General features: G+C 39.9%; 16 protein-coding genes across 21 annotated transcripts in view; 9 read left to right on the forward strand and 7 right to left on the reverse strand.

Annotated features, from left to right (window-relative positions):
• dcun1d2b (DCN1, defective in cullin neddylation 1, domain containing 2b) overlaps window positions 1-5,591 on the forward strand; it is a 6,561-nt gene extending 970 nt beyond the window's left edge. Inside the window, exons 1-7 of one of the 3 annotated variants that reach the window (XM_069657331.1) lie at window positions 1-32; window positions 1,123-1,339; window positions 1,422-1,590; window positions 1,840-1,970; window positions 2,149-2,231; window positions 2,402-2,498; window positions 3,059-5,591. The exon at window positions 1-32 is cut by the window's left edge and continues 6 nt beyond it. In XM_069657331.1, the coding sequence (XP_069513432.1) occupies window positions 30-32; window positions 1,123-1,339; window positions 1,422-1,590; window positions 1,840-1,970; window positions 2,149-2,231; window positions 2,402-2,498; window positions 3,059-3,138 (780 nt within the window). In that variant the 5' untranslated portion in view covers window positions 1-29 and the 3' untranslated portion in view covers window positions 3,139-5,591. Of the gene's footprint in view, window positions 33-396; window positions 478-1,122; window positions 1,340-1,421; window positions 1,591-1,839; window positions 1,971-2,148; window positions 2,232-2,401; window positions 2,499-3,058 lie in introns of those variants that run through there. The other 2 variants (XM_069657349.1, XM_069657340.1) reach the window with 2 other exon arrangements.
• A 1,301-nt stretch (window positions 5,592-6,892) lies between these two features.
• adprhl1 (ADP-ribosylhydrolase like 1) lies at window positions 6,893-10,692 on the forward strand. The gene is made up of 7 exons (XM_069662439.1): window positions 6,893-7,419; window positions 8,608-8,772; window positions 8,862-8,987; window positions 9,134-9,274; window positions 9,437-9,564; window positions 9,690-9,822; window positions 9,911-10,692. The coding sequence occupies exons 1-7, from the start codon at window positions 7,206-7,208 to the stop codon at window positions 10,078-10,080; spliced, it is 1,077 nt and encodes a 358-aa protein (XP_069518540.1). The 5' UTR covers window positions 6,893-7,205; the 3' UTR covers window positions 10,081-10,692.
• Window positions 10,693-16,775: 6,083 nt separating this feature from the next.
• grtp1a (growth hormone regulated TBC protein 1a) lies at window positions 16,776-23,971 on the forward strand. Of its 2 annotated transcripts, XM_069662568.1 has the most exons (8): window positions 16,776-17,180; window positions 18,488-18,639; window positions 18,729-18,887; window positions 20,143-20,267; window positions 21,029-21,125; window positions 21,487-21,659; window positions 22,756-22,941; window positions 23,087-23,971. In XM_069662568.1, the coding sequence occupies exons 1-8, from the start codon at window positions 17,107-17,109 to the stop codon at window positions 23,177-23,179; spliced, it is 1,059 nt and encodes a 352-aa protein (XP_069518669.1). In that variant the 5' UTR covers window positions 16,776-17,106; the 3' UTR covers window positions 23,180-23,971. The 2 variants fall into 2 exon arrangements, with proteins under 2 accessions (XP_069518669.1, XP_069518678.1); XM_069662577.1 differs by lacking the exon at window positions 22,756-22,941.
• Window positions 23,951-31,070, reverse strand: lamp1a (lysosomal associated membrane protein 1a). Its single transcript, XM_069662557.1, has 9 exons — window positions 30,726-31,070; window positions 27,966-28,072; window positions 27,655-27,874; window positions 27,251-27,412; window positions 26,968-27,173; window positions 26,733-26,858; window positions 26,575-26,641; window positions 26,318-26,485; window positions 23,951-25,019 (listed from the first exon to the last, which is right to left on the reverse strand). Exons 1-9 carry the CDS (start codon window positions 30,778-30,780, stop codon window positions 24,880-24,882), a joined length of 1,251 nt encoding a protein of 416 aa, XP_069518658.1. The 5' UTR covers window positions 30,781-31,070; the 3' UTR covers window positions 23,951-24,879.
• Window positions 31,071-32,845: 1,775 nt separating this feature from the next.
• On the reverse strand, window positions 32,846-41,883 carry cul4a (cullin 4A). 2 transcript variants are annotated; one of them, XM_069657229.1, is made up of 20 exons: window positions 41,254-41,883; window positions 40,029-40,144; window positions 39,709-39,812; window positions 38,948-39,017; window positions 38,790-38,863; window positions 38,539-38,701; window positions 38,361-38,450; window positions 38,181-38,263; window positions 36,966-37,033; window positions 36,605-36,723; window positions 36,293-36,485; window positions 36,002-36,106; window positions 35,764-35,874; window positions 35,257-35,342; window positions 34,999-35,106; window positions 34,705-34,818; window positions 34,518-34,623; window positions 34,240-34,412; window positions 33,817-33,969; window positions 32,846-33,732 (listed from the first exon to the last, which is right to left on the reverse strand). In XM_069657229.1, the coding sequence occupies exons 1-20, from the start codon at window positions 41,393-41,395 to the stop codon at window positions 33,637-33,639; spliced, it is 2,274 nt and encodes a 757-aa protein (XP_069513330.1). In that variant the 5' UTR covers window positions 41,396-41,883; the 3' UTR covers window positions 32,846-33,636. The 2 variants fall into 2 exon arrangements, with proteins under 2 accessions (XP_069513330.1, XP_069513322.1); XM_069657221.1 differs by lacking the exons at window positions 39,709-39,812; window positions 40,029-40,144; window positions 41,254-41,883 and having other exon boundaries at window positions 34,999-35,121; window positions 38,948-39,011.
• Window positions 41,884-43,050: 1,167 nt separating this feature from the next.
• tgfbrap1 (transforming growth factor, beta receptor associated protein 1) lies at window positions 43,051-53,300 on the forward strand. The gene is made up of 13 exons (XM_069662056.1): window positions 43,051-43,246; window positions 44,987-45,702; window positions 46,234-46,428; window positions 46,825-46,979; window positions 47,084-47,166; window positions 48,026-48,206; window positions 48,313-48,473; window positions 48,844-48,901; window positions 48,990-49,133; window positions 49,433-49,576; window positions 50,464-50,620; window positions 50,798-51,249; window positions 51,400-53,300. The coding sequence occupies exons 2-13, from the start codon at window positions 45,006-45,008 to the stop codon at window positions 51,586-51,588; spliced, it is 2,616 nt and encodes an 871-aa protein (XP_069518157.1). The 5' UTR covers window positions 43,051-43,246; window positions 44,987-45,005; the 3' UTR covers window positions 51,589-53,300.
• Window positions 53,301-55,517: 2,217 nt separating this feature from the next.
• Window positions 55,518-60,181, reverse strand: LOC138589409 (uncharacterized). Its single transcript, XM_069659674.1, has 7 exons — window positions 60,070-60,181; window positions 59,814-59,992; window positions 59,293-59,410; window positions 58,304-58,975; window positions 56,864-57,021; window positions 56,638-56,755; window positions 55,518-56,035 (listed from the first exon to the last, which is right to left on the reverse strand). Exons 1-7 carry the CDS (start codon window positions 60,179-60,181, stop codon window positions 55,650-55,652), a joined length of 1,743 nt encoding a protein of 580 aa, XP_069515775.1. The 3' UTR covers window positions 55,518-55,649.
• Window positions 60,182-65,294: 5,113 nt separating this feature from the next.
• mettl21e (methyltransferase like 21e) lies at window positions 65,295-68,366 on the reverse strand. 2 transcript variants are annotated; one of them, XM_069662967.1, is made up of 5 exons: window positions 68,114-68,366; window positions 66,731-66,888; window positions 66,520-66,637; window positions 66,311-66,408; window positions 65,295-65,881 (listed from the first exon to the last, which is right to left on the reverse strand). In XM_069662967.1, the coding sequence occupies exons 1-5, from the start codon at window positions 68,157-68,159 to the stop codon at window positions 65,555-65,557; spliced, it is 747 nt and encodes a 248-aa protein (XP_069519068.1). In that variant the 5' UTR covers window positions 68,160-68,366; the 3' UTR covers window positions 65,295-65,554. The 2 variants fall into 2 exon arrangements, with proteins under 2 accessions (XP_069519068.1, XP_069519060.1); XM_069662959.1 differs by having other exon boundaries at window positions 66,731-66,891.
• A 411-nt stretch (window positions 68,367-68,777) lies between these two features.
• Window positions 68,778-76,564, reverse strand: ercc5 (excision repair cross-complementation group 5). The gene is made up of 15 exons (XM_069657953.1): window positions 76,406-76,564; window positions 76,083-76,258; window positions 75,831-75,946; window positions 75,502-75,603; window positions 75,144-75,210; window positions 74,652-74,795; window positions 74,364-74,574; window positions 73,091-73,984; window positions 72,734-73,011; window positions 72,408-72,527; window positions 71,645-71,858; window positions 71,162-71,306; window positions 69,878-70,078; window positions 69,707-69,791; window positions 68,778-69,522 (listed from the first exon to the last, which is right to left on the reverse strand). Exons 1-15 carry the CDS (start codon window positions 76,491-76,493, stop codon window positions 68,962-68,964), a joined length of 3,402 nt encoding a protein of 1,133 aa, XP_069514054.1. The 5' UTR covers window positions 76,494-76,564; the 3' UTR covers window positions 68,778-68,961.
• A 547-nt stretch (window positions 76,565-77,111) lies between these two features.
• blzf1 (basic leucine zipper nuclear factor 1) lies at window positions 77,112-81,897 on the forward strand. The gene is made up of 7 exons (XM_069664619.1): window positions 77,112-77,176; window positions 77,511-77,594; window positions 78,393-78,853; window positions 79,047-79,246; window positions 79,487-79,615; window positions 80,240-80,471; window positions 80,553-81,897. The coding sequence occupies exons 2-7, from the start codon at window positions 77,576-77,578 to the stop codon at window positions 80,736-80,738; spliced, it is 1,227 nt and encodes a 408-aa protein (XP_069520720.1). The 5' UTR covers window positions 77,112-77,176; window positions 77,511-77,575; the 3' UTR covers window positions 80,739-81,897.
• A 94-nt stretch (window positions 81,898-81,991) lies between these two features.
• trmt10c (tRNA methyltransferase 10C, mitochondrial RNase P subunit) lies at window positions 81,992-83,812 on the reverse strand. Its single transcript, XM_069664607.1, has one exon. The coding sequence runs from the start codon at window positions 83,607-83,609 to the stop codon at window positions 82,080-82,082; it is 1,530 nt and encodes a 509-aa protein (XP_069520708.1). The 5' UTR covers window positions 83,610-83,812; the 3' UTR covers window positions 81,992-82,079.
• Window positions 83,813-84,110: 298 nt separating this feature from the next.
• On the forward strand, window positions 84,111-86,062 carry txnl4b (thioredoxin-like 4B). Its single transcript, XM_069662283.1, has 3 exons — window positions 84,111-84,270; window positions 84,369-84,520; window positions 85,133-86,062. The coding sequence occupies exons 1-3, from the start codon at window positions 84,139-84,141 to the stop codon at window positions 85,296-85,298; spliced, it is 450 nt and encodes a 149-aa protein (XP_069518384.1). The 5' UTR covers window positions 84,111-84,138; the 3' UTR covers window positions 85,299-86,062.
• A 1,531-nt stretch (window positions 86,063-87,593) lies between these two features.
• Window positions 87,594-90,871, forward strand: mrpl16 (mitochondrial ribosomal protein L16). Its single transcript, XM_069661945.1, has 5 exons — window positions 87,594-87,799; window positions 88,353-88,424; window positions 88,681-88,829; window positions 89,834-90,127; window positions 90,452-90,871. The coding sequence occupies exons 1-5, from the start codon at window positions 87,733-87,735 to the stop codon at window positions 90,641-90,643; spliced, it is 774 nt and encodes a 257-aa protein (XP_069518046.1). The 5' UTR covers window positions 87,594-87,732; the 3' UTR covers window positions 90,644-90,871.
• Window positions 90,872-93,123: 2,252 nt separating this feature from the next.
• On the forward strand, window positions 93,124-98,598 carry cenpq (centromere protein Q). Its single transcript, XM_069658018.1, has 8 exons — window positions 93,124-93,306; window positions 93,393-93,459; window positions 93,609-93,714; window positions 94,116-94,184; window positions 94,617-94,746; window positions 95,184-95,303; window positions 97,269-97,346; window positions 97,772-98,598. Exons 1-8 carry the CDS (start codon window positions 93,205-93,207, stop codon window positions 97,790-97,792), a joined length of 693 nt encoding a protein of 230 aa, XP_069514119.1. The 5' UTR covers window positions 93,124-93,204; the 3' UTR covers window positions 97,793-98,598.
• Window positions 98,599-99,548: 950 nt separating this feature from the next.
• On the reverse strand, window positions 99,549-104,134 carry LOC138588060 (C5a anaphylatoxin chemotactic receptor 1). The gene is made up of 3 exons (XM_069658017.1): window positions 104,031-104,134; window positions 102,873-103,031; window positions 99,549-100,609 (listed from the first exon to the last, which is right to left on the reverse strand). The coding sequence occupies exons 2-3, from the start codon at window positions 103,008-103,010 to the stop codon at window positions 99,653-99,655; spliced, it is 1,095 nt and encodes a 364-aa protein (XP_069514118.1). The 5' UTR covers window positions 103,011-103,031; window positions 104,031-104,134; the 3' UTR covers window positions 99,549-99,652.
• Window positions 104,135-115,688: 11,554 nt separating this feature from the next.
• LOC138590854 (ephrin-B2a-like) lies at window positions 115,689-123,291 on the forward strand. Its single transcript, XM_069661259.1, has 5 exons — window positions 115,689-115,810; window positions 116,652-116,935; window positions 117,981-118,073; window positions 121,297-121,416; window positions 122,909-123,291. Exons 1-5 carry the CDS (start codon window positions 115,704-115,706, stop codon window positions 123,289-123,291), a joined length of 987 nt encoding a protein of 328 aa, XP_069517360.1. The 5' UTR covers window positions 115,689-115,703.
• The last annotated feature ends 10,457 nt before the right edge of the window (window positions 123,292-133,748 follow it).

Genomic DNA, 133,748 nt, shown 5'->3' on the forward strand with positions numbered 1-133,748 from the left:
TCAAGTGGGCCAAAACAGCGTGTGATAAAATGGTAGGTAAGATTAAATATGAGAAACTGGGGCAATTCTTCAGCTCCTTTAAACAAGCACAGAAACCGATTATGGGTGTCACTGACGTTAACGGGACACATGTATATGGGGTATGGGGGTTGTCCTCAGCCAAGTGTCGCATTGTCAGGGTGATGTGTGTCGGGAATATGAGGGAAATGGAAGGTCAGTAGTTGGTATTTTGAGATCGGACACCGCACTTCTTGCCGCACGTACCTTTCCCTTTTTGGTAACTCGCTTGTGCTGCTGCCCCGGGTCAGGAGAGAGAGCCTGCAGGATCACACGTCCCCTCCCCAGGAAATCTGGGTCGCAAAACACTGGCCTGTCACGGTGAATTTGCGGTTTGATCATCGGGTGGGTCAGGTCTGCAGTTCTGCAAAAGGCGTGCAATCCTCTAAATGAGCGTGTAGATTGAATTTACCCGAGGAGGTATTTATGTAAACTAACGGTGGTGCGTCTGTGGTGGTGCATCTGAAAGTGACAGTAATTTCGTTTCCCTTAATGCACTTACACTAATATGCTGTTGCATGCACGGTGTCCGTCTCACTTTTTAACTGTGTGCACGCCAAATCTTACTGTCAATTAAGTAAAGCCACATCCAACGTTGTTTAGCATACAGATAAAGTACAGGAAGTCGTTTCGACAGAAGGTGTTCAACGGAAATCAAATCTCTGCACTCTGATTCATATGTTCAGAAAGTTAAGGCTGTTTATATTATGTGTAAATGTTGAGGTCTACATCTCATTAACCAACGGTTAGAAAACTTAGCAGGCAAAACTTGTCCAAGGTTTTCAGTATACTTCAGGCCCATGTTGCGTGTGCATTTGCGGATTTATTTCTGTCACCTTTAATAAATGCAATATGTGCCTTAATATTTTGTCTACATGGTGCATAGTATTATCAAATTAAATGTTTGGACAAATTATTACAAACAGACACAACAAACAGGGGAGAGGTAGTCTTTCAGAGCAGTCTAATACTAGTTGGTGTTACTGTAAAATGGCTTGTGGGGTATAAGTGTTTGGGGTGGTAATTCCAGCCCTGCATTTACCTGGGTGCTTGTTTGTCTCACAGCACAAGTTGAAGTCATCGCAGAAGGACAAGGTTCGGCAGTTCATGTCCTTCACGCAGGCCGGGGAGAGGACAGCCGTGTACTGCCTGACGCAGAATGACTGGAAATTAGAAGTCGCCACAGACAACTACTTCCAGAATCCAGACCTCTACTACAAAGAATCCATGAAAACCTCAGTGGACCGCAAGAAGCTGGAGCAGCTCTACAACAGATACAAAGGCAAGTGTTAGCTTAGTAAGGTTAACATCAACACACTGCTTTACAACACTGTTTTAATCACTCTTCTCATCTGTGTTTGCAGACCCCCAGGATGAGAATAAGATAGGCATCGATGGGATCCAGCAGTTCTGTGATGACCTGACCCTGGATCCAGCTAGTATGAGCATACTTGTGGTGGCGTGGAAGTTCAGAGCGGCCACGCAGTGCGAGTTTAGCAGGAAAGAGTTTGTCGACGGCATGGCAGAGCTGGGGTGAGTAACACTTGTAATGAAGTCTTGAGTGTTATCAGAGGTGCTGCTGCTGTTTTGACAAATTTAAGATATGTTTATTTAGATTGTATTGTATTAGCACAGATATTTAAACTGTAACTGTCCTACAAGAATTAAAAAGTTGTGTTGCAAACAACATTTTTATGACAACAGAACCTCAGTTATTCTGCGTCGTCCAACACTATTCATTAGAACAGTAACATGAAGGCTCATATGTTTTGACTCCTCTAGCTGTGACAGTCCTGATAAACTGAAGGCGATGCTTCCCAGACTAGAACAGGAGCTGAAAGACACAGGGAAGTTCAAAGACTTCTACCAGTTTACCTTCAATTTTGCCAAGAACCCTGGCCAGAAAGGTTTAGGTAAGCATAAGAAAAAAGCATGAAGAACATAAAAATTGCACTGTAACTGTTGTCCTGTTTCACGAAAACAGGTTTTAAAAGGTGCACATCAGGTTAAACTGATTTCAACATAAAAACAAAAATATAATACTTTTTAAATCAAAAATATTGAAGTGTCTTACACTACTTTCTGTCCTAGACCTAGAGATGGCCGTCGCTTACTGGAATCTAGTTCTCACAGATCGATTCAAGTTTTTGGATCTCTGGAATCGCTTCCTGCTGGTGAGGGAGGAAATTTTATCAGACACAATTACAGACAAAACATATAAAACAGCTAAATTATAAGAAACACTGAAAAACTTTCAAAACACAACACAAACCACAAACAACCCCCTAAAATGACTACAATGTATGCAATGCATTGTTAACCAGTGTTACTGTGTTGCATTCAGGAGCATCACAAGCGCTCAATTCCTAAGGACACATGGAACCTCCTGCTGGACTTTGGAAACATGATTGCTGACGACATGTCAAACTATGACGAGGAAGGTGAGGATGTGAAGGACTTCTGGATGAAAGCTATTCATTACACTGTCCAAGCGTTAACATTTCAGCTGTTAATTCTGTGATGAAAGATGAAGACTCACAGTTGCATGCTGATAATTCAGTCGGTCACCCTAATGAACTCGGACTGCATCAAATGTCAGAGTAGGGACAGACAACTTGCATCATGATTAATGCTATACTTTTGTCACTAGCAGTTTGATTGAATTGTTGTATATTCCTGAGTTATCCATCATGTGAAGGCAAATATAGAAATTGATATGTTCTAAAATTATTTATTAAAACGCTGTGATATTAAAACAGAAAATTAAAAGTTACTTTCTGCATGCTTTCTGCGGTGTCATTATCAATTGTACAGCAGAGTCTGCAGAACGAAGGAGAAGCACTTTAGCTTAGAATCCAACCTAGCTAAATTTCAGGCCAGCAGGTGGTACCTGTGAATTTTGAGTCTGCACCACCACATCATTTGTAATTTCTTTGATGCATTAATTGTAATAGATTACATTGACATGTAACTAATAGTTAGTGTTTTTTTCCCTCCTCAGGGGCATGGCCGGTCCTCATAGATGACTTTGTGGAGTTTGCTCGGCCGATTGTGACGGGGACTAAGCGCAACATGACATAGTGTTTGTCCCGGCTTCGTGCAGCGGATGGAGTTTCTCTCAATTTTCTTTTTGTTTGAATGAGGATTTTTATACAAATGAGCCAAAAAGAGACTACTTCTCAAAAAGCCTGTCTGCAGCTTGTCTTTAGGATCGTTCTTCCAACTGCATAAGATGCCTACGCTGGGGAGCGACCTGAAATGCCAGTTCAGCACCAACCGGAGACAGATATTGTGTTTTTTGTTGTTGTTTTTGTCGTCTGCTGACAAGGACGGACTTTGTATTTGCAATATAAAAACGATGGGTACCCTAATACTCACTCATGGGTAAAACACCGATGAGTGTGGCTATGAACTGCTGCTGTGGACTCACTGACCTGCAACCTTGGCACAATGAGGAGGGACAGTTACGGTGAACTTTCAGCACACGCAGAGGATTAAGTTATAGATGCAGTAGGATGTGGCCTCATGCATTGTCGATACTGAATGGAACAGTGTGTTAAAGTCTGCATGTTTGTTAGTTGGTGTGAAGCGTTGATGTGGATGTTTGTGAGGAGGAAATAAGTAATCTACATTATTTTCACTGAGATTGTGAATGTGTAGCTCTCTAACAATCACACTGAGAGCAGAGAAAGGTGTGCTTGCTCATCATGGTGTGTTTGTGTGAATGTGTGTGTTTTAGGGGGATGAACATTTTTGCCTCTTTTACAATACATTGGAAATATTTTCATTTGATTTTATTATAATTAGCCGTCAGGAATTTACGATTCACCTGCACTGAGCGACAGTGAAAAGTTTTTGTATTCACACTGAGAATTGGAGAGAGCAGCATGCGTTTTGAGCTCAGCACCAGCAGAATCACAATCGTTACAGTTGTCAAAAACTGTAGCCTTAGAATTAAGGGTAGATTAAATTTTAGGAAGAACGAAAAATATATCTGAGAAAACAGGTAATGGTATTTATAATCATGATTAGTACACACGGAGCATTTAGGATGGTAATTTTTAAAATGCTACTGCATTGTATTTTGGTTTGACTTTAGTTTTGCAGTGCGTGAGCTGCTGTACACAAAGAGAAACTGACTGGCACACTGACTGTTTTCTATAATCCAGGTGATGATGACTTGCCAACCCTGCAAACTGCACTGATTTTACACTTTCTGTTGTTAATGGTTTCTTTATCAGGCAGCACTATATACAGCTACAGAGCTATTCAGTTTACATGAAAGTAGGTTCACGTACATACTAGTATTTTTTAAAATGAACAACTACATCCTTGTCAGGAGTGTTTTACTGTTTGTTTACACTGATTGAGGCTTTTCACTGATTAGCAACTGCTGCAGCGTCAATGGTGGTGTGTTTATGTACCGGAGAACTACTACAGAGAAAAACAGGTCACTTTAGGAACACTGCTTACGCTGCCATCTATGGGTGGCTGTGCAGTATAGCGCTTCTCAAAGTACAATGCTACATCACAGCTATATGTGGTCGCAAGTCTACGAGAACACCCGGCCAAACCGAGCTGTAATGTTGGATAAGGTCAGAGGACTTGAACCTTTTAACCCATATAATAATATAACCCATGTATTTAGTGTTACTCTTTATTTATAAACACTATACAACTATGAATTAGGCGAATGGGTCCCCTTCCTCAGCTAAAGAGCGTGACAGAAGGTAGAGCTCAGGTACCTGTCGTCCTCCCCCATACACAGTGAGCAGCAGGCGGCTTCCTGCGGATACACGAGTGTTTGCCAAGCTCTCAACAGCCACCGACTACGCTGTCTTGGTCTGCGTATTTTTGTCATCATGATTAAACTTTTCTGTTAAAATAAGGATGGACTACTACCCGGATCAAACTTCTCTGTCTTGTCACGATCTTACTACAGTGGAAATCATTTTCCTTTTGTTTATCTTAAGCTAACAAACATGTTCAAGAGCTCATATTTATGTAAACAGAAGTCAGTCATATTTATGGTGTTGTGCATGAAGTATCAGAAGTTGAGGCAGATCAGGATGGGAATGCAGATGAGTGGCAAAGAAACCAGCTCCATCATGTGACTGTTAAACAGTCCCTACAAGAGTTGGTAAATGTGTCATGTCTTTATAACTAAGCAAGTTAGATATGTGTTGGTGCAATGAAATATCCCATATAAAGGTTTTCTGAGTGTGCTGCAACCGCAAGATGGTGTGAAATAATCTCCCAGTTGAATGTTGTTGATTTTACTAACTGACATTGTCCATTGTTCTCAAGCAAGAAAACAGTATTCAGTTTGATCATATGGTACATTTGGTACATTTTTATTTGGTCAAATGTGTGCTCAACTGTTTCTAGTTGCACAAATCATTCTTACAAAAACAGTATTATTTTTGCCGGCAAGAAAACAGGTATTTACAGAATGTTATGTTTTTGTCACAGAAGCATACCGTACAATGTTTTCTTTAAGAAAATTGTCAATAAAGCATGTTGTTTTTAACAGACTCGTAAAAATGAACTTCTGTGTACCAAGTACAGCACTTAGTTGTGACATCAAGAGTTAGTTTTGGTGAGAGAACTGAACTGACCTGAGGGTAGGAACACTCGATGGACAGATCTCTTTGGATAGAGATACTTGGGACCTAAAAATGACAAGAGAACTCTCAAATGTGACCATGCTGTGAGCTGTCAGTTGTTTTAAGATACTGGCCACTGGGTCAATAGGATTGTGTTGTACTGAATTATACCAATATATATATTTATCTTAATCTATATACATCACAACATGGCAATAGTTGAGCCAGTCCTGTGTTAAGCATTTCACCACAAAACTCTTTAGTCATTGGAAACAAAAACTTTAACTAACTTTGGTTTTGATTTCAAACCTTCTTTGAATAATTGATTGGGATTGGATAATAGTACCCTGTAAAGCTAATTTATATATGTTGTGTACAACTAAAAGCTGTAAATGAAAAAACTGAGATAGAAGAAGTTGTTGTCAGCTAACAGGACATTTTTTTCATCCAAATCAAACCCTGATTGATTCAGAGATCTGCTAACTAAACAGCAGTACTAATTTAGACACTGAATAAGAAAAAATCTCCATATTGCGGCTGAGAAAATGCTGCCCAACACTGTGTGTTACAGAGTGTGTGTAACATGTCAGCGTGGTAACAGTTGTCCCTTATCAGGTTGCATTCCTGCTGAATAGCATCATCATCATTGGCTCTTCTGGTCATTCTTTGTCTACTTCTACTCTGAGTATGTTTAGGACTACATCCACCAACAACGTAAAGGAAAAAGTTGAGGTGTATAAAGTGCTGGAAATAACAGATTTTATGTAAAAATCTTTTACTTAAATTACTTAAAAGGGGTTAATTAAGTTCAAGATGAAGTCTAAAGTACCTCCTGGATGCACATAACTGGAGAATAGCTGATGTCAAAGCAAGAGATGATTAATAAAAAAGTTTAAAATAGTGAAGTAAGGATTACTGGGGATCCTCTCATGGGGCGGGTGGGATGTCAACAAGGTCCAGCACCAGCTGACAAGTCTGCAGTCCAGCCCAGCGGCACATTAGCATCTCTCCCAGTGCGTCCAACCCCCCCATTACCAGTCCACAACCAGCCATCCAGCTTCCAGGCTTCTGTGCCATGGGGATTGCCTTTTTAGGAGACACCTGATCACAGCTGAACTCTCGACCGCCCAACACAAAGAAACGGTCCCTGATTGCGCGATGCTTTCGTGTGTGTGTGCACGCAAAACTGCGGAACCCTTGCTACTGAGAGTGTGTGTTTGTGTGTCAGACAACTGGAGAGACTCTTGAAGAACGCTGTGAGAGTGACCGGTGAGGAGGACTGTGGGAACTCAACATCAAGCAGGAATCTAAAAATTGAGGTTCTTCTGGCTGTTTTTGGGCAAGACAGTTTGTTGTTTTTCTTTTGTTCTGTGAACGTGAAACTTATCCAGGTGGTGAAAAACCAACAACTAAAAAGAAATTTAGATTTCCTTGTGCCCGGAGCCCTCTAAATACCAGAAAAAGAGTGAGGGCTTCATTCAAGAGAAGATCTTTTTTTTTCGTGATAAGCTGGGTGAGTGGACGTGAGTAAAGCCCGGTATCATGGAGAAATTCAAAGCAGCCATGGTTCTTGGTGCTGCTGGGGATGCCTTGGGCTACAGAAAGGGTCGTTGGGATAGCTGCATCTCAGGCAAAAAGATCCAAGAGGAGCTGGCCTCTATGGGGGGACTGGGAGCCCAGAAACTAGACCCTGAAAACTGGCCTCTGAGTGATGCGACACTGATGCACATGACCACAGCAGAAGCACTTGTAACAGGTACGTTTAGGACAACGATGACAAAAGAGGAGTTATGATTCTCTAAGAGACAGAATGTAGATTAAGATTACACTCTTCTTTCTCCTGTTTTAAAATGTTAAATATCAGTAACATTCCCTCTAAATTTACATCTGACTTCATCTAAAACCAAAACCCTTCTTTATCTGTTCAATAATCTTTGGACAACATCACTTCTTTCTGGCCAGGTGTTAGATCTTTCTACATTTAGAAGGACCAGAATAGCTTCTTCTATTCAGTCAATGGAAGCTGCTAATCACTTACTGGCAGGCCGACTCTGAATGAAAAACCCTGCTGACATACCCATAATCCATCCTCGCAACCGGTCATCAAAGACAAAACCTCCGTAGAAACTTTATGACTAATGCCGTCATTCAAAAGTCCTCTCAGGCCCTCAGCAGGCAGGCCAGGGGTTGCCGGGCCAGAAAAGTCCAAAATAGACTACTTTGGAAAAGCTGATCCTCAGGTCCCCTCTACTGAACAATAGCTGCTCCCTAATCTGCTGGTATCATGTTTGGCTGCAGATGCGGTTCAAAGCCAGCGACAGCAGTCCTGTGAAATGGTGATGACATCTTTTGAGATTAGGAAGCCCTATTTAGACACAATGATGCCTGCACACAAACAAACACACATTGTAATAAATCCTGTTCATGTTACAACATACGGTGACATATTATACGTATTATACATCCTTATCTGAGGCCGAGAATAAAGAGCCTTAATTAAAATAGAAAGACATGAATCCCATTTCCTCGGCTCCCTTTGAGGGATTTGAAGGAACATAACCTGACAACTATAAATCTATCCTCCCTCAGCTTCTGCAATCGAATCTGAACCACAGTCCAGTCAAGTCGCTGTCTTTCATCAAAGTCCAAATCACCAAATTAGAGGCGACACTCCTTTGTAAACATAAGCTCTTTCCCTCTCAAACATTCAGTACACAAATAAACAAATTCTGGCAGGATGAATGTGGGCTCTGCTGGAGGATCCCAGTTGACCTCTTGGTGTGTGGAAGTGACTCCACTCGCTCTGAGGCATGCTGGTCCTAATCTGTGGTGTGGCAGGTTGAGGCTAAACTTAGCCCACCGCAGTACCACTCATCTCGACTTGCATGCCAATCATCTATGACTCTCTATGTGTGTGTGTGTGTTTGTGTGTGTTGGTGTCCAGATTACTGGTGTCTAGAGGACCTATACCGGGAGCTGGTACGTGTCTATGTTGAAGCCATGGTGTCCCTGCAGGGCAGGGCTCCTGATCCTGCCACGGTGGAGGGCTGCGTTCACCTTAAACCTCACAACTTCCTGCTTGCCTGGCATACACCCTTTAATGAAAAAGGCCAGTGGAGATTTAAGATATTTTTTTCAAACATTAAAACAGTATATGAAAATGTGTGTCTTGACGTGTGCACATATGTCTATGTCCAGGGTCTGGGTTTGGGGCAGCAGCCAAGGCCATGTGTGTGGGTATGAGATACTGGCAACCTGAGAGACTAGACAACCTGGTGGAGGTCAGCATCGAGATTGGCAGAATGACCCACAACCATCCTACAGGTGACAATTTTGGCCCCTTCCAACCTAGCCAAACAAATGATACCATGAATGATACCTTTATGATTTAATGTATTCCCAATTGTTGAGTTTGAAAAGTCAGTAGATAAAAGTGGCGCGGTGACTTGTGATGTCACTCTTGTCTTCAGGCTTCCTCGGCTCCATGACAACAGCACTGTTTGCATCCTATGCGATCCAGGGGAAACCTGTTGTGACTTGGGGTCGCGAGCTCATGAAGGTCATCCCACGGGCGGAGGAGTACTGCAAGAAAACCATACGACACATGTCAGGTTGGATTTAGGCCCTGTGTCCATTGATTTTAAAACCTACAAAAAGAATTATATCAACATGTGTTTGGCACGATATACAGATATGTTCATATGCGCCGTGTCTGAGAGAGCATGACTATCAGCTCATGCAAGGAACATGTGTGATTGTGCATTTCTGTGCAGAGTATCAGGAAAACTGGTTCTACTTTGAGGCCAAGTGGCAGTTTTACCTGGAAGAGAGAGAGATAGAGAAGGAAGGACAGAACAAAGCTTCATTCCCTGATAAGTATGACGCTGAGGAGACAGACAAGGTAAATTCTACCTCTCTATCACACAAAAATAAATGCTTTAAGCCTTTTAAGCCTTTAGTGTAATACAGCAACAGAGCCCCTAATATGAACAATGTGCTATTGTTACTCTGTCCTGGTCCATACAGATGTATAAGCGCTGGAGCTCAGAGGGCCGTCCAGGTCGGAGAGGTCACGATGCCCCCATGATAGCCTACGATGCCCTTCTAACGTCAGGTAGTGACTGGGCTGAACTCTGTAAACGCGCCATGTTTCATGGAGGTAAGGACCACAGCTTGCTGCTTTAAAACACAGACAAATAAAACATGCAGCCGACCTTCTGTGACCGCTGTGATAATGCTGTTTTCAGGTGAGAGTGAAGCCACAGGCTTGATCGCGGGTTGTCTCTATGGTCTCATGCATGGCCTGAGCCAGGTTCCCCAAAGCCTTTACCAGGATTTGGACAAAAGAGAGCGCCTGGGGGAGCTGGGAGAAGCGCTCTACAAAGCAGCATCTGCAGAGAAGTGCCTTGACAAGTAATTCTGCTCTTCACTGGCCTGAACCCTACTGGCCGCACAGAGGAATTGCACATGACTCTAAAACCGCCTGCCTTTATCCCCCACTACCCTCTAGTCCTCCTGCTATACACTGATCTGTTATGAACTGAAATATAGTTTAATTGTCTCAACTGGAAGCCCTAAAAAAACTGCTGCAATGGCTGATAGTAATCTCTGGGGGCAACTTCGCTTGATCAAAGTACTTCCTCTAACTTCCTCTGCTCAGATTGTTTTTACATTTCTGACAACATAATGGAAAAGATATTTACAGAGATGCTTTCTCATAATGAACAACCAATAGATAATTTCCTTTTAAGACCTTATCCTTTTCTAAAACTAACCTGTATTAACATGAAGCAAATACTGATGTGTCGAAAAACATTGTGCATACTTTAAAAACAGTCTACAGCAAATTTGAAGACACCTCTCTCTTCACAGAAGAATCTTTTTAATGCATGTAACATGTGGTGACATTTTAAAAATGATATTAACGTATGTTACATTATTGAGTTGTAATCATTTTATCGTATATACTGTGATCATTTATTATTTGCACTGTGATGCTCTTATCGGGTTTAATGTACTTTATTGTGAAAGCACAGTTAAATGGTGCATATCAATATAATATCAACATTAAAATGGACCCAGATTTAAAAAAAGCATGAACTGCCTGGCTCTCTTTATCTTCACTAAACTACAGCATTTCTGTTGATGGACACCTTGTCTGTGATCTTAATTTTCTACCAGATTTCCTCTACACAACCCTCATCTACAATCCCCTGAACTAAACACCTGTAACAAGTTCACATTGCTGGTACATTTCACTTCTAGTCTGAACATTATATCTCCTCCACTTCGCAGCAGGGATGACTACTGGTACGTCCAGTTTAATTAGAAGTACTGCTAATTTACTTTGATATTTCAAAGATTGATAAGCTAAAGAGAAAAAGTAGTCCCATAGCTAACTTGTGGCGACTAGTTTTATGAGGCAAATTAACTGAATACATTCCAGAAGTGTTGACTTGTATGGGTTCAACAGATTTAAACCTTTAAGGAATAAAACAGAAATGTAGCTCTACATTTAAGAGCTGGTAAGGAGGCCATTGTTCCACTTGGACAGATGAGCAGAGGTAGGCTACACTAATTATTTACTCCAAGTTACTTCTGTTTACAACATGTTTGCTTCACTAATCTAAACCTGTTTAGTTCTGTCGAAATTCTGAACAGGAATTCAGCTGAAGTGCAGAGCATACATTGTTGACTAACAAATATTGGCTTCTAATTGGGAACACTGTACTCAGTTACAATAATGACAGCATTTGTTTTTAGTGGCCATCCAGCACTACCACTCTTTTTATGCAATTGGAAATGATCCAATCCAACTCTGCTGTCAATATCTGTAACTAGTCAGGTACACTCAGCTGCAGATGGCTACAGGGATTAAGTTTTGCATGTCCTCCATTCTCCATAGACCAGATTCTGGGAAAACCAGTATCGGCCCTGATGCTGGTATGTTGAGGAAGTTGGTTAGAGACCGCAACTGCCGTCCTGTTCTCCGAGGGATTCTGGAGAGTCTCCTGCACTACCTAACACAGGATCTTCCAAAGCGGACTACCAGAAACCCGGAGACGCCAGGGTCGGATGATGTTGTTGAAAGAAATACAGATTGGCCCGATCAGAAAATGGAGACTTCAATGGAACAGACTCAACTTCACCCAAGTTGCACTACTCATCAGCTCAAGGAAGAACCTGAAATGATCCCGGAAAAGACGACTGGGACGTGTTCCAAGATCACCTGCTGGTCAGATCCACAAAAAGAGAATGGAGGGAATCAAAGAGCAGGAGACTTAATATCCAGACGGCTTACCACATTCCAGATCCTACAATCCAAATTTATAAGAGCCACACCCAAACCTCACATAACCCACCAGAGGGAGGTTGGAACTCTTTTCCCAAGCAGAGGAGTGGGAGGTAATGTGAACCACTCCCAAGATGAGAATGAAATGCATAAGAAGGCCCGCACTGGAAGAGAACAAGGGCTGAAAAGGGGGGGCAGCGTGAAAGATGTTGTAGCCAAGTTTGCGATGGCTGAGCAAAAAGAAAAGGGAGAAAATGTGTTGAAGAAGCAGTCAGTCAAACCAAGACTCATCGGAAGAGGGCTCCTCCTGTCATCCTTGATGGAGAGGTTTGAGACCATGGCCACTGTACATAAGGGAAGTGACCTGTGTTCACATGAAAGGCCCTCTGGAGGAGTCAAGGTAACAAGCAATGTAAAACAGAGGGTAGCTTGTCATGAAAGACGGCACCAACAGGCAGCTGAAAAATCAGTTCAAAAACAAAAGCAACCTAAGCAAATAAAAAGTAAATCTTTTGGAGAGCAGTTGAAAGAAAAGAAAACAACAAGTGGACAAGAACAAAGACATGAGCAGGGAGTCGATGTTTTGACTAAAGTATACGCAAATCTGGGAGAGAAAAATCATTTGAAAGCAAAGCGAATGAGGCAAGCGGGAGCTCAGCATTCAGATCAAAAGGCTGAGGAGTATTGTACGTTAAATCTCATAAAAGATCAAGCTTATGAAAACAATCCAGAGGTCTGGAGGTCAGAGGAATACGGTAAATCTCAGACTACAGAAGAGGAAAACATTACCACCACCAAGTTAAAACATGGACATCGAGAGCTGCTCTGTTCAGTATCTGTCATGGAGATTACACTCCCAGAACCTTGCAGGCTACTTCCTCAGGTAGAAGCCCAGATAAACTGGCATTTGGCAACCATCGTGACCTGCTCTACGGTGTGGTCCACATGTGTAGATTCCTCTCCTAAAACATATTCTGTGAAATCAATGGAAAGCTCAAACTTCGAAAAAATACATCTTTTGAAGACAGAAGTTCCTCAAAAAGCGGAAGAACTCTCTAACAAGGAATCGAGTGCATGTGAACCTTCAGGAACTAAAAGGAGATGCCCCTTAAAACCCAAAACTGAGGGATTGTCTACTTCTACGGACCCCGCAGGGCAAGGAGCAGGGGAAGATCCAAATCCAACCAATGCTGTGACCATTCAAAGGAGATTGCCAAAGTATGCCATTCCATGTGTTTGCAAATTTGATTATCGTGAAGATGTTAATGATCAGACTGATTCCTCTCCTCAATCAGCATCAGAAACTGTAACTCCCTTGGTTACAACTCCACCACCACACGCTGACGCTTCTGTGACAGCTTTTAACACTAGATTGCTGACCTTTCAAGACATTAACCTTTGTCTTCCTAATAACATAAAGGTGCAAACCAATCATATACGATCAAAAGAGAAACCAACAGAGGGAAATCCTCAAGAAAAAGAGCAGGAAGTAAAAGAAGAAATACGACCAGTGGACATTAAAGAAACCAGTATGCTGCAAAATTTAAGACTCTATGAAGACACTGCCAAGGAAGCTGCATTTGAAGACAGCAAGACTTGTGCTGTATCTTTACTAAAGATTCAACCTGATAGTGAAAGTCCAAAACAGAGACCAAAGTACACATCAATTAACTATGGGGATCCTTCAGTCAAACAAACATATAAACCCAAAGTCATACGATTTACTGACACCTTTACTTTCTAGGTCGGTACCATAAAACAAAAACTTGTGAGCACAATGTCAGAACGATCGATATCTGGTCAGGCACAGTTTCCTTTTAAAGACAATGTAAGAGAATTTAAATCAAGATTTTTGTAACTGTTGTTACGGCTGTATGTGCTCCCTCTTCTGTTTGTCCCTTCTCCCCTTCTGTTCTCAACTCTGCAGGTGAACCTAATTGCAACGAGGTGCACCTGGCCTTGGATCAGTAGCCTATTTAAGACACCAGCACTGACATCAAGAGAGGCTTCTGGAGTGGGGACTGCTGTGGTTCTGCCTGTCAGACTGGGATTCTGTGTTGTGTTCTAGTTGCTTTTGTTAGACTTCAGTTAATGATTCAGTTGTTAGTATTGTCTATAATAAATCCCTTGGTTTTGACTTTTTTTTAAGGTGTTTCCTGTGAGTTTGTTGGGTCAAATGTGGATAGTTGTTAGCCCCATAGGGCCGCCTTAGGGTGGGGCGTAACACTGTCAAGGTACCTTCATACATCAGCAACAATATGAAGGTATTACAAAGTTACAGCAAGAAAAACCCAGTGGAAGCAACAAGTAAACCCACTGCAACACTGTTAACAATACAGGCTGCCAAAAGTGGAGAGTAAACAAGTAGTGCACAAGCACTGCAAATGTGATAAGAAGAGCGGGTATCAGAAGACTAGTTTGACTTTAAATAGTGTTACATTTTGTAGGTCTGTTAGGCTATAATTTAGTTAAATATAAACATATTTTGATTTATCTATTTATCCAGTCTGGACATTTTCCCAGCTTCTGTCTCCTCCTCCATTTTTCCTCCAAAAATTTCAAACAGTCATCCTGTTCTCCTGTTATGGTGTTATGCTTTTATTCATGTAGCTTTTTTTCCAATAAACTAATTAAATCTATAATAGCACACCATTACTGCTGCCTTGTTCTTTAATAATTGCAACAGTGGGGTATGGTAATATATTTGTAAAACCTACTAATATTTTTAATAGGATTTTTTATACAAACTGGCTGCATGCAGGGTCATAAAGATACCAAAGATGTTCAGAAGGAAGCAGGAAGATTTTTTCCATCATTGTCAATCTACCACATGTAAGACAAACATGCTTACACACTGGAAGAGTATTTTAGTGTTTCTATGAAGCATACAGAGATGATGCAGAGAACTGATGAATCTCTGCTCACAGCAGGGCTGAACATGTCTGTGGCTAGAGGCTCATCCTGTTTACAGATCTGACCCCGCCCACCAGCAGGATTACACTACTGCAGAAGCATTTAGACTTATTCTGGTATTTTACAAGAGGATAAGAGATCAAGGCCTACATGATCCATCATCTGTCTATCCAATGGCTTATTCTGAGGCTTATTCGATTCTGTTGAAGATCAGGAGTTTGGTGTTGTTATTGACCCCCTATGTGTGTATGTAGGGCAGAACAGCATTTTCAGTTTATTAGAACTCAACTCTGTATCATTGAATCTCTTGTGTACTAAAGAATCGATGTATTTCTGACCCATTATATTCCAGGATTGACCTCATGCAACAGGAAACTCACAATTTTTTGTAGCCTTTTGTCTCTTATGAAATTTCTATCCCCACATGATTTTCCCCTTTTCCAGCTACGAATAATCTCAGAAACTAGAACAACAAAGATGGCCTCCAAAAAACCCATAAAGCAACCTTAATGTCATCTTGGGACACACAGTATCTCATTAGCACATAATCAACTTTAAGTCTGGTGACTTGATGTAAGGTTTGCTTCACATTGATGATCATCTCCTTTCCAGTAAGAGCAAGGTTTTTACTCTACCATGTTAAAGTATGAAAGACTTTTCAATGTTGTTCTTTGAATAATATCAGCTCATTAAAAAACATTCATCAAATGAGGATGTGAAGCTCTGCTGATACTGGAACAGAAAAATCTAAAGGTAAATTGAGGAATTTGGGTGTCTTGTAGTAATGCGATGGTCCATTTATTTGCATAAAGTTGAATCCATATTTTTTTTAATCTATTTTTACAATTGTCTTATCTGCATAAATCAAAAGAGTTTTAATGACTGTGGGAACCATAAATCACCCATGTAGCAGATTTGTTTAAATCAAGGTATTTTATCCGTCGGAGCACTGCTGTCTTGCAGAAGTTCAAGTTAATAGAGGGCTGGATTTACCTGGGCTACGTGGCTGTGCCGGGGAGGTGTGGCTATTTACTATTTCCGTTGCCTTCACGTGTTAACGGAATTATTAACACCATCAAGTGCAATTGGGGGAACCGAAGGAATTTCATCATTAAGGAGTTGCGGATGTGGCAGCATTTTTTTTTACAGGCTTTGTCTGTGGAAAAAGTTAATATTGGTATGAAATGCTTTATGAGGAAAAAATTAATTTGACAAGATTATCATAAATGTATCAGTGTTGAAGGAACAGCAGTTGCTTAGTTTCTATCTCTATGTGTTCATATGGGAAAAATACGATGAAAAGTAAAACAATTAGTATTATAGACGGAACATAGTGAAAAAATAGTGTTATTTACAGATTAAACACTTCAAAATATGTATTATAAAAGTTGTTACCAGCAACTAGAAGGCTACATGCTGTTAGAGACATAAAAAACTACAAAATACTATGTCCAAAGCCAAAATTGAATTACTTAAAACCTCAGTCTGATGCACATCTCTCCTCCTCTTCGTTGTGTCACTGCAGCTCCGAACAAGGCCCCGTGAATGCCACATAAATCACATTAAGCCATCCCTTGAGAGCAGTGAAGTGGGATATTACGGGAATCACTCGAAAGCAGCAGTAGGTCTGATTGACGTGTGTGTCCTGGGACAAACGTCATGAGTCCGAAATCTTCCACCGAGTGGTTTGTCCGGACCAGAGGAGTGGAAGTGTCCTGCTGTATTTGGGTTGTATTCGGTAGCAGTAGTTCTTAAGTTTGGATGTTGTTTTCAGTGATACTCGTCGGTGTGTTGTTCTCCGGGGAGAAGACGGGGACCAGCAGCAGCAGCAGCAGGTGCATGTGGATGCCGATAAAACTCGAGGCAATCTCCGCTCCCTCAACACGGCTTACTTGAAAATTGGCGGATCGAAACAATATCTAAGGAATCAGACTTTATTGATATCTTGGTTAGGGGGAAGGCGCGAAAATGCTTTTTCACAGCTTTCCCTTCCCGAAAATAGCATGCTAATCCCAGGAAAAGGCAGCGTCTGGTCCCTTGTCCTTCTACACGCAAACATGGAGAAAGTTAAAAGTGAACGCTAAATTGCCTCAACTTTGAACTGTGACTTCTTCGACATTCATGCGTATTTAAGACTTTGCTTTTGTCTTACTTTTGAAACCACGACACGGTGGATAACCTAGCGGGATTAAGGCACTTCTAGCGATTTTCAGGATCTCTCTGGAGTAGAAGTCGGCAATGGAGAAGAGGAACAAGGCGAGCACTCAGACCCACTCCGCTGCCAACGGTTCAGCCAAAGACAGAGTGGACAGGTAAACGTTGGCAAACTTAACGTTTGGTTTTAACGGTTTTCTCAACCAGATTAAACGTTAAATATCACCACATCTCATCGAATTTAGTAGGTCAAGGATAGTCTAGTAACTTACCTGATTTTTCAGAACCTGCTAATTACGTTATCCCTCATTTCGTGGAAATTGGGAGCATTAACTTTAGCCAACCAACTGTTTTAAACAGGTACTCGATTAGTTAGCAAACAGCTAACGGCTACGATTATAGAACATTAGAATTTTAACATGTTGCGATAACTGCTGGAAGTTATTCGTAGTTTTTTCTCCCATAAAACTTAATTCGAAGTGCAAGTCTCCCCGGGATGATTCAAAGTTATTATTCTTGAAATAAACTCTACACAATCCCTGCATTTAATGTCTTTTGGATAAATGGAGCTTCAGCTAATCTTGCAGTCTGAAACATCAGCTCTATGATAATTCATACCTTTTTAGGATTGTAGTCCTAAACTTTTCGTGGAAATATTCAACAAATAATAATTTTTGAGGCAGTAATTTGTGGTGTGGTTGAATTAGGTATTTCTTATATTGTGTGTACCCACTTATTTATTTATTTTATGGAAGTTTACCTCATAAACTGGCTTCTTACTATATATTGGACATGGTTAAAAATACACTTTAAATAGTGCAGTTTATACAGGTTATCAACATGTGAACATACATTTAAGCATTGGCTTAGCCACACTTGTTAAAACCGGGGCAGTGCCTAGTGTATATACAGCTGTAGTGTCTGTTGTGTTTGAACATGTCCAAAACAGATGTAGTAACCCACTACAGTGCAGCTTTGTAGGTTTAGGTTCTTCTTCGGGGATGACTTTGCTCTTGTGAAAGGGTTAAGCTACAGGGAGATCTTCTTGTTACCTAAGGCATTAGGTTGAGCTACCTACACCCACAACTTTTTCATCAAGAGCCAGATCACAGATAAGGAATGTAGATATAAAATATAAATACATAAGATTACTTTAATGAAATAGAACCATCAGACTTTCTTTTTTTGCTCTAATGGTGTTATCAAGTTTTGAAGTAGTTGCTAAGGATGTGGTGACAAGGCCTAACAGCTTGGAAAAGATTAGATAAAGTTCTTTTACATTCATTCAAGAACTAGTACACAACCAGCACACATGTTAAAACACATATATACTGTATGTTCTAGGATATAAACTTCAAATTGATTTTTTCTATTGGTTTGAGCTTTAAAATGCTTTGCTATGAATGCATCAAATGTGTTTCATTCAAGCTGTTTACAGTTTCTACTTCTTTGCTTTTTGGCCCAGAGTGGATCCGTATGGCTTTGAGCGCTCAGAGGACTTTGATTACGAGTCATATGAGGAGCTCATGTCCGAGTATCTAGTTGTGCTTACTCGACGATCTATTAAGTGGTCCAAACTGCTGAAGGGCAAAAACAAGGTGCAGAAGAATGTCAAGTGTAAGTGTTAAAACTAAACGGCAGTATCCTGACAGAGTGTGTGTGTGCATGCAATAAAACTTAACTACTATGTTGCTTCTCTCCTTCAGTAAAACGTTATGTACGTAAGGGGATTCCCAATGAGCACAGGGCTCTGATCTGGTTGGCATCCAGTGGGGCTCAAGACAAGCTAGAGAAGAACCCAGGATATTACCAGTCCCTGCTCGGAGCCCAGCACGACCCCAAACTGGTGGAGACCATCTGCACAGGTTAGACTATGAAAACTGTTTTTCACTCACCCATATGCACTCTTAGACCTCAATAAAAGCCCTGACACATTTCACACCAATATATCTGAATACGTGTGAACTTATAACAGAAGACACCACCAATGTCTTCTGTTATAATTTGTATTCAAACCTCTATCTGCCTCCTAACTGGGGAGAAAAACTGTTAACATACAAAGTATTTTGTTCTCTACAGCCCCGCCTACATGCATGTACCTGCAAAAAAACCCCCCCAAAAAACCATCACCACTTCAAAGTGCAACTTACCAGCAGCTGCACTGTGGAGACACCTTGCTCTCTGCTCTGTCAGAGATGGCAGAGAAACAACAGAAACATGTTCAATTGGCATTTTAACATATGGTCTTTTGCTGTAAAACAAGAAAAATCAGAGATCAAAAGTAAAGACAAACTGCATGATACGTTTTGTTTTAAGATCCAGTCAGAGAGTATTCTTTCACTCTGACTGCCTCTGAGACCGAATCACGTTGTGCTGATTTGGTTTAACAGCTGCTGGTTAACGCTGACTACAGCCAGACACACTGCAAAACCTGCAGGCAACGCAGACACATGGCCCAAAGATGCTAAACATTGTGGTGTTCCCCTGACTTGGCATTACAGAATGTTTTTTTTAGTGTTCAGCCTGACATATACATGGCTTTGTGAGTAAGAGGGACCGCTCTTCAAACAGACCAGCCACCCTGTAGATGCTTACTCGTGTTAAATACTGCGTGTGCAGTCCGACAGAAAACAAGGGAGTACTGATAGATGTACGGGTGAGGAGATATAAGAGTACCCAGATTTATCAGATAATAAAACACTGTAGAGTGGTTTGTAATAATATAACAAAGGATCATTTTATCCTTCTTAAACAATTTGTACCTCGCAGGTACCAAGCTCATTTTACTAAATAATATACCAGAAATGTGTTTTTGCATTGTGCATTTGATGATCCTGTTAGAAGTACATATCTGTGTACAGTCACAAAAGTAAATGTTTGTGTTGGTGAGCAGGTATGTTAACTTCAGCTGCACCTGTGTTCCCTTAGTTTAGTATTTAACAACACTGGTAATACTGTATAAATATATATATTTAAACGTCCTGTGTCTGTTTTTGTTTAGATGTAGTCTGAATACAAGACTGATCTCAGTTGTAAAGCAGACTCCTTGATGCTGCTTTTAAATTTACCTGCTCTCATGCATCATTCACACAGAACTAATTAAGTGTATTTTTCTTACAGACTTGAACAGAACATTTCCAGACAACGTCCAGTTCCGCAAGACACGTAACCCATGTCTGCAGAAAGTTCTGTACAACGTGCTGCTGGCCTATGGCACCCACAACCCATCTGTGGGCTACTGTCAGGTAATCACTGAGAATCCAGCCTTAGATGGATTTTGCATCATAACAAAATTCCTACATCTTATTTCACAGCTTATAGAGTATATTGGGTATTATCAAGGACTTTCTATATGATGGCAGTTAGAGACACAACGCTGTATTTCATGACGTTTATTATTGTTCATAGGGCTGTGTGCATGATTTCGCAGTGACAGATTAGGTCCAAACAAAAATATGCACAACTGACTTACTCCGATATTTATTAAAGCATATAATAAAGTAGACTGTGTAAATTTGACTGAGTGAATGCAAATACATGTAAATACAGTACATATGAGGTCACTTCTGCAGAATTATCCAACACGTACGTGTCCAAAGAAGCATTGTTCGTGTCCGTGTCAACAAACCATCTCCCAACGTTTTACATTTAAAAGGAAAATTTTATTCACCAGAACATAAGAGGCTTGATTTGCAAGTTAAACAGGCAGCAGGGCTGTGCTGATGGTTACATCTTTTAAGAAGTGTAACGATGAACCATTTATTAGTAGAGTCTGTTTCTGTATCTAGTGTACATTAGAACATATTTTTTCCGATCTTAATTTTTTTTTTTGAAATGTATATTTTTCTATCTTTCTTAACCAAACAAAACAATTAAATATCACAGGTCTCCGCATAGTTCCCCACATATTGGAGGTTTTTATAAGAAGCTCTACAGCCTGTAATTACTGTATTATTCTGTAGGGACACAAGATTGTAACCTGAGTGTGTCTGTCTTTTGTCTTCAGGGGATGAACTTCATAGCTGGGTATCTACTTATCATCACAAAAGATGAAGAGAAATCCTTCTGGCTGATGGATGCACTACTCGGTAGAATTTTACCAGGTGTGTGTGTGTAGATCTATTTGCCACCACTCTAGTGTCGTGACAGTAGTCTGTAGGTGATTGTTTCTTTGCTGTGGACTAATCCTGTTGGAGGTCACATGATCTTTATCTGCCTGTGGCTTAAGACCTAGGATTTGGTTTCATTTGCATGTTGCACTCACTTAAACAAGGAAATGTTCATATAAATTTGATTATGTGTGGTTTGGTTATATTTGGCATTTGACAGGAGAAATTAGTTGTTTTGGTGTTAGACACAACATAGGCAATTAAATGTGATTAAGTTAAGCTAGTTTCCATTCATGCCATTGAAACCAAACTGTGTGTGTGTGTGTGTGTGTGTGTGGTCGGTCACTGGTTCCAGACTACTACAGTCCAGCCATGCTTGGGCTAAAAACAGACCAGGAGGTGTTGGGGGAACTGGTGAAAGTCAAAGTCCCCACAGTCTGGCAGACCATGGTCGATCATAACGTCATGTGGACCCTGGTGGTCTCTCGATGGTTCATCTGCCTCTACATAGACGTCTTGCCAGTCGAGGTGAGTGTTTATCAGTGTGTTTTTATATAACATATACAAGTCCTGCTATTGTCACAGTAATGTATAACAGACTGTCAGTCTAATTCTTGTTTGATGCATTCAGGACTTTATACAACTCGTGTAATCAACAGAAAAAAATCCTGTTTGTTTTATGTCAGCACTGCTTTTAGTTAATTCACATAAAAATTTAATTTATTAGAAAATAAAATTTTCCTCTACTTTTTAAATGGCCAACTCGCTGTGCAGTCCTTGTTGTTGCTCATTCCTTCTGTTGGGCTTGGGGAGGAGTGTGAACTGCTGTGTTTGTTTTCTCCAAATACAGATGGAGCTTCACTCTGAGGGTGTAACACATGCAGACATTCATACTATTCCCACCAGCACATGATTCACCACTAATTCCTGTCCAAAGATTGATTCAGGGTCACTGCTGCAGCTGAAGTGTCCCTCTGCTTCACTTGTGCCTGACTTGCATATTTGAAGGGAATTCCGCTGGAGTTGTGTTATGTGGATGTCCTGACAGTGTTGATCGTAAATGTAAACTTTTAAAAATTAAAACATTTGTGATATGGACAGGTTTACTCAAAACACATAATATTTACAATAATCGAGGTACTCTAAAGTTAGTGGCTGTTATGGGGAATTAATAACTTGGACTGTACTGGTTGGGAGAATGTGGCCACTGTTGTGCATCGGCAAGAAGCAGGAACACTGGGATGTTTCCTTCATTGGGTTAATTATCAATCCTGATGTGTTTGTGTGGTTATGTTTCTGAACGGACACGTGCTGATGGCTTGTAACTATTTTAACAATGCAGAGTCTCGGGTCCTCTCAGCTTCTTTCCTCTACTACTACTCCACGTCAGCCAGCACATACGGGGTATTTGGGCACAATAATAACAAGGGCGCTGATTGGATGGTACCTGCCAGATCAGTGACTGAATTACAATAACACACATATCCTTAAGTCCTTCATAACAGTGGCAGTTGGGTGTGACTTCTAATGTAATTGTAACATTCTCCCACAGCATACTAGTAGTTGAAGTTTTGTAGAGTTTCTAACATTCTCTACTGCTGTTTTTTGTGCTGTTTTTCTGTAGACAGTTCTGCGCATTTGGGATTGCCTGTTTTACGAGGGCTCTAAGATCCTTTTCCGTGTAGCTCTAACGCTCATCCACCACAACGAGGCTCTGATCCAACAGGCCCAGTCACTGCCCGATGTCTGCCAAAACTTCAAGCAGATCACCCGTGGACCATTTGTTGATGAATGCCACACTTTCATGCAGGTAACAGAAAAGCATGGTTCCCTTGCTGCTAGTTATTAGCAGGGTTTAATTTAAGTGGAGGAAAGACTAATAAGTATTAAGCTGACATCTCTTGTAATTTGCTTTCTTAAATCCTTTAATCTTTGTGCTTTTATGCCTTTCTTAGAAAATATTCACTGAACCAGGAAGTCTTCCCCTGGCGACCTTGACTAAGCTGCGGGAGACTTGTCGATCTCGCATCATCGCAGAAGAATCCTGAACCAAACTTGACTACCTGTCGCTCAAACACATTCCACTGGGATGAGCGCCCAGCAGCCCGTTTGCACCTTTTTTTACTGAAGTATTGTCACACTAAAAACATACTGTATAGTTTTTGTCTTAAACAGATAATCATACAGCCTTAGTGTAAATATATGGTCACAGAAGAAGAAGAATCTTGTATGCTGTAGCTGTATAACATTATAATTCCATTTGAATTTGACATGTTAGTTTTCTTTTCTTAAAATGTGGAATTTTGCACTTTATTCTATGATGTCAGAGACACTGGCCAGGTCATATAAATGATGTGTTGCACACTGTAAACACAGCCACCGGGCCTACTTCACATTGAATGAATGACTAACAAAACTCCATGCTGGCACCACCTCCTGTGGTAATGAATGTGAATTATACTAATTTAAAGACGTTTTTCTTTAACGTTTCAAAATCTGATTCATGTAGTTCTCAAGTTTTTGTTGTAGTTCCTGACCTCAACTATTAGTTCAATCACACTATGATGCAATGATTGAAACACACGCGAATAGGCTGCTCTCTTTTTCTAAGAAAGGTGTGTCCAGTTTGTTCTGTGGACCTTTAAACTGTCAGAGTACTGATGTCAGATTTGTAGCACTGGACCAAAATAGCCTTGGCATTGGTCCCAGCTCTGAGTATCCTCTGTAATGTACACCAGCTAAGAGTAAACAGACATGTTTATATCACACAAAACATTCATAAAGGAACTGTTTTAATTAAATACTCGTGGAAAAAACAGTGGAATTGAAAGATTTTTATTAACTTTCAGTAAGATGCATAATAGAAAACCAGATCAAACCATTTTTTTTAGAAAAAATAAATGGTCAAATCACTATCATTCATATCAACACACCTCCTTCCAGAGGGTGGGGGAAAGCAAGGATAGAACATTTATCCATGCACTTTTTTCTCTTGTGATTATAGGCATGTTTAGTTACGCAGAACTGCACTGTGTGTGTGGCTGGACCACTGTACACTGTTTACACAAAGCAGCAATCTATGTTTTTACCATCACAAATTACAAGAGTGTGCTTAGTAAGTTGGATAGCACTCCTGGGACAGCCCAGGCTTTTGGCTGTGGAGGAACATGATTGGAAAAGATACACATTCATTTCCCTTTTCTTGGAGTCAATGGGATTATCTTAATGCTCAGGAAGCTTATTAGACTGCTAGTGAGCACGTATAGGCTTAAGAATACAACTTTTGAACAGTGGACAAGCTGTTTGATCCTTCTAGAAAAAAATATCTTTGTTGTGCTGTTTATTGGATTCTGCCTCTGTAAATGCATGGGATATTAAAAAAATCTTTATAAATAATTATAAGGCTATAAAGAACAAAGCAGTTCAAGCTAATTCAACCAATTCCTGGAACAAAATGAAACAAGAATAAAAACAGCAAATTCAAAGTGCTCGATCCTCTCAAGACTTCATCTAGATGCTTGCACCATCTAAGGTTTGCAGGTCTTTGGCTGCTCATCATCATCTCACAGAGAAAGCAGAAATAAAATATCCAGAGGTCACACATGATATGCGAAAATAGCATGCACTCACCGCAGAGTACCAACTGCTTCCATTCACTCGTGTTGTGTCTAGTCTTACCACTCGCTCACTCACACACTCGGGTTCATCTCCACCACTCAGTCTGCCAAGGTTTAAGTTAAGTGTCCTTTTAGATTGTTTGGTATCCAGCGTGGCTCCTTTTTCTGCCTATTAGATATGCGATGAGGACGATTAGCACCAGGCCAGCAAGAGCCGCTCCAACGATGATGGGAATCAGCATCTGGGTTTGGTCCATCTGACACTCCTCCGCTGGAGACAGAAAGAAAAGAAGGAAGATGAGAAATTATTTTAAAGAATTTTCTGTGGGGCATGTCTGATGTAACCATATTTAATTATGGCTGACCACTTTTAGCAGCTCATGGTTAAAGTAATAATGTTTCATTTAAATAAACGTCTGTTAAGTCACTATCTATTGCCAAATGCACACAAAGCCTATGGCCCACTGATGAAAGCCTTTGCATTTGCAGTATATAGTATTATTATGGACTGAAGAGTTATAACCGCAGCCAACCGTGGACGTCTGGTTATCTGGGAAGTGTACTCCCGCTTTTGCCTTTTATTGCCATAAGGTGTCGCCAAATTGAACGAAACTGAGAACTTTGACTTTATAACTTTAAATGGCCTTTTGAAGTGCCGATGATTAGAGGGATTGCTAATTCTGAACCCATGACCCCTTTGATAGAAGACCGTTTGAGGCCTGTACTAGACCTTTAAATAGTTTAAGTGTTGCGCTCATTGATCGCTGAAACCACAGAGCCAGTACTTAGTGCTTTGTGAAGACAAAGAAGTAGAAGTGCTGCTGGGTCTCTGTAGTAATCACATACAGATGCTGTTTGGATACGTCAGGTTCCTCAGGTTGCTTAATTTAACTGTGTGATCCCCCCCCACTTAACTGATTAGTGTAGCTCAACAAAGGTGCGCTACGTTGGACGGAAATGCGTCGGCCATTTTTAAAGTATATTTTGCCATGTGAAATAAAAGATTGTTGAAGGACAGTTGCATGTTACATTTTTGATTGAGTTCATTTTTTTACCTATGCAATGACTCCTTTAGAGGTTATAAACATTAAGTGCCATAAACATAACAATGAGATCAAATAAAAAATTGCCACAATAAAATAGCAACAAGTGTTGATGGGCTTGATGCAACTAAATGAGCTACTTTAAATCATTACTGATAAAACATTTACAAAAATAGCTTAGCAGTTTAGAAGCGTAATTACTCGATTGTCACAAAGTAGATTAAAAGGTTGTACCCCTGTTTTGTCTGTGTAATATAAGGGCCTCAGCCCGGTGATTACCTTAGCTTACTTTAGCTTATAATAAAGACTTGAAGCAGGGAAACAGCTGGTGTAGTTGTGCTGTTATGGTGAGTTACATTTTATAACTTTTTCTTCTGTTCTTACAGACACGAGAGGTATCAAGCTAAAACGTTTCATGTTGAAAAAGGGTTGAGAAGATTCTCTGAAATGGAAGTTAAGGTCAGAGGACAAAGATAAAAAATGCTGTGATGAAAACAGCAGGGAGGATAAAAGAAAGCATTGTTACCTGTAGCAAACTGGTTGGTGGTGACTTCAAAGGGTTGCACCTGCACTCTGAATGTATTGAGAGAGAAAGTTGGCACCACAGTCAGAGTTTGCTCTGCGTTGCACATGTAGGAGCGTCCCAGTGTGCTCCGCAGGTAGTCGAGGCTGTCGTTACTGGCCCTGAAGGGAACTGTGCAGAGAGATGGGTCAGTAAGTCTTTGAAATAAATGAATCAGAGCTAAGAATAATCAAGTATGTCGCACGTGACAAATGGCATACCAGTCATGTCAGACCAATTAGCGAGCAGAGTTATCGCACTCAGGCGGTATTTGTTGCTCGTGGAGTTCTGTGAATGGGAGGACAGAGTTTATAGAAACACCATGGACATAAACAAAGTGCAAACAGGAGCTTAATTTACAAAAGAGGAGGGTTCTTACCAGAGTGAAGGTAAGGTTGAGTGTGGTGGTTTGCTCCTGTATTAAAACCAAGGAAGCACTGCTGGCTTCACATGATCCTGATACACTGGTCTCATTGGGACTCAGATTTACTAATTCTTGGACAGTCTGGCAACGAAGACAAAGATCAATATAAGTTTGTAGCATGTCACGCAAAACAGACTGAAATGTATGAATAACTTAAGAACAAGTTCTTGTTTGTAAATCTCTCTTTTACCTTATTCTGAGATAGAGAGAAATAGGAGAAGTTGAGCTGCAGTCCCATTCGGGCGAGGAGACACACAGTGCCGTTGCTGTTGTTTACAGAGTAAGTGCCCCGTTCAGGTGTTCCTGGAGGGGTAGGTGGTGGAGCTGGGGTTGTTGTCGTACTGGCAGTGGTGGGTGGAGCTGTAGGACTGCCTTTATCTGCTGTACATACACTCTCTACAAAACAAGACATAATAATTCAGACCAATTAACTTTAAACTGGTAAAGACAACCTTAAAACCCGCCCGTCGTACCTGTTGGACTCAGGTCGTTTCCTGGCATGTACGCCTCCAGCCGCATGTCAGAGAAAGTGACAGTTGCTCCACCGACGCTAAAAGTGGTTGGGCTCACACAGCGGTAGGTTGTGTTGATTGTCGCCCAGATCCCAACAGAAGACGACACAACAGTAACCACATCTAAGACAAAATCAAACATATTAGTCTATTTTGTAATATCTGTGGAATATTAGCTCATTTGTTTTTTACTTGCAAGTTTAAAATGTGTTCAAAGCTCTTAATTTCTTAAATGAAATATTTAACTTTTTCTTTACTTTATATATAAGATGTAGACTTGTCTATGCGAGCACCAAAATCATGTAACAACACTTAACAACAATCTGAATCTGCACCAGACAGTTTGATGTTGTTTTTGTCCTCACCGGAGCTGTTTGCGTCAGGGAAGATTGAAGTGTCGCTGAGGTTGTACTGCAGCGTCAGGTTAGCCACATTGTACAGACTTCCATTTGTTGAAAAACTCAGCCCCAGGGTGTGGCCGGGTCCAAACAAGGCTACCAGCCAAGGTGAGCTGTTGTCCGTGCCGCATGAGCTGCTGCCTGTATCGACTGTAGCAGAGTCAGGCAGAGAGAACTGCGCTGTTCTCTGAGGAGAGGAGAGAAGATACGACTGATGTTCACAAGGAGATGCAATAAATTAGACAGAGTCACAGGAGTGCTGTTGTCAGTGTGCATACCGTGCTGTTGGAGGTGTTGTATGTGATGGAGAATGATGCAGAAAGCTCAGCCTTAATGCAGGTGGAGTTCCCCTCATTCACCTCCAGAGTAACAGCCTGAATGCGACCTGCAGAGAACACAATTAGATATCACAAAGATATCGAATTAATAATAACATCCTAAAATGTTTATCAATAAATATCTATATGTTGCTTATGATTGCACAATTTGACCTGATGATGAGTCAGACTGTTGCAGTTCTAGGTCAACTTGCTGTATGTGACTAAGTTCACTGTATCACTGATAAAATAAACACTTGTTTATTGCTTAAGTGTTCATTATCTGGGTCATCTTGTTTTTATACAACTTGCCAGGTTAGATTATGGTTCCAACATGATCATTAATTATGACCACAGGATTATAATAACATAACTGCCACAGTCACATGATGCCATGTCCTACATACAAAATATAGCAGTTCACACAAGTCACCAGCAGAGGTCTGCAGGCCCTTTCCTGACAGATTTGTGGAGCCCAGAAGAGCTGCAGTAAGTGAGGAGCCAAACTTCTAAGTGGCTTTTACCAACTCGGCCAACCTGGAAACTTTTTTTTTTTTATTGATGGCTTTGCTATTAATACCTTTATGCACTGGAAAGTGCCAGCTCACTGCTGTTGCTTCTATGTTTGTGATAGTGGCTGTAATTCTAGAACACACTGTTAAGAAGCTGTGGTGGCTTTTCAGGACTAATGCACTTATCCACCCCACAACTAACATCCTGTTTTAACATCAGTAACAACATGTTTTCATCAGTTTGACAGACAGTAATGCAATACAGGGGTTTCACCACTTGTTTCACACTTCCCAGAATTAATACCTTTAAAGAGATGGAGACATCAGGCTTGAATGTTGTGGTTATGGAACAGAAACTATTCCTCTTTGCACAGCTCAGATCCTGAGACATAATTACTGTACAGTTTGTGTTTCATTTCTCTATTCTGTTCTGTCAAAGCTTGGTGATAAAGGTCTGTGTACGCACAATAAACTAAAAGCTACTCAGTAGGGGAGAAAAAAGAAGAATTTGTTCCACAGGCCACTAATAATATAAGAGTGAAAAGTCACTTGTCGCAAGCTGGATATTTGTAATTGAAAGTTGCAGATTATCAGCTTACATTTCTTAGGAACAGATTTATATATTTAGTGTTTGGCTTGTGGGCAGAGTTGCATGCCCACCATGCTACTGTTACTAATTTCACAACTCACTTAAACGACCTGAGCATTTCCCTCTTTCTTATTATTCTCACTTCCCCCTTCCCTCATTTCCAATCATCTTGAGCCTCCTCCTTAAAATAATTAATCTATCGCTCTTTTAGGAAAAAGCACAGTGAACGTCAACCACACACTCTCCCCTGCTGCTTTACTGAAACCTGACCCCCATGTCACCTCTCTGTTCACCATGTAAACACACAGCAGACAGTTTGCACAACACTGCAATCTGATCGTGAGGTATAAGCGGCAGTGTGTGTACAAAGTATCAGGCTGCAGATAGCAACCATAGACAGTCTGTGTAGAGAGAATAACAAACAAGAGATAATCTCACATTGCCTCTTGTATTGGGAGGTGTCACCTCAAGCGTCCTCTACAGAAAGGTTTCACATGTTGCAGAGGGGAGAACAATCCAATAGTACTTAAAGATAAACATTAAAAGAGAAATAATACACACTGCAACTACTGAAACTGTACTGGCTTGTTTCCTCAGTCCACAGTCGGGTGCCTGTGTGAGAGTGTGTTTGTGTGAGTGTGTGAGTGTGTGTTTGTGTGTGTGGCCAGCGTGATTAAACGTGTGATAAACTAACACTGTCAATAGGCCCCTAATGGCCTGTGTGCCAACACAAAGCCATCATCCTGGTCATGTGAAGCTCTCAAATGACACAACAATGGGGTCAATCTGCTGGTCCACAACATTAACAAAAACCTGGGCATTACGTTAGAACAGAATAGAATAAAGTACAAGGGCGTCCACGGTCACTGCTTTCGGTTTTGACACACCTTCCTGAGCACAGCTGACCTTTGTATTTTCAAAGTTATCAAAGTCCATGTGAACCTTTGATAGGCTCAGGCTCATAAAGCACTGATCTACTTTTTTCAAATTTGGAGCACATATATTTTCAACTAGTTGCTCGTTCTTATTTCTTATATTTCAAGCCATGAATGAATATAATGAGTCTACATCCCACAGGTGGTTCAAAATGGAAACACTCCTCACCTCACCCTTTATAACAGCTTACCTGTAGGGTACATAACGCCCAAATACACACATATGACTATTTAGCTACACACCTATATTTTCTTCCTGTATTTTTTTTTTCTGAAAAAACAAAACAAAACAATGATCATCCAATATACAACTCCCATTCCTACCTATTGAATCATACTGTAAAGTCAACAATAGGACATCTTCAGTTTTGTTTGAACAACAAATCAAACCCCAAAATGTGAAATAAACCATCATTTAATTTAAATTGTCACATTTTCAGAAGCTGGGACAAAATATGACCTTTATCTGAATATTTGTCTGTTAATCGTGGGTGAATCTCTACGTCTTCGATTAACCGACAAGCAAGTTGTTCCAGGTAAAGAAAAAAAAAGAGTGACCACCTGGCTAAGCTAACTATCTGACTGGCTAGTATGGCCAGCACTGATGTCACAACTGCCACGGTTTCGAGCCATCGGTCGTTGTAGTACGGCGGTGAGAAGCAGCATTTAACCGCAAAACACTCACCTATAACCGCAAACCAGGCAATGATGAGCACTGCTAAACTGTGGGAGAGCTTCATCCTTCAGGTCAGATGAACCGAAAAGTAAGATCTTACAAAAGAGGGCAGAAAAACAAGCCCAGAGAAAAGGTGTTGTGCCGCTGCTGCAGACGCAGGTGGGTCCTCACGAGCGCACCGCAAATTGCACTTGACTTCACGGACCGTTAGCTAAAATATGAGGCGTCACTGTTGCTCTTCCAGCTGTTACTTAAGTTCCTTTGCTGCCCGAAGAGAGCCGAAAGAGATATTCAGTGTTCATAATACATGTCCTGTTAGAACCGATCAGTAACACACAGCTAGATGTCGGTCACAGCCTCACTGCCTGCATAAGCCATGTCTCCTCACGTCATGTGAACTGCTAGCATTTAGAGCTTCCCAGTCACGTGAGACCGCCCCTTCATTCTTTCACGAGCTTCATTCAGGGCAATACTTATCAACTGTCCTCTGCCCCATAATGAAAACAAAATGTCATAAATATGCACAACAAGGGAGGAATCATACATTTTGTGTCATAAAGCGTTATAAGAAACTGTGTATTCCTAATATATGAATTACTGCAGAATTACATAACTAAATAATAGAGGGTAGGTGATACCAACAGGGTGTAACGAGAAGAGAAAAATAGTTCACTTCCAGGAATAGTATTACTATGAAATGACTCACACCTGTGACATATGTCAAGGCTAATTTATTAATTAAAGTAATTAAAATGTGATGAATGAGGAAATACATCTGATCTAGCATAGTTTCCTGGGGGAATGAGGCCATGAAGAGGAATTTATAAATGTAAACTTGGCCACATTCCTTTAATTATTTGAATACGTAGCATGCAATAGATATATTATATGGTATGTATAAATGTATGATCTGGAGCACAGCAGAGTTTTTTCTGTACAAAGGAAGGCAGCATGTGAGAGTCCACACACACATTCACACAAACCCAGTGATGTGCAGGCTGCTAAGTGCATGAGTTGCTGTTAGTCAGCTGACACTTTCATCAATTCACGAGGGTGTGCAAAACCCCTGAAGGAACGCAGGGGCTGCTTTAATGCTGCTGTCCAAGACTTATCAGGACCCCACTACATTCCCCTGGCATAGTTTGGTCACGCTTTCTTACAAATGACAAGCTTTTTTTTTTCTTCTAAAATGAGAGCATATTATTGGAGAACTAGCTCTTGTTGACATTATTATGCAAGACTTATTTCTTAATAATACTAAAGCTGTACATTCCCTGCGGTGATGGGGAAAGTAACAAGAGTCTTGCTTTTATTTTCAGTTCCATCTTCCAGTAAGCTGAGATATTACATTTCAGAATAGCTCATTTTTAATCAAAGTACTGACAATAAGCCTACTTACTGAAAGTAGAAGAGAAATTGATCATCATTTTTCATCATAGCCTAAGTGTACGGAAAGAGAACACACAATGATCTTACTTATAGTATTTGCTGAGTGATACAAACTAAAACATGTCTTGTAACAAAATGAGTAAATAATGTCAGTTTTTTTATGCTTAAATTGAACACCAGGCATCTACATAGAAGACAGAAGTCCTCCATGCTTGCTTGCCTAAACTGACACTGACACCATTTGAACTTATTTTTGTAACTAAGATTTATTTGCATAAAATAAGATTAGACTTGTTTGTGCACTGGCAGCAGAGGCGAGCATTGTTTAAAAGGTTACCAGTAGCATTACCATTACTCTTACAGTGAAACAAATACCAATAGTGTAACTTTTTTCTACTTCGAACTTTTGAAATGTATTCACACTTGCCATAACCACACTACAGGCTGTATGGGTTGTAGCTGCTGCTGTTGTGGGCAAATCACATATTGAATAAGTGTAGTGACACTTCAGGTGAGCTGTGAGTAAAACCATACAAATAGTATTTTTGACAAGATCTTGGAGAAAAAAGGATCAAATGCAAGTGTTGTTTGACCAGAGCAGTTTGGATACTACTTGGTACTTATATTTTGCTTTGAGCCCTAACTTCGAACTACATATTAAGCTGAAGCTAAGAGAGTGTTAAAAAACTACCACGAGCTGGAGATCAACAAATCCTTCAGTGAATCATTAAATATCCATTTATTCAGGTTCACTTTTCTCACTCTTACATAGAATACAATCTGATCTACAAAAACGTCAGCACATGACATTGGACATTTGGACATTTTGGTCAAAACATATAAGGTACCCAAAGAAATACCCAAGTGGCTCGCCTGCATGTCATTCAGCTTCTGTATCACAAGCAATAAACCCTCCCCTCTGACCCAAACATGTCCAACCGAAACCCCTCTTTATCCCTCTCAAGTCTTTTCTTAAGTCTCTTCTTGTCCTCAGCAGCTGTTTCTCTGCCAAATCAAGCAACCAACCAATCAGGTTTACACTCAGCAGTTGATGAAGCCAATTATATGGATAAACCTTGATCAAAAAATAAAATAAAACAAAAAAATTAAAACTCAAGACAAACCGACTATAGTAGAAAATAAGTGATTTTAGAACGACTTGATGGAGAAAAAAAAATCCCAATCCCGAGGAGAAAGAAAAGCCCAAACAGAACAAAGGAAAGTGCCAAGTTATTTTCAGTTGTGTTTTGCATTAGCAGATTCGTAAGTCACATAAACCAACCATCAACAACCCGGGTCATTCCTCCAGCCCCCTCCCACTAAAAATAACACAGAGTGGGAACAGTCCAGCCAAGTCTCTCTCGTCTCTCTGGAGCTCTTTGTGATCTGGACGCTGCATCCAGGATCGTGTATGGAGGGAAAGATGAGCACCAGAGGAGAGTCTGGGGGCTGAAGGGCTGTGATGCTGTTTTGGGGGGAGCCAGCTGTACGCTTGCTGTGAGGAAAGCATGGCCGTAACAGTGGAACCCCTTCAGGCAACATAGTGGTACTGGTTAGGAGTCTCCTTGTCCCGTTCCATGTAGTCTCTGTCTATGAGCGACTCGATGCGCTTCTTCAGATCTCCCGGCTGTGGAGAGGAAAGCGAGTTAGACTTTGATGAGCTTTGTGTTTGAAGACAATATAATTAAACAAGATGGTTAAGATAGGTCACCTTGACGGGGAACTTCAGCTGGTTGTAGAGCTCTGATACAAGAAGGTTGTGACTGAGGGTCTTCCTCATCTTCATGATGCGCACCACAGCTGCATCGATTTGATACTGTCTGTCTTGGAACACACGCTCTGTGGTGCTCACCTGCTCCTCTACCTGTTAGACAAATGTGTATGAACAAGTTAAAACCCCCTTTTGTATAGGGAAAACAAATATAGGTGATAAGAAAAAGAAAAAGCCAGCAAGGGAAATAAATTAAGGATAAATGGAACAGATCTTGAGACGACAAGAAGCACAACTATAAAAAGAAAATGGGGATATTTAACTTTTTACAAGGCTCGACATGATACCAATGAAATAGAGCTGTTAATAAATTAATCTACAACACAATAGAGATGCAAATTAAAGTCCCAAGCAGATTTTTACCGTCTCCTTCATTTGGATCTGGTTGATCTTGATGCGGAACAGTTTGTGTTTGAAGTCGTTGTTGAAATTGAAACGATCTCCATCCTCCACATCTTTCCCTCTGGGGTTCTTGTTGAGAACGCGTGCTTTTCCACAGGCCAGGGACTGCAGCGTACGCTTGAGCTCTCCCTCCTCTGTGCAGGATAAGAGAGAATGATTATGAAATACAGTGGGTGCTTCTCCCACCGCGGAATACTTATGCGTCACATTAGAGTTAGGGTGAGGGTAAACATGTTTACCGATGCCAGTGGCGGTGCGAATCTCCTCCATGCTGAATTCCTCTCCCTCAGTAAACATCAGCAGCACCAGCGTCTGGAACAAAGAGACCTGCAGCTCCTTCTTCCCCTGCAGGAGAAAGCATTCATTGTAAGTGCAGCTCATACATTTATTTTCCAGCCAATCTTTCAAGATGTCTCATACCCATACCTCTTTAAACTCCGCCTTTAATACAGCATGGCCCAGTGTGGGCTGCCACTGCAGCTTCCTCCCGCTGTGTTTCCCCAGGTAGAACAGCTTGAACACCTCCTGGAGTTTTACCATCTTTCAAAACATAAGATGAAGTTTGTGCCATGATTGCCCTAATGTTTTTTTTTTTATTGACTGATCTGCTTATTATTTTATATAAAATGTGATAAAGTGTAATATGTCCAGTTTGTTAAAATGTCTTGTTTTGTTTGTCAGAAGAAATATGGTTTAATTTAGAAACATAGAAAAGCTAACCTCTGAGGGCAGGTGGACCTCCATGGGTGTGTATGAAGGCCAGTAGCCCATGGTGAGGATGTTGACAGTAAGTTCTATGTTGCTCGGCTCACTCTGGTTCTGCATATACTGATTAAAAGAAATCTTAACGTTTAAAATTACACATAAAAAAAACCCATTAATTTACACGATACAGTGGGATGCATGCACACAGTGTAATTATGAGATATATATCTTGCACATGCATGTTATAAGTGTGTGCACAGAGGCTGCACAAACCTGTTTGAACTGGATCATTATGTCTTTGGACAGCTCCATGTCCTTGAACATCCCCTCGAGCTTGCTGGTGAACGCTGCTCCGCATTCTGGAAGAAGTGAAAACCAAACAATATCACAGCTGACTTCTCATTACACCTCACACGCGCACAAATGACTATATCAGATTTTGTTTTTACGCTTCATTTACTGTAATGCTGGTTATTTTTCATACTGCGCTGTGAAGGGGAAGATCATGAAGGAACTTAAAGACTTCACAAATACAATTATAGACAAAACGTCATCATATATTGTACAGAGCAGGCCAGTTCAACAAAATTGCATACCTCTTAAAACCTTATAAATTGGCCATACATAAGTAGACAGCAAAGATTACAGTCTCAGAAGGGGAAAGGTTAACATATACCCAACAGTGTAGGAGCAACATTGACTGCGGTACCCATGCGTTAGTTGAGGTTCTGATTACTGCCAACGTGCTAATTCAAAATAGACATTAGACTAGTGTTTTACCATGTTTGAGCTTGGAGAGCATGGACTTTTCAGCATCAACAGAAGCACTCTTGCCGACCAGCAGACGCTTGGCCAAGTCCTTCTTATAAAAAGCTTCAAACACATCTTTTCCTGCAGGCAGAAAAAAACAAAACAGGTCTCGTCAGAGTTTAACAAGCTTCACTGTGGTTAGTATAATTATTGACTGTGAGAACAAAAACATATGCATTCACTAAACACACACAGATGTTTAACTGACCGTGAATGAAGCGAAAAATGATCATTATCTTGTCCAGGATTCGCTCCAGCTCCTCCTCTGTGGCCTCCTTGTTCCCTGCTCTCAACTTAGAGTCCACATATTTAGCTGAACAGGAAGATAACAAAGAAACCTGTTATCACATGTTGGAACTAATAAAAACAACTACAACATATGCTGTGTCAAATCATTAATGAGTTTGTGTTTTGCACTTTAAACTTGTAAAACTGACAGAAATAGGGCATCAAAGCCACAACTGGTGTGTGAAGTTGTGTATTTGTCTGTGTGACCCACCAATAAGCTCAGCAGGTTTGTTGGGCCTCTTGTTGATGAAGGTCTCGAAGGCCTCCTTCATGGCGTTGATGAATCCCTCATTCCGCGTAAAGCAGCACTGTGCCACGTTGTCCATCTTGTCCTTGAAGTCCAGCAGCTCTTGCACCATGTCCTTGTCTTTCTCTGGAGTACAGACAATCTCTCCACCGAAGGACTGAGACCAGAGAAAGTGTAAATGTGTTAACATGCATGGAAGTGAAAGGTGGTAGTTTCTTGGTAGTACTGTTCTATGAGTGGCATGTCTACATATATGTTTGTTAAGTAACAGTGTACCTTTATGTAATCCCTCCAGAACTGCAACAGTGTGGGAAGTCCTCCCTTCACCTTGCTGAAGAGCTGGTACAGGAGGGCAAGCTCAGTCACACGATTCTCATCCAGCAGGGTGCTCAGACCTGGAACAAACACATTTCCAATATTGCATGTGTGCGTGGTTATGTGTTATTAATATGAAAAAATACACATTGTACTGCATTTTAAAATGTAATGTTTATAACTAAATTAAATCCTCAAAATGAATGCATGGATACAGCTGTACAAAGAGTGTAGATAATATTTTTTGCTTCAGTCAAATGTAATATCTTCGGCCTCTCAGAACACATCAATGCTAGTGCCAAGGACCTGACTTAAAACATACCTTTTTGTAGTATTGCAGTCATGTGTTCTCCTAAAAGTTGTTTTTCAACACAGCTAATGAGGGGTTTCCTGTAAGACAAAGAGGACAAAATAATGAGACATGAATCTAAAGCTGGCTCGATGGGTAAATCTTCTAAGTTTGTCTTTTGATCTTCTGAGCGCCTTTAAAGAAAACAACTTCAATCACACCTCCTGACCTTTCTGCACAGCACATTTTCCAATTAAAACTCTTCACAAATTATTTGTGGGGAAACTAATGAAATCTGGATTTACAACTAAAGCTCTGGAATCATGGGTTTAAAAGGACTTAAAAAACCCTAAGTGTTAAATTAGGTCTAATGGTTTGGCCTTCATATAGTGTGGATTTTTACTTTATTAGATCAACATTTTTAAAATCCAATGTGAGAAAAAGCTACTAACTTCTTACTAACGAGGGGGAGTAAAAGACAGCTAGGGAGGGAGCTACTGGTCCAAAAGTATAGACCAGTTAACACTTGTAAATACCACAATGTCCATGCATATTGTATGTATTTTCAACTCCTCCTCAAATTCAAGCATGCTTTTATTGCTATTGTTAAACAGGTGCAGTTGGCCTGATGGTAGTAAAGGAATAGCAATTTATGATTATTTCGGTTTCTTTTCTTTTGCAAAGGTTTGTATGCCCATGATTTTTCTTTTTTAAATTGTAGTAGTGGTTTTAAAAATAAATTATGTACTTTTTGAGCTGGGCAAGACACTCCATCTGGAGATGCTTAGATTCAAAATCGCTGGAAAGTGAAGCGTGTTTGATAAAGCATGGGGACCAGTGTTGGGACAGCTAAGGGGTTTGAGGGGGGGGTAACATTGTGGGTTGAAGGATCGACCATATTAACAGTGGTAGCTGTACGTCTACTTGCTTTTTAAACTGTTATTTAATTTTGTTTTCTAACATGAGTGATGCTTTTTACCTACTTCACCCATTGTTCACCCATTGGTATGAAATCCACCATATAACAATGATTATTATTATTGAAACTGTATGTTCTTTCAGACGCTGTTTTGTTGTTTGAAAGAAAAAAGGGAAAGACTTAAGAATGTGGAATGTACCTAATTATAATGTGCAATAAAAATTTATATTACTGTTTACTGTATTACTAGCATGTCTTTCTCTGTGCTGTGCAACAATAACATTATTTATAATAAATTAAATAACATAAATAAGTAAATGAAACATTACTGAGTGCTCTGGTCGAGGTAGCTCAAGATGCGATCGTTCTCCTCTTCCAAACGACGAGCCACATGGTGCAGGTACTCAGGCACCTGGACACAATACAGACACACACATGCAGAGCAGGTTAAGGCTGAATAACTTTGACCAAATGACACACCACAATCATAGATCCTTTAAGAGTCTCACATCTCTTTCTTGCATCAGCCGCTGTCCCTCTGCTGCATACAGGCGATTGGTCTCAATCAGAAATCTCTCCTCAAAGGAATCTTTGTAAACCTGAACAGTCAGACAGTTAACAGATTAAAACAAAGACAAACATTCAGCTCATTTACTAGTTAGTTATGCTAAACAGGTGATCATTTACCTGTAGGTCTGACAGCATGCCCAGTAGACTTCTGAGCAGACTGCGGTCTATTGTCTCTCCATTTCGCTCAAGTTCTATCTGCTCCAAAATACCATCCACCGTGCGCTTCTGAACTGCGCTGTCACTTACAATATGGGTACGAAACAGCTCCAACCCTGTGTCCCTGCAGGATATACAAAGCATCAGTCAGCCTCAGTGCACCTTCACAAACAAAATAATATATGTAATGTAGTATTTAAGTGTAATCTTACCAGATGGAGGGGAGGAGGGAGTTCTGTAGCACATAAGTACGATCCAGGAAGAGAAAGATACTTCGGATCATTATCTATAAATGGAAAAAAAAACATGGTATTTACATCCTTAAAAGACTCTTTCCAATTAGCCAAACACTGTCAGACATCAGACTTACAGTTTGCCTGCAGTGATCCTGCCAGCAGCGATTCATTCGCTTCAAGAAGGAAAGGTTATCCAAAGACTCTGTGAGCTCCAAGTTAAGGAAGAGAAATTCACTCATGTCTCTAAACCAAAATTATAAATGACATTATAAATAAGTTCACAGTATCCAGGCAGCATCACTTCAAAACCTCTAAAGTCCTCAAAGCAAACAAGCCAGCCAACACATAGCATACGAAGATAACATGATTAGCTTCACTATGATGAGTGAATTATGTTAATGAGTGACTTCATGTTTTGTTATAAGGTCTTTGTTTTGGTGTACAATATGACATCTTTACTCCATCTGCCAGTGACAGCTACTGCTGGTTAAACCAAATCTGGATTTGGAAATACTAAGTACAACTCCAAACCTGTCATATGTTGACCCCTTGTGAGAAAAAACTGCAATAACAGCTGAAATGATGACAGCAGAGCCAGGACCTCTCTCTGTTAAGTTTAATGCTGCCATTGCTGATGAACAATACTAGCAACGTTGTGTTTAAAAGCAGGCTGAGAACAGACTTAATGCAGTCGTAATGGTTAACAGTAATTGGGTGGTTTAATACTTTTCTTAAGCGCAAAGGAAGACTCTCTCTCACAATGATTCTCATTATTAAAAATGTACAAACATCTCAATATGTTTCCTATTAGTCACCAGCCTCAGTAAATGTCTCAGCAGGTTTGATACATAGCTTGGCTGACCTCTGACCTGGTTGTAGCCCATTAAAAGGATATTCTCTAAACTGGTGGATCTGGGCCTGCACGTGATCTTCACAGACCTGCCGGAGCTGCTTGTACAGCGTGGGGGAGACTTTATACGAACAGAGGTTCTCCACCGCCTTTGAGAGAGAGAGAGAGAGAGAGAGAAAGAGAGAGGGAGGGAGGGGGCCACAGACAAGGGGAAGAGATGAGTGCATAAGAGATCAAAATAGCAAGGGGAACACTTAATGTTTCTTGATTAAAAAAAGATTGATTAAAAATATAACAATGACATACAGAGTAGTTAGGTAAAGAAGAATTGATCTGCAGGCGTTAAAAAAGCATAGACAGCACACCTGATAGAGCTCCTCCAGATTGTACTTGATGGAGGTGCTGTTCTGAATGGCACCCACTGCATCTCGAAGTTTCAGCCATGTGTCCTCAGTGTAGTTCTCCGCTAGTTTTGGCCTGTCTGTTATAAAAACACAAGAACAATGTTACTTTATATACCACCGACAAACTAACAGGAACTCATTTATATAAAGTTGATTTTTTCAAACAAATGTTGAAAGTAAGAAATATATTTCTACAAGCAGTTTCTCACTTAACTTAATATCAAAATCTGCATTAGGCAACATTGAATATATGTTGTCGTTGTTTTGGGAGGTTAACATGCAAATGGAGAAGAAAAGGTAATATTAGTTTTCATGGTCATTATTGAAATGACCGAAAATGACCGAAGGAGTGCTTCCTGAACTGCACACTTTGGACCCAGAGGTGAGAAAGTAAACACGGATTTATCATGGCATGAGGTGCAGAAAGCAAATTTGACTCTATTCAAGAAATATTCAATATCTGTCTTGTTACCTAATGACTGGACTTTTATTGTTCTGTTATTACTAAGGACTCTAGTTCATATCAACTATTACCTCTTAGACGTAGTTTATTTTTTTATAATCACTTGCTCTTTAAAATGAAAAAAGTGTATCAAAAGTAAAATAGTTATGCATAATTTCTTATTTTATCAGCAATGCAATTAAACATGTTTGGTTGATTTAATGCTGTATCTAATGTAACTTAATGCTGCTACTAATGTTAATGTCCTTTTCTCTCTACTTGCATTAAAGCAAAAAACAAATCCTTGTCTGTGTACACATACCTGGCCAATAAAGTAGAATTTGATTCTCTTAAATTTATGGAGTGAATAAAATGACTCCCAGGTGACTAGTTTACTGGCTATTTACGTAGTGTTTTATTATGTTTCACAGATACACTGGCGTATACCTTTCTTATTACTGATTAACCCTATGATTGGACAACCAGAATTTGTTAAACCACCTCCCATAAAATCAATAAATCAAGCAAAACAAATCTCAAATCTTTGGAAGATGTAAACGTGTGATTACAAAAACAAACCCTGTTCCAATCTGATATGTAAAGCATTTGAAGTCACGTACTAACCAGAACAGTAAGTTTACATTTTCTGTAAAAAAAATATACAAAATCAAGAAACAGACAACTTTAACAGTAGGATCTAAAACTGTAGTAACTGATATTGTTACATAACACAGGTTATGGTACCTTTGAAATTTTTGATCACTAATTTCTTTGAAGCTCCACTCTTGCTGGAGGCCACGGCGGAGGTCCTGGCCATCCCGTTGGTGTTGTGCTCCGTTATAGCAGAGAAGCTGGCTCTCTTGTCCTGTCGGGTGTCCTCTGCCATTATCAGATTAGCGCTTTGGCTTAACGCTGTATGGTTCAAGTGTTTTGCTAAGTTAGTGTTGAATTGTTCAGTCGCCTTGTTTATTTACTGTCAGAAACACAGCCTCTCTGTTGAACCAGTGGCCTTTGGTTGACACCACGGACAGTCGTGACGTATTTAAAACACATTTACAAACTCACAGCTAACCTCAGGTTGATTAATCAGAAAACATAACTACCGCCAGCTGAGTAAACAGATAGCTAGCTAACAGACTAACTGCAGCACACTTTAGCTAACATTTTTCTCCACAACACTTTAGTTAGCATTAGCTTCACAGGCTAGTCCATACAGATCTACACTACTTGCAGATTTTAAGGAGTTCAATTATTGTATTTTGCGGCAGTAAACAAACACGTAAAAGCGACATAGTTAGCGTTGATATAACAGACCCATATTATTGGTGGCTTTCTTTACCCACACAGCTAGCTAGCACAACAAAATGGCTTTTCCCAGACAGTTCAGTTGGACAGGTGCATCTTGGGTGAAAAGCGGCCGAGTTGCGTTCAGTGACAGTTTGTACTTTTGTTGTCAGTTACAGTTATTTAAAAAGACACTGGACTGGTTCTCAAAACATGAAATTACATAAATATTTTTGCTGGGGTAATTTTATTCTATTTTGTCATTTACTGATTTATCTTTTCTTTTATGCAATTAAATCATAATTTATTAGTTGATTGGATTTTTTAAATTTGGAATCAGAGCTTCAACTTGTATTTTAAGTTATAGATCAGAATCAGATCAGAATCAGTATCAGTTTTATTGGCTAAGTATGTGGCACATACATGGGATTTGACTTTGGTTTTTCTATATCTCAAAGTATGCTTTAAAAAAAAAAGTTAATCATAACAAAAAATATTGGGGGTTTGTATGTATAACTTGTGATGGTGATGTATATTAATGTATACTCTGTTCAAGAAAAAAAAACTGTTAATCCACAAAACAAAAAAACTCTCTAAGTACAGACACACAAATTGACATACTAAATTTTAAACAAGGACAGGTTAGACAAAGGTAACACTTCAACACAAAAAACTAAAACTGCTATACATACTAAATATCATAAATATAGTAAATTGAAAAGTACATTATTTGACCAGAAAATGTAATGAAGTAGAAGAAGACATTAAAAAAGTCAAGTAAAAGAACAAGTATCATAAAGTTGTCTTTATCACTTACATTATCAGCAATGTAAAATATCTAATTACAGCTGACATTTCAGTAATATTTAACAGCAAAGATAGTCACACTACAACATTATATACACCCTCAGAGTAGGTATTTCGACTTGTCATAGCATAAAATGGCAAAGTTCCATTTAATTTCCCTGTAAGCTGTTCCAGTGAGTCAGCACCTTGAATGCAGCCATCATTCATGTTTTGTCTTGTTATGTCAAAATGTCTGCTGTATTTGAGTATTATGATTTACTGTAGATAAGGTTGTTATTATAATATTACAAAACCTGTCACGGTTGATAAATAACTGCCTTGCTTACACATTTTAAGCAGTCAGTGTGATGAAAACCCGTCCCTAACAACCTTTTTACTTGCAGTATTGAACGCACCCATGTATCACCTGCAGCCAGCAGGAGTAGTTCAGAACAAATGGGCGGTGTTTCATATTGGACAAGGAAGACCTAACACTACCATTCAAGCCATATTTTCCGCTTGTCGGTGCGGTGCCGACCCGAGCACCATGGCTTTCTTAATGTTCGACTGTAAATTAAGCTCGTGGCGTCTCTTTGTGGAGTAGTAGGGCTCGCCCTGTTTGTGGTGGTGACTGGCCTGCCGTCCTGAGCGCTGTCTGTCTGCAGCGGTAGGTATGCTCGCTTACGCCAACAGCTGTAGTAGAAACTAGGGAGGGAGTTGGTGCGCAGAGCATCATCCCAAGAGATGTGAAGCCGGTTTAAATCAAGGGTGGACATCCCACGGTTTTTGTAGTATAACAATACAGATTGTTTAACACAGTACCCTTCCTTTAGCCGGATCTAGCTCAGCGTTAATTAGCTTGCTAGCATTGGCACCACTTGAGAACTGTCTATTTAAGCTAACGTTAGCTAAGCTAGCTGGCCCAAAAGCTACATTACTGAATTAAAAAAAACGACCACGACCTCCTCACAAGCTCAATTTACGTTACCTTATTTACTTTTGGACAGCCCGTGTTAACCAGTAAACTTTGTTGTGCTATCATTAATACACACTAAGGATTTTGCATGCTAGCTAGCACTAACGTCATTAGCTAGCTATTACCTCTTGAGCAACCTTACAGGAGAGAGTGTGTTAGCTTGTGTTTCACAAAATTGGCCCAAGCAAGAAACCTTTATATAAAGGAGGGTAACTAAGCTTCATTCACTGCACAGAAGATAATGGAAAAGATGTTATCATATCAGGAGCGAGGTTAAAGATATCTAAACATCTATATATATCTATATATCTATAACATCTATTGCAAAGCAGAGCAACCAATCAGTCATTTAAATATGATCAATTGCATGTGTAGCCAATTGGGCCAGTTCGAAAAATACTACATTTTTGTGCTCAACTCAACTTTAACTATTATATAGCACATTTCATACATACAAGCATGCAACCCCAAAGTGCTTCACAAATGATCAGACAGTAAAATAGAACATAAATTGACAACAAATACAATTTTAAAAGACTAAAACAAGGAAGTAGGAAGGAATAAAAATAGATGTGAGTAAAGAAATGAATCACTAAAGTAACCAATAAAATGTTAGTAATCAATAAATTACAGTCAAAAGTTTAAGACAAGATAAATACCAGAGGTAAAACTTGTGTACTGTATCAAACAATAATTGGGACTTTGACTATAAAATTACTCCAAAAAAGCCGGATTAGAAAGAGGTGTTTCATTTCCTTTTAAAAAGGAAAGTAAAAGGAAAGACTTGCCGTTTTGATATCGAGAGACAGTGAGTTCCGTAGTTTAGGCGCATAAAAACAGAAGCATGTATGAATGTCTTGCGGCCAAAATGTTTAGCTCATACAGTATTTGGGGCGTACAATACTATGGTGGCAAGGAAGAACAACACAAAAAACAAGCAAACATGATACACTTTCATATGTCAACACTTAGTCCCTTAACAAAGTCACCTGCCGGATAAGTAAACATGTACTGTAACATACAGTCATCAGTCATGTCAAACAGACTGTGAGTCTGGCAGACATTTTCTGGAAAAAATTGAAATTTAATAATCATAGTAGACTGTCCAGTAGATAATAAAGTGTATTTCAAAGCTGTAATGTCGGGAAGTTGTGAGAATTTTTTGTCACAAATTTTAGAAATTGGCGTAACTAAGGCTTTGTACTCGTGTGTCATTATTCAGAGGTAAATCATACTGAAACAGGCAAACATCAGAACCGCCTAAAAGCAGAGTAGATCCAGAGTTTGTTGTCAATGAGGGACACACCCATGCCTCAGTTCCCATTGCTGAATAATGTATCACAGGAAAATGTTTTGCAGTGTACTGTCATATTGATTGATATTGAATTTGTCTGGAGTTTTGTTGATGCCTGTCTGTCTTGTATCATCTAGTGTAGATGCCTTGGCTGAGATGAGTGTGAAGGCTTTTGAGCTTGTCCCCGCTGTGGAGCGAGATCTCCTCATGGGCGACAAGGCTCGCATCAACATCGAGTGCATCGAATGCTGTGGAAAGCACCTGTACCTGGGTACCAATGACTGCTTCATCCACCACTTCCTGCTGGACGAGGTCACTTCCTCTAAGGGGAAACTGAGTTACTCTGCTCAGAAACTGCTGCACAAATATCTGGGCCTTAAGAAACCAGTTGCTGAGCTGCGTGCTGCCTCCGCTCTGGAGCGTCTGATAGTGCTTTGTGATGCAATAGTGTTCCTCGTTGACATGGTGACACTGGAGACTGTGCCCTCGGCGGCAGGAGGTGGAGCAAAGATCAGGGGTGTGACAGCGTTCTGCATCAATGAAAATCCAGTAAACGGTGATCCGTTCTGTGTGGAAATGGGTGTGCTCTCCTCCAAACGAAGGACAGTGCAGATTTACATGGTGTATGAGGACAGAGTGCAGCTGGTCAAAGAGTTGACCACTCCTGAGCAGCCTTGTGCTGTCAGTCTTGATGGTTACTTCCTGTGCCTGGCCCTCGCTACACAGTACATGATTCTGAACTACAACACAGGAGCCTCCCAAGACCTCTTCCCTTACAGCAGCGAGGAGAGGAGACCCATTGTGAAGAGAATCGGTAGGGAGGAGTTCCTCTTGGCAGCGCCAGGTGGTCTGGGTAAGTCAGGACACAAACAGGATTTATCTTCAGGTCATTGAAGTTTAGCTCCCTCAAAACAGGCCTTAAAAGAACTCCTATTCCTGTAGTTAGCATACGATTGTTTTTGTATGTGGCAGTGGGCTGTCAAGAGAAATCTAGTCTGTAACCTACAAGTGAGACAGGTGGGAAAGGGGATTGTGCATGCAGGTTTTTCAGCCGGCACCATCAGACAGAAATATGATACAACTGTCAGATAATTTATGTGCTTATAATAATTATACATAGGTCTTAAAGAGGCTTAATTTTATTTGAACTGCTGAAACCCTGTTAAGGCACTGGCAGTTTTTCCTCATATTTCAACATATAACAGTTTCATACTTATACATCATACTTAATATAAAGCATTTTTTATGACTGTTATTGTCATTAAGGCTACTAACCTCCATCATTTTGTATTTAAATGTAAAAGTTATGTCTTGACTTAAGAGTGTCTGCATGACGTGTATCTGTTAACCTTATTAAACATCGTCTCTCAACGTCCGCCTCCAGGAATGTTTGCCAATGCAGAGGGTGTATCTCAGCGGGCTCCAGTTAACTGGTCAGAGAGCGTGATCGGTGCTGCTGTGTGCTTTCCGTACGTGGTGGCTTTGGATGAGAGCTTCATCACCATCCACAGCATGTTGGACCAGCAGCTAAAACAGACCCTTTCATTCAGGGATGGACACATTCTACAAGACTTTGAAGGTATCCTCCCTCACTTAGTTTCGACCCCTGTCCTCTAATCAAACCACACATACACAAAAAAAGAAGTAGGAGTTATTATGTAATTGATGTCTGTTTATTCGTGTTGGTTGCTACAGCTTTATTGTTTACAGAGCTCCACTAGTTCCTTTTGATAATACATATTTAAAAGTGTGCTGATATATGAGGTTTCACCTGAAAGAAGCATTATGTGTACCATGTATTAAAGTCTACCAGGCGTCCAGCCTCCTGCAGGTGTAGTCATTAGCATGTATCATCAATGTTACCATTTTTTTATACATGTTAATAAGACTTTTTGAAGGATGTTGTGTCAGACGCAGGAGTTTAATTAAGGTTATTGGTTGTTTTATAAACGGCTCTGACTGTTATATGTCGTAGGAAAAGTCATCCTGGCGTCCACTAAGGCCGTATACGTCCTGGTACCCCTGCCGCTGGAGAGACAGATCCAGGACTTACTGGCCAGTCACAGAGTGGAGGAGGCGCTCATCCTCACAGAGGGAGCACAGAGAAATATTCCCAAAGACAAGTTCCAGGTAACAGTCTCTTGTTTTGATGTTTATGACGTTTCATTCATGGGTCAAACATACCAGGATAACTTTGCCTGGTCTGAATATGTTGTCACTTTCTACGCCCGCAGATTTTGCACAAAAGGATCCTTCAGCAGGCAGGTTTCATACAGTTCGGACAACTTCAGTTCCTAGAAGCGAAAGAACACTTCAGGTGAGAGTCCGTGAAAGTCAGCTTTCGTGTAATCGCTCTGTTTTTGTTTTGGGATCAAACTGTGTGTGGCATGAGTTTTGGAAAAGGCCCAAGGTTTTCCTAGAAAGCCTTCCATAAGTCATGCATAAATATTTTTAGTAATTATTGTCGGATTAGAGTGTTTATTTTTCCATTTCACTCCGGGTACTGACTGCTTGTGACCCTCACTCACCAGTACTTATTGAGCTGAGTTCCTTCAAGAATTTAAATCAAATCACTGTCAGAATAGATATATTTAATCTTGAACAGTGTTCTTGTATCCCATCAAGCCATCCATTTCCCCTCTTTCTATGTTATCGTAGCCTATTAATTCATTGTGACCATTTCTTCAGGCCTCTCTTACATGATAATAACATTTACAATTTGAGTCAAAACAGAAACCCTATTTTACTTAACCTATTGTGGTGACTTGAAAACAGATGCTTTACCACGAAATAGCCTTAATTGCCTGTGCATTAACTTCACTTAATTGCACCTTTTATTGAGTACCTTTAGTTCCCAATCTTTCAAGTTACTATAAAACAATTTAACACACAACTCACCAGGAAGGTTTTGTTTGCAGCCTTGTGTGTCTTTCTGTTTGGATGTTTGTCCATTGGCCAAGTAACTGCTTTGTTTCTGGTGTAAATCTGGATCCACTTCAAGACACTTAAATGATCAATTACCGTATTAAAGTAGTCATTAAAATTGTATACAATTGTTGTGGATTTCAAGCCATGAAATGTTGTTTTCTGTGACTCTTCCTCTAGTTTCTGGCTTCAGTTGTTGACTGCCTCCCTCATCAGTAGTTCTTTTGTGATCCTTCATTTTATATTCGCAGGAAGGGTCAGCTGGATGTGAGGGAGCTGATATCTCTCTACCCACTGCTGCTGCCAGCTTCCTCTTCTTTCACTCGCTGCCATCCTCCTCTTCACGAGTTTGCAGATCTGAACCACCTGGCACAGGGGGACCAGGAGAAAGTGCTGCGATGCAAGAAATTCCTTATCACTTATCTGGGAGAGGTAAATGTAGTAAAAAAAAAACTGATTAATTTGTCCAATAACTCCACTTGTCAGAAGCTGATCCTGTCATGTATTACATAATGTTTTTCATCATCTCCACACTCAGGTACGAAGCACAGAGGTGGCCAATGGCTGTCGAGAGGACGTGGACACTGCGCTGTTAAAGCTGTATGCTGAGCAGGATCACGAGAGCCTTCTAGACCTGCTAGCTTCAGACAACGCCTGCCTACTGGCAGACAGCGTGCCATGGCTGGAGAAATTTCACAAGTATGTAAACTGTGGAGGTCCTTTCACAAATAAGTAGAACTGTTATCTATTATTGGAATGGAACAAATACAAATAGTTCGTTCAGACTAAAGGGGAAGTACATATTATATATTATTACCAAGTTGTCTTAGTGTTTTGCCCACTTTTCTCTAAAGCCTCTCCTTTTTATTCCATCTCTATAAAGTAGAGGTGTTGTATCGTACATCAGCAATAAGCTTCTTTTTAACTCATTAACTCTCCTGTTAATTACCAGCCTGGTAAAGCTTTAATACTCTGTCCAGCTCAGTAAAGCCAATTTAATTACTTTGTACAAACATAGTACCTTGAAAGACGCAGCTTTGCTTCATTAAGTCGATTTTTCTCCTCATAGATATTTTGCACTTGGGCTGCTCTATCATTATAATGGTCAGGATTCTGCAGCACTTCAGGTATGTATGCTTTAAAAGTGTCTCGCATTGAATCAGTTCCAACATGATGTGTAGGACAGTGATCACATTTGCTCTATATTTTGGACAGTTGTGGATTCGGGTAGTTGACGGGGATCTGCAGGACTCCACGAGGTCTGACCTTTATGAGTACATCGTGGACTTTCTCTGCACCAGTTCAAATCTGGACCTTTTATGGAAGTATGCAGACTGGGCCCTGAAGAAGGATCCCACCGTAAGTTACCGGGGCCTTAAATGAACTCAAAGATAGTTCTCTTAACTTGATGTAAAGTTGAATTTTTTTTTTAACAATTAAGACTAGTTGCATTCATTTTTTCTATTTTCTTTATACTTTAATATTTGATGAAGAAAAACATGCTCATTGTTTGACAGGAAAAAAAAGGCTTGATTTTAAAAAATGTCTTCTGACACAGGGGGTTACTGACACTGTCATTATTTAGATCTTTTTAGCATCATGTTCTCCTGAACTGGTAGAACCGTAGTGGTAACTCAGCCTTTCTGTTTTTCTCATAGAAAGGTGTCCACATCTTTACTAAGAGGCCTGCCAGTAATCACCTGTCAGAAATCAACAATGATGATGCTGTCACCTACCTGGAAAAGCACAGCCAGGCGCTGCTACTCTACCTGGAACACCTAGTGCTAGAGAAAAGGACACAGGTACAACAAAAAGATCAAATGAACAGCTTTTGTAACAAATATATCTGTGTGCGAGAATGTACAAAAGAACTGGAAGACCCTTGTCCGTGTCTTGGTTGGCTCTGTTGTAGTGTCCTTGAGCAATACACAACATCTGTTTGCTTTGTTGTAGCTGATCCAAACCTTACTGCAAGGTAGCAAGCATCTTTAGAGGAAATGATAATTTTAGAGGAAAGTATCACTTCCCTAAAGTGCTGAACTATAATGTTATCATCAAAGTACGTAGATGGACTTCAACAGTTTCAGTATTCACCACATTCTAAATGTTTCACTGTTCACATGAGACACAGGGGTTAAGTGGTTAGCACTGTCCCTTGACTTCTTCCTACAATCCTGACCTGTGAGCTCAGTGAATATGGTTGTGTGTACAGTTTCTGCCTGGCTTCTCTAAGGACATTGCAACATAACTAACAAAAAACTGGTAGATGGATGTTTGCCTGAGTAAAACTTTGTTTAACCAAAAAAACGTTTTCAGCGTTGCCCTCCACCAGTTTCACAGGTTTACTCGTAGGCGCGGCCCAGTGCATCGACAGTCTAATCTGATGTTTACTGAAATGCTCCACTGCAGATGTAACTTTCCAATGGGCATGACGGTTCAACCAAAGATGTCCCTTTATATGAGGTTACAATGACAGCTGCCTTTCAGTGTCCAACCTCAAACACTGTTTTTGTCCTTTTAAGTTTTGAGGTTTTGTTGCCTTTTAGATTCAGAATACTGAATCAAGTCCATTTCTGAACATTGCAGTTTGCAAACAATGTAATCACGTCAGGAGGATTTAGCTTTCTCTTTAAGGGTATGATGATTGATTTCAGATTGTTATCTATTCCATGTGTTTTTTAACTTGCAGAAAGAGCAGTTCCACACACACCTGGCTGTGTTGTACATGGAGAGAGTCTTGTCTTTGCTGTCAGAGTCAAAAGACGAAGAGCAGATCACCAGAGCCAGAGACAGGCTCCAAGCCCTGCTCAGGGAGTCCGACCTGTACAGTGTACAGGTTCTTTTGAGTGAGATACAAGTCTTTCAATGCCACTACACTTTTTTATTTTTTACATAGATTGTTCTGTTTTGTGTAAACTTAACTCGTAATTACTGTGTAAATGTAATTAATGCAACTTTGTGGGTGTTAACATCACAATACAGATTTTTGCCCTTAATGTTTCATTTCCTTCTGCTCTGTTTAGTTAAGCTAGAGAACTGTGATCAACTGCTGCTAGAACGTGCAACACTACATGGAAAACTGGAGGAGCATGATAAAGCACTTCACATACTGGTGCACAAGCTCAGAGACTTCCCGTCTGCTGAGGCCTTCTGTATATGGGCTTCTTCCTGTCGGGATTCAGCTTACCGACAGCAGCTGTTTCACCTGCTCTTGGAAGTGTATTTAAAGGGGAACCAGGCAGCAGCAGGAGGTGGCAGTGGAGACCTGGATATGGCTGCCGTGGACCTCCTAAATCGGCACGGCGAGGTGTTTGATGCGGCTCGCGTCCTGCGCATGCTCCCCGAGGGCTGGTCTCTGCAGCTGCTGCGGCCCTTTCTGGGTCGAGCTATCAGGGCCAGCATGCACGCCTGCCGCACCTCCCAGATCGCCCTGGGACTATCCCACTCTGAAAACCTTCAACTGCTGCATGACAGGGTGAGAAACGCACAACATTATACAAACACATGCAAATGAGTTAAACAGGTAAATACATCTTCCTTTAACTGCTTTTTTACTGGGTTGTTCGAAAGGCTAAACTTTACTCGACTGTAAACTGGATTGACGCATAATGTATTCTCTCCACAGCTGAAAGAGCGGAAGAAGCCAATCTTAGTGTCTGAAAAGAAGGGATGCCACCTGTGCCACAACACCTTCAGCGAGCCCGACGTGGTGTGTCTGCCGGGTGGAGTGCCTGTCCACAAGCACTGTGTCGCCCAGAGAGTAAGAGACTCTCCCACAAAGAGACAGTTAACTAATAGCAGTAATCACACGTGAGACTCTGCCATTAGAAATGCCATGTGATCTGTGATTAGAGGCACCAAACTAAAGCAGGACATGCTGAGTGTTTGGATGGCTGAGGACTCTGGGAGTAACGATAAGCACAGAACCATAGTAGAGTCTGCTGTGGAGTCGGAGAGAAACAGAAAGAAAGCTGTGCAGGTGTGATAGTGTGTGAGGGAGAAGCAGATGATTTCATCTATTTATTCCTGTGCTGCAGTTATACCACACTTTCAGACTGCAAGTTTTTATTAAAGTAAAAAAAAAACTGCTAAGTCACTCGGCCCTTTAATTAATTTGAACGGAGAATAATCAAAGACAGGCTCCTGAGCTTTAGTGCTGCACCGGTCATCGTCTTTGCTTGATCAGTGCAGAGAAACAGCTCGACCTACAAACATACAATATTTGAACCTGTTGCAAATATTCCTGAAGCATGCATAGTATTACCACTCTTATGGTTCTGGTCACCCTAATCACCTCATATGACTATTGTAATAATATTGTCCTAACTTGCACGTTGCAGTGTAGGGGATTTAATGTGAAATACTACAAAGACACATCAGTACAAATGGAAACAGAGTGTTTAATGTCGGTCTTTTACTCTCCAAGATCTGGTCTCACTGCTGCTTTTTTTTTCTCTCCCTGATGTTGTATTTACAGAACATTTCTGTTGGTAACTTTTCCAGCAGAAATGAATCCAAACCCATTACAATTTGACTTTCCTGTCATCCAGATCAGAGGCCTTGTCTCAGTGTGTCATCTGTGAAACAGCAGCATTAAAACACTACGTGAAATCTTGCATTGCTACACTAGTCATCAGTACATAAAAGGCTGCAGGTTGATCTTCTTCAACAAATCAAATACTCCTTCTGAGGTTATGTCAGAAGGCGCATTGTGAAACAGTTGAGCAGATGTTATGGCTCAAAGTGGCAGATGTGTATAGTGTCATCAGATCATGTGAAATCAAGTTTAATTTTGTCTGGTTGCAAGTAACAAATCAAATAAATCAACAAGGACACTCACTGCCAGCAGGCCATCATATATCCATTATGTTTGTTTAGGCTGGGTACAAAGAGTGATATGATTCATTTAAATCCTGCTTCTCAAAAAAAACAAATCCAAGTCAAATGGTGGCAAACTGACAATATTTAGGAGGGCAACAAGGCGGGGCAAGGAGGTAATGTGTTACAAACTTATGACTTAACATTTTAACTTTCAATAAGACTGTTACAACATTATACTGATATAACTACTATCTGTGGGTAATTGAGGGATTTTTTGTGATGCAGGAGATGTGGAGCATCATTTTCATTCAGGCTGTAAGAGAGTGTTTGACCACCAGATGGAAGTAATGTGTACGATCTTTAAAATAGACTGAACCACAGGTGGAACATATGGAAAGTACTCAACGGTGTATTTAACTGTTATTCAACTAAATGACCTGAATATGCCTTTGAAATAATCTAAAAATATATATGCTACTCAAAAAAATTAAAACAAATTTGATTTAAACATTTTTATAACCGAAATAGTGTGGCCAAAATAAAATAATGCACAGCTGTACTTGTTCAATGTCAGACAGGAAACATCCAGCAGCCACAGCCCACACAGAAAACATCATCCAGCTTTACAAAATCTAAACTTTATTAGAAACCACCTGTTCAACTGTGAAAATGTGTTCCTTTGTTGTTTTTGAGGAAAATATATCAAGCTGTTTGAATTTATTTTCTTCACCACCCCTCAAAACATGAATACACACTCTGGTGTGGCTTCACTGACGGTAACTGACGATGGATTAAAATGTTTTACAAGAAATGGTGACAGGGTAATTGCTCCCCTTCTACATCAGGAATCTTGTGACAGTGTGCAGCATTGGCATGAAACCTCTAGATTAAGAAGCTATCGTGGACTGGGAGTAAATTCTGCTGAATTCAACCCTCTCAAAAACTGAAAGAAACTGATGTCAGCCCTAGCTAATCATAACGACGCGCTTAAATCACAGAACATTGCCTCGTCCTTTAGTGCTTCATAGATGTTCGTCCCAGACAGACTTTACTTTTGGCCTGTGCATAACATGTTTGTGTAGCTAAATTGTGTGAAAAGGAAGAAATCAGGAACATATTACTTATTGACTGCTGGAGGTGCTTTTTTTTTTTGCTTTGCAAAAAATGGCAAACTTTATTTCACTTTGAAAAAGGGTGTTCTACAGAAGAGGATGCTTGATTTTCACAACAGAGAAAAAATAGATGCCCTTAAAAAATTAACAGGATTATTGTGCAAAGCTGCTGTAAAAGGAATACACTCTTCATAAAGTTTAACCAGTGTGTACCTCCATGTTTTCTTTGTCATATTTGTAATGTCTTTCATTATAGAGATGTGCCACTATCTGTCTCTCATTTAAGAGGACCGTCCAGACTAACAGTAATAAAAAAAGCTGCCCCAAAACCAGTACACTTGACATTGAATCCTGTCCCTTCACACACTTAATACTGTACAAGACTGTCATCTAACCTAGTTAACCTAAAAGAGAAAAGCTGTACAAATCTAAATCAAAAAATCAAGACTCCATGAATTACAATTTTTAGGTGCTGTCAGTTTTTCTATAACACGAGAAGAAAAACCCTCCAAAAAAGAAGTTTCTCCTAATTCTACTTTTTTATTTTGAACTTATTTCCACTTCACTGTTGTCGGTTTTGCTTGTTTCTCTGGTGCCTGTGCTGTTGATGCTTTGCCTTCTGAAATTGCAGCCCACTTCTGTGCAAACATGGGACTATTTTTTTAACACGGGGATGTCAGTCTGTAGGCTTGCCTCACTTTCCCTGACAGGAATTCACAGCTTCTGCTCAGCATCTTTCTGTCTGAACTGTTTAAGTGTAGCTTGCTAAAAAAGGCCTCCTAACCATGACTTCAAATAATTTGAAAAATATAGAACAGTTGTGTGAACTCATGCTATTGTATTTTATAAATATATGTAAACTGGTATGTATATACTGCATTTGTACTTGTTTGTTGCTTTCTAAATCAATGCAATGTGGATGGAGTGTACAAACTGTAAATCCGTCCCATTTTAATAAACATGAAACTGTAAAATCTAAAGATAATTTCCACGTGTTTATTGACTTGATTGTTTGACAGAATCTTTTCCTCTTAAGGCTTGACAATGAAGGTTGTGCCAGCTTAAGTGAAATGAAAAATACTTCAGGAAATTGTTTTTTATCAAACCTTTATTTTACCAGGAGTTTTCCCTTTGACATACAAAATCCCTCAAAAGACGGCAGCATAAAAAAGTTTCACATTAAAGATTATAACAAGCAGAAATGACATACAACAATGAATTAGCAGCATTCAGTTAGAGGAAATTCACTGGTCAAATAATTTGTAATGCTGTTTTTTCTAATCTTAATAAATCTTTCTAAAATTAAAATAATGTGTTAATTGCAAAGATTAAAGAAAAAATGTACCAATGTTCCTTCCCATGTTTTTTTAAGGAAGACAAACCAACTTTCTTATACAAGATGCAATGATGTGTGTGGAGCTAGAGCTAGAAGAGGGTTAAGAGGGTTGTTTACTGAGATTTATCATTGGATATAAATTTACTTCCTTAAAAATGTGGATCATGGCAGTATAAAAACACCATGTCTGACATGCACACCTCTGTGAATGCCGGCTTGCTGTGTGTTAAAGGTGCAGGGCTGTTAATATGTAGATAATGGACGGATGATAAATATTTATAATATTAAATAAAGCACTTTATATATTTGTGGTTCTGAGTTGCTTCTGAGGCTACAACTGCATTTACTCAGTTAGAATATAAACATACGGCAGCAAGAAGGATAACGTTGAATTACCTCATATGCACATAATGTAATAAAAAAATATTGCTTAACTAAAAAAGTGCTTTACTGGTCAATAAAGGTAATAGTTTACTCACTTGTTTCCAAAGCTAATTTCCAGGGGTTTGAGATGTATTCAGAGTTAAAGTTAAAGTAGCAGCACTGCAATATAAACCCACTCCATTACAATTAAACCAGGAGTCCATCCATGGTGTCTGCTGTCTCTCACTCTCGACACGTTGCCATGAAGATCTTCATCTCTCCATCCTCGGCCAGCATGCTTGTGTGAAAAGCCTTTTTAAAGTTCTCAGTGAAAGTCAGATCGGTCTCAAACCTGACCTTGTTGGCCCAAATCAAAGTCGTTCCTGGTTTGCAGAAATGCTTCATTGTGACCAGGAGCTCGTCCAGGAAGTCGTGGTGATAGACCACATCAGCCGCCAGCACGTAGTCGTAGTGATACACGGATGAGGGGTGAGTTCGCTCCAGGTTATAGCCCCAGGACAGAACCTCCACCTGGGGCGTGTGTCTGCAGCGCCCCCTGGTGTTCCTCATCACATTGGCCAGCAGGTTGTTCAACACGTCAGGTAAGTCTGTAGCTGTGACTGAAGCACCTGAGGACAATAAAGTGAGGATGTAAAAGCAGGATATCTGTTGTCACCTTAGCCACACGAACAGTGAAATTCCAATTCGCCATATTCATGCAGCCGCCATTTTTTTTCTGACGTCACGCTCAGGATGGGAAGAGCTGTTACAGTGTTGTACTCATGTATTCCATGTTTTAAATTGTATAAATGTAGGGAATCTGACAACCATTATAATTTTAACGCTTATTTCAAAATAAAACAACACATTTGATAACAATTAGGTAGACAACAGCTAATATTAGCATTTAACCATTTTGTAGCTAACATTAAGTTTGCTAGGAATTTACGCCTTTTCTAGTGTTTCACTACAACACTACCAAACTGTTTCCAAATTGTTTAATTAGCTTGCAGACACTTTTTAGCTTACAGTAATAGGCTATACGAGTTTAAGTGGCTGAATGCCAATGTTAGCTGTTGTTAAATGACAACAATTATTTTGTTGTACCTTCATATATGTCCAGATTTTACCCAGATTTTCAGTGTTCATTCTCTTTTTCTCTCCTCATTCTCTATTGTATTTGTGTTTATTTGGTATTTATGCTGTCGTAATTACAGTGGAGACCGCTCACCCAACAGACTAGCCACAATGGTCACCAGTCCTGTTCCCGCTCCCAGCTCCAGCACCTCCTTTCCCTGCAGGTTCACCCTCTGCCTGTTGTTGTCCAGGAAAGAGCACAGAGCCAACGCCTGCAGGACAAAGAGCCACAGACCTCTTATGGTGGTTTGTTAAGAAAATGTGGCTAAACTATTGCAATATCTAGCAATTTGGTTTGAAACATTTTCAGAGGTACTCACTGCTGGCCACATCACTGCTCCATAGGAGTCTATGGACTCATGAATGGCAATGTCCTGCCCTACGTAATGGTAGATATCTCTAGACAATCTGCTGTTGATGCTGGAGATCCAGGCTGGTGTGTCCTGCTGCGCCGCCGTTTGTTCGTTGTCTGCCTGTCCTGTAAAGAGTGGATAGATCAAACTTTATCAGAGACAAAACAATCAAATTATATGTATAATATACAGAACGCACAATGCCATAACATAGACATTAAAGAGACGTTTAAAAGGAAAGCTGGTAAATAAGTTCTCTGACAAGCACAAGACATAATTTTGTATGTGAACCAAACTAACGTCACTGACATGGAAAACAAAATAGTCCCTGCTTTTCTTCCCTATTAGTCCAGACACTCTACACCAGAAGATGAGTAAATTAGCCATCTGGTTTCACCGAGGGCAATTTATAAGTTTTGACCTCACCACATTTTGGCTTCACTACCTTTAGGCTTCACCACATGTGAGTCGCATCTCAAATTTAATTTTTGCCACTTAACTTGCCAGAAACATAAAGTCCAAAGATGCTTTTCAACTTCAGAGTAAGCTGCTTAAACAAGGCAGCTGTAAGAGGTCAGATGGATGGAATTAGAAACAGAAAAAAAGCAGGAGCAGTTGTTTCCTCTTATAATTTGTGCCTGTATGTTATGGTTGCTTGTAGAGATAGACCGATATGGTTTTTTCAGCGCTGATACCGATACCGATACCGATTATTAGTAGTCAAGGAGGCCAATAACCGATATTTGGAGCCGATATTCATTTGCAGTAAAAGTGAAAATATTGGCGTCAAAATTTTGAATACAAACTCCAACACTTAACCGATGCCGATACGCGTCAAAATGCTGAATATCGGCGCCGATAATCGGCGAAAAAATATAACAGGTGGGCTAACAACAAAGTACAGGCTCTATTAAGCATCCATCAATTATCTATACCACTTATCCTATACGGGGTCGTGGGGACGGGCTGGAGCCTATCCAAGTTGTCATTGGGCGAGAGGCGGGGTACATCCTGGACTGATCGGCAGTTAATCACATAAGGCTGAGACATAGAGACAGACAATCATTCACGCTCACATTCACACCTACGGGTACATTTTTAGATTAACCTAATGAGACCACACCAGCTCCACACAGAAAGGCCGCTACGTCCAAACCGGGATTTGAACTAGGAACCTTCTAGCTGCGAATGCTAACCACTGCACCACCGTGCAGCCCTCTGTTAAGCATAAATAATTATATCATCTTTGCTTTATGACATCATCAAGTCTCACCAAAAATGACTAGTTCTACTATTACTTCTTGGGACTAAACGTTTGCGGCACTTTAGGAGGAAATGCATGTTTAGGATTGTCAAGCCATGCAGAGAGTTTTGGTTTTATTTGAACAGATCTTGTCGATGACTCACCTGTAATGTCCTCATCACTTGTGGTGCTACAGCTTGAACCATTGTTGTCTGATTCATCCTTCTTATCCTCGTCATAGCTGCTATCTTTAGGGGCAATTATCTCCTCTGTGTCTTCTTCACTAGACTCGTAGTCTTCCTCATCATCTCCTCCTTCAGACTCATTATTTGCATAGTCAGGCTCAGCATCGCTGTGTTTTTCGTCCTCATCCTCAGCCCCTCCCCTCTTTCCTTCCTCCTTCTCTCCCATCAGATCTTGGATTTCTACTCCTACACCACCTTCTTCTTCCTCTTCTCGATACGTTGCCATGAAGATCTTCATCTCTCCATCCTCGACCAGCATGCTTGTGTGAAAAGCCTTTTTAAAGTTCTCAGTGAAAGTCAGATCGGTCCCAAACCTGACCTTGTTGGCCCAAATCAAAGTCGTTCCTGGTTTGCAGAAATGCTTCATGGTGACCAGGAGCTCGTCCAGGAAGTCGTGGTGGTAGACCACATCAGCCGCCAGCACGTAGTCGTAGTGATACACGGATGTAGGGTAGGTTTGCTCCAGGTCGTAGCCCCAGGACAGAACTGCCAACTGGGGTGTGTGTCTGCAGCGCCACCTGGTGTTCCTGTTCAGGTTCACTCTCAGGTTGTTTAGGACCTCTGGGAGGTCCGTGGCTGTCACCCTGGCACCTGAGGACAGCAATATACCATCATACATTTAGAATAGTTTTTGAATGGTTTTCTTCCTCCTCTAACAGGCGAAGAAAGATACTCCAGAAATACACTCCATGTGGGCTTGTGGAAAAAATAAACACAGAGAAGAACTACCTTAAAGATGTTTTAGATAAACAGCTCAATACCTTCATGACCTTTTGGTATGCTGGTACAACCTGCACAAGCTAAGACATGTTTTCTAACTGTTTTCCTTCCTTTGTTGTTCCTTTTATAATGTGTTTTAACTGAACCAGATCTGTACATGTGCTCGTAGCAAATGGAGCTGAACTTACCAAGAAGCGCTGCAACAATGGACACAAGGCCAGTTCCTGACCCGATCTCCAGCACTGTCTTGTCAACAAGATTGATCTCCTCACGATGAGTGTCCAGGTGCTGACAAAGAGCCAGAGCCTGAGGGTAATAAACACCAGATTTTGAGTTGCGCAGAGAATTGTAAGTGTTGTTATTAAACGAGATTGCAGAGGCTGCTGCACGAACTATAAGGACCCATTTTCCATCATCATGTCTGGTTTGGGGATCATTTAGTAGATTTAGTAAATGTAAGATGTGCAATATTTCTCCCAAGCTGCAAAGACAAATATAAAATGGATCTTTGTAGATGGTGAACTAAATAAACTCTATGGGCGTTAGAGTAAAGACAGCAGCATATTTGACACCCCTTTAACCCAGAAATCACACCAACACTGTGACATGAGATGGCACAAGTAACCACCCTTTAAATATACTGTTACTGGTACACAGGTACTGTATGAAGCAAATTAGCCTACAATTCATTAAAAAAAGTTTTACTTACTGCCGGCCATATCATGCCTGCATAGGAGTCAAGCCCCTCTTCGATGATGATCTTCTGCCCGACATAAGAGTACATCTCTTTGCCGGTTCTGTAGAAGAAACACGGAGCCCAGGCTGGTCTTTGCTGCTTCTGATCGGCTGATTCATCTGAACGATACAAAAAGCAGACAATCAGATGTTCTCTAAATCAACATGAAGCCGCTCTGTTCAATGTTTGAGTTTGGAAATATTAGTTCAATCTTGGTATTGCATCTTACCTTTTCCCTGCTCTTTATCTCCTTCATCCCCTACTTCTATCTCCTCGTCTTCCTCCTCCTCCTCCTCCTCCTCCTCCTCCTCCTCCTCCTCAAATTCTTCTCCGGTTCTCATATAATTGGTTTCTTCCAAGTATGAGGACAAAGTAGCCATGTAAAAAACGGTATACTGTTGGAGGAGAATAGACAGACTGACATAATCTATTGTGCATGAACGAAGTAAAGAAAATGTGTCAAAGTCTTTACAGGTTAAGATTCAGTTAAAGAGGGCCGATTTGGCACACACAGGATTATTTGCAAGAATTTGTATCCATACATTCTGATGAATCTCTTCTTTGCTGCTGTTATCGTAGCCACTGTAATTTTGTTGTCTTTATATGTCATTTATTGTCTTGCTAATGCTTTATAATACGGCCCGCAACTTACCGTGTAAGCACCTGCGACTTATAATATAATATCGTCGCATGTATCAGTACTTAAATGTAGGTATGGTGGAACAAGGGAGTAACAATTAGGAATTTTAGTGGCAAGGAGAAAAACGTTACTGTTGGAATCTTTCATGTCTGCCATGATTCCTCTATGTTCTGGGAGGAGCAACATGCACACCTGTGCTGGCTGGACTTAATCATACACAGCTGAAGTTCATCTCCTCACAATCAGGACTCTTATAAATGGAGAGAAGAGCCCATTGTTCGGTTTGCTCTTCGACCAACCAGACATGTGTTCTCCTTTGCCTGTCAAGTGCGTCAAAATTAAGTTATGATCTAAGGATTATTTGTTTTATGATGCCATTTGTTTAAGCTCAATGTGACCTTATTTAGTATTTAATTGATATATTGATATCTTGTATTTACCTGTGTTTAGAGCTTAAGTTGATTTGTCAGGATAATGTTAATTTACATGTTGATGAGAACAGTCATTTTTGTTAATATTGTTGAAACACAGAACTGACCCATTTTCTCTTTGTTTAAACCCAGACTTGTTTAAACCACTTGACAAGTTAAGATGCAACTGTGAATAAAGTCCTTTTCTGTCATGGAATCTCACGTTTTGGATACCTCATGTCATTTATTGAATGCTCATAAGCTCCGGCCCTCAATTAGGTTACACCTAAAACAGTTACACTGTAAGTATTTTGTCAGTACTGGGTAAAGTGTAATTTAAAGAAATGAGAAATGATTTATACTCATTATTCTATAAATACTAGGTACTCATGGGTTACTTAAGAGGAAAGGAGAAATTATTATTATTATCTCCACTGTCCCCTTATACCTACACTGTGCTTACCCTGTAAGAACCCAATAAGATGAGGGGTGCGTACTATTAAGTTTCCACTGTTTCCCTGTACCTACACTGTAAGTACCCTTAAAGTTCTAGTCTCGAAGATTTTAATGTTGCTCTCTTTGGCGGCACCTTTGGCAGTGCACAGCAATTGAGGGAGGACACTTCCCAATTCAACCAGACATCTACAGCTGGCTCCCTTTGTCCAATTGTAACTCTTGTTTGACTCTTGTTTCCCTTCATCTGAGTGTACTTACAGTGTAGGAACTTCAGCTACAACTTTATTGTTCTAGAGGAGACTTTTGTTTTGCAGCCCGGTAGAAAAATAAAACATATAGAAATGGTTAAATACGTGACTGCATGAATATATATAAATACAAGAGGATGCCTCGAGAATGTTAAAGCATCATAAAAAACATAATCAGTAATCAACAGTAAAAAGGGAAACTGCTTCCTCAACAGGATCATAAGTCTAGACAGCTTTATTTGCAAAAGTCCAGGTAAGTCTGGGAGTATGAACCCTTCCAACATTACAATCCCATAAACTGACTGCGATTAACATGTAAAAACATATGTTGAAATTTTAATAGACATTAGAGGCTCTTAATGCAAACCCTAACATACAATCTAAATTCTTGTTTAAATCTCTCAATAAGTACTTCCTTCATACATTTTGTAACAACCATGAAAACTTCCCCTTCAAACAAGCCCGCCTGTGACCTCTGACCTACCTGCTGCTGCTTTATTCTGCAGTGAAAGATCTCAGAAGCGATCCGACTGCATCTGGAAACCTCACTGCAGGTTATAGAGACTCAGCATCCTGTTGGACACACCCATCATCATCATCACAAGGACATGAGGGTATTTTTAGAGCCATGCCCAGGAGAAATAAACACAAGCAAGATACAAGAGCAGGGGGCAAGTAGATACAGACGTGCACATGCTCACACACACACAGCGACGAAGATCACTCTGTGAGTGAGCCAAAGAGAAAAAGAGAACGACAGGAATGTAATGATACCAACAGCTACCAACGGGTCCTCTCTTCCAGGGTCGCTTATGAACTTTCCGGAAGTTACCACAGTCTATAAACTCGTACTGTATTTAATCTGAATTTATGACCTATTGATACTACTTCAACTAACGCCGAAGAAAGATTTCCAGCTGCAGTTATCTGCATAATTCTGTGGATTGTGGTTTCAAATCACTCCATATATTGCACGGTACACTGGTAATGCATCAGTTTATTTAGTATTATTAGAATAGCCACAGAGACACACATGGAATGGGGTCAAGCCCTGCTGGAACTGGACAATTATGTGTTTTTTTTTGGCTTGAATGCATTTTTAAATAAAGCCCTTGTGTGCATGTTGTCACCAACACTTGAAACCTTGCTTGCGTTTCCTGCAGTGGCCTAAATTGCTTTACCAGAGACGGGGCGTAACAGGATCAGGCTGGCATGAATGCATCAACACCCAAAGAGAAGAAGGGGGCTCCTGTAATATTAACCTCAATCAGGTTACCTTTAGAAGCCTTTTACCCCGAAGTATCAGCTCGCAGTTTTAAGTATCATCAATCTAAATCCACTTAACATCCCTAAAGTTGAAATCCATCCAGTGCCTCGGGATGGACTGAAGAGTTCACGGGGAGTGTGCAGCGATGAGGTCATCGCCCCACTCTGTTGTTGACGTGGAGCCATGTTTGGATCAAAGATAAGAGTTTTTAAGCTCAATGACAGGAAGCATCAGTCTCTGTTGTTTGTTATAAGAGCCTCTACATACCTCTACAAGGCTGCACAGTTGTTGAGTGTCTGTTTGTCTTGACAGTGATATAAAGCGCTTCCCTAACACCAGCTTAGATAACTCTCGCCTGTGTGTCTGCAGCCAAACGGCACATATCCATCACACGGGCCAAAAGAGGAGAAATAACAGAATCATAAGTTAGATATCAGATTTAGTAGGTCACATTAGTAACATAATCAAGCTAACTGGTGGGTTTCTAAAACATGCAAAAGTCAGTTGCCTGCTCTGCACTTGAAACTTTTATGTTGCTGTCTTAAATCTGTTGTCTCTTTTGTGAAACTTTTTATGCTGCCGTCATGGCCAGGACTCCCTTGTAAAAGAGATCTTGCATCTCAGTGGGATAATTTCCTGGTTAAATAAAAATAATAAAAACATAAAAAAGTTTGTTTGTGACACATCAGTGATCAGGTTACAAAATCTGCACATGCTGACAAATATCAATGTGATTTTTAACATGACCTCCTTCAAATAAAATTAAAATCAAATCAAATTTTATCTGTATCGCGCCAAATCATAACCAGAGTTATCTCAAGACACTTTATAAAAAGAGCAGGTCTAGACCAACTCTTTGTTATGTTATTTAAAAAGAGGCCCAACATGAATCACCATGAGTAGCACTTAGCAATATTCGGCACATTGGCAGAAAAACTTTTAACAGGCAGAAACCTCGAGCAGAACCAGACTCATGTTGAACAGACATCTGCCTCGACTGGATGGGCCGGAAATGGGATAGAAGGAGATGCAGGATAGAGACAGGCAAAGAGAGCAACAACAACATATGTCCTTGTTACAACAACATATGTACTTGTTACAAGGAGTGTTTGGTGTTAAATATCATCCATTGTGGTCTCATCAACAAGAAAAACCCTTTCAACAAGTTTTCTGTATGTTGCAAAGACGTAGTTGTATTTATTGATTGTATTTTGGTTTCTTACTATCGGTTTGGTTTGTAGAAAACGTTTAAACAATGATTTTGTGCAGGGATATTGCTACGTTCATAAAGAGGTGAACATGATTAAGACCATTGATTTTCTACTGCACTCTTGGTCTACAAGTTATTATGAAAACAGAAGACATCAGACTATTAGCATTTCTGGGCTCTTTATGGATGTTCCATCGTGCAGAGGGGATGAACATTGTCTTAAAATTTAAAAACATTGATTATAAGATGATTAAAAACCATGTAATTATACTTTGATGTTACCGCTTAGTGTTTCTCCATACTTACTTATTCACTCCCCCAGCGGACTCAGCGTTCATTTTGAGTTGGGTTTTTGTCCACAGGATGAATGTAAGTCCAAACTTTACTCCCTTTTAGCTCTGTTTTTGGTCTCCTCCATCTCCTAAATGAAATATCTGCAACATTAGCTTCCATACCACCAGGTATAAGCTTACTGTGTCTGTCATCTGTTTGATGTGTAGATAGTATAGAGCGGATTGAGCAACAGCTGTTGAGCTGAATGTCGCTATAATGCCCTCTAAAGCTGAGGGGTGCTACAAGTTTGAGTAACTTTCTCCAAGGGCGTAAGGTTTTTGTTTTCTTCAGACATGGATGTCCGTGCTTGCTGCCCACCAGGTTCAAAGTCCAATCATTCATGGACTACAAAGGATTCATCTTAACACAATCTTCAGTGACTGTTCCAACATTATAGGCGATCCCTTCTTTAGTTCTTGAGCTGCTGAAACAAATATAGCCTCTCCTTCTTCTATCCTTGTGGAACTTGGAACTTCTAACGGTAATAAAACTGGATCGCATTGTCCATGTGAGGTCAGACAGCAGCAGGTCTTCTAAATACAATCCACAAGGTCATCAGAGCATCGAAAAGAGAGCCATGTTCGACCAGCTCGTCAGTGCTAATGACTGCACCAAAACAACACTCAGGCAAGACCTCGAGTGTGAGACGCTGCTGCTGCTGCTGATGGATGACAAACAGTTGAAAGAGAAAATACTGAATTTGATTGTCTAGAGCTAGTTCTTGGCAAAACAGGTGAGAGCCTTTTGATTGATCCAAAATGCCCACTTAATAAACGGCCAAATGAAAAGCCTTGAGTTTTTCCACAAAGCAAAAGTCCTGCAATAAATCACACAGTGTTTGGTCTGTGTCAGATTTAATTCAGGTTGAAATGAAATGTTCGTAGGTAACAAATACATCAGAAAATACTAAATAAAACTTGTAGAGACATTGATCACAACTTGATATTTTGCTATTTGCCTGTTGGCCGTTAAAACTATGACATCACAATGTCTCAATGTACATCACAGAATAAATAAGTCCATTCAGAGAGACAGTTTACAACCTTGACCAGATTCAGCAGTCACACACACACACACACACACACACACACACACACACACACACACACACACACACACACACACACACACACACACATTGTGTAACAGTTCAGGCAGCGGTCTCTCTTTGGTCCCTGGTCCTCGTGTCCTTCCTCCAGGCTCGGTACAGTTTGATGCTCAGACTCGGGAGGTTGTACAGCTCCTCCAGGTGGAAGCGCTGCTGAAAGCGACCCACAAAGCTGTTCTCTGGGTCCAGACGGAAGCGCATGGCCCAAAGGATCTGAGTGTTTTCCTGGCACAGGTGGTCAAACGTGTCCATCAGCTCATCCAGGTAGGAATGGGCGTACACCACGTCAGCTGCCAGGATGTAGTCGAAACAGTGTGTGGCACGAGGGAAACGTTGCTCCACCTCTGGACCCCAGATCAGCTCTGTGACCTATAGACAAAGGAAAAGTCCACGTTCACAAACTCTTTCTGCACATTGCTGTTAGTTGTCAAAGGTACCCTTGCAGGAGTTTTTATTACATTTTCTACCCAACACATCCATCCATCTATTTTCTACACCACTTATCCTGTTCAGGGTCGCGGGGTGGGGGGGTGGGGAGCCTATCCCAGCTGTCATTGGGTGAGAGGCGGGGTTACATCCTGGACTGTACTTGTACAGACTGTACAGGACTCGCCAGTCAATCGACAGATTTATAGTCACCAATGAACCTAAGGAGAATGTCTTTGGACTGTGAGAGGTAGCTGGAGTACCCGGAGAGAACCCATGCATGCAAGCTGTGAGACAACAGCGCTAACCACTGCACCACCGTGCACACTAGCCCTCTCCCCAACACAATAAAATATAAATGCAAAAACATACCAGAGGAATGTACTTGCATCTGTCTTTGGTGTTGCGTACAACATTGTACTGGAGGTTACCCAACACATCCGGTAGGTCAGTGGAGGTTACCTTCGCACCTGGAGAGAGACAGAGCAGCTGATAGTTAAAGTGATGAACAAACAGCAACAGAAAGAAAGTAAGAAAGATACTTCATCTACCAAATGTAATGTTTTATTTTGTTTCCATACCTAACAGGCTGGCTACGATGGTGACCAGCCCAGTTCCAGCTCCCAGTTCAATCACATTCTTGTCCAACAGGTTGTGTTCGTCTCGGTTGGTCTCTAAGAAATGACACAACACCATCGCCTGTTGCGGGGCACATAAGATAATAGTTCACTGTAAGCTGCAAAATAGATTGAGGATGTACAGCAGCTAAACAGTTGGATGAAGTATACAAACCGAGGGCCAGAGAACGGCTCCATAAACGTCTGTGGACTCTTTAATCTTGATCTCCATATCAGAAAAGATGTATCCCTCCCAGGTCTCCACACCGATCACAGACGGGTGGAAACATCGAGACATTATGGCTTTGGCTAGCTCTGCATCCACAGCAGCACCTGCTTAGTCATCCAAAGGAGAGACAGGGATTGTTTTAAATGAGAAAATGTTTTTTTAAAGGTTACAAAGATGTATGCTGTGTGCTGAGGAAGGGGATACCTGGAATCAGACAAGACAGAGAAATAGAGCATTACGGTGTAATTAATCAACAATGATAGCTAAATGTACAAAACTGTAATTACTGTGTTTGTGATTGATGCTCCAACAACTCAGTCAGCTACAACAGTTCACCCAACTCTAAATCCTTATCTCTTTATACAGTGTATAATGCAATGTGTAGCAGTGACTGTCAGACTTCAATATAAGTTGAAACACTGCAGTTTTTCTGCCTAACATGACTTGCTAATGCATCACAATTATGGGATATAGTGATGAAATGAGACTACCATGCAGACATGCACTATAACAAACCCATTAAACCTGTTTCTGCAAAGTGGTGGTCCAAAATCGAGCCAATCCAACACCGACCAGCTAAAAGATGCTTGTGTGTATTTGTTTAGGAACAGTCCAAAAAATCCTTTCAATCCAAACAGCTGCTGTGTTAATATGAGCTGAGAGGAAATCCCTGTTAACATAATAAGACTTTGGGGCTACTGTGCAGTATTTATACATGTTTCATTTAACCTATCAACCACTGTGCATCACCTCAAAGTGTCACTGAAATACTCCAGCATGAAGGCAAACAGGTGAGTAATCGCGCAGTTTTTCCTCTATATCACATTACAGGCAGCGTTGGATTATCTGCTCTATAAATGAAGCACATTCAGGCTCATAAAGCCCTTCTGATCTGTTTGTTTCATTGTGCCAGAGAGAGTGTCATGCTCATACTACGTTTCAGGGGTGACGGTTACTGACACACAATTTCAGTTATGTAAGACCGGTTTAGAGAAAAGGTCAGGGGAGCCCACAGAGCGAAGAATGCAAAGGTTGAGAGAGGTCAGGGACGCCTCAGGAGCCGTAAGGATTTTGTCTGTGTATAAATATCTCCGTTAAATATGGCATTAACAGAAAGAGATGCAAATGTACGCAGGGAGTAAATGTTTCCAAACAGCAATATGTCTCGTAAGCTCTGACTTTAGATTCATCCTCAGCTGCTTTTAGGGGTTTTAATTGACCTAAATTTGCTAACTTCACCTGACATCTTTGCCATACTTAAATTCCTACATTACTCTTTCAACAAGAAAAATCTGAAGTGTTCTGCTATGTTTTGCTCTTTATTCTCACCTTGTTCTTTGGCGTCCTCTGTGGGCTTGGACTGTGAGGACTCCATTACTGAAGGAGTCCAAGAAGAAGGGCAAGCACGCCCTTACGAAGAAAATGTGAAGCAGCTGTCCTGTTGTTGTCCTGTGGATTTGGGTCACTCTGGATCCAGATCTCTTACCGGCTGTTAGTCGTCCCCCTCTATGGTTTTAAATTACAAATAAATACAGTGTTTCCCAACTTCTTATGCAAACATCCCTCCACCACAAGCCTCAACTCCACCATTCATGTCTTGCTCTCCCTTGGCATGCTTGGACTCTTCCCTGTCATGCAGTAAGACTGACGGACAGCAACAGGTGCCCATCCCTCTGTTGAACCGGAGCTGGGGAGAGAATATTCCCCGAGTTCAACTAACAAGTTAAAATAGATGGTGGTGTAAGGGAGAGAAACCTCAGGTGTTTATTCAGAAACACCGACTTTTGGTGCATATGTGCAAAAGACTGGTTTTGTGTGTGTTGCAGGAAGGGGAGCGTGTGCAGAAGAAGAAGGCGACTGACATACAGCCTATAGGAGATCTTAGGGATATTTGTGGCGCTGTCTCAGTAACATTGTGAATTCCTCAGCAGAATACAGTCTGAAACAAACTGTGGAAATATTTCAACTTCCAAAAATGGAAAATTTAATGCAAAATACTGTCATTCCTCTCACAGATATCATCATTCACATCAACACAAAACATGTTTTCTATAATACAGAAAAAGCTCAATTCATCTCTGTAAATGACTTCATGATTCATTTACATCATTCAAATATAATATCACAGACATTCCTATTACAATAGTTTACATGAACTTTTGCATTGTGTTTCAAGTTCAGTTTTTTCCTCCTTTCTTCCCCCGTCCTTTTCCTCTCGCACCTCCTCTCCCTCTCGTACTTTTTGCTCCGCAGCCTCTGCGGCTGCCTTCAAACACAGATCGAGCTGTAACCATAGCAATTGCCTCGCTGCCACCATCGCTGTCCTCACCCGAGCTGCTGCTGCTGCTGCTCCTCCTCCTCTGAGGTGGAGTCTTCTTAGACTGAGGGACCTTTACTGGGAGGGATCCCTGGCTGCTGCTGCTGCTGCTGCTGCTCACGTCCATCAGCGGAATAACAGGAGGTTCAGCAATTACCTGTGACCCCAGAAAGCCTCCTCCTGCTGCAGGCCTCTTCTCCTCTAGCCTCTCTCCGCCTCCTTTCACTGGAGTCTCACATGCTGCCTTCCCTTTCTTAGATTTGGAAGGCGATAGAATCTCCTCCTCACTGTCCTCCTCGTCCTCTCCTCCTTCTCTCTCCTTCCTCTTCATGCACGTGACTGCCCGACGGAGTCGCTGGCTGCGGATCGCCTGTGTTTCCTGTTGCTCCATGCGGAAGAACGAGTCGAGCCGCAGCTGAGTCTAAATCAAAACAGTGAGAGATAACGTATTAATGATGTAAGACTACAATGCGGTTTAATTGACTTGATTACTGACACAAAGAATTTATTGAATCTTAATTGAGCTATCCACAAACCCCTGGTAATAAACATTAGCATAAATTAGTATCCCTGGTTGTGGGTCTGGTTGAAATTGTCTCAGGTACCTGCTGGGTGTTGAGCTGCTTGATCACAGGCTGAAGAGTCTCCTCCGTCTTCCGACTGCTCCAACCAAAACGACTCACACAGAATGTAAAATGCTGGTTCAGGAAACTGCGTACACTCATGATTGTGCAAAGTAAAACACATCTGCACACAAACACACATTAAAAGGATATTCTTTGATCATGTCCAGTTGTGGGCGTCCCCAGCTGAAGGAGCTGTCTGACGAGTCCACGGCGGGCTGCAGGTACGCCTGAGCCACCGCAGGGCTGGGGAAGCCCGGCTGCAGCTTCAGGTTCCTCAGTTTCTTCTTTACCTTCGTGTCACGAGGATCAGATACCATTCGCTTCTTCTCCTGAGCCTCTGACCACCATTTACTAAACGGAAAACACAAGAGCCAAACATTAATACGCCTTTAGAAACAGACATTAAAAAGGTCAATATTTTGTTTAAACGGTAATATCACAAATGTTTTGACATGTATTATTTTTATTGTAAATGGTTAAGGAACAGTAAAGTAATAATGTTTCTTTTTCATGTAAATAAATGTCTTTTAAGTCACTATCACCAAATGAGTGTGACTTTCGTGGAAAAAAAGTGTTGCCCAGTTAGTGACGCGTTTTCCATCACCCAGCAGTGTTTGGTCTGCCAGAGAGGGTAGGCGGAGCTAAGCGGCTGCTTTTCCGCTCTCTGCAGGTGTTGCGAGTAAACAGTAATCTACTATGGCTGAACAAACAAAGAAAAGATGGATGACTACAGATACAACTTCAAAAATAAGTGAAATCCAAAGAAAAAGAAACAAATTTGACGCTCAGATGAAGCAAACAGTCTAAAAAGGAAAGCGAGGAAAATTAAGAGTGAGAACTGTGACAAAGGGAGCCAGCCGCAGACGTCTGGTTAAATTGGGAAGTGTGCCCCTGTAATTATGTTTACTACCAGTGGGTGGCGCTCAAGAGCACAAAACTGAAAAATTAGAATTTGTTACTTTAAGTAATAAAAGAAGATGTGAAAGAATGTATTATTTTTAAACATATATTTATCCTTTTTATTTATTTACTTATTTATTTAATAAATCTTTTATTTATTCATTTATTGTTGTTTAGTAAATACTTTATATATGTCTCTATGTATATATAATGTATATGTTGACAGAATGACAATACATTGGGCTTTTTTCTCCTTTTATATATATATCTATATTTATAGTTTCATGTATTTATTTGTTTTTATTTTATTATCATTATGTGCAATTTCACAAAACTTTATGAATGAACACATTGTTGGGAAAAAAAGCTAATGTTGCATTCTCATATATTGTTCCATTTTAAAAAAGGGAGGCAAAAATGAACTTTCAGACACTTTAGAATTTGAATAAAATGATTGAAAGCTGAAGTTGTTAAAAATAAGTTTAAGTTTGTATGCAGCTACAAGATGAAATCAGAAAAATGAGTGTAACACACCTGAACTGTGTGAGGGGCTCCAAGCCCGGCCCCGGGAACTCATTCAGAATCTCCATGCCGGTCACATATCCGACCCCCGGCACGCCCTCTGTGTAGTCACTGCCCAGTAGGTAAGCCAGATTGATCAATTTAGTCCTGTCCAGACCTGAGACAGAGATTAGAGTGGAGACCGACAGGGAAGAGAGAATAAAAAAGGAGTAGGGCAAACGAGAGAGATGATATGCACCGTGTGTGGTCAGTTTGCTGACAGCCAATCAGTCACCAACACCACAAACACCTGTCTCTGATATATGTGCAATATAAACCCATCAGATTAGCACAGCAATGTGTCATCTTAGCACAATTTCAACATCTCACTCTTCTATCTTAGCAAGCTATAATATAACAAGATATCATCACCTGGAAAAGGTTAACTGAGACTCTTAATAAAAAGAACAAAAGGAAACTAATACTTCATAAAAATCCAACCGACCAAGCACTGACCCAGTTGGTTCTGCAGGTCGCTGAACTGGTAGTGTTCCACATATTTGCTCTGGCTGAAGAAGTTCTTGTAGACGTGTCGCCCTCCAAACAGCCACACATCGGAGTCGTCTGTGATGGTGCCGTTTGTGTGGTCAGAGCGGTCGAGGGCTGCACACTGAGCCTCGGCCTCCATCGGAGCGATCAGGAACGGCACGCCGAACAGCCGCAGCAGCTCCTGGTGCCCAACAGGAAAAGGAGCCGTTACGGACACTATATCGTACCGTCATGATGTCATACATTTCTTCTGATTTCTTGATGACATTCGCACAATTTGCAAGATGTTACATGTTTTGCACTAAGATTTTATAATGTTCCCAATAATTTCCTCAACAGGCATATTTCTATAGTCATAGCTTAGCTCTTAGCTGCGTTATCACAACATTAATGAGATGAGGCACTTTAGAGGTTGTACACTAAGTGATGATTTTATGAGGGAGAATACGGTGACAGGCCGTGACATTTAAGAGTGTAAGTGAGTCGATACTGACCAGGAAAGTTTGGCAGAGGCATCACAAAGACATGTAGCTGCCAGCGGAGTCTTACAAACTCCTCTGGATTGTTGTATCTTGTGAGTAAGATTGTGTATTTATTCATTATTCTATTTAAAATAATGTATAGTTTAAAGAGGCTCAGAAGTCAAACATTTATTTACGGATGGGTATGAGGGTGGAGTACCTGTGTGTTTTAATATGTATCTGTATGAATTGTTATGAGTTTAGTTCACCTGACTCTCCAGGCACATCTGTCCAGTGACTGTGTTCGCCATCCTCTCCTGCTGCTGTTTCAGCTCCCTCAGGTTGCTCTGCTCCACCTGCAGAGAGCTCTCCATAGCCTCCAGCTCATCCTGCAGCACAGCACACATACACAGCATCAGACACATGAAATTACTAACCAACTCAGACACATCATTCAAAAACACATCTGCAGGTCTCCTTTGACAGGGTGTCAAAGCTTTATTTCTCTTCATTTCATATTTTATTGTAGTTATGAGGACTTTACAATTGTTTTCCGCCTTAAAGTCAAGATATTGACATTTCTAGAATCACTTACCACATCAAAGTGTTCCCACTCATTGATCGCTGGAGTCGAGCTGATCTCTGTCTCTGTTCCCTCCTTCACCTCTTCCTCTTCAGTCGGTCTCTTCTTGTCGTCTTCTTCCTCTATTGTCTCATCAGCTTCTCTGGAATCCTCTGTCCAACCTTCCTCCAGTTTTTCTTCCGTCTTGGTCTCAACTTCCTTGACCTCATCTGGAGATCCTTCTTCTTGAATCATTACAAGTGAATCATCCTCCTCTTTGAATTCTTCGTCCGACACCTCGATGAAGCTCTCTGGGAAAAGACACAAGCGTTTTGGTTCTTTTCTTTATTTTAATGAGTAAGTGTGATCTTAGACTGGCTTTGACTGTACCTTCAGTTTCGCTCTCCTCACTGGCCTCCGACTTCACATCATGAGTTATTTCAGGTTGAGGTTTTCGAGGTATCTGTGCAGAGACATTTATGGGTAATTTGTTTTGAATGGAAGCGGCCTGCGGCTGAACCAGATCCCCGCTCTGTCTGATGAACTTGTGATCTGATTCTTTTCTCTCATGCTCTTTATCTTTCTTCTCTATGTGTTCTTTACTTCCTGTCCTTACATCCTGTGTCCCCTGTGCTTTCTCTTTCTCTTCTAATTTCTTCTCTTTCTCATCAGTTTGTTTCAACGCTGCAAATCGGATTTCTTTATTTCTCTGACCGATCACTTCCTCCAGCTCATCTTCAGAACTGCTAACAAGTAATTTGTCTTTCACGTGTAAACTTTGTCCTATAAATCCTGATTTTTCTGGAGGTAAAGAGTTCACTTTGTGTGGCTCTGTCTCGTCCTCTGAGCTGCTGATGACCACTTGTGGTGCAGGATGGTGCACATCTGCCTGCAGTTTAACGGGTGATCTGCTGATTATAGTCTTGTGTTCAGCATTGGCGTCGCCCTCCTCAGTGAGAGCTCGCTGGATTGCCAGCAGGGTACGTGGAGACACGTTGCCACCCTTCTTATCCTGCTCCAACTTCTCCTCATCTGAGCTGTCGTTCATTGCAGCCTGGATTGCCTGGAGCGTACGAGGCGACGTGTCTCCTTGAGACGGTTTTGAGACAGAAGGTTTGGAGTCCTCTGAGGAAGGAGCCTGCACTTTCTCCTCTTCCTCACCAGCAGGACGCCACAGGGGCTGCGGTCTGCCCGCTGCTCGACTTCTACAGCCCGACAGGGCGCTCCCAGACCAGGGATCAGCTGCAGGCCGGCTCTTGGGGACAGTCTCAACCTTTTTGGAGCCTACATAGGAAAAGGGGAGTGAAGCTTTAAATATGAAGAAGAATAGTTTGTGTTTTTATGTCTAAATGAGACTCACCTTTAGATTATTAGTTACTTTCAGGCAACCACAGGCTTCTATATATTTAAATGTGGCACCAAATTGTCTCGCAGATATTTAAAATACGATCCATAATATCTATCACATCCTCTTTGAATCACTGTAAAAATGTTTAATTATAAACTTTTTTATTATGAATGCGGAATGTAATAACACAGCTGCCTACAGTGACCATTTTGGAAACAAATTTCTTTTTGATGTGTTCGAGAAACTCACATGATCATTCACAATTTTCCTATAAAATACAGAAAACTATAAATATACCATCATACTTTCGCTCACCTTTGATAAGGACGTAGTGGGAGTGGTCTTCCGAAACCAGTCGCTTTGACTCTACGTTGTGACTCGGCGTTTCCCCGTCCTCATTGTAGAGCTGTGAAGCACTGCCTGCGCTCCGCTGGCTCATTTCTTTCTCCACACCCTCAAGACGCTGGTTCAGATGGTTCCTCTGCAGCAGGCCGGCCAACTGGTACTTGGAGAAGTCTCCTGAACACTGTGAGTAAATTGAAGAGGAGTTTATGTTAAAGAGGAGCAGATCAATGAATGAATCTGAATGAGAGTGAAAAGTACCTCAGGAGGTTTGTGGTACATGGACCGGCGTCTTTTAGAAAACTCTTTCATGTCTTTGAGAATCTCGTGTTTCATTTCAGGAGGAAGGCAGGCAAACTCCTCCGAGTTGATGTCCACTGAGTTGGGGTCTTCATACAGTTCTCCCTGAGACACAGTGAGCAGTCTGGCATCAAATATCAATTATCAAACAGGAAATTCAAGCAAAGAAATGCCGAGCTACAGTATAAAAGCCAGCCAACAGATATACATAGTAACTTTGTCTGTTTCTTGGCTTTCAGAAGATACTGACACTTGGTAAAACTTTATAAAACTTTATTGGCTTTATTGTAATACTGCCATAAGCACACCAATGACCATTAAAATATTATTGAAACCAAATTATAAAGATATCTTTTGATGTATTGTCTAGGTAAAAATACAAAAAATCTTATGCAATATTATTTGGCAGCGGTGCTGTATAATTTAATGTTGTTTTGGATTTAATCATTTTACCTGATACATGTGAAAATTATCAGCCGTCTCCTCCAACTCTTCCCCTTCCTCTTCCTCCTCTTCTGAACTGTGAGAATGAAACACGAAATGATTATATTACCAGTTTGTAAATGTAAAATAACTATTCAAAACAACTATCAACTTCTCATTTATGATAAAAAATTAAGATTTAGTCTTTAGTTCACTACATTTATGCAAAGGGGACAATGAATACAATACTTGGCTTGGCTAGTGAAGATGAGAGGCTTTCCAGCCTTCTCCTTGATTACCAAAGTGTGGACTATAGTTATTATAACTGTATTATTCCCCACTTTATTCACAATAACAACTATACAGTGAGCTTTCCCAGGCATCTGACCTGCTTTTGTCCTTCTCCTCTACAGCTGGTAGAGCTGGCAGAATGTACATGTCGTCCACTTCATCTCTCCTCACACTGGAGAGGCTGGGGAGAGGATCCATACTGTGACAGAAAATATGGATAATTTAGACAAAGCCATTGATATTACTCTACTAGAACAATTTGTGTTAACAGTTTTAAAGGATGTGATCTACTTAGACTGTAAGTGAGTTGAGAGGGAGGCAAGGGGGAAACAGTTTTTCTACAGCTACTGTTTGGGGGTCATGTGGTTTGGGAAACAGGGGGACAAATGTTTTGTTTTGTATGCTATCCCTCCACATGTTCTCTACCTGCGGTCTCCAAGAACAGCTTTGACAGCTTGTCTCTTCAGAAATGTCTTGAGGAGCTTCTCATTGGTCTGTTTGGACTCCTGGCTCAACTCCTCTTTCCTCTGTCTCCTCAGAGTCTGCAGGAGATTCAGTCAAAGCCGTGTTAAGTAATAATAATAATATATTTTATTTGTATAGCGCCCTTTCATGGTGAGTGAAAGAACATGCTATGCTTTCAGACTATTGTGATTCTTCATGAAGCACCAGACGTACCAGAGTCTGTTTCTTCAGCAGTGGTGCGTCCCCATCAAACACAAAGACTGGCCTGATGCGGAAGAAGAGCAGCTTACAGATGCGGTTGAAGAGAGTAAGGAGATGTGCGTTCTGGACACTGTTGCCTTCACGGTCCCTTACCCCCTTTACTGCCTGGTTCAGCCATATACTGATGTCTGGGGTGTCTGGTTAAGGTTAACGCTATGGCTTTGCAGAAGATAATCAGTTATATCAATACAGCTGATAGAGAGTAAAAATAAGACTGATGATGGCACTCTTCTCAAACAATGAAAGATAAATATATCACTTTAAAGTAAGGATACCAACAGCAAGGATCTTTCCCTCCAGACTCTCAGGGTTGATGGGTTTCCCTGTGCTCTCCAGCAGCCTCCAGAGTCCGTGCACTCCCATGTCAACGTTAGTCTAAAACTTGAGCCTAAAGTATCGGAAATATCAAAAACAACAAGTTAACTGTGCTTGACTAATTTGAGCATTTTCTAGAATCAACTCCGAAGAGACTGGAGTTGAAGAATAAGAATCGGCATCGAAGCTGCACTTTTCAACGTTTGTCGTAACACTATTTTTGTCCGTATTGCACATACTGGCGGCGCACGAAAGTTCCGGGTCATATTTAATTGTTACACCAGCATTTTTAGGCATCCCTTTTCTGATCTCCATTCAGTTTTAAAATAAGTTACTGTCATAACAACTCGGGTAGATTAACACAAAAGCTCAGTTTTGTGTTGAGGGAAAGGGGAAAGTTATGCTTTTAATATGGGCTTTGTTTCCCTGAGTAGTCTGCCAGGTGTTCTTGGATAACACTGGGTTCGCCAAAGTGGAAATGTTGTATTTATGTGAGAACTTCCTAAATTTAAGGTTAGAATCAGGCTTTGGGTTGGTGGTATGTATACCCTATTGACCAGTCAATAACCAGCGACTTGTATTTGATTCTGAGGAACTGTGTCTTGACCGGAAGTTTAGCCTAGAAGGCGGGGCAAAAAAACGCGAGCTTACACGCGTCAGACTCAGAAGCCAACTGTGTCCGGTGACAAAGTAAACAGCTTGCGGCTCCTTTCAGCAGATTATTCGACGAGGTTTGTCCCATTGTTAACTGATAAATAACATTTTTATGTATTCTGAAATATAAATGTAATCACATATATACTGTGAAGTGTCGTCCTGCAGCTAACCTGGTTGGCGTCAACATTACTGTAACTTGGGTTGTTGAACTTCTCATTGTAACTGACAATACTCATACGGCTAACGTTAGCATGTTAGCTTACCAGCTAGCTACCGTTATCGTGTAATGTTATCAGTGCCTCAGCTGTGAACCCTGGCCTTTGCCTTGCGGCTTCATCTGATCGCTGTTTCAAACATTGAATGCTGGAAATGTTTACAACAAAGTATCTTCTCTGTTAATTGTCACAGGACGAAGAGTCACATGAGTTTCAGCTAAACTACAGACCTCCAGTTCTACCAACGCCACGTCCGTCATGACGGCTGTTGTAAGAGGTAAGTTTGTTATTATTTACTGTTCAACAGTTGTTAACATTTACTACCTGTTCAGCCGGTTGAATCAACTTGACAAAAAGTATTGTATAAAACCTCCGCCTCGTCTTGAGTTTTTGAGACCACCTTTGTGTACGAAAAAGGCGTTAATAGTCTATCTATTTTGCATCGTTAGCTTGCTTAAACTGAGAATACTGTGTTTAGACTGAGCCACTATGGGTTTCGATACAACCTCAAATCATTACTCGAAAATAAATTTCGAACATTACTGCCCACTTGATTGTCAGATTTTGTGACTGTAGTTAGCCATAAAGTCTTAATGTTACATAAACCAAATAATCCAAAGTCTCAGGTGTTGTTGATGTCAGGTGTCTTGATGTTGTTTAAACATAAAGAGCTGTGCAAAAATACATTGTCTACTTGGAAATAATACAGCAACTATCTGATCAAAGAACAGACAAACAACATTACAAGTCTGACCGGTTTTTGCTATTTAAAACACCAATCAATACTCACCTCTACTTTCTGCTAGAAAGGGATAGTGGTGGCTATAGCTTGACACCCTGAAGTCTTTGTCTGTGTAGTTTCGCATTGTCAAATCAATCAAAGTTGGTTAGAAGCTCACTCAGTATCACACAGAAGGTTTAACACCACCCCATACATAACACATGAATCCCATTGCACACTCAGCGTGTTTATAGGAATGTTTACAACCGCATTTAAAGTGCTCCACTTCTGATTTGATCACTTAGGATACATTTTAGTGCAAAGTGTAAACTTGGCTTTGTTTAATTTTTGCAGCTTCTGCCAGAGTGCCTGTCCGAGGTGCTGGCGATGGCATGGAAACTGAAAAACCACCTGCCATTGTGGAGGTTAACACAGAAACACTGCCACCAAGCCCATCTCCAATTCCCCTCCTGAAGGTGGCAAGCCCAAAACATAGCCCAAAATCTAGTCATCCTGCTCCCCCTGTTGTGCCCCAGCCTCTCGGGGTGCTCCACCTGGGGAAGGTGAGTCGAGAGGCCTGCACAGAGGTGGAAGCTGTAAGGATTGTTGTCCCTCGAGCTGCTATTAGCCGGAGCACCCGCAAGGGACCTGCTGAGGGAAAAGGGGAGTCTGGTCAACAGGCAGAGGAGCAGGGTTCTCCCCCGCTGCCCTTGGTGGAGGACTGGAGAATACAACTTGAGAAGCTACAGAATTCTGAACGCAGGCTGCTGCAGGACAAGGAAGGCCTCTCCAACCAACTCCGTGTGCAGACAGAGGTAAGGCCCTATGAATAGGATGCATTTTATTTAGATTATAAATGTACTAGGCTTTAGACTGTCAGGTTTATTGCAGTTTCGTGAATGAAAACATGCAGAAAGAGATGCAGAATGGATAAAAGCACAGCAATCTGCAACATTATAAATTAACTCAAATTTTTAATCATGCATATTTATTCATTACGTGTGCCAGGTGAACCGTGAGCTGAAGAAGCTGCTGGTAGCATCAGTGGGTGATGATCTTCAATACCACTTTGAGCGTATGTCACGGGAGAAGAACCAGCTGATTCTGGAGAACGAGGCTCTGGGCCGGATTCTGGCACACACAGCAGAGCAGCTGGAGAGAAGGAGTATCCAGTGTGATGTCTGGAGGAGCAAGTTCCTGGCCAGCAGGTATGAAACAGAGAAGGATGGAAAGGGATGGGATGTCTAGTTCAGGGCACCAGCAGCTGCTGTTCATTCATTCTCAGTTTTAAATGATGCTTTATGTGGGCAAACATCTGTCATAAATCCTTCAGCTTTGTCAAATAAAGCTAAATAAATTTTTAAAATAATTCTACAAGGATCAATTAGAGATGACTTAATGTAGGTTTTCATGCTGAATAAACACATACTGGTGTGTTGTCTCTTCAGAGTCATGGCAGAGGAGCTGACGAATGCCAGAGCAGCTTTGCAGAGACAGACCAGAGAGGCACAAGGAGCGATTCAGGACCTGCTGTTAGAGAGAGAAGAGTTCTCCAGAGACATGGTGCTCACTCACAGGTAACGAAACCTCTGATTGATACTATTCAATTAAGAATGCATAGCTTTGAAGTAAGAACAATAAACCAATGCTTTCATGTTCATGTGTAATGTAAAATATCACGCTTAGGTTCCTTATAGGTTGTTGGAAAAGTAAACATTTACTTTTTCAGTAATTTGCATTCTATAAACACATTTTTCTACAGTATATGCGTATAAGTGTATATAGTATAAGTGTTTTTGTTTTTCCATGTAAACTAAATATAATTTCATTAAAAGATATTTAAATACATGATAAAACATCCATGTTTAGAAATGTACCATTTATAGCTAACGAATATGAAGGGTCTGCAATTTAAAGGGACAGTGAAAGAAAATTCCATTTAGGCCATGTCAACGATAATAAAAATGTATATGTATGGTAACAAATACGGTTCAAGGTTCACTGCTGAGACACTGATACTAAAGCTTGTGTTAAACAATGACAACCATTCTGCTGATGCAAGCACAACTTCATTGCCCCATTTCAAAATAAGTACAACTGAAGGGCCAAAGGTAAAAGCCTTTGTGCAGTCTACAGTATTTTGCTAGCGTAGATTATGGTGAGAGTCTGTGAGCTGATTTTGCTTACTTTTCTATCATCAGATCTCTGGAGCAGCTGCTGGTGTCTCTGCAGTGGGGCAGACAGCAGACGTACTACCCCAGTGCACAGCCGCTCGGCACAGGAGAGCTGGCTGCAGCCAACCACAAGCTAGCAGACTCCATCAACTCCCACCTGCTGGGCAACACCAGCAGCACCAGCAGCAGCGTGGTGAAGAGCAGCAGTGCAACAGCTGAGCAGATCTGTAGCACGCCTGCTGAGAAGATGGCAGAGAAGGTACAAACCTGATCTGATTACTTTGTAATATTTGCCTTGAAATCCACAGGCTCATAAATGTGTTATCTGTTTGTTTCATAGGTGCTGAAGATTTTAGATCCAATTTCCTGTTCAGAAAACAAGACCGATCCTCCACTGAGTGACTCCCCTGCCTCAAACTTCCTCAGCAATAAGAAGAGCATCGGCAGGTTTCATCCGTACACCCGCTATGAGAACATTACCTTCAACTGCTGTGAACGCTGCTCCGGAGACATCCTGGTGCTGTAGCGGATATGACTCAACTGAAGCATCAGAGATCATTTCAAGTGACTGAAGGCTGAACAGGAGCGCACCCTGGAGGACATTGCTGCTTTGTGTTTAGCAACTTCTTCAGTAAACATCAAAAGTTAACTGCTCAAGCAGACATTTTCCGTCAGTTTTGAGCCTTTTGTTACTCGTTTCAGTTCAAAGTAGCCCTGACTGTTGCATTTCTACAATTTCAGAGACATTTATTTCAAGCTGTACTTATTTTTCTCTCTTGAATTTGAAAAAAAAAGTCAACAAAACAGGTTTTTGTTAAGGAACCAAGATGTGAAAGTGATGAAAGCAGAATGCATTTCAGAGCCACGTTAACCAAGTTTTAACGGTGCTCAGTGCTATTTATTGTTTGGATGCGAGGTCAAGATGAGTTAGTGTTGCTAAACTGACACTGTGAAGGTGTCTGCTAATCAAACTTGAACATTAGCATAGGATTTTCTAAGTTTATTTAATGTGTAAGCAACAGAGCAAACAGACTGTATAGTGTAAGCGTGAGCCTAAGGCTCGACAGTAGACAAAAAACAGATGATGAGCTGATTGCACATGTGCACTGTCACTGTACAACAAAAGTGAGGATGCTTCTCATACTGACGGACACTCCACTATTTCTCGGTACAATGGTGCTGTCGTATTTATAAACATTGTATTAATATATTTGGTATATTGCATGCTGCAAAGAAATTATATACATTCAACATTTTGAAAGTTTGTTGATATAATATTATTATTGTAAAGCAGCATTGATCAAAGACAGCTCTGTTTAATGTCCACAAACCTACAAACAAGTCGTTATTTGATAACGGTTCTAATTTTCCTTTTTTTTGTAACATTTTCCTCAAACATTAAGTTTTATTATTATGCGTCATTTGTTGTCATTGAATCATGTTATATTCATCTGGGTGTTTTTTTTTTGGTCATTCATAATTTTAAAAAAAGACTTGTTGTTTGTGTCTTTACCTCAGACAAACCCACTATGAAATGACTAGTAATATATTACACATGCCTGTTTGCAATTCTCTAAAAATGAAACTTTATATTTTGGTTTTGTTCCATCTTTATGGAAAACATTGCTGTGATTGTGACAGTATATTTAAAAGTGAGAGAACAATGTAAAATAAATGATATGACCAAAGTAGTACCTTCCTTTTTGAACTGTCTCCTATTTTTTCCTCCTCATAACTTTGCATTAGTACTCAACTAAAAAAAAGCCGCAACATGACCACTAATTACAACATTTTATTCACCACTTCCTCAGACAGTGCTTTTAAACAGACATTTCCTTCTTAACACAAGATACAATGACTATAGACTTTACTCCTTATCCCACCACATTTTGCCCTTGCCTGCACCTTTTCTTCCCTCCATGCTGCTCTTAAATGATGTGCGTACTTTGATTGCAGCTGGTTTGTTTAACCCAGACTCTGTGTGGGACTGGTGAAAACTCTGGCCCTCATTTTTAAATGACCTTTCTCCAGATCTGAACGTTCTGTCAACATCCATCCTTTGTCCCTGATTTGTGACTCTCCTGACTACATTATTGGTAATCTCTGTCCGTGTCTTTTGTTGGTAGAATCCATCATGCTTCCTCTTTGGCACAAACTTCAACGCCTCCTCCCAATTCCCTGTGTCCTTGATGGTGAGCATAATGCGGATCATCTGGTCCAAAGTCAGATTTTTGGCTCCGGTCTCCCAGTGGAGGAACTCATCCAGTGGTAACCGGGCTGTGGCCAGCTTCAGACGCTTGGCATTGGCTAACGACAAGCCTGACTGGATTGAGCGGTCCACAAGAGCCCCGATGATGTACACCTTAGAGTGGTCAAACTTGCGGAGAACATTGCGGGAGTCCGCTGTGAGGTATACGAGCTGATCAGAGGGGAACATATCGACATGCTTGCTGTCTGTGCTGGTGATCAGAAGGTGGTCCCAGGTCTCTGCACCGTATCGTTTCAGCAGCTCCTTCTGGTAGGCCCCATCTGCCTGCAGGTTACAGTAGTGGAGGTGGAAAGGTTCAATGGCACGCCGGTTCCACCCTTCCACCTCCATTAGCTGGGACACTGTGTTCTCCACCTCCCGCCTGTTCATGTTGGAGTCATAGCTCATGTCAAACACCAGCGGCTGACCAAACACCATGGCCTGAGCGCTCTTCCAGGCCAGAAAATTGTCCAGGGAGCGATCCCAGAATTGGATGATGAAGGTCCTTTTAAGTTCCTGTGCTCTCTGAGCATCCTCTCCCTGTGCTTCACTGTGCTGTACTCTTCTCTGCTCCATCAGGGCTTCCCTTTCCGCTGCCCTCTTCTGCTGCTTCTTCTTATGAGCCTTTTTGAAACTCTCCTTGATAGCCAGGTGCTTCAGGTACTTCTTCCTGGAGGACTTTGTGATGCACTCTGCCAGTATCTGAACCTGTTCATCAGTCATCTCTTGAGGTACAAGCTTCCCAGCTTCGCGCCACATCGCGACCATTTCCCGAGTTGCTTCTATTAAAGACTTGCCCTCCAAATCACCTCCTGGTTCTATGACATTTTCATCATCATCAACTTCACTTGCGTCCTCTTCCTCATTGACTCTCAATTCTGATGAAGCTTGGGATCTCATTACAGACTTCCATTTTTCCAGATCTATTTGGTCCATCTCCTCTGATTTACTGTTCTCTGTCTGAGGCAGGGCATCTTTCCACACCGGACTGCCAGTATTTAAGTGACGACCAAAGAGGTGTAGTTTCGGATGACAGGCCGTACTGACCGGGAGAAGACTTATGGCTTTCCTCTTTGCAACACAGGATGCTACAAGATGACTGCATTTCCACAGTTCATAAAAACCATTGGTAGCGAAGAGACGCGACATCGCGATGAACTGTAGCTGCAATTTAACGTTACTTAAAAACTAGGTAAAATAGAAAGTCAACGAGGGTCTCTCGCCTCTTGAAGTATTTGAACGGAACAGAAAATGTATTAACCTTGTTTCTCTTGGTTCGACGCTGCCATTTTCCCAGTAACGTCTACATCTCGGTTAAGGTCTCAGTATTTTAAGTTGCGTTCACTACTCGCGTCGTCCATGCTTGTCAAAAAGTGGGGGAAGGTCACGTTGTTACACTTTGTCACATTGTAATGTGTCGTACTGAAACGTCACTATGCAGCCTGGGCTGTCTTGAATGTTTATGTAGCTTGACATAAAAAACTGCTTTAACTGATAAATGTTCCATTCGTTTTTTTATTTCACATAATGCGTCGTTATCAACTATAATAATTATTTTTTACACGAACGTTAACATAATGTAGTTTCCAGACGGGTATTTTCCTCGTGCCGGGCAGTAGTTGTGACGTAATTTCCTTCTGCTATCAAAACAAGAGAAGCTACTTTGCTAGCCTCGAAAATGAGTTTGTTTCTGCCAAAATTGACTTGTAAAAAAGACATAGATGAAGTTATAAAAGGCGTAGCAGAAAAAGTCTTAGTTTTAAGGTTTGGGAGGGACGAAGACTCGGTTTGTCTCCAACTGGATGAGATTGTAAGCAGCACCATTTAAGCTAATAAGTAACCTGCTGATCAATGCTCGTGTCACGACTATTTATGCTTTTGTTAATTTGTCATCTCTGTCCATTCTAGCTGTCAAAAACTGCCCATGACCTGAGTAACATGGCGTCTATTTACATCGTTGATGTGGATAAAGCTCCCATCTACACAAGATACTTTGACATCAGTTACATCCCCTCCACTGTTTTCTTTTTCAACGGTCAGCACATGAAGGTGGATTATGGGTGAGTTACCTATGATTACTGAGTTGTTGTTGTTTTTTTAATTTACCCTCGTTACAGTATATGTATGACCTTCCATGTTAATGCGTTTTAAAATGTGGCTGAAACATTCTATTCCTTATAGATAATTTGCTGTTTTATTTTGTCAACATATTAATCGTTACCATACAATTATTCAATATATCATGCTAGATTTAAATTGTGGGGGCAATGTAAAATGTCAATACATTTAGAGCAAATGTTGACAGCTTTGAGTTGCTTGCTTGTTCAATCCACAGTCAGTACCCCAGAGCTATGTAGTTTAAGAAAAGCAGCAAATGTTTACATTTCAGATGTTGGCTTTACTGTATTTGCTTAACAGTTACCTAAATAATCAATTGATCATTAAAATAGTTGTTAAATTTGCTTGAATAATAATTTAATCAATCATCTGTTTCAACTCCGCTTCAAAGTTTCGCTATTTACAAACCATGAATGTGTCATTTAACATTAAATTTGCATAGCAACACATTACACACACAACCTATAAATTAACCCAGATGCACACAATGTCAGATTGTCAGTTAGATTGACCTTATTTGGTTGATAATTGTTTTACTTTTACCCCCTCTCCAGCTCTCCAGATCATACGAAGTTTGTTGGCAGCTTCAAGACCAAGCAGGATTTCATAGATCTGATTGAGGTCATTTATCGAGGAGCCATGCGTGGGAAGATGATTGTCCAGAGTCCCATAGATCCTCAAAATATTCCCAAATATGATCTCCTCTACCATGGGATTTAGAGTCAACACCTGCACTGTGCAGTCTTGTGGTCATAAGGATTTCTTGCTGAGTGGCATCAACAACTACTGGTTTAAAAAATGACAAAATATATAGCTCTGACTTCTATCCATCGTGCAAACATGCAAGTTTTGATATTAAAGCTTAAATATCTCAGATGTGGAGACTTTAAAAATATGTTGGTTTTCCTATGGAATGCAAACCACCAACAGTTTTTGATTCCAAAGTTTGGATCACACTTGTTTGCCACTATTCCACTATTTAACACACAAATGTGAAGAAACTGTGACAGAGAACATGAAGACTGCAAGCTTGTGAATCTGGATGTAAACAATGCAGATTTGTGCATGAATGAAAACCTGTTTACAAGAAAAGGTGTGTTTAAACAAGAATACTGTTTACCTAAACAACAGGGGAAAACTGTTATCATGTGAGGGTTTCAAAGGTTGAAAAGAGTCAAAGTTATTCAAATACAAAGAGACAATTTTATTGGCCTTGTTAAAGTTCCCATAGTTAAAGTTATTAGCACTAGGACATTTGTATTAATTTTTTTATTTAGCCTTTCATAACTCTGTAACTCTGATGTTTGGAAGAGGAGGTGTGTTCTCTGATGAAGGTGGTTTATTTTGATTTTATTTCTTTCTTTTAAATGCAGTGACATTGTGATGTTTCCCATGGAAAAGAGCTGCATGTCCTCAGAGAGATACAGCTTGTTTATCCAGTGTAAATGCTCCGACTTTTAAAAAAATAAAGTTTTATTAATAAAGTGCTTGGTACTTCTCTTGTAGCCTGAATGAAAGTGTATTTTATATGTAGTTAATTAACACAAACACTTTCTAAATGTAAAGAGTAGCAGGCGGGATTGTGTTCACATGCTTCATCATTCAAGCATGATTGCAGGACTGTTGTATTAGACTGCGTCAGTATTAGCTAAGTTGCAACTTGGTGAAATTTCTGAACAAATTAGTAAGCAATCAATAAAATGTAGCAGCGGATTAACTTAAAGGGAAATAAGAATAAGAAAGAAGAATTTCCACATTTCCTGTTGACTCCACACTGTCTCTTCCTCCCTCTGATGGAGGTCTGGATGCTTCATCTTGTGAATGAGCACCACAAGAGCCAACATCAGCCGCGGATGATTTGTCAGTGTTTCCATTTCTCTCTTTAATCCAGAGTGCATACAGAGAGTTGGACTTGTAATCAACCTGTATTCAAATACAGGGCAGTAAGTCAGAAGTGATATGATGTGATAAGTTTAATAGTTTTGTTTGGTTCCACTCCTGTGTTTAAATCCAAATGTGATATAATGTTGAAATTATTTTCTCACCTCTGGCTGTTTCTCCTCTGCCCCAGTTTCTTGTGTGTTCCGCATAATGTCTAGATTGAGACAGTGTTGTAAGACAAATATAAATCTCTCTATATGGATAGAGTCAACACATATTTGTAAAATTACTTTAAAACTATTCACTAATAGTTGATAATAATTCCTACCTTTGCATTTAATAGCAGCTCCGACCGTGACACAGAGCAGTACAACAGTGGGTACACCCAGAACAGCCCACTGCCACGACACCCTGCTTCCAGGAGTTTCCTCTAGAAACCCTGAAACAAAAGATACGTTTCTGATGAACAGCATAATTGCAGGCATGAGTTAACACTTGTTCTAACTTTAAAATGATCTCTACCTGCAGCCTGTCTCACTTTGCTGCTCCCATCTCCAGAGCGATGGAGGCTGTGTTGTACCATGTAGAGTTATTGATCACCTGAGCTGTACATTAGTCCTTTTTGTGAGCAGATCTTTGTATGTTTTGTTTTGCTGAGCAGTCAACACAAGAGGCCCACTGGCACATGTTATGGGGTGAAACGATAGTCATGTCCGCAAAGCAAATCTGTGTGCTTTTAGGGCCTTTTTATGACAGGAAACATCTTATCAGGAAGGTCTTCAAGTCAAATTTTTTATTTAATTCATTTTAATGCATTTTTATTGTCAAATTAAATTTAGCAATGTGTGTTTGGAAGAGAAGAAAAACATCACGATTAAAGAAGCCACGCTTGTTTATGCAAACTAAACCGATTGTTTGCATTGACAACAATGTCATTCATAACAATCAATAATATAAACCCCCAATTTTCTCCTATACATTAGTGAATTTTTGGCCCAACATTTGAACTGGCACTACAATTATTTTCTGAGCTTTCTGTGCCAGGTAGATTTTTTTTTTTTAACAGAGTTTATACTTTTATTGTGAAAAGCAGACGTATAGGAAGTGTCTCTTCTTCTGGCGGAAGTCAGGGAAGCGACGCAGCAATGGCAGCGACCTTGTGCACAGCATGGCGTTGATAACAGTTTAAGTAGTTAAACGCAAAAACTGCTCGTAGATGGACCACAAGGAGTGATAGGTTTTTATTTATAGGTTTAGTGTCAACGTGAACATCATGTTCTCCTTCATCAAGGCGGCTGTCGGCGGATTAGCCGGTGTCTGTAGGGCCCACCGTCACCAAGGTAACAAGTTGGCTAACGTTATCATTAGTGACATCTGTGTGCTGTATATATATGTGTATGACTTTTTCTTATCTCATACTTCCTAGGCAAAGGCCCCTATACAAAAACCAAGATAAATCTTAGAGGTGTGCAGGGCAACAGTATCAAAACAGCAAGACAAGTGCACAGAGAGAACTGCTATGAACTTACATTTTCATTCATACATTTTCTTCTCCTCTTGAGACACAAAAACAACAGTCTTTAACAAGAAAAAGTAAAACTAAGGCTTATTTTCTCAGAACAGTCTCTGTAAGTTAAAAAGCTGAAACACAGACATGACTTTATCAGTTTTTGTTTACAATGTCACTGTCCTAATAGATCTGCTTTATTCAAACTTTGGGTTCTGTGTTGCAGAAAATAGGAAATAAATCACTAAAAGCTCTCTCCTGCGGCTTCTTAGCTTGAGGACGCGTTATTTATACCTCAACAGCAAGACATGACAGTTCTGTGTTAGGATTGAATTTTGCCAAACATCATGCCAAGATATATTACTTACTTGTTGTTTGTTCCACAGGTCTTTTGCACAGCCATTTAAAAGTTCTCACTGCTGGACTAAAGTCACTTGAAATACCTCCAGACTACAGCGGTAAATCTTCATCTTTTTTTCAATTATTTTTAATGATTTCTAAACCAACTTACATGTGGTTTATTTATATGTCATGTGATTTAAAACATAACATTGTTATATGTATGCATGTATACAGAAGAGGAAAAATACAGTGTAGAGACACATGCCTCTGTACTTGGTCCAGTCTTTGAATCTTTGTTCAAGTAGACATGTTTGCCGGATGTTATATGTTAAAAATTTTCATGATTCTCACTCGTGTTTTTACCTCCTGAAGATGTGGTTTTGCCAGAGAAAACAAAACTGAAGTTTGTGAACAAGGTGCCTAACTTCAAAAAGGCCAAGAAAGAGATGAAAAATCTACGGGATATCCAAGGACCAGCAAGGGCAGCAAATACCTTCACAACAGGACAGTATGCTATTGTTGTGAGTGCATTTATTTTCTCTTAACATTGCTGTTTAGTGATATATGACAGCTGCTTAAAGCATTGAAGACTTTGTAGATAATATGATCTGCATCTCCTGCGGTATTTTTTAAATCTTTAAATAGAAATATTTTGAAGCTACGTGCTACTAAACTTGTAATAAAGACAGAGACTGTCTAATATTCCAGGCTGCTATAGCGTTATGCATTCTATGATTTTTTCACATCTAAGTTATTGTGTAACCTCCTGGTCACAAGCAGCATCTTCAACAATCAAGCATCTTATGATGATATATAATAAAGCCATAAAGATTTTAGACAGGAAGCCGATAAGATCACCTCACTGTGATGTTCCAAAAAAACTCGCATCTAAAACTCGTCCATAAATGCTTACATCATCAGGCTCCTCAGGTGCTCAGTGACCTCGTGGTGCCACTGAGACTATCAGGTTCTATAACACGTGGAGCATCTAATGGAGATTGTTAGGTGCCCTTTCGTAAGTTATCACTTGGACGAAGCGCTTTTTGTGTTCAGGGCATCAATATGTGTAATGCCTTACCTGCAGAGCTCAAACTGGACCCGGACTTGGAACATTTTAAACTCAAACTGAAACAGTTTTTGAAGAGGGCTCAGTCTTGTAATCATGTATGATTTTGTGCTCCCGGTTTTACAGTTTTATTGTAGGAGTGTATTTTGTATCCTGTATTGTTATGTCTGTCTTATTGCTGTTGAGTCTGTTCTGTATTGTCTCGTGTATTTGTTGTTGATTTCATGCATTTTAAAGGCCCATCTAGAGATGTCCATTGCAAATAAGCCAAGGCTATAAATGCTGTAGTGTGTGGCATTGGTTTACTTGCTTTATACTTGTCCCTATACAAATAAAAATTAAATAAACAAATAATGCCAGTGTCAGTTGTTACAGGATACAATTACAAAGTTATTTGATATAATTTCCAGTACAAAAGTAACCCTGCTCTTTCGTTGTCTTTCTCTGTCTGATCCTCAGGCCTTGGGAGGAGGCTACCTTCATTGGGGTCACATTGAAATGATCCGTCTTACCATCAATCGCAAGATGGATGCAAAGAGAACATTTGCCCGCTGGCGTGTCAATGGCCCATATAAGCCCATCACACGTAAAGGTCTGGGTCAGCGCATGGGTGGGGGCAAGGGAGCCATCGACCACTATGTGACACCTGTCCGCTACGGACGTTTAATCGTGGAGTTGGGAGGAAAGGTGGAGCTGGGGGAGATTGAGCATATCTTGACTGAAATAGCAAAGAAGCTACCCTTCCCTGCCAAGGTGAGATAAAATATACAGTTTAAGGTTTGCCTGTTGCTGTTTTAATAAATGTAAGATATTCTGAAAGGGTTTATAATCCCGGTGGTGAGGTCTAAAAGTATTGACTATCATGCATGCACAAAAGTAGACCACAACCATGTAAAAGTGGTAAATGTACTGGATGTTTCAAGTGGATTTTTGCCTTTGTTTACAGACTACTGTTTTAACCAATTTTAACCATTTATTTTGTTATTGATTTGTAGGTACTGCACTTCTTTAATTTCCCCCCCTGGGTATCTACAATATGTTACATTATGTAATTTATTTCCTATTTATTTATTTCAGGTTATGAGCAAAGAGAGCCTAGAGGTGCTGCACAAGAAACAAGCTGATATGGAGAAGAACAACCAGAACCCGTGGACCTTCAAGCAGATAGCACAAGGCAACATGCTTGGTATAAGGAAAGTGCTCAGCCCCTTTGACCTGCGCAATCATGGACGCTTCACAGGCAAATTTAATCTCCCAGGGAGGGTGTGACAGGCCTGAAGGAGAGACATCAATACATTGTCATACAGGCCACACCACTGAAGAAGCAACCAATATTTTGAAAGCTCAGACTCTAGTCATATATGGGAATCTTCTTCTTCTTCTTTTTTTTTTTTTTTTTTTACAACAAACGTAGTAAAATTGTCATTTTGTTAAAGGATTCTTTCCCCCTTTTGTGCTTAAAAAAACCAATAAACTAGATTATGTATTTAAGTTGCACATGTTGGTATTGTGACTTTTGCAGTTTTTGCTTAATTAGGAGGTTATACACAAAATATACTACTAACACATCTCTGTACCATAAGTTGGATTTTGTATAATTAGAATGATGTTTTTATGATTTAATTTTATGTCTCCTGGGTAACATTTAACAAAAACAACCATGAAATATGTTATTTTGACCATACAATTTTGATAATTAACATTTCAATTATATCCGTTCCTTTATTTTTTTTTTAAAGGAATAATTTTGAACATTTTGGAAAATACACTCAATGAATTTCTTGCTAAAGTCAGATGGAAAAAATAGATGTCTTGTTTTTGTCTGTCTGGAAAGACTGGAAACAGGCGGAAAAAACATGAATCATTAATTCATATAACAGGGCTAAAAGGTGGAGCCTGACAATGTCAATCAGACGATTGTAAACCATGAAATATAAGAACAGATACTGAAACATTGCTTTCTCTGCAGCATGTTTATCATAACCCCGGACTTCCACTGGTTGCATGTCTGTTGTGTTAGACTTGATTTAAATGTGTTTGAAGTGAGCCTCCAAGGCAGTGCTTCTTAACAGGATGTAGTATGCCTTAGCATACTCTTTTGATTTGATTACTGACATAAAAAGATGGTTACTTTTATCTATGGGGTGGGGGTGGGGGGGTGAGGTTCTGTATGGTTGACAGCAAGGAGTCATGTAATGATACAGCACTGCCACCTAGTGAAAACCATAGAAATTACTTACCTTTAGTAACTGCTTGAAACCGTTTCTTTTCTTGCAGAGGTCTGCAAATAAAGACTTAAAAAACCTTTTTTTTAAAAACAGACTTAAAAAAACCAAAACAAATGCTGTTAAAGTGTATTTAAACAACTTAGTTAGATTAGATTACTGGAGTCATATTAACACATCCGGACACCTGCACAGAAAAGTGCTAGTATATTTTAATGTACATGCACAGTGTATAAATAAGTCTATGATTGATGCCATATTATAATCCATGTCTTCTCTTTACAGCAAGTGGGTCTGGCCAAAGAGTTTGAGGCGGCACATTACACAGATGACCTTTGAGCTCCTGCAGGAGCCCAATCAATCAAAAGGCTGCATGAAAGAAAAGACAACCGAAGTTAGGACACATATTTCATGAATTTCTGAGCCTGTGTGTGGCTAAAGTATTTTACGAGTATGTTTTGTGATGCGCTTTAAGTGAGAAATGAAAATAAGGATTAAGATTAATTTATCATATTACTTGTCTGAATACAGTGTAAATTGTGTGGAGGGCTTCACAGAGCGTGTGATGAAGAGGAACACTGTTTATAGCAATCAGGTTAAGTTCCTTTTATAAGTGCATTAAATAATACATGACCTCATACAAAAGTATTTGTATTTTAATATATATTAACATGTTTTTAAAAAATGCTTGGTAAATTATATAGTGTCTTATGCACAGAAGAGTATTATTTAACAGTAGCACAAGATAATCCCATTTTCTCTGCAAGTTAGATGGAAGAGAGTTAATTATACTACTTTAATAGTATTATAGACAGGAGACAATACACAGTAGTGCAATGAACAGTGCAAAGGTGCAGAGATACATATTGTTGAATCAGGTTGTTATATACAAGAGGTAGATGGTTGTAGACTTGTCATGCCTTGTGGATCCTTACAGAAAACATACTTCAAATGGAATACGTGTGTTCAAAGAATTGTAAACATACTGTACCAAAATGGCTTCAATCCATTTTATTGCACTAGTATTGTATGCCCTGCTTAGCACCGAACAGGAAGCGTTATCGTCCTAAATTTGTAGCTCCACTGGGATTAAATTTTCCTGTCGCGTAAGTCAGCTGTACATATTTTCAATATGTTACTTGATGCATACATTTACTTTGAGTTATGAATAGAGACTTCCTCCCTCCCTCCCCCATCAAGTATTCAGCTCTGGTAATGTATGTTTTAGCCTTGAAGGAATAGCTGCCTAGCAGGCCGATCACTGGGTTCACATTTACACTTTAAACGCATGCGCATTGTTGTCTCTGCGCAGAATTGTTCGAAAATAGCCGCGCGAAAAGGAGCTCTTCCGCTGACAACAACTAATTTACTAACAACAACTAATGTAATTTTGTTTTTTATACGCACATATGACAATGATATTTGAGTCTTAACTTTTTATAACTTAGTTTAGATCTTAACTTTTACATGAGAAAGCCAGTATTTATTACGTTTCTACAAATGTCGGTTTATTTACGTTAGCTTAGCCAGCCGTTATTACATTGTGTCACATTACCAATACATTGGTTCATAGCATTGCTGTATTTTGTAGCTACGTTAGCAGATATGAAGCCTGTACGAGGTTCCGGTCGTGCTGCGTCGAAAACACCTAACTTAAAGAACAAGAAAAAGATAGACCGAACTACGAAACAGGCAACTGAGCATCAGGTAAGATAATGTAGTAACTCTCCAGCCTGTTGTTACTGTGTCAGGTGGCTATCATGTAGCTAACGTTACTTTGACAATACTTACAGGACCCGGAGCCCGGTGACAAAAACGATGGCAGGAGCACCCACCCAAAGCAGGCAAAGAAGAGGAAAGGTTAGACCATCTGATTAAGCTCGGTATCCTGCAGCCTCAGATGTATATATATTCAATCTCGAAGAAATAATGATGCATCATACTGTAAGAATTGAACCACAAAGGTTGCAAACTACACTGTTACTTTCATTTTTTTCTTGATGGAAAAGCTGAAGGCTCGGTCCCTAAAAACAACATCAGAGCTCGGGAAAACTGGAAGCTGATGCAAGGGTCCTCCATCTCTGCTCTGGGAAACATAATGGACTTGTCAATACTGTGAGTTTCACATTACCTGATCTGGTCTTGCTTAAACTTATATAAACATGTGTTACCGTATTAGCTGTATACACTCAGTGGCCTGTATATTATTGTAAAATCTATTGACATCCAATGCAGCAGCGCAGGGACAAATTCTACCTTGAGATATAGTACCGTTTTTGTAATGAATCCAGAACATTTAGTTAAGTCACCCTATTGAAAAGTATTAGTCAGTATAAGATAAGGATTACATTGTATTGTATAGATGTAGCTAATGAAGTGGCCACTAAATTGGTATTGGTGTATATATGTTGATTGGTGAGTATCAACCAATTTCCTTCTAATAAAAAAAGGAGGCACTTTGCTATATGTCATTGAACAGTCAAAATCAACTTTGTCAGGACACTCATTTTTTACAGAGCAACTCTTGCTTTGAAGCGGACAGAGAAGACAGAGAGCCAGGAACATCTGAACACAATGAAAAACAGGTGAGCAATAATAAAGAAACTAGGATCTACAAACAATTGTATATATCCAGTGACACTGCAGTATATCATTAACCAAATAAAATATTGATGTTGCAAAGCAGGTATTTTTATCCAGCAATTATACTGTGGTGTTTACTAGATTGATGGATATCCAGAGGGAAATTTAGGACTAGTGCTGGATTAAGGACTGTTCCTTTTAAATAATAAACTAAGCAGAGTTTGTAGTTGTCCAGCATGCATTTTTCATGGTGGATTTTATTGTACTTGAACTTAAATCAACACATATAACAATACATACAAACCACGTGTTTCACACTACCTATGATGTCAGTAAAAACATCACAGTTGAAATATACAAAGATGGGAGATACATTCTGTTTTAGTTTCAAATGTTTTTGTCATTGCTGATTAATTGCTGACAAACTGTTTCAGGTTCCTTGCACAGTGTGCACAGCTCAAAGTTCCAGTGCAGAAACAAAAATGTTTTGAGCGTTCATCTCACCGACACCAGGAGGAGACCAAGAGGTCTGTGGTTGGAAACCAGACTCTGAGCAGCCTGGAGGTGTGAAACAATGTGTTACTTTCTTCTTAAAGGGGGAATTTTAATGCTTTTTTTTTTTACTATTTTCAACTACTATTGGTTGGAAAAAATAGTTCAGTATCTTAGGTACCTTTATCTCTAGGAGCTTGCTAATTGATATTTAGCTATTTATTCAAATATTTATAACAGCTAAAGAATAAACAAACAAAAAAAAGAAAATAAGTCTTTAGCTGCAGGATATAATAAGTAAGTTATAAGTAAATAAGTATAATTGGTTGATCATACACCCGACTATAATCCTACAAAATCCCTAACTTTGTGCAAGTGGGTGTGTGTATATATGTATTTATATATATGTATGTATGTATATATATATATATGTATGTATGTATGTATGTATATATTTCTATATTACTGTTTTACTAAATAATGTGTTGTTGTTTTGTCCGAATTTTCAGGAAGACTTGAAGGCTGTGGTCAGCGCTCTGGAGAGAACAGATGAGCAGACTGTCTCTTTACAGCACACATGCAGTATGCTGAGAGACCAGGTCGAGGAGGAAGAGGAGAAAGCTAAAGAGGTGCACACAAACATATACACTCTTACAAAACAGCATACAGAAGTACAAAACCAAACAATTAAATCATGCCCGCTCAGCAGGTAGAGCAGGCCCCACTATATACAGAGGCTAAAGTCCTCGACGCAGCTGCCGGAGGTATGACAAAATAGCATGTCATTAGATAAGGACCGTTTAGGACCACAGTATCAATGCTGTCAAGTTAAATCCACAAGAAATTCGAATACATTTAACCTCTGTTTTTAAGTATTAACATAATTAAAATTTGAATGTTTTTCTGTTCATCGTCGAATTGTATAACGTGCGCTGATGCGTCGCAAAAACATGAGGGCAGAGTTCAGAGCTGCTGCACAGTAAAGTTATGCGCACAGAAATGGATCTTGTCACGCATTGCTTGCGGTCTCTCAGGGCGTCACGTTCTAGGGAGCGCTGGCTTGAGCCTCAAACGTTTTGAATGAAGCCCCGGTACAATATTTAATATAATCCTGTCTCTCTGCTCTGCTTGTATTTACTGTCAGTCTGCCGCTTTGCTCGTACTTGCTCAACCAATGCACATTGCATGACACAAGTTACAGCGAGAGTAGAGTCCAGTGGGGAAAACTCAAAACTCCGTCTTTTAATAGAGGGGAGGGTAAGAAGTAGACCTCATGTGTCTGTCTGTATCTGTGTGTGATAAAGTGTATGTGTGCCTCTGCGGGTGGGTCAGGAGGGGCAAGTTTCCAGTATTCTAGTGATATGATTTTAATTTTTCTGTGAAGCACTTTGTGTTGCATTCTTTTTGCATGAAAAGTGCTATATAAATAAAGTTTGATTTGATTTGATTTGAAGTAGCCTACCTTCTCAATAATTGTTGATTTATGTTCTGAAGTAGGTACGTTCTGTTGTTTCATTAGCTCACCCTGCTCGTCTTAAATAAGTACTTAAGTAAAATACTGATTCTCCAGTTCAGGGAAAGGGATGCTTTGACATACAGTCATTACATCAATCTATGTGTCATAGCAGTCCTTTTGAAATTGACGATTATTATTATTATTAATTTTTGGTTTATTATAATACATTTTCTCAGTATTAATATCATCACACCGTGACGTAGAAATTGGAGACAAAAAAAAAAGTAACCTTAAAAAATAATCTTTAGAACAATTGATAAATTAGTCGTTACTAATCGAAAAAATAATTGTTAAATGAATTGACAAAAAAAGAATCGTTAGGTGCAGCCCTTAAATACTAGTAAGCATATGCTTAATCGGCGTTACGATTATGAGGGGGTCCTTGGAAAATGTTCTCCTCTGTAAGGGGTCCCTGGCCCCAAAAAAGGCCCCACCCTTTTTACTATTCAAATCTTACAAGCATTTGCAACCTTTGCCTTTGCAACTCAAATGTTTTTATAAAATTACTGTTGATCCCTCTACTGGTCTACAGTATGCATAAACAATCAAAAAATCTCTCCACACTTGCGTAAATGTTTGTGTTTTTTAATCTGTTTTGATGAGAAATCTTAACTAAAATATTGCTGTCATATTGCATTATTTTGATAATGTAGAGATTACCAAAAAACTCTGGCAGACATTTTAATGTCTTAAGGGTTCCCCTTATTCCCTGAATATCATTTAACTCTAACACAATTGTCCTGGAAACTTTGCACAATAAATAGGCAGTTTCATCTCTGTAGACATCGGAATTGAGGTGACCCAGAAACAGAAGTGGTAGATGGCATTTCTTCACAAACCTTTTTGACATAAGTTTGCGTGTTGTGAATCAAGTAGAACAGCATAACAACAATGTTTCAACATAGCAGAAACATGGCATTCATGTGGGCTCTAACTCAATTGGTGTTTTCTTGAGGTAGATAGTCTTATCAGTAAATACAGGAAATATCGGTCTTCACTACACAATAATATACTTCTTCAGAGATTTGCAGTGCTGTGTTTTTTTTTCATTTACTGTTCTCGTTCTTTGTTCATACAGATTTTACAGATAAGTGAACAAACGGTTCTGAACCTGCCTCCTCTCCCTCTGCAAAAAAAAGATGAAACAAAATTCGAGGTGAGCATAAGTGGTGCACAAAATACACTATCACAATATTTAGTCTCTGCTTGACTTGTCACTATCACACAATAGATGTTTCACCTTTAAAAGTTCACCCTTCAATTCTTTTGTGAATAAGATGTGGTCAAAATGTGGTCGACACTTCCTCTATTATGGAACGGGAATGTCATAACATGTCCTCTGTGGTGCAACTTCTTTGTAATATTGTGAAAAATATTTAAATCTGTCGTCTTACGAAAGGCACAGAGAACACAGGATATCCGTGCTTTTGCATGGTCTCATCTGGTCTGTTCAGCGAAAGGATTAAGCTTTGGTTTTGTTTCAGATCACATTTTACAAAACACTATCATAATACCGACATTTACTAGACGCACATAGAATCAACTTGCACTGCTTAATGTTTTTTTTCTTTTTTTCTTCAGGTTCAGGGGGGAGAAAAATAATACCACACAGTAACTGTGAGAAATCCTGCAGAAATGAACCACCGCCCAGGTGCTGCTGCTACAGGCACACACACTAATCAGCTCTTCTGCCCTGACTTTACATGGATCAGTGGTGCACCTTGTTCAGACAGCAAGTTTGCCAAATCTCTCCTCACCCAGATCAGAAAAAAAACTGGGGTTTGGTGTGTTGGCAAATATTACTTAATATTACTCAGTTCCATTTTTTTGCTTTCCGGGAACACCTGTGGTAATTGATTTCAGGCGAAACAACTACAACCACTATTTGTGGCTTAAGAATATTTCCAACCACAGGACAGACAGAAATGTGAGCAATAATTATTGCAAAAGCTAAAACCATTATGTTTCTTTAGGTTTGGAAGAATAAATGTGGTTTATTCTGCTATTTTCCTTTTTTTAAGGATAACTTCTTGGAAATGTTGCCTTCATTCATGAAACAAGGGGAGAGAAGGAAGGATATGACATTTAAAAGTAGACTGCGTCCGGAATCAAATGACAGTTGTTGCTGTCATTTGGTATGCACATTAATATTTTGTCTACGGCGGTGACTTTTCTCCAATTTCCTGCCTTTAATATTTTACAGGATTCAATTTAACAATCGTCTTTTAAGCTGTGGATGCATTTGTTTTTGCATGCATTGAAGAGAAAGTTCAGATTTGATTTAAGTGATACTGCATGTGCAAACAAAGACAAACAGGTTGTTCATAATTGAAATTATTCTTAGTCTGACCTGAGTGCATATTTCCATACAAGTATTAACTGTGTCTGTATGTGCAGATGTGAGTAAATAGGAGCCCTTTAAATAACTGGACTTGCATTTTCTTTCATTTTTTAATGCAGAGAGAAAATAAAGGTAAAGTGCTTACATGGGTTACAGCAAACAATATTAAAGCTATCTCATAGTACATTCAGAAGGATATAATGATATTGTGACATATTGACTTCCTGCTCAGAATGTTGCTTCCTCAGTCTTCTCAGAGCTTAGAGACAGACAAAAAATCATTGGTTCATTAGTACAACTGATACAAAATCTGTAGATCAAAACAAGTTTCAGTCCTGGCGTCTTGAACACGAGCCACAAAGAGAGATGCATGTGAGTATCAACTGATAAGGTGAAGCCAGGAAATGGTGTTGATGAAATGATGCTGTGTTGATTTTTATCTTGTTTGTACGTCTAAAGGTGTTTCCTTCCGCCCACTTATTTACTGTCTGGACAAGATGATTCATGAATTAATTTTTATGACCATGCCTTCAGCATGTCGCAACAGCAGCAGCATTTTTGCAATCTGCAGTCATCTTCTTTTCTTAAGGACACCTGTGTCTATGTAACTTGTTAGCTGAAAGCAGAGAAACCAAGGCTGCTTCAGTGTCTGATGAGATGTGTGACCTTTCATCATTCATAGTTTGTCTGACAAGTGGTGGGAGTTGAGCTCTTTATCTCTGAAATGCTAACACAACTCTTTCTGACACCTTAAATTCAAGCCTTTAAATCAAACATTTTCATGCCAATAAAGGTTTTTCTCCCGTCAGAAAGTGTTGTAATGTGAGGAAGGCACAGGCAAGTGGTTGTTTTCAAACTAAGATTCAACTTAATGCTATGTTCAAATCAAACAGACATTGCATGGCTACAAATAGAAAAAGCTATATAAATGTATAAATGATGTTCTTCTATGAGCAATTTGCACATATCAACCAGTTAAAAGTTATATTTGAAACATTTTACATATTTTAAGAGTCACATTTTCAAAGATCAAATACATTCATGATTGTAAAATGTAAAAACTACTTAAATGTAAAAAACAAAACAAACAAAAAAACATTAAAACACTGTCGACCTTTTTCCTACATCTGTGAATTCTTAAGAGAGTTTTTAAGCGACTTCCGCCGCACGGACTCTGTGGAGTCATCATTGAAAAGTCGTTCAATAGTGGAGACGAGTGAAGCTTTGATGGCACGGCTTAAGCCACGGGCAGCGAACACATACAGCACCGGGTTAAGAGCACTCTTGATGTACACCAGGTACAGAGATATGTATGTGCCAATAACTGCTCCACCATACGGCGCCTTCCGTTCCGGATGTACCTCGGCCAAAGCACGCAGGAATCGACAAACAAAATAGGGCACCCAGCAAGTGAGGAAGAGGAGCATGGTGGTAAACAGCACGTGGTACATCCTGACCATCCTGCGGGCGGTTGCAGGGTTTGAAGAAGTGGGTGTTGGTGGCATTGCCTGCTTGACGGTGAACAAAACAGCCAGGTTACTCCCCAAGAACACCAGAAAGGGAAGGATGAAGCCAGCTATTGTTTCTGTGACAAACAGCCCCATGTTAAATTTCACACTCTCCACGCAGTGGTATTTCTCCTCCATTTTTCTCAGGTCGGCACTGTGGAAGTAGGGGATAGACAGGGCTATGGCCACCAGCCATAAGATGGCACAGGCCAGAGGAACGGCCCAGGACGGGCGCCGCAGTCGAGCCCACACAGGCCTCAGCAAACACAGGCATCGCTCCAGGGCCACAGCACAGAGCAGGAAAGCGGAGGCGTATAATCCCAGGCCTCGCAGGAACATGATCAGTTGGCAGAAACCACGGCTAAACGGCCAGCTGTAGTTGTGGGCAAGGAAGCCCAACATGAGGGGGGTACGCAGAAGCAGCACCAGGTCAGCCAAGGCCAGGTTTAGCACATAAATACGGAAACTGCTGGCAGCACGTGTCTCCTCATTGCTACCTCTGCGCACCAGGTGACGTTGACCCCGCATTCCGAGGGCCCAAACCACCAGCCCATTCAGAGGTACGCCCACCTGAATGAATCAAGAGGACCACTTGTTACATTTAATGAAAGACTTTCATAGCTATAATTTGAACTTTAAGAAATACACACGAGGAGATCAGTACCACTTTCATGTCTGTTGAATAAATATAAAGTTACAGCTGGCAGCCAATTAGCTTAGCATAATAAAAAGGGGAAACGGCTAATCTGGCCTTACCCAAATGTACAAACATCTGTATACAGTGCTGTGAAAAAGTATTTGTCCCTCTCCTGATTTCTTGCATTTTTGCTTATTTGTCACATTTAGATGTTTCAGATCATCAAACTAATTTTAATATTAGACAAAGATAACCAGAGTAAATACAAAATGCAGTTTTAAAATGATGGGAGAAAAGTTACCGCCTACCTGGCCCTATGTGAAAAAGTAATTGCCCCCCCCCAGTTCAATTTCACTAGGCACACCCAGGCCTGATTACTGCCAGACCTGTTGAATCAAGAAATCACTTAAATAGAGCCTGTCTGACGTCGGCTAAAAGATCTCCAAAAGCAACACATCATGTCGCAATCTAAAGAAATTCAAGAACAGATGAGAAACAAAGTCATTGACATCTATCAGTCTGGAAAGGGTTACAAAGCCATTTCTAAGACTTTGGGACTCCAGCGAACCACAGTGAGAGCCATTATCCACACATGGAGAAAACTTGGAACAGTGGTGAACCTTCCCAGGAGTGACCGTCCTACCAAAATCACTCCAAGAGCCCATCGACGACTCATCCAGGAGGTCACAAAAGAACCCAGAACAACATCTAAAGAACTGCAGGCCTCACTTGCCTCAGTTAAGGCCAGTGTCCATGATTCAACAATAAGAAAGAGATTGGGCTAAAATAGCATCCATGGGAGAGTTCCAAGGAGAAAACCACTGCTGACCAAAAAGAACACAAAGGCTCGTCTCACATTTGCCAAAACACATCTTTATGATCATCAAGACTTTTGGGAAATTATTCTGTGGACTGACGAGGCAAAAGTTAAACTTTTTGGAAGGTGTGCGTCCCGTTACATCTGGCGTAAAACTAACACTTTCACAAAAAGAACATCATACCAACAGTCAAACATGGTGGTGGTAGTGTGATGGTCTGCGGCTGCTTTGCTGCGTCAGGAACTGGACGACTTGTCGCAATTGATGGAACCATGAATTCTGCTCTCTACTAGAAAATCCTGAAGGAGAATGTCCGGCAGTTCAAGACCTCAAGCTCAAGCGCACTTGGGTTATGCAGCAGGACAATGACATGAAACACCAGCAAGTGCACCTCTGAATGGCTTAAAAAAAACAAAATTAAGGTTTTGGAGTGGCCTAGTCAAAGTCCGGACTTAAATCTGATTGAGATGCTGTTGCATGACCTTAAACAGGCCGTTCATGCTCGAAAACCCTCCAATGTGGCTGAATTACAACAATTCTGTAAAGAAGAGTGGGCCAGAATTCCTCCACAGCAATGTAAAAGACTCATTGCCAGTTATCGCAAACGCTTGATTGCAGTTGTTGCCGCCAAGGTTGGCACAAGCAGTTATTAGGTTTAGGGGGCAATTACTTTTTCACATAGGGCCATGTAGGTTTGGTAGCTGTATTTACTCTGGTTATCTTTGTCTAATATTAAAATTTGTTTGATGATCTGAAACATTTAAGTGTGACAAATATGCAAATATATAAGAAATCAAGAAGGGGGGCAATACTTTTTCACAGCACTGTATCTGCACCTAAAACGTATTAACATGTTCCATCTCTGTACAAAAACCCAGGTTTTTCTCGGACTATTTCTTGGTCAGACTCCAGAATCTTCACTGCTTCTGACCAATAAATAGTCTTTAACATATTCCCCCGTAAAACAACTACATGTCTTTTTTCCTCTTAAGGTTTTAGATCAGTATATATGCCACCTTTAAGTTTAAATGAAAAAGCTTTTGAGGATTTTTGGTACCTTTGGAAGAAGGCAGGTAAGCTGTCTCCCTCTGTCTTTATGCTAAGCGAAGCTTGCCGTCTGCTTGCTCCAGACACATACTTAAAATGTTGAACTATTCCTTTAAAATTAACAGACATCATAAACTCACCTTTGTGCTTCTCAAATGGAATTAATCAAAATTATTTTTATAATATTTTTGTACATAATCAAATTGACATAAAGTTTTGTTCATGGAAAACCAACAGATGATTCCAAGTACTATACTATCTCTTTCTGCAGCCTCTCGATCAGTGTTTCTGATCCAGAGCATCCTGTCTGGAGCTGAAGATAATTTCTCACCAGGAAGATGATCAGAGTAACCGTTATTTGGATTCCCCTCTCTGCCTCTGTTTGCCATGAGCTGCTGGAGATGTTTTGGCCAGTCAGTGATTGGTTTGTTGCGTGGACAGAGAGCTGTGTTCCATTCATGTTGGCCATTGATGTGATGTCAAACTGGAGCTGAAACACACAGAGCACAGACTTCACTTCAACAGGTGCATCAATTTATTGGCTGCTATGTGTTGCTCTTTTGAAATTAAGAATGCCACAAAAAGGGAATTCATTTTGCAATTGACAAATGCATGATTGCATATGAATATGGATTTCACATGTCAGTTGCTCAAAACTGCTGATGCCCACATCCCACACCAACATGACACCGCATACTTCCCTATTCACATTTGCATACTTCTCTCTTACATTTGCATACTTCTCTCTTACATTTGCATACTTCTCTCTTACATTTTCTCTGTTTTGGTTCCAGTTTAGGTTCAAAACTACAGTTTACAGTTAAAGTGACATGTTTGGGTTTTTGCTGAAAAGGGTATCCAAATCCACCAAAACACACTTGTATTTTTGCACTAAACAGGACATTGAATTGATCTGCATTCACTTTCTGGATAACCCTATTCTAAACTTTAACCCCAAACCTTAACCCTAAATAATCTTATGGTTGACTGCACAAAAAAAGCTTTTTTACCCTAAATGGGGGTTGACTGCCCACAATTTGACCATGTATTTTTTCATGCCCACAATGTGACACACACACACACACACACACACACTTGTGTCAGGTGTTGTATTAGCAGTAATGATTACAAAGAAAGGAATCTGTTATATTTTCATGCATCCATCGCTGCCTCAGGGCCGTGCCTGAATGTACTTGCAGGCCGGCCTGTTTGTGTGCAGCTGGAATGAGAACAGCATGCATGCAAGGACTTCGTTATCAATGAACACACCTCTTTTAGTCTCCACACGGCAGCAACTCTAACATTTACTGATGGTGACTGATAGCACATGTAGTTCCCTGATTAAAAGCACATATAGTTCAGATTTCCAGGATCTTGACAGTAAAAGATCCTGGAAAAAAGTCAAGTCTTTACAATCTGGGCCATAAAGCCAGTTAAAAAAAATGCCTCCTATTATGTGGGTGTTCATTAATAAGAGTTTGATTCTTACCTTTTATTTGCCCTGTGTGTGTGGGAGATGTGGAGCAGGAGATAGAGAGAACAGGAGTGCCTACAGCCAGTTATTAGAACAATCTCTCTCACACACACACATACTCTCTCTCTTTCCTGTGTGTGATTGCAACACACACTCCTTCCTTTGAACATTACATACTGAAGTTGTCATGTATTTAGACCAATGAGATGCCATTTCCTCTGCCTCCAAGCAGCTTTTATTGACTTCTCTATGATTAAATATTAACCTTAGAGGCATAAAAAGCATTGTGAATAAAGTTGTCTGCTAAACTGACATTAAAATTCATCCTCTAATTAACTTCTTTTCTCCTCCTCTTTTTAAGATCTTTTATGATGTTTGTGAGCAAAGAACACTGGGAACATATAAACGACTCTCTAGTTAAACATTTTCTGCAATTATTGTCACTTTCCATCTCTCTTTCGTTTACTTACAAGACGTCATCCCGCTCACACAGCTTTAGTTGTTAAAGTAGTCTTGTCCTGTGCGTGTGCTACTTAGTTTGCCTATTTGTTCATTAGTTACTTTAATGGTTTGAGTTTCACAAAGATGCTTCGACACAAAAAGGCTGTCAGGATAAGTTGACTCATTCATCAGAACTTTCTGCTTTCACAAGACTATCCAGCTCCGTGTGGTGCGTGGTGGTCGGTGAAAAGTTTGTGCTTGTGCATTGCAGAAGGTGTAGCTCAGGTATTAGAGCAGCTGCCTCCCAACCAATAGAGGACACTGAATCAAATCCCCCCTCTGGCAAACATACAAGTGTTGCTAAAGACACTGCGATCACCCCAGTTAACCATGACACTAGCCTTACATTCAGATATGGTTAATTAGGGAGTATGAGGCTCTGTTAAATGCACTTGTTGGATTAAATAAGTACCTCCATGTAGTTTTAGGTTCATAATAAAAGGCTGGCAAAGTCTTAATCGTGTGTCTCTCAATATCCCCAACCCCCCTTCATTTATACAGAAGGCAAACTTGCTCACAAATATACATGATATATAATATCGTGTGAAAGATTTTCTTTCATTTCCTGTTCCTGTTCCTTGTAATAAAAGAACAATGTGGCTTATTGATGCATTATCAATAGTTTTGGGGCAGCTGTGGCTCAGTGATAAAGTCGGTCGTCTTTCAATCCGTAGCGGGTGAATGTGACATGTAGTTTAAAAGTTTTTCAGTGGTCGCAAAGACTAGAAAAGCGATATATAAGTACAGTCCATTTCTGACTTGGCCCAACACTTCTCCTTAAACATTTAAAAGTTTAAAAGTTTTATGTCAATGTTTGTCAGTGTTTTAAGACTCTTCCTCCCCATTCATAAGGTTTTTACATCGATGACGACACCATGGTGCAATGGATGACCACCACCACTAGATGGCAGTGCTGATTATTTGGTGAGTAATGAGGAAGTCTAATCAGAATCAGAAATAATTTATTAATTAAATTTGGGCGTTACAGTTGCTCTGACACATAGAAAAATTTTGCCGGAAATAGAAGTAAGAAAAAATGTCAATTATGTGCATTCATACAATAAATAAGAGATACAGATTAAATGCTGAGAAGTGGATCTATGGTGTTTTAAATATAAATGCCAGAATGAAATATAAATGGCATAATAAAGTTATATACAAAATAAGAGTTACGATGCAAAAAAAAAGTCATATACATAAGAGTTACACACAAATTAACTGTATAGGCAGTATTTATGTCAACATATTGAACAGTTGAATTATTGCACAATTATCCAGCTTATGTAAGAGTTCACTTGAGTTCACAGTTTAAGGTGGGTGTCTGTGTGTCAGACACTCAGGGGGAGGAGCTGTAGAGTCTGATGGCCACAGACAGGAATGACTTCCTGTGACATTCTGTGGTGCGTCTTGGTCATTAGTCATTTGTGTCTCTATGTGGTTTTAAACATGAGCAGCTTCATAGGATTTATCGCTTAAGTGATTTTAGGGGATTTTATTTTCACTTTAAGGCTAATTAAAACTTAATGAAGTAAACAGACTTTAGATGACTAAAATAAATGCACCTAAAACACCTTTTTATTGATAAATTCAGTCTACTTTTGATTAATTTACACACAGCAAAACAAACAAAGACAACATCACTGGTATCTGAATATTTATTTGTATTCAATTTGCATTCAGTTCCCTCAATCCCATCAATCCAATCATAACTATACTTTCAATAATTATAAATAATTAATATAATATGAATAATGAAGTTACTATCTGAATTAAGGGTGTATGCACATTTTAATGCAGTCACTTCAAATAGTTGTTGCTTTAATCCTTTAAAAATCAGCTGATTGGTGATATGAAGGGATATCATAAATATAAAGGAAATGGACTTTCCCCAGATTCAATACTTTTTGGGGGGATTGTTTTCTGTATCATAATTGACTTATGTTTTTTTCTGATCCTCCATTTCTGTGGTATTTAACATTGTGGAAAAATAGTATCAGGGTTTTTAAAAGGATAAACCAACTCAAACACATTTTAGAGATTAAAATTAACAACAAAAAAACAGCATCAAATAGTGACAGATCAAAGGAAAATCTTAAACATGTCACTTTATTAAACATTGATAAGGAACCACATTCATAAATCCCCATTTAACATTTTCCATTTACCACTCAATTTTCATAAATAGCACATTCACCTACTTACATGCTTACTTAGGCTATTTATATACTTTTATTTAACCCACTCAAATCTCTTTTTTTCCTGACTTACTCACTTACATACATTCTGATCTACACATTTACCACATATTGTAATACATTGATACAAACAAACTAGACCTCTGCGAACTAAAGTCCATTGGCTTGAAATATTGGGGATATTTCAAGACCCCCTCCAGTGAAAATCAGGTGTTTAACCTTGTGAACATCTCCATGTGGTGTTCTTCATGTGCTACAAGACGTATCAGGGACAACATAAGCAGTCATCTCCATGGCTGCCTTTTAAACTGCAGTGTACCAAGGACAGGCTGAACAACACGCTTTCAGATTGGCAGGTTTGAAACGTCACAAAGCTAAGGAGCCTGTCCTGTTAATAGACGGGGTGACGCTGTGCATATCATCATATCATGTGTAACCTATGGCAACCGCTTGTGACACTGTGATGCGTGAGCCAGCTGTAACCGTCATCGTAATTTTTGCAAACTCCCTACTGACTGCTGACGTTAACGTTACTACTACGAATTACTACATTTCAAGCTAGCTAAGTTTCAACAAGCTGCCACTAAACGATGGCAGAGACGTGTTTTACAAGGTAATTAAACATATTTCACAGAAAGAAACATCAGACAATTTATTATTTCAAGCAGAGCATTTTATGTGTCTTAAAACATGACTGGAGCTGGCCTTTAAATATCTTTCATGTTACATATTTATCTATTGAGCTCTGGAAATAGACTTCTCTAGAATTTAGCCTCCCGCTTTATACTGTTTTGCATATCAGAGTGTGACATCACATGTTTTAAAGACAAAGGTCTCGTCTAGTTTCTGTTTGGAGAAAGTGGAGGCAATTTATAATACTAACCTATTATGGGCTGAATTTACAAAATATTGCAGTTTAGTTTTAATTTGAACAACTTTATGTATAAATGAGGGGAAAAATACGTTTTTTAAATGCATGTAGAGCTCGTCTTTTAGTTAATGGAGATCTAACATTGATTTACATGGAACCAGTTGATGTAGACTAACAAAAAAAGGTTGAGAACTGAGCATATATTTAAAGTAGTTTGTGGAATTGAATCATAACTAGCATTGGTCTTTCCACCTCTGAAGCTCACCCACACTTCCTTTAAACCTGCTAAATTTAGATGCAGGGGTTTTGATCGGGGAAACCAGGCCCTCGTGTCAGTGAAAGAGCAGGAATGAAAGACTACTGGGTTTTTTTTTACCCTTTGTATTTATCTACATACTATTGTTACTACTTTTATAGTTTCTATTGTTTCAGTAATAATATGGATATATGTCTTAAGAAGAGTTAAAAAAAAACATCTTCTGTGTTTGAAATTTTCCCTGTGCTGCCACATGTGTCACACCTTGTGGACGCACAGACCTCAGGATGACAGGTGGATGGAAATATTAGCAGATAATATCAGCTTTATGACAGCCGGGCCTCTGATGCATATTCCACATGTGACAGGGGGAAAAAAGTTGAAGTTGAGGCCTCAGGTTACCCACGTGGAAACACTGAAACAGAGCTCTGCACTGAGGAAGCGCAGAGAAACAGAAAGTATGTTTGTTTTCTCTTTGGATGAGACAAATACAGCCTATAGAATACTCAGAGTTTGATGAACAAACTTCCCCTGTTGCTGGCTTCTTTGGTTTCCTCGGCAGTAGCTCAGAGAAAAAACGAAAGTAGGTGAGGTCGCGAGTGAAGGTGATTGTGGTGATAAGTCTTCTTGACAAGATATTATGTTTTCTTTAAATGAAACTTTAAGAGCGACTACATTTGTAATCCGTTACAGGTGAAAGACAGAGTATGACAGAAGTGAGGAGTGCGTTCTCAGCTGGCATATTACCCACTGTGAATTTCCAGTACGCGAAAGGAGGGGGGGGCCCCCACTGCATCTGCTGCTTCCCCCGCCTCCTCACGTACTTTCAACCTTTTCCCTTTAACTACCACACTACCAGCTTTTTCAATGTGTTTCCTCTTGAACACGTTCACAGGAATGTGATGTACTTGATACTCTGAGAGAGTGTAATAAAGGGTTTTTCTGGAGCAAGAGTGTGCAGCCATTGAGTCAGAATATCTCCTCAGTGATTGAGTAGAGAGTAGAGGGGAGGAGGGAGGAGGGGGGGATATGTAGTGAGACTGGACGGGGAGGCACCTTGTCTTCTCAGAAACGAATCACTTTGACTTAGTTACCGGATTACAACAAGCAAACATTGCGTGCAGCAAGATTCTGGGCCAGTTTACAGGCGGCGCCTGAGATATGTAACGGGGATAGTTGCTGGATCATAGTCATTTAGTGGAAAGGGGTCTATTGTAAAATCCCCACTGGTGACACTCCCATAACTGTCAAACAGAAATCCAGTTCATTTCAGGACCCTGCACAGTCATAATGCTCAGTGATTCAACAGGTGGTTTAATCAGAAACAAGTAAAGGTGTTAATATGAAAATAATAAGTGATACTTATTAATACTGTGACTTTAAAGGCAATTATCAGTGATATAAACTCAACAAACCGTTGTCTGATGTCTCAAAATCCTGAACCAAGGACAAACTGTGTATCCAGCAAAATCACTTCTGACTGAGGTTGCCCTCTGTGTCTTTTTTGCGACATATTTCATCATTTTTTGGAAAGATTGCTATTAATTTTAGTATGGACTTTCATGGTTCCTAGATGATACATCCCATAAACTTTCTTACCTCATCTCAATCTTATTTCTCTCCCTCTAGCGCCACCAGGAAGTTGACATTTGTTGGTCAATCAAGTCTTTCTTTGAAAAGCCCCAAATCACAAACTTCTTCAGGGGGCTTTACATTAAAAGCACAGTATACCAAATGCATTCAATTAGACAAAGTTTACAATAAAATAGGTCAAATAAGAGTGTAAAAAATACAATACAAACATGTCTTGTACATGCCAAAGAAAAGGGAAAGAGGGAGCTTTCTTGTGTTGATGATATTAAATTATTTTTTTCTTTATTGTAAGTAATATTATGGGGCATTTTTCCTTTCATGGACAGATTTGACAGCTGTCAGGCAGGACTTGTGGAGAGACAGCAGGGAGGTTTGACAGGCAACAAAGAACCCGAGCTGGAATTGCACCGGCAAGTGGCATGCACAGTATCCATGCGCTTACCAAAGAGCTCAAGGCTTCAGACGTATTAATGGATGTTTTACAAACTATGGGGAACAAAAAACATTGAAAGCCTTATCAAAAAATGGGTGCAAACACATTCATGATCCCATTCATGATGAACTATAATCACATTGGCGCTCCCTGAGCGTTTCCTAGAGTCTATGGCCAAACATTCCAGGACCTTCTCATCAGCTCCGGGTAGGCTGTGTGTTTGGTGCTAATGGTAGCATGCTAAAAAGCACTAAACTTAAACAGAGAATATAGTAAACATTTCACCTGCCTAACATCAGCATGTTAGCACAATGATGTTAGCACTTATCTCAAAGTACTGCGGAGTCTTTAGTAGACTCGTAGGTGCTGTGGCTCAGTGGTGAAGTGGGTCGTCTCTCAATCGCAAGGTTGGGGGTTCGATCCCTGACTGCTACAGTCTACATGTTGAAGTGTCTACATGTTGAAGTGTCCTTAGGCAAGACACTGAACCCTATATGAATATGAATGGGAATAGATCCTGATTGGGGATTTGCACTCGGGCCTTTGCCATCCGTGTGTGAATGGGTGAATGTGACATGTAGTGTAAAAGCGCTTTGAGTGGTCAGGAGACTAGAAAAGTGCTATATAATTACCAAATTCATGATTCTTTGCAGATATTAAGTATAGAGCGTGATGACACTGGAAAAGTGAATGATGGAACTATATTCAAACCAGACAGTATGCAGACAAAACATGGACTTTTTTTTTTCTGAGAGCTACATGGGCTGATACTATTTTTCCACAATGCTAAATACCACAGAAATGGAGGATCAGAAAAAAACACAAGTCAATTGTAATACAGAAAACAATCCCCCAAAAAAGTATTGAATCTTGGGAAAGTCAAGTTCCTTTATTTCCTTTCCTTTTGAAGTTTATCTCACAGTGACACTCCAAAGTCACTGTGTCATTGTGTAATTTCCTATTTGTACGATTTCTTTTTATAGAATGCTAAGACAGACAGTATCAACATGCTTTATAGAGTTAGTTTGTTGGCTATTAAATATTCAGGATATAGCTTTCATCTTATTTTTAACAGGAAGTGAGGAATCACCAGCTGTAAGTGTGTAAAAGTCCTCTTTTCTCATTCTGTTTATGGAGGCAGTGGAAGGATAGCACTATGAAAGCTTTGGGTAATTCCATACAAAGCCAATATGGAGGAGCTCACACTATCAGAAATAAATCACATTTGGTAACATCATGACATTCTTTTATTGTGCCACGACACTAGCTTTTTGCTGAAATGTTCCGGCTTTAATGAATCTCTTAAAATCACATTAAACATCTTTAATTTGCGTTTGAAGAAGAGCGGATTTGGTTTTTACACCCGTCGCTCAAAAGCAGGCATGCGTTTCATCTATTTTCCTGTCAAATCTTTGACACATCTTTTTTACATATCAGTGAATTATTCTTGGTGTCAAAGTGCCATCATCTTCACATCACCCTGCGAACCATCATCACAGTTTGACTTAACTGTAAATAACCTGTCTGAATCAAGAAATGAATGTCCTCTTCTGTAGGCTGCATTTACATAAAGATAAAAAGGCATCTTACTGCACATTCGTTGCGTGATTTTCTTTTTCTATTTAATAGTCATTCTAGTCGAAAGGGGGATTTCTCATGACTCATACGAGTGTATAAAAGACATGTTAACCCACAGTCTGGTTTACTGTTCAATGGGAGCGAGAGAGAGAGAGAGGCATACAGAGGGTGGAGGTGGACAGAAGAGAGAGAGAGAAGCTCGGCCGAGGTGAAGGAGAGAGAAACCAGTTGCTGAAAGAGGAAGTGCTGCTGTTGTACACAGGAGCCAGGTCAGTAGCTACTATTTAAACAAACACACAGTTACTTCCTGACAACATCTCAGCCTAGATTAGCATCTTGAATCTAAACCAGAGTCGACATGTGGTAGCACCTGCTACATCCTGTTTAAAGTCTCAGGAGGGAAGTGATAGACACAGAGTTTTAATGTCAACATTTTAAACGCTCGTCTAATCCTACAGACACTTTAAAAGGCCACAAACATGTGGTTCAAACATGAAGAAATGTGTTTCAGATTTGTAATGATGGGCTACTGACATGTAGGGTTAAATCAGCCTACAGGGACTGGTGTATAACAAGAGCAGCCATAAGACAAGGACTACTAAAGGCCTTTTAAACTACAAACCTAAGTTATTTGAGGGGAAATATACAGGAGATAAGAGAATTTAAATTTAGGTCCTCAAAGTGAGCAGTATTTTTGTTTTATATTGGTAAGAAACTAGTGTCAGACCAGTTATAGTTTAAACAGATGTAGCATTTTGAAATACAAGCTAATAGAAGAAGATTGGATTTTCATCACATGACACTTTTCTTAATTTCATCTAGGTAACCTCGAATCCTAACAGTGTGTTGGATTTTGTAGTGAATGAAATGCTACCATACAATTGTATAATTGATATCTGTCGCCCCCTGCAGGTCATCCTCCTCAGTCTGGAAAGAGAGGTAAGCATGCGGATGATGAAGCAGCCATCAGGTCCAGTCCCAGGTTGAGGTTAATGCTAATCGTGATAGGGGTTGTTCATTAGCAGACGCCTAACATGTTAGCATTAGCTTTACTCTGGGAAATCCCTGCAAAAGACCAATGACGCCTTGGTACATCCACTAAAGTCATCATGAGGTATATGAAGTATGATCAGACACAAAGTTAATAATTGTCTCTCCTGCTCTTTGTGAGCATGCTGGAGATGTGGCATTTGAGGTTCTCATTATGTAATTGATTTATAATTGGGGGCAACATACATTTGATTTGTAACCTTTTCAACATAATTAATGTTAACATGATTTAAACTGTAAACACACATAAGTGCAGCAATTAATTTATTACGCATGGTCATTTCTGATTCAGGTTCACAGCACAGCTCTGCCTTACATGAATCTGATCACCCAGAATGAACAAACAGCTGTCTAACTCTGAAAAAATCATCTTATTGTTTATGCATTATGATAGTGTATAAAGATACGCTTTGGTAAAGTAGTCATGTAATATGGTGAGATATGGTTTGAGAGAGAATCCTGCTGCTGTTGCTGATTTTTAATTTTTTAGAGGCACTAAAAGATGAAGTGATAGAAAAATTCTCACACTTCAAAGGATGAATAAACCATTGACAAAGACATGACAATACATTCATTGTCAAACAGGCAATTCAGGATCCTTCTCAAACAGGCTCAAGGCAAAACAGAGCTGTGATCACTTTTAACATGTTGCTCAATGTTTTTTTTTCTTTTCTTTTCTACGTGTGTATTGTATATTTGTATCTGCATGTTGCCACTTGTTATGTCTTGTTATATTAACTGCTAAGTGAATAAACAGAGATGCCAATTAGCATCTTTGCTAACTCCAGAATCTTTACATCCTGTATTTTGACCTGCTTTGACCTTTAACCTGCTCTGTCCCCATCAAATAAACAAATAATTTAAAAAAGCTGACAACAGAACTGTTTTTTTTCTCACATATTTTACATATGTTGCATTTTGACTGTACAGGGATTTTCATGGCAACATCGAGTCATAGATTATGACAATGATAATCTGCCTACTTTTCGGTTTAATTATGGTCCATCAGAAGATTCAGTATCAGAAATAGCAGCAGAATAAGACAAAGAAGAAAAAAATGGAAACTAAAAATAAACAGAACAAAATTTCAATCACAGAAGTGACCACCAGTTCATCATCAGAAAAACGACTTCATTATTACACTGAGGACATGCAGAGATGTGTTTTATGGTTAAATCAGCTGCATTTTATGTCCGATACATCCTCTTTGTGCCGTGTGCTCTTTTGCTTCTGGTTAGAAATTCTTCAGCCAAAAGCAGGATGCATGTTGTTCCTGATAAATGATTCTGTTATGTTAATGTGGCTCGGCAGCTGAGAGCATGACAGGGAAATAAAACCCATAATAAACATCTGGTGATCTGAAGTTTGTTCAAGTGAAAACCTAAAAGTCAGACATGTAAAATGTTGTGTTGAACATCTCTGCACCGCGCTTTCCCTGTGAAGTCCATGTCAACGAAACGGAAAGGTTTTAATGATTTATAAATGTGAGGAGATGTTCCCCACACTTTGAACACTAACTGCATTTCAGCTGTCATGTGTGCTGCTTTAGTCTTGTGACAGAAGCCCTGAGTAATCTTTTAAACCACTTTGTCATTAGTTCAGATTCCCTGAAAATGAGAGGATTACAGTCTGGGCTCCTTAAATGCAGAATATACAGGATTTTAAAGAAAATCCACACGTCCGTCTAACGCTGACGTCCAGCGCTGATCAATGTGAAAATTAACATGTGACCAAATCGAGCTCCGGAAAGTGTAAAGGATTTCCCTGACCCATTAAGTCACGTGATTATTCGGTGTTAAAGCTCCTGTGAGGAGCTTTCGGTTTGTGTTGATTTTGGCGCCCCCTGTGGACAAAGCCGTACCTCTTATCTTTGCCGATTTTGTCCTGTACATGCTTAAGTGGTGGTTTTTAACAAAAAATCTCATCCTGCCTTCTTTAACAGTCACATGTATCACTCACTTTAAATGTTTGCCCTAGAAAATGTGAACAAAGGCAGCGTGCAGTTAGTCGCTTCGTCTGACACCTACCCCCACCAGCAGGTTCAGCCATTAAAAATAGCTATCTAGAAATAATCAATCTTGTCGCTGATGGTCTGGTTTGCTTTTGTAGATCATATAGAATAATCAGAATTCATTTCAGTCTGTTTCATAACCAGCAAAAAACTCCTCACATGAGCTTTAAGTAGAAGTTTGATATCTTTATGAAATCATATTCTGCGTATCCTGGGCAGAACTAATGAGATCTCTGAGTCACAGCTTTCATTCATGTCTCTATTTGTCACTACATCAATGTCCACCCCAAACAGGAAGAGACAGAAGACCAAATGATTAATCATATCTCTTGTCCCCAAACTTCTTCACATGGTTTATTTATTGAGAAGAATTTGTGTTCTTTAAATAGGGATGAGTAGGCAGGTTTAGTTCTTGTTTGTTTTATAAATACAGTAAGCTGACTTTACATCCAAACATAGGTCGCAGATAAAAGCTTGAAGCTTCAAAATAAATTTTCAAATTGATATAAGCCCTAATAGAATCAAGAGTAGATTTCCAGATGAAGACAACCTCATTGTACACAAACCACTGTTTTCCCTCTGACTTATATAAAAAGCTGTTTTTTATTTATAAAACCCCAAATCATACATGTGCCTCTCTGGGCTTTACAGTCTGACTATCCTAAACCCCTTAATCTGGATACGGAAAACTCCCCCAAAAAAATCATTTTATGCATGCAAATAAAATGGATGATATGATATGAAATAAGGTTTAACATTGTATTTGTGTTTTTAAGGTGTTCAGAGGAAGAGATCTACCATTTTCACAAAGAAAACGCCTTTTATTGATGTTTCCCTCAGTCTCTTAATGTGAAGACATTTTAATGAGGGAGGGATAAAAATGTGCCAACCAGCCCCGCTCTCCCCTACGCATGAGCGTGTTTATGGGCGGACCGGTCAGTCAGCTGATGCCTGAAATACTCCTCACAATCTCTGTCCTCAATACACGGATTTCGTCACACGAATGATTTTCTAGCCAATTACGCACAATGTGGAAAATTTCTCACAACTGCAGGGGGAAGACTCGTAACTTGTTGGGATTTCACTCAGGAGGGATGCGTCCTGTGCGCGCACCTGGAGCCGCCGGAGGCATGCAGAGGCGACACATTTCCGCCTGTTATCACTCTGTTTTATGATACTAACCTGCCATTTATTCCTGTGATGGGGAGAACCACATGGAGCTGCGGTGCCGTGATCCTGCTGGCCATCATTAGCTCATGTCGCGCAGTCACTCTGGAGTCCATCCTCTGGAGCAGCTCCAACACAAAGTGAGTACATGAATCAGTTTGAAGCAATGAGATGATGGAAGCAACTTTCTGCTGCTGCTTTGTTCTTATACTTATTAATTGACTTAATCAAAGAAATGTTATGACACTACTGCTTTCATATTTATATTAGTAGATGCTAAGATGCTTAACAATTGATAATCGATTAATCGTCTTTTAATAAGCAAATATGTCTATAAACCCCTCGGTTTAAAGTGTACGGTTTCTATCATAAACAAAATACGGCTGGAACCCATAAGAACTTTTATCATCAGTTATTATTTGAAATTGATTTAATCTATACAATATCTGAATATTGTTAACAACCATGTCTTTGTCTGACAAATGCTTCTAAACCAGAAAATGTTGTTTACTGTCACAGAGTGGTAATGAGGGGATTTGGGGAATTTGTGCTTGAAATATTACTCAAAGGATTTATTGATTATCAAAATGGTTGCAGATTAATTTCCTGAATCAACTTTTGATCGATTAATCAACTAATTTCAGATTTGATATTGAATATCTTCTGGTTTTGGCATGTTCCTCAAACAAAAAAGCTATTTAAAGCATTAACTGCTTTCTTTGTACTTGTGATGGGCTCTTTAAAACAATTATTCTGTTTCTGTGCTTCCAGTGTCTTTAAACTTCTTGTACTTTTTTGTGTGTTGCTTTGTTTGAAGTATTTTCGGTCACCTTTTCACACCTTGGGCAGCGACTACAGATGAATGAAGCTTTCTTGGCTAATTATGGCTTTTTTTCTACCAATTTTCCCTCTCAAATGAACTCAATATAAAATCATAGTAATCTTATGACCATGTTGTGTCTCACCTTCTCTTACCCACAGATTTAAAGCAGGTCAGGGTCTGGTCCTGTATCCTCAGATTGGGGACAAGATGGATATTGTGTGTCCCCGTGCAGACACTTCCTCTGGGGTGAAGGAGGAGTTCTACCGAGTGTACCTGGTCTCCCGCAGTCAGATGGAGAGCTGCACCATCCTAAAGACCGACACGCCCCTGCTGAACTGTGACAAACCAAACCGGGATGTAAAGTTCACGTTCAAGTTCCAGGAGTTCAGCCCCAACCTGTGGGGTCTGGAGTTCCTCAAGGGAAAGGACTATTACATCACCTGTGAGTCACTGAAATGATACCTGAGTTACCTGTGTGTGTGGGTCAGTGCTGTATGAGCACGTGCACCACTTTAAAATCAGTTAAAAGAAAGACACACACGCTGCTGCTTCCTACAGGTGGAGCAGCGTTTGAATCAATTGTGTTTCTTTTTCCTCCTCTGAGGCCGTCGTCATCCTCGCCTCCCTCTCCATTTGTCAGTTTGCGTGAGAATCACAAAAATGTGGCCTCGTTATTGGGCCGCTGTCGACTGAACCGGCATCTTAGTGGCAAGTGATGCATGAGATAGAGAGCAAGTCTGACCATGTAGCCCCATCCACCTCGCCGCGCTCTGACAGCACACTTCGCTCTGGCAGGCCAGTGTGATTCCAAGAGCTTACATGCCCCAAATCACACAAGGCTTTTACAGCATCAGGCAGATTTGAAGGGAGCTTTCATGGCAACGTGGCTTGTGGCCTGTGAGATGTTGTTATCTGACCTAAATGCTGCTAACAAGTCTGTGTGTGTGTGTATGTGTGTGGGAGGAGCAGGGGTGAACCAGAGTTCTTCCTAAGTGTGTGTGTGTGTGTGTAGATATATATGGCCGTGTTTTAGTAATTGCTGTGTAACTTAAAATATAAACTTTTAGTTTGCTTCACTTTCACTTTAGCATCTAGAATGATATGTTTGTGAATACTTTAAGTTGTTTCTCATTGGATTGCTGGTTGTAGCTTCTTAATTATGAGGATTTGCAACTTTTTTTGTGGAAGAAAACCAAATATCTTAAGATCTTTTGGCTGTTTATCGGACAACACAAGCAACATTTTATGCACGGCCTGGATGCATCTTTTATGGTTTAAATGTTTATATAAGTTTGATCATCTTTATACTGTATAAAAACTAATAGTTTGTGTTTGCATTTTCTTGCCTATGTGATGCAACACTTAGCAAGCGGCTTAATCGTCTGCAACAGAATCGTAATGGAACCACGGATCACTCAATGCATGGAATATAAACTTAAAACATTTACACTGTAATCTTTCTCTCCTCCTGTCTCTCTGCGCACCAGCCACCTCTTCAAGCTCCCTGCAGGGTCTGGACAACACTAATGGAGGGGTGTGTAAAACCAAATCCATGAAGCTGGTGCTGAGAGTCGGCCAAAGTGAGTACACCCACTCTGTGTGTGACGGAGAAACAATGCTTGAAGAAAACTTTCATTCTGCTGGTTATAATGTAATAATATCACCTCCTGACTGGGATTACTAAGTGGTCAGATAATCCTGATCATCTGTTCTTTCTCTTGAAGAGAGATTGCCTCGTGAATTATCTCAAATCCTGAATTCAAACCGCTGGCAGCTTAAGGCCATCAGTATTATCCTGCATGCGATCATTGGGACTGGCAGCAGCAGTCAATAATCTGCTCTGTATTAACATCAGAATAGCCAATGGTCCCCTTTTTATCATTTGTGCTCCCATCGCATACATTAAAATTTAATAAAGCAGAATCAGAACATATTCAACACTGTCACTTTAAATTTCTATTACAATATTCATGCAGAAACATATGTAGAATATTATGGTGGTGCTATTTGTCATGTAATTAATTAGACACGTAAGCTTGACAAAACAAGCATTTGTACTGTGCTTGTTAAAACATGTGTCATGCTATTGAGCTGCACAGTATCATGTGAATTAAACAGATGATGTGTTTATGTGAAACTTCAAAAGCGAAATCTAAAAAAAGCCCCAAAATGCAGTTGTTTTTTTTAAACCCTAAAAATGTGAAATATTATTCATCTGAATTATTCAGCAGTTTGAGTCAGAGATGAAAAAATCAGCATCTTGTGTGTTTCTCAACTCGACGTAACTAAAAACACGGAGCTGTTTATCCCGCTGTGTTTACAAACTGATGTAAACAAACCTTTTAACAGCAACAGCAAACATGAATAATTCAGATTCAGTTGTAATCTCTCGTTAATCTCCACATATTTTACATTTCATTGCAGTTTGCAGTAGCAGTTTGTAGACTTCTGGTCATGCAGAAGCCCCCTAGTTTATATTTTGATTTACAGACTGTGCCTCTAAAGCTGAAAATCTCATCATAGATATTTTGTACATTCAGGATTAATGTGGTGAATGATGCTAATGCACTGATCCTAAACTTTAACTGAAAGGGCTGGAGTGAGACATAAACTGACTGACTGACACTGAACATACAGACATGATGAGTAATTGCTGATTGCTTCTTAAATTATTATCATTATGTTATTGCAAAATGTAACAGTAAAAATCACAGTAAAATTCTTGTTTTGTCCCTCTGAAGGATACATTTACAGATATGATATTATCATTTAAAATACTATATATTAATGTGTAACTATGACATTCAGAGTTAGGTAGGTAGTCCAGTGGTTCCTAACATAAGGGTCAGGCCCCTCCATAGAGTCACAATCTGAAGGGATGTGATTTAATTAATGAGAAATAAAAGAAGAAAAAATAAACTTCTGCCCCACAAATCTTTTTTTTGCTTTTTTGTACTTTGGGACTTTTGTTTTGGAGCTTTAATAGTTTGGTTAGTTCTAAATTTAGATCTAGTGAAATGTCTCTTAGGGGGACTGAAATGTGACACTTTTTTTTTAACGTGCTTCACAAGCCAAAATGATTGGAAACTGCTTTGTGTTCTTTAACAACGTTATTTCTAATATAGGCCCAACATATTGTTCTTTACTTAAATCATTAATGTGAAAAGAAACTAGTGATAGCTGTCCAAGTTAATTTCCACCACTGTCAGAGAGGACCACAGAGAGAAGTAGAGCTACAAAAATCCTGGATCCTACACTTCCCATAATGCAATTCGTACGCACCGCTCATAAACCTTTCATCATCATAAAACCCCTAAAAGGATGAGTGTTGAAAATTAGCATCTGGTATCAGCACTTTGAAACATGGATTGACTAGCTGTTGTAAGTTAACCTATTTGTATTGAATCTATGCCAACCAATTAACCATAAATAAATAGATAAATATATGTAGTACAGTACATGCCGAAGACTGTATTTAAAAAGCAGATGCAGCTTTCAGGTCAGTACCTTAATCCTGCATTCTTTCTGTTGACCAGCAGGGGGCGACTCCACTGGCTGCAGTAAGAAGCTTCATTGTTGGAAGCAGAGGAGAGAATTGCACTTTTTTTCAACTGATTTATCTCCTTAGTACAGCAGAGAATTAGGGACAGATTAAAGGAAAAAAATAGAGATTACAAGAAAAAATACATAATATTAAGAGAATAAAGTCGTTATTATATTAGAATAAAGTCGTAATTTTAGACTATTGTTAGCCTAAATATTAGATAAATATCAGAAGAGCAGCCAGCCCCCTGCACTAAAATGAGGAACATGTGATGTAAAACTTCACAGTGAACATCTTGTGAAGTTATGCGGGTAAATGATTGCACCATAAGCTTAACACAACTCGAGCTGGAGCTGTATTTATTGAACACACCTAGTAGCATGGAAGCATATAGCATACATTTACCTCACAAGAACATGCAAGATCTCCTACCTAGTAATGCACAAGAGAAAGCACCTTAGAAAGCCTTAGAAAGCCTTTTTCAATACAGCATTTTTGTACATATAGAGGGTCTTCGATTGAAAATAGCAGTGTATGCTTTGGGGCATGGCTCCCCGTGTTTGACAACTTCTTTCTACGATAACCTGTCGACCCTCTTGTCCAAATATGGACACTTCTGGCTCCACAGAAACCAAGATGGCGACAAAAAAAAAAAAAAATCAAAAATCAAACACAGGCTTCAAAACAGCCGTCCACAAACCAAGTTTTCAGTGTTTCAGATTTTTTCATTTAAAATTTTTCATTTAACCTTTCTTAAATATAGAAGTTGTTTTAATTACTTCATCTCTATAACAAAAGAGTATTATTATAGAGCATACCGGCAGTGCAAGTTAGGCCTCACGTAGTTACATAAGGCCCGGGGAAAAAATTGAATTGGCTGCACTGACTGTGAATGTGTAGGTTTAGAGAGTGAAATCATCAGTGAGAGTTTTTCCAAAAAAATGGACTCCCAGTCATGACACAGAACACAACTTTTTGTGGTCTAATTAGGTTAGAAAATGGTTTCTATTCGTCTTCAGTGATACATTTTTTACTCAAATGACTGTCAAAACGAAATGATCAGTCCCAAAAAAATGGGGGGACTGCCACCAAAACACTAATGATTCAACAGACGTCATTATAGTCGCAGTAGGAACATTTTGACATGACATAACCCCACCTACACAGAACTGACAAAACCCCCCCTGTACAGTGAAAATGTGAGGTGATAATAACGAGATGTTGTCAGTTTATGTCAACTGTCCTGCTTTATATTTCAGGCTCTTCAGATCCTCCTACAACTCTCCAGGAGTCCCCCACCAGATTCCCTCCCACAAGGCCCAAAGCCAAGGCCAGTGACCCCTCTGAGAAAAAAGAAGAGGATATAACGAGCACGACTGGTATGAGGACAAGGCTAAAATATTACCTGGAGAATATGTTCAAATAAGTTGCATTTTGACTCGTATTATTTCAACTTATGGCCCCAAAATTATATTTTGCTTATTTCAGTCTGTAAAGTACAAAGTTACCAAAAATGACCGAAGCTTATTGGTTCCTACTGAAGGTGATTATCCTTAAAAACAGATCAGAAATATAAACTAAACTGAACTTATTTGTAGGATCGTTTCATTTTCGTTTCGTGTTTTAAAGAGATTTTTTGACAATACAAAATAAAATATAAACTGATTTATCTTTGAGCTTTGATTTGATTTGATTTGATTTGATTTTGATTGATGAGCTTTGAGTTTTGATTTCCCACATTGGAGAGCAAGAAAACCAATTACACATAAAATAGCTAAATGAGTATGCATCAGAAAATGTCAATGATATGAAGGAAGAAGAACACTTATATAATCTTTAACGCACAGATATGTTTGAATTTCAGCTCACCAATAAAACTGCCTTTCTCCAGAGATGGAAGAGCCCGTTTTACATCACAATTCAACCTCAGCGCCGCAACAAAGCTCCGCCGTAATGCAGCCTTTGCCATTTTACATTGGATTTTACATTGCGTTCCGGTGTTGCGGAAGCAAAATGTGCGCGACTTAAACAGACAGCACTCGCTTCAGTTACACACACGTTTCGCCTCTGTTACGCCCTTTGATGCCGACTCAGAGGTAGAAGACGAGACGAGTAACAGAGGCGTAATTATCCCGCCTTGAACTGGCAGTGTAAGAGGGGCTAAAGATTTTTACCTACCTCTTACACCTTACCAATCGTCATTTGGAAAAGGTTAGAAAAGAATGAAATAGGAATACAAATATTATCCACACTGGTATATTTAAGGTTCCAAAGCAGGTTTAAATAATGTGTGTTTACATTGGAAGTGATTATTAATACTTTAACCGGACACTATTATCCCACAATACAGGCCACAAAGGGTTTAGAGGAGCAGCTGAAAAACAAAAGAATTCACAACCAGTGGCGATGAAACAACAAGAAAATGTATCATGTAACTAAACTAACAAAACAATTCGAACTTGAGAAAATACTTTTGATATTTAATTGGCAGTAGCTTTAAAAGATACAGTTCCATTTATTAAATCTTACATATTGTATTAATTCCTGTGAGTATAAAAGGTTTTGTAGCTAAAGCAGTAAACTATACTACTGCGTAAGAATAAAGTCTGGATATGGACACAGATCTTGTGTTTAAGCCTTCCCTGAGAAAGACTCTGTGGTCCATTCAGAGCCAAAATATGCTCCAGACTTTTTACTAATAAGAGACTAAAGATAAGAGCATTCTCCAATGCCCCGCTTTTACTGAGGTTTTTCATGTTAACACACAGTGATCAGGCTGTACCAGCACATACACTCTGAGTACTTTTAAATCTCTGTGTCATCGGTCCTGATTTACTTTCATCTTTTTTTTGTTTCCAATGACAGATTTAGAAAAAGGACAAACAAACCCAAGTGGCAGCGGTTTCTCTGACCCAGGACTGCTCATGTGGGTTGTCTGCGGCTGCCTGATCCTCCTCCTGGTCATCATAATTGTTCTGGTGGTTCTGTGGAGGTACCGTCGCCGTCAGCGCGTCCCGGTCAGCCAGCAGTCCGCTGACTCCGTGTCCCTGAACACTTTGGCCGTGCCGAAGCGGGACAGCATCAGCAGCGACAACAACGGCTCGGACCGTAGCGATGTCGTGTTTCCTCTGCGGGCGTCGGAGAGTATGATGTGTCGTCATTACGAGCGCGTGAGCAGCGACTACGGGCCTCCTGTGTACATAGTGCAGGAGATAACACCCCAGAGTCCCACCAACATCTACTACAAAGTCTAACGTTTGCTGCCCTAAAGCCAAACTTCTGCTGAGAAACGTTACCGCCCGGGGTTCAGGCTGAAGTCAGTGACGCAGAGTTTTTATGGTGGGTTTGAAGAAAAGACAAAATGAGGTCTGATCCTCGTGTCGCTCTGCACCATGTGGACCAAATGCTCTTTCGGTTTAAATATTGAAGGGACAATCAGAGAAGACATTGACGTCATGGCATTACAATGTGGTACGATGGATTTTAACTAAATACATTCATTCAAATACAGCACTTAAGTACCATGTCGAGGTATCTCTACTTTACTTAGTATTTCTTGAGACTTTTTGCTCTGCTCTATGTATGTCACAGTTACTTGGTACTTTTGAAACAACAGTAGAAGGACACTCAAAGAGGGAAGACCTCCAGCAAGGCCAATATTCAAGTCTTCTATGCAAATCTACGAGCACAACCTCTGTGTGTGTCTGGATATATTTCTAAAACTAAGAAATATGTGAGATTGCGCTCAGCTGCAGCGCCTTCATCTCATCCATGCCCCCTATCCTATACATTTGAAATATTGTTATTACTTAACTGAAACATTTTTTTATCAAGTATAAGTATCAAAAGCTTAGACTGAAAACATCATAAGCTAGGCAGCAGTTTTTTTTTGTTTTACATAAAGCTTTATGTCCACCAGATATTTTTACTTTTTGTGACTTGGATAGGGTCTAATATTAAATGGATTATTACCCGGCCGATGCTCCACCGTTCACACAAGCTTCATTAAAATCAGGCCTGCAGTTTTTACGTGATCCTGCCGACAAACAGACAATCAAACAGACCTGCAAAACGTAACTTCCTCGGTGCAGCTATTTTAAGGTTTTACACGAACTTTGCAGATGTGATGCTTTGTAAGAAATCTAACTACAAATAATAATTGATGCTCGCTTTCTTTCTTTAAAACAGAAAATGCAGGTTTACCCATAATCAAAACACATTTCCCCGTCTACACTGAGCTCCTTTCATTTTGTACTTAAAGTACATTTCCTGTTAGATCTGCTGTTCTTTCATACTTTGACTAAAATGTTTTGAACGAAGGACTTTTACACATGAAGTATTTTTAAAATGTGGTATTAGTACTATTACTGTAGTAAAGCATTAAATGCCATTTTGTTCATGTTTTTATATTTCAAGGAAAAGACATCTACCATGCTGATGGCAGGTTTATTTGTAGAGTAAATGTGCATTTAATTTAATTTATTTATAAATCTGCAAAGATATTGTGCAATCCAACACACTAAATTTGTGAGCACTTAAACATGATTTTTCCACAACCCTTATTGTGTAAACTTTGTTTGAAATGCTGTTCAGTGAATGATCATACTTTTGTGGCTTTTATTAAAGCAACACTACTTGAAGAGATGCAACACGCCATCTGTCTGACCAGGGCTGCTTTAATGATGACATTTAGTTTCACCTCGTGTTTAAGGAAATATAGTTTTTAACACTCTTAAGGATACGAACAGGTGGCCAAGCTTCAAACAATGTAAACACTCAACATGAGGATTGTGTTGTGTAAAGTCATTTAAGTACAAGAGCAGTGAAGGGACGGACATGAATTAAGTCAAATAAAGAAATTTTCTTATGTGATAAATCACAGCAAACTCCCTCAGCTCTCTTTGTGGTTACAAAATTACAGAGCAGCTCAGCACATGATGCCTTCAAGCAATAGTAAAACTATTTTGGGGTCTTTATGACTATTAGGTATGAAAAGGTTTGTTTTGATAATTCCCCGCTGTCAGAAGCTTTTCAGAACATCTGAAATGGCTGCAACATAATCCTAATGGGCAACTGGGCCGATGAAACTGTGTCCTCTAATAGCACCTTATTTTTGGCAATGAAAAGGCTTAGAATCTGACAAAATCATGGACAGGTTCCCTGCAGACACAGACTTTATTTTTGTTAAAGAGGATAATGCATTTTGTTCAACCAGAAAAAAGAAGCCTCTTTCAGCAGTCTGAAGCCTCGCAGTGAGAGGTGAGTTGTTGCAGGAAGACGACGGGGGGAATGAATCAGAGTTGAAGAGAGGATTTTGTTTTGTTGGAGCACAGAACGCTGAGCTTATTTGTTTTTATCTTTAAGATTTATGGCAAAAACAAGCCGTTTAAGTGAAATACTTTGATTGGTTTCAGCCTGTTTCTCGGCTGCCTGCAATTCCAATACTTTGAGTTATTAATCATTGAGACCCCGACATATGCATTAATAGAGCCCAAGTTTAAAAATACAAGAATATCCCATTAAGATAATAATTTAGTAATTTATCCTCAATTTCATTTCAGCTGTGGTTGGTGTGAAACCAACTTTAAAAACTGCCATTGATGATTCTTGGTGGGTAGATGCTTGAGTGAGGTCCTGCTCAGAGGAGCATGTCTCCTCATTATTTAATGATGCTCATGGGAGAGTGACTGTCATTCTGCAGTGAACAGCACCATGATGAGGTTTCACCATGTCATTAGGTTTCGAATGCAAAATGCTGTTTCGTTTTGAGCAAAGATCTGGATTTTATTTCATAAAACCTCCATATAAGAATATATACTGTCATAATCTTTACAGAAAACACATAAAGAGCTGTATTAAACAGGCGTGATTGGCTCTTTTACAACATTTTCTTGACCTCTCGCTCGTGAACATGCAGGGTCATCATTTTAGGTCAGAGCATTAGTGAAATCTGCTTTCATGCTATCAAACTATCTGTAAAGGTATCAAATCACAAGAAACACAGTTTGGTATCTGAAGAGAAAGTAATAAAAACACTTGGCATTTAACTGTCTCATCGTCTCTCCTGTGGGCGTTGTGCATGGCATCCATGGGTGAACATGTTTCATGCTCTTTCAGCCACATCATGCCGCACATTTTCAACCTGTCAGCCTCCATGAGCCTCTCTCCACCGGGGACACTGCTGCGCCTGAGAGCGAGGAGGCAGACTGGAGGATCTTCAGGACATGTGCTCGGTCTGTGCGGTGCATCACACAAGGAAACTAATAAGGTTCTGTACAGAAAAACACAGGTAAAGTAGCACTGAATTACTGTTATATCTCCCACAATGCACTACTTTTTCTATACTTGGATGAAGCGCTGCAGATGACAGGCGTGGATGTCCTCATTTTTAACCTGCAGCAAAATGCAATTACCCCTGTGGCAAATGATGGTGTTAAAATATCGAAGGGCGAGTTAGAAAATGTGTCAAAGATAACTTCACTGAAACTTTCTATAATTGACTTTTTTAATAGAGCGACACGTCTCTCTAATTTAAACCGCGACTATCCTGACTAAGCACTGAACTACACTCCATGCTGCATTTGATTCACTGAAATTTGATGTCTGACCACTTTGAACGTGACTCTAGTGTCTTTCTACATTGTGAAAAAACAATATAACACAAATGAGCTTATGACTCTGAGACACGGCTAAGGGTGGGGGCTGTGCGTGTGTGTGTGTGTGTGTGTGTGTGAGTGTGTGTTTCCCACCCCCTCGCTTGGAGTGATCCCTGCTCTTGTGAGATGTTTTTGTCCTGTGTGGGGCTTCACAACTGAATGGGCCGTGGTCAGGCGAGGTGAGTTCAGTTGACCTCGGGGTCACGCAGAGACAATGGTGGCCGGGCTTTTATAGGAAGAACAAAACAGAGACCCCCAGGCTCCTGGCCTCTGTGGTGGGCGGGGCTTAGATATGGTAGGCCATTTTAGAAAGAAAGAAGGGGCAGAAGTGGGGCTGCATCCGAGGGGATGTTTTACATCTCAAATAAAGGTTTAAATATAACAAGTTGCAACTTTTACCTTTGCTCTGCTCACCTTTTTTTTAGTGTCATACCTGCACATGTTGCTGTTATGTCTGTAAGTTTGTCTTCCTTTATCTTTATCCAAAGAAATATACATTATCATGTGGAAAGATGCAAATAAAATCTAGATTTTGCAGCTGACACCTGCTCTGATATCACATCTTTAACAATCATGTGTGCAGAAAACACAGATCTTGAAGGGGGAGGGGGGAGCATGGGGGTCCAATAAGGAGAGCCGTAAGCTTTTATCTGACCCCATGGGACGATGTGGAGACTACAACCTCCCTGCGTCCACCCACCCCCCACCTCACTTCCATATGCAGAGGAACTAGCCCCACCACTGGCTTTGTGTGGGGGGTTGGGGGTCATGACTGAACGCTCCCACTCCCACAGTGAGCCCAGAAAAGAGGAGACGAACAGATAATGTGGTTTTAGGGGGGAAAAGTTTTCAATTTGTTGGTCAGTAGAGGATGTTGAAGCTCAAATCAAACACACTTCTTGTTAAGATCATCCCTCTCTGAGATCTTTCCAACCAAATGTACAGCATCAGTGCACAGGGAAGCAAGATTTCACTGTTTAAAACAATAGAAATGTTACATTTATAGATCAGCTGCTGGAGAAACATGCTTTTATCTCCCATCCTAAAGTCACTGGGTTACATAAAGCTGATTGTTGAAAACAACAGAAACTCAGTGATAGGGAAGTTGTGGTCTGTGCTTCCTCTTACAGTTGAACAGCATTCATGTCATTATGGATGTACAGTATTCGGCATACAGTTTGCTAGTTCCCTCTGCTGGCCAGCGACCATACTGTACAACACTCTGAGACACAAGGAATAAACAGATTACAACATATAAAAACTGGATGTCTGCAGCAGATTTTATGACTTTATAACTAATTATTTGGCTTGGAGCAACTAAAATCTGTGCGACTTCTCATCATATTACTATAAACAGGTTTTTTTTCTTCCTGTGCGGTGAATTTAAAGGTGACCGCCTTTTCCTTCATCAAACTTCTGTTCTACTCTTACCTAAGGCTTGAGTTTAATGGGGGGAAAGGTGGTACCGTATGTATGTGGAGGTTTCCAAGGTTGAGCAGATCATCCCTCTTTTCTTTGTCATTAAACTCCAATGAAAATGTAGTGAGTGTGCCTCTTTTGTCATTTATTTAACTGTATTTACATCTTTGTGTTGTGAACAAAAGCATCACTGGAAGGAATTTTAAATAGTTTTATTTAAAGCAACGGGAGGGAACTCTTTCCAGGAGCTTTCCGTGGTGGAAAAAAGCTCAAAACTATTCGTAAAAGTACAAGTAAAGACGAAATTCGTTTAAACTCAAACAATGATTTAAATGAAAGCCTGGTAAGCTGTTCAGAGGCTGAAATGACTCTTTGGTGTAACAGCAAAAACACAGGCATGTGAAATAAGGTTTGGGATTATAAATGTTTTATTATACAATATTTTTTTCTAAAAAAAAAACTTTCAACTGCTGTCAGATTAATGTAGTAGAATAAAAAGTTATTCTTTTCCCCTCTGAAGTACAGGAATTTAAAGTAACATAAATTGGACAGTAGAGCATGAGTAATAGTACTTCAAAAAATCTGGTAGCTTTACAACATTTCCACGTAAAAGATAGTGACCAATTACAGAATTTATTCATTTTTAGTTAAAAGAAACCGAGCTAAATCTTTGCAATTTTGTCTGGTAAAAAGGCAAATTCAAATCTTGGTCATTAGAAAACAGGAAGCAGAAAAGTTTGGGAGGTTACAGTCAGTATCACAGGGTTTTCACTCTGCACAATTCATTGCAGAAAGAAACAATCTGAAACATGATTGGTTTAAGCCCGATTTGGTTGTATATATTAACAATTCTTTAATTCACACATTCAATATTTCTGCCGTTAAAGCGCTCTTAGATATTTGACTCTTAACTGGAAGCAGAAGCAGTTTGGAGTGCTGAGTCTGGGCCCTACATCCTGTTCCGGGGGCCCCCGAATTATATTGCAGAACTCAAATGCCCCTCAGTTGTGGTTTGATGGCTTTGGTTAAAATGTCTCCACAACATTCAGCCGCTTTGTTTTAAATCTGAGAAGAAAGTTACACCAAAGCATCTGCACATTTTGAGCTCTCATGAAATGTTAAAAATATTTTGGTTTATTTCTGGGTGGAGCGCTGAATCAGAGAATCAGGAAAACATTTTATATAAGGACTCCTTTCACACCACACTCACCAAATATCTGCAGCCTAGCTTTTAGTACTTGGAATATGGTAAGAAAAGTACTTGTGTTATTTGCCTTGAACTATATTGAAGCCAAAATGCTAAAATGTTACAACAAACTATTTTTCAGTAGCTTTAGCATTGCTTTAACAATTATTTGAATTAGTTTTACAAACGTCTTCTTCTGTGGCATTTTAATATTTCTCTTTGTTGGTCCTGTGATAGTTGGGCCTATTATTCTTAGTTGTTGGTGCTCCTTTTTGTATTGATAGTTTCAGTCTATCAAATCTAATTCAGTTTATCAAATTACCCTTCCAAAATAAAACACATAGTTTAGATTTGTCACTATAAATAACTTTGAGATAATAATGAACAACTTTTTAAAGAAACTCAACTCATCATATGTCATTGTTAACCTGTTTTGATGTAATAAAGTGAATAGTTTGTTTGTACATGTAGGCCTTTGCTCCCCATGACTTATATAAAATAAATAGTTTATTATCCCTGAAAAAACAAACAAAAACATTTCTGCAGCAAATTAAAAAATTTACGACTGACCAAGTTAACTAAACGTTTTGTAACTGTATCTTTGAAGGTGGCCTGAATTTAAATTTCTTAATGAAAGTTTTGCAGTTCTTCTCTATGTTTGCAATAAAAACATTAAACAAATTTGTATAATTAGGTACACATCGATACATGAAAATGACACACTGTGGGATGATTTTAAGGTTTTGTGGAGCAGCAACAGGTTAATTAGTCGTTATTTTTTTAATAGTTAAACGAACTTACAAGACAGCTAAAGAATACATTTAATCGAAATATGGAATAATTTTATTAATAAGCACCATTATTTTGTTCAAAATAAAAAGTCCCTGGTTTTAAATTATTTTATTTTTATGCAAAACTTTAATGTGCATAAAACTGTATGACTAAGCAGCCTGTTTCCCCGCTTTGCATGCATATAATCTTTATATATTAAAGTGTGTGGAAACCCGCAATGTGTGTTTCCCTCTTCTTCCTCGGGAGAGGTGGAGGCTGTTTGGTTGGAGATGAGGGTCGGAAGTACCGTAGTTTATGTATGCTAATAGGGAGAGTTGGGGGTTGTAGCTAGATATTTACGTTCAGTGGGAGCCGCCCTTCATTCACCCACATGGTTACCTACTGGTCGCCTTCGCGCCACTTTCCTAACCCCGCAATCATTTTAAACCAGCGTATGTGGGCTATAAATTCACTCACGACCAGCTTGGATTTCACTTCATGTTTCGTTTTTGTCCGCGGGTAGAAAAGTTTTCGGATTAGTTACGTATTTATTTCTCTCTTTTGTCGGTGAGAGACTACACGGCAGCCCAAGCAAGTGAGCGAAGATGGTGGATTTCGGCTGGTGAGTGTCTACCGAGCGCATGTTTATCGGCGAGGAAGTCGGGTTTTAGGTTATTTTTTAATCTCTGTTTTGCTGAATGAAATATCTAACGGTGTGTTTTAAATCCATTTATTTGTCTCTTAATATTATGTTGGTTGGGATATCCAAACATTATCACAAAATGCTCTGCTGGCGATGAAAACAGTGTAACGTGAGGCGCATGGCAGCCCCCTCTGCTCCTCCATCGAGGGAATGAGGGAGATTTGAAAAGCTGTCCGGAGCTCTATCCGCTGCGCTTTAGCAACTAGTTAAAACAAAATCTGGCCTCCTGACAACGCTAGAGTATTTATAAACGCGCTAATCTGGTATTTGATAAGTAAGTTTGTAAATCTGATGAATTTGTTGCTCAGTCTCGAGTGCAGTGGTGTGTGAGTTAAAGTGCCCCCCAGAACAAAGCAGCAGCACATGGGGCAGCTTTAGGCCGCGCGATTTAGCTCAGCTAGCCTAGCCTAGCCGCATAAACTTTAGAGTTGTTAAGCGGGTTAAGCACAAACGCAACAATATTATTGTGGCCGACATAGTAATATAAAGATAAGTGTCGTTAAACACAGCCATACCAACAGGACATATGGTGTATTTTCAAACGTGTGCTCGTTTGTTGTTGGCTAAAAGCTAAACAGTGTCGTCAAACTCAACTGCAATTTTATTAGCTTGCTTATCATACGTAAAAATTAGCTAACTGTTTTACTGAAGCCCCCCTTGCTGCTCCTGTGCGGGCTCCTCTGGTAGTTATGCTACCTGTGGTATCGTAAACACGTTTTGCCATGTTTTCATCTAGCTAACACCAGCTCGCAGCGGCTAAGCTAACCTGCCCAACCAGCGCACGGCTGCTGTTTGCTGTTAGCCTCTGTTCCTACATGAACGTTTGCCTTGTTTTGTAGGAAGCCCGAAAACGCAACCTACGGCATTTCCCATTAATAAACATCACACAACTGCTAATTTCGGTGTGCAATACTGCGTTTTCACCTGGCTTGGTTGGTTTTAAAGCCATTTAAGCTAAGGTTGGCGCACTTCGAGGCGCCATGTTAAAGACGGTGGGGGAGGGGTGATCAACACCGTTCTCTGCGCATGCGCTCCAGTGGCGCAGGGAACGCGGGCCGCAAGGGCTCATTCATGTTTTCAGTGACCTCGTGCTGCTGTAATAAATCATAACATCTTGTGTTACAACAACTAACTGGTGTAATCGACTAATCACTGGGAATATTTCTGATAAGGGGAATTTGAATTTCACATTTTAAGATATTTAGTTAAAATAAATTTGTTACACGTGCGCGCACATTATTCTGCGTACTTGTTGCAATTCAAAAAGGCGTATTCATTATCTTGTCCATCATGTGTCATTTTTTTGATTTGCAGAACCGCCATGAAGTGCAGGACTCCAAACAACATTGCACCATGAAGCCGTTTGACCATCTCTCCCATGGTGCTGGAGGGCAGCGATGCTGTAACCAGTCCGTGTATTGTCAAAGTGCTTACAGTGCAGGTAGTTCTATGTAATACCTACTGCAGTGGAGGCACTTACAGCAATACCCCGACACTGATGTGCAGATTCTTTGATGTTACCTGTCTTTCTGAAGTACTGTCTTTGTGCTAAGGTGCATCTAGTGCAGATAGTGAAATAGACTAGCACCTACTGCCCTAAGTGCTCCTTCTGGCATAAGGGGCTGTGATATGCGCCACCAGACCATTTTTAATTTCTAATTGGGCTCAAATATCTCGCAGTTCTCTGCTAGTTTTGCATAGTTGCACTACAAGAATAGATGAGTTGTGCAAATCTATGCAAAACTGATGGTGGCCTGCTTGCTCTCCACCTGTTTTGTTGATCTCTTTTGGTTTCGGGGGTGTCACATCATCATCATTCTGATTGAATTATACACATGTAATGCTTTAAAAACCGGGAATGCTTACCATTTCACATCCAGTGACACAGTTTCAGCAGTACTAAAGTGCTTATAGTGCAGGTAGTGTTTTCTCCTATCTACTGCAATGTAAGCACTTGAAGTACTTCTAACTAACTGCATCTTTTTGAAGGTAACCTGTTTAAAACAATTGAAGACTCATCTGCTCATCTCGTCACTCGGTCAGTTTTGCTGGTTTGCATTCAGCTTTAACTGACGTTTGCTGTGCAAATCCATGCAAAACTGACTAGGTTGATGAACTGTTCAAAGATGGATTGCTGCACAACAAGATTTACTACATGGTTTATCTGTGCGCACACTGGATATTTGGAGATGTCCCTTCCTGTGCAGGTGGGGATTAGTAGCAATGCTGTGTACCTGGAGGTATTGCACTTGTCCCGGCCTGTGTGTGAATGAGGAGATGGCAGCAACCTGGATCCTGACCCAAGTGTCAATTTAATGTTAATTTTTCTGTTTTGGTCTGTATGGAAATGCATTTGATTTGGGGTTGAATATATATTACTTTATTGTAATGGTGCTTAAAATACATTAAATAATAAACACTTTCAACTCTCCTTGATTTTGTGAATCGTTAGTGGGTTGGGGTGTTAAAACACTGCATCAGTGTTCTAGTGTAAGGTTTTTAAAAATGTTTTTTTAAAATCCCATTTGATATGCACCTTAGATGGTTTTTAAGTTGGATCTTAAATCACTTTCTAAAGCCTTCTTTAATAAGAAAACGAGAGTTAAAAATTGGCTAAAATGTTTTGGCTATTTATTTTCCTATTTACCAGACATTTTACGATGCTGACTATGTTTCTTATCACCTTAAATGAATCTGGTCACTGACCTGAGTTTATGTGCTGCATGGTTAAATGTATAACCCCTAGTTGAGTTTGTAGCTGTGGTGCATTAAGCAATGATTAACAGATATTAGATCAAAGCCCTTAGGGCGACTAGTTGTATCACATCTGGCCCAATTTAAGAGCAGTACTGAGTTTAAAGAGGAAATTGTATTAGTAGTAAATTTTACGAGTCTTACGTGACACTGATTAGAGATGCCCTAAAAATATTGGGATGACCTTTGACACTTTTACAACACATGCAATGTGTTTGCTCT

Source organism: Semicossyphus pulcher, unplaced genomic scaffold (assembly GCF_022749685.1).
Source record: "Semicossyphus pulcher isolate SPU_LCO1_2020_fin unplaced genomic scaffold, fSemPul1.0.p SCAF_1, whole genome shotgun sequence".
Classification (NCBI taxonomy): Eukaryota; Metazoa; Chordata; class Actinopteri; order Labriformes; family Labridae; genus Semicossyphus; species Semicossyphus pulcher.

Bases quoted from the DNA above. Each gene is read 5' to 3' on its own strand.
- adprhl1 (XM_069662439.1), top strand. From the start codon at position 7,206: ATGGAGAAATTCAAAGCAGCCATGGTTCTTGGTGCTGCTGGGGATGCC. The intron at 7,420-8,607 runs GTACGTTTAGGA...GTTGGTGTCCAG, and splicing joins AGCAGAAGCACTTGTAACAG to ATTACTGGTGTCTAGAGGAC. The intron at 9,565-9,689 runs GTAAATTCTACC...TGGTCCATACAG, and splicing joins ACGCTGAGGAGACAGACAAG to ATGTATAAGCGCTGGAGCTC.
- grtp1a (XM_069662568.1), top strand. From the start codon at position 17,107: ATGGAGAAGAGGAACAAGGCGAGCACTCAGACCCACTCCGCTGCCAAC. The intron at 21,660-22,755 runs GTGAGTGTTTAT...GTTTTTCTGTAG, and splicing joins TAGACGTCTTGCCAGTCGAG to ACAGTTCTGCGCATTTGGGA. The intron at 22,942-23,086 runs GTAACAGAAAAG...TGCCTTTCTTAG, and splicing joins AATGCCACACTTTCATGCAG to AAAATATTCACTGAACCAGG.
- lamp1a (XM_069662557.1), bottom strand. From the start codon at position 30,780: ATGAAGCTCTCCCACAGTTTAGCAGTGCTCATCATTGCCTGGTTTGCG. The intron at 28,073-30,725 runs GTGAGTGTTTTG...TGTTCTCTGCAG, and splicing joins TGCCTGGTTTGCGGTTATAG to GTCGCATTCAGGCTGTTACT. The intron at 27,413-27,654 runs GTGAGGACAAAA...ATTTTGTCTTAG, and splicing joins CCCTGACGCAAACAGCTCCG to ATGTGGTTACTGTTGTGTCG.
- cul4a (XM_069657229.1), bottom strand. From the start codon at position 41,395: ATGGCAGAGGACACCCGACAGGACAAGAGAGCCAGCTTCTCTGCTATA. The intron at 36,107-36,292 runs GTGGGTCACACA...CTTCCTGTTCAG, and splicing joins CAAACCTGCTGAGCTTATTG to CTAAATATGTGGACTCTAAG. The intron at 33,970-34,239 runs GTAAAAATCTGC...TTTGTCTAACAG, and splicing joins AGATCCAAATGAAGGAGACG to GTAGAGGAGCAGGTGAGCAC.
- tgfbrap1 (XM_069662056.1), top strand. From the start codon at position 45,006: ATGAGTGTGAAGGCTTTTGAGCTTGTCCCCGCTGTGGAGCGAGATCTC. The intron at 45,703-46,233 runs GTAAGTCAGGAC...GTCCGCCTCCAG, and splicing joins GGCAGCGCCAGGTGGTCTGG to GAATGTTTGCCAATGCAGAG. The intron at 48,207-48,312 runs GTAAATGTAGTA...CTCCACACTCAG, and splicing joins TTATCACTTATCTGGGAGAG to GTACGAAGCACAGAGGTGGC.
- LOC138589409 (XM_069659674.1), bottom strand. From the start codon at position 60,181: ATGAGAACCGGAGAAGAATTTGAGGAGGAGGAGGAGGAGGAGGAGGAG. The intron at 58,976-59,292 runs GTAAGTTCAGCT...TGCTGTCCTCAG, and splicing joins CATTGTTGCAGCGCTTCTTG to GTGCCAGGGTGACAGCCACG. The intron at 56,036-56,637 runs GTGAGCGGTCTC...TATTGTCCTCAG, and splicing joins CATTGTGGCTAGTCTGTTGG to GTGCTTCAGTCACAGCTACA.
- mettl21e (XM_069662959.1), bottom strand. From the start codon at position 68,159: ATGGAGTCCTCACAGTCCAAGCCCACAGAGGACGCCAAAGAACAAG. The intron at 66,638-66,730 runs GTTTGTATACTT...GCCCCGCAACAG, and splicing joins GAGCCGTTCTCTGGCCCTCG to GCGATGGTGTTGTGTCATTT. The intron at 66,409-66,519 runs GTATGGAAACAA...GTCTCTCTCCAG, and splicing joins CATCGTAGCCAGCCTGTTAG to GTGCGAAGGTAACCTCCACT.
- ercc5 (XM_069657953.1), bottom strand. From the start codon at position 76,493: ATGGGAGTGCACGGACTCTGGAGGCTGCTGGAGAGCACAGGGAAACCC. The intron at 76,259-76,405 runs GTATCCTTACTT...CAGACACCCCAG, and splicing joins GGGAAAGATCCTTGCTGTTG to ACATCAGTATATGGCTGAAC. The intron at 73,012-73,090 runs GTACAGTCAAAG...GTCTTTTCCCAG, and splicing joins TGAGGAGAGCGAAACTGAAG to AGAGCTTCATCGAGGTGTCG.
- blzf1 (XM_069664619.1), top strand. The intron at 79,247-79,486 runs GTATGAAACAGA...TTGTCTCTTCAG, and splicing joins AGCAAGTTCCTGGCCAGCAG to AGTCATGGCAGAGGAGCTGA. The intron at 79,616-80,239 runs GTAACGAAACCT...TTCTATCATCAG, and splicing joins GACATGGTGCTCACTCACAG to ATCTCTGGAGCAGCTGCTGG.
- trmt10c (XM_069664607.1), bottom strand. From the start codon at position 83,609: ATGTCGCGTCTCTTCGCTACCAATGGTTTTTATGAACTGTGGAAATGC.
- txnl4b (XM_069662283.1), top strand. From the start codon at position 84,139: ATGAGTTTGTTTCTGCCAAAATTGACTTGTAAAAAAGACATAGATGAA. The intron at 84,271-84,368 runs GTAAGCAGCACC...TGTCCATTCTAG, and splicing joins GTCTCCAACTGGATGAGATT to CTGTCAAAAACTGCCCATGA. The intron at 84,521-85,132 runs GTGAGTTACCTA...CCCCCTCTCCAG, and splicing joins CACATGAAGGTGGATTATGG to CTCTCCAGATCATACGAAGT.
- mrpl16 (XM_069661945.1), top strand. From the start codon at position 87,733: ATGTTCTCCTTCATCAAGGCGGCTGTCGGCGGATTAGCCGGTGTCTGT. The intron at 88,830-89,833 runs GTGAGTGCATTT...TCTGATCCTCAG, and splicing joins CAGGACAGTATGCTATTGTT to GCCTTGGGAGGAGGCTACCT. The intron at 90,128-90,451 runs GTGAGATAAAAT...TATTTATTTCAG, and splicing joins AGCTACCCTTCCCTGCCAAG to GTTATGAGCAAAGAGAGCCT.
- cenpq (XM_069658018.1), top strand. From the start codon at position 93,205: ATGAAGCCTGTACGAGGTTCCGGTCGTGCTGCGTCGAAAACACCTAAC. The intron at 93,460-93,608 runs GTTAGACCATCT...TTGATGGAAAAG, and splicing joins GCAGGCAAAGAAGAGGAAAG to CTGAAGGCTCGGTCCCTAAA. The intron at 94,747-95,183 runs GTGTGAAACAAT...CCGAATTTTCAG, and splicing joins AGACTCTGAGCAGCCTGGAG to GAAGACTTGAAGGCTGTGGT.
- LOC138588060 (XM_069658017.1), bottom strand. From the start codon at position 103,010: ATGGCCAACATGAATGGAACACAGCTCTCTGTCCACGCAACAAACCAA. The intron at 100,610-102,872 runs GTGAGAAATTAT...TGATTCATTCAG, and splicing joins TTACTCTGATCATCTTCCTG to GTGGGCGTACCTCTGAATGG.
- LOC138590854 (XM_069661259.1), top strand. From the start codon at position 115,704: ATGGGGAGAACCACATGGAGCTGCGGTGCCGTGATCCTGCTGGCCATC. The intron at 116,936-117,980 runs GTGAGTCACTGA...TCTGCGCACCAG, and splicing joins AAAGGACTATTACATCACCT to CCACCTCTTCAAGCTCCCTG. The intron at 121,417-122,908 runs GTATGAGGACAA...TGACAGATTTAG, and splicing joins GGATATAACGAGCACGACTG to AAAAAGGACAAACAAACCCA.